This window comes from Peromyscus californicus, unplaced genomic scaffold (genome assembly GCF_007827085.1).
Source record: "Peromyscus californicus insignis strain IS unplaced genomic scaffold, ASM782708v3 Scaffold_9__1_contigs__length_137607984, whole genome shotgun sequence".
In the NCBI taxonomy this organism is placed as follows: Eukaryota; Metazoa; Chordata; class Mammalia; order Rodentia; family Cricetidae; genus Peromyscus; species Peromyscus californicus.
This window is the reverse complement of record NW_026294617.1, coordinates 58,446,921-58,591,099: the sequence shown is the minus strand read 5'-3', so window position 1 is coordinate 58,591,099 and position 144,179 is coordinate 58,446,921. Positions and strand designations below refer to the sequence as shown.

Below are 144,179 nucleotides of genomic sequence, written 5' to 3'. Positions count from 1 at the left end.
GAGTTGCTGCCGAGGGCCATGTCAGGGTCTGTGGCCCTACAGCAGCCAGGGTCTGAGTTGATGTCTGCGGCTCTTGTTGCAACCAAGGGCTGTGTGTTTCCCGGAGATCTGATTGGCCACTTAGGACCATGTTGGTGCCCAGGGGCCATGCTGCATTTGGGGCCATACAGATGTAAGTGGCACATACTGCTATCTGGTGCCTTGGTGACTTCCAGGCCAGGGCTACAGCGAGGGGCCATGTCTGGGACCGTGGCCCTACTGCAGCCAGGGACTTTGTTGATGTTTGTGACTCCTGTTGCCATAAGGGCCATGAGGATTTCTGGGGCTTGGGCTGCCACCTGGGGCTGTGTTGGTGTCTGAGGGCCCTGCTACTGCTGGGGTCATGCTGATCTGGGTGGCCTGAGCTGCCACCTGGGGCCATGTGACACCTATACCTGGGCTGCTGCTGAGGACCATGTCTGTGTCTGTGGTCCTACAGCAGCCGGGTCTGTGTTGAAGTCCATGGCCCAGGTGGCTACCAGGGACCACACAGAGGCCCTTGGTCTGGGACACAACCTGTGGTCTTATTGGAGTCTGGGGTTGGGACCATATAGGTCTGAGTGGCATGTGCTACCACACGAGACCATGATGTCATCTGGGCCCGGGCTGCTGCCTAGGGCCACATCTGGATCCATGTCCCTATATCAAACAGGGTCTATGTTGATGTCCGTGGCTCCTGTTTCCATGAGGGCCATGTGGATTCCTGGGATCTGGGCCACCACCTGGGGTTGTGTTGATATCTGAGGGCCCTGCTGCCACTGGGGCCATACAGGTATGGGTGGCCTGTGCGGCCACGTGGGGCCGTGGCAATGTCTAGACCTGGGCTGCTACCAAGGACCATGTCTGGGTCCATGGTCGTATTGCAGCTGGGTCTGTGGTGAAGTTCATAGTCCATGTTGCCACCAAGAGCCATGTGTATACCTGGGGTCAGGTCAGCCACCTGAGTCCATGTTGGCGGCTCAGGGACATGCTGCAGTTGGGGCCATGTAGATCTGAGTGGCCCACACTGCTACCTAAGGCCATGGTGACTTTTGGGCCAGAGTTGCAGCTGAGGGCCATGTCTGGGTCCACGGCCCTACTACAGCCAAGGCCTGTGTTGATGTCAGAGGTTCCTGTTACCATTGAAGGCCACATGGATGCCTGAGATCTGGGCCATGCTAGTGTCTGAAGCCCATGCTGCTGCTGGGGCCATGCCAATCTGAGTAACCTGCACGGCCACCTGGGGCCATGGTGACATTCAGACCTGGCTGCTGCTGAGGACCATGTGTCCAGGGTCCCACCGCAGCCAGGGTCTGTGTTACCACCAAAGATTGCACAGAAACCTGGGGTCAGGGCTGCAACCTGTGGCCTTGTTGGTGTCCAGGGGTGATGCCGCTGCCAGAACATCCTGATCTAAGTGGCCTGTGTTTCTACCCACAGCCAGGATGTCATCTGGGCCCAAGCTGCTGCCAAGCCGCGTCTGGGTCCATGGTCCTATTGCAGCTGGGGTCTGTGTTGTCTGTGGCCCGTGTTGCCTCAGGGGGTCATGGGAACCATGTGTGATGGAATCAGAAGGCCGAGCTGATCTAGTCCTATCCTTTGCTAGTCCTGGGATAGCTGGCCCTGTCCCTTGCTGGATGCTGCAGCAAGAGAGCTGGCCCTGACCCTCATGGGAGAGCTGTCCCTGACTGCGCTTGGGAGACATGGCCCCACCCCTCACCACAGGCTGCGGGGAGAGCTGACCTTGGTGGCATGGGTGTAGGGGAGCTGGCTCTGCCCCTTGCCTGAGGTCTGGACTGACCAGCTGAGCTACCACTCAGGCCCACCCTAACATTTACCCCATCTAGGACCTGCTGGAGCTTGTGAAGGGGACTGGTCCTGTTTCAGAAGGATAACCACAGGATCTCCATGTCTCAGGGCAGCCATAGGATATCTGAGAGAAGTTTCGGTGAGGATTCAGGGATGACGGTGTGCCAGAAACCAGAGGCTGTGAACCAGACCAGTGACTCATTGCAATGGACGTTTGCAAGTAAAGCTGACTGGACATAAGGGTACACTGTGTGACACACCGAGACCCCCAATGCCACCAGGAGGAAGGAAGAGATGTTGGAGAGGCAGGAAAGATGGAGGAGCCAAGAGGTTTTGTTGTTATTGTTGTTTTGTTCTTTTTGTTTTTGTTTGCTTGCTTGTTTTGTTCAGTTTGGTTTGGTTTTTAAAAAATTTTTGTTTTGGGGGGGCGCTGCTTCAGGGAGGAAGGGAGGACATGGAAGGGCTGGGAGGTGAGCGAAATTGGTGTACATGATGTGAAATTCCCAAAGATTCCATAAAGAAATTATGTTAAATAAAAAAATAAAGTTTGAACAAACAAGAAGTTGAGAGAAAAATGCTCAGCATGCTAAGAGGAGGCAGAAGTTTGTGGAAATAGCTTCCTGGCTAGTTTTATGCAAACTTGATACAAGCTAGAGTTTTCTGAAAGGAGGGAACTTCAATTGAAAAAATGCCTCTGTAAGTTCCAGCTGTAAGGCATTTTCTTAATTAGTGATCAATGGGGAGAGCCCAGCCTATTGTGGGTGGTGCCGTCCCTGGGCTCATGGTTCTGTAGGAGAGCAGGCTGAGCAGGCCTGGAGGAGGAAGACAGTAAGGAACACCTCTCCATGGCCTCTGCCTCAGCTGCTGCCTCCAGGTTCCTGCCCTGTTTGAGTTCCTGTCCCGACTTCCTTTGATGATAAAACGTGATACGGAAGTGTAAGCCAAATGAACCCTTTCCTCCTCAACTTGCTCTTTTGACCATGGTGTTTCATTGCAGCAAAACCCCAGCTAAGTCAAGGACTGAGTGCCAGGAAGGGAGTTGTAGAAGGTGTGGGGGGGCTTCTGGTGTTTACATTACATAATAGTTAAGCAGTTGATCTAAATACATTGAGGTAATTTTTCTTTTTGGGCATTAAAATCATTTTCAGAATATTTTCATTTTTACTTACTTAAAAAGACTTATTTTTATTTGTTTATTTTATTTTATATAGAATGTTCACCTTCATGTATGTTTGTGCACCATGTGAATGCCTGTTCCCTCAAATGACAGAAGAGGGCATCAGATCCACTGGGATTGAACTTACAGATGTTTGTGAGCCATCACTGGGTTATGAGAACCAAACCTGGCTCCTCTGCCAGAGCAAATCCTCTTAACTGATGAGCTTTCTCTCCAGCCCTGTAGTTATGAGTGTATGTATTTATTTTTATAGATGATGATGGTGGTGGTAATGGTGATGATGATGGTGATGTTGATGTCCAGACACATGATGTGTGTGACTCCGCATTGTGATGTTAGTTTTCTTTTTCCATCTTTATACGGTTTTCAGGGGTTGAACTCAGGTCAGCAGGCTTATGCAATAAGTGCTTTTACCCGATGAGCATTCTCTCTTTACTCTCAAAATGATGTTTCAAAAGTAAACGAATAACAGCAATATTCCAAGGACCATGTGCCTTCGCTTCTGGTGTTGGAGGGGAGGGTAGAGGAGTGCATGATGTTCAGCTAGGAGCTTTGTACCTCAGTACCATGCTTCGGAAAGGATAGCTGTGACTAAGAGACTGGACACTGACCACAGCTTAGCCATCTAATCCACTCCCTGCCTGAGTTGCCCTTTGCCTTGTAAAAAAGACTGCCTCTTTTTTTTTTTTTTGGTTTTTTGAGACAGGGTTTCTCTGTGCAGCTTTGCGCCTTTCCTGGAGCTCGCTTTGTAGACCAGGCCGGCCTTGAACTCACAGAGATCCGCCTGCCTCTGCCTCCCAAGTGCTGGGATTAAAGGCGTGCGCCACCACCGCCCGGCTGCCTCTTTTTTTAATTAAAATAATTTAAAGTATTTTTGTGTTCAGTCCATCCCAACTTCAGCTTCCCCTCCTTATACCAGTTCTCACACTTCTCACCTCTTTCCCCCCAGATCCACTCCTCCTCCTTTCCCTTCAGAAAAGAGCAGGCCTCCCAGGGATATCACCCGAGTACAGCATAACAAGATACAATAAGACTAGGCACAAACCCTCATATCAAGGCTAAACAAGGCAATCCAGAAGGAGGAAAAGGGTCCCAATAACAGGCAAAAGAGTTGGAGACACCCCCACTCCCACTGTAAGGAGTCCCACAGAAATATCAAGCTACATAACTACAACATACATGCAGAGGATCTAGCTCAGACCCATGCAGGCTCTGTGATTGTTGCTTCAGTCTCTGTGAGCCTGTAGAAGCCCTGATTAGTTGATTCTATGGGCCATGTTCCCCTAGTGTCCTCGACCCCTCTGGTTCCTACAATTCTTCCTCCCCCTCTTCCATGGGGTTCCCCTGGTTCCAAGGGGCAGGGACCCGATGGAGATCTCCAATTTGGGTTCTCTCTCCTCCTAACATTTGGCTATGGGTCTCTGCATCTGCTGCCATCAGCTGCCAGGGGAAGCCTCTCTGATGACAATTGGGCCAGGCACTGGTTTATGAGTATAACAGAATATCATTAGGAATCATTTCATTGATTTTTTTTCTCTATCCTAAGTCTCTGGACTTTCCAGCCTTCAGGTTCTGGTCATCCAGGCAGTGACAGACTTACTCTTAGACATCACTGAGCTTGAAACAGAAAGATCCAGAAAAGGATGCCCTCAGCCCCTTCCCTGGTATTTTCCTCACATTAGGCTTAGCTAGCCCCTCATCCAACAGGTCTCCATTAAAACAGTTCTCACAGAAGACTTTCAGTTCTTGCTACTCTGGTCTGAGTCAGGTACTCAGGCAAAAATTGCTTAGCATCTTTGGGAATTTTTCTTCAGGGTGCTGCTGGCAATTTGAATATGTGTTCTTACCTGTTCCTCTCCTGAGACTGAAAATTGGAAGAGCCCCTATCAGCTTGGTTCACAAGAGGTGTTCTTACCTCACACTCTGCCTAGTACACTGCATTGCTCACTCATATGCTGGATGAGTAGCTGAGCCTGTAAGACTTGACCAGTGTCTGAGGGAGGTCCTTCAGCTCACCACTCCAAGCACCTCTTTTGGAACTCTGATCAGAAGTCATTTTGTAATTATAGCATCACGTTTTCTGGAAGGGAGGCATCAGGCTCATCTTGGGTCAACAGTGCATGTTGTATGGCCGGCGTGCATCAAAAGCTTCCTAAAGAATCTGAGCTGCATCAGGACAGACGCTCTGTGCAGAGTTAACAGCACTATAATAGAAATTGGCTTTCTGGCTTGCCTTGTAATCTTTCGTCTCGTTGCTTCCCTATTGAAGAACATAGCGCGGCTCCTACTAGGGCAGTCATGTTAAATTACATGACGGCACAGTGGCAGCCTGGGGAAACATCCCAACCATTTCACTTCTTTCAATAGGCCAGGAGTTCAAGATCCAGAGAGGCCCTGTGGGTTTCCTAACCACAGAGATGAGTAGCGGGGAGCCTTGAAACCTCTTCTCTGTTTGGCTGCTCCGGTTGTATGGATCCTGACCTTGCTTCTGTCTTGCCTCATTTCCAATGGCCCTGAACAGCCTGGTTTCTTGAATGGTGCTTGGTGTCCTGACAGAGCTGATTCCAGAATGTTCTGCAGATGCAAAAATATATGTGGGCACTGACACCTTTTATACAAAATGACTTGTGGTCTGGATACGGCTTCCCTCCAAAAGGTACGTGAGTTCAAGGCTTGGGTCCCAGCTTGTGGTGCTTCCTTGGTGGCTCCAGAAACATCAGCAAGTGGTGTCTAGTTGGAGGAAGGAGGTCTCAAGGGGTATGTAATTAGGGGCTGTGCTTTTCCTGGGTCACCTATGCCTCTCTCTGTTTCCTGACCACTATGATAGGAACACGCTTCTGCCATCATGACGCTCTGTATCTCCACAGCCCCTCAGGGGTGGAGCCATGACAGCAGACCGGAATTCGAGGAAGCCACGAGCCGGAATGAGCCTGTCCTCATTTTGAGCTGTTCTTCCATCAGGTATTTTGACACAGTGACGAAAAGCACTAACAGGATGACGAAGTATTTGTGCAGGTCCACATAGTCCTCTCACGTATTTCAAGCAGACTCCAGATGGCTTATCACACTTAGTACACTCTTATTCCATGTCCATAGTCATCAGGCTCAGAGAATTGCTTGGAACATTACGATAATAAAAAGGCTGTACATATTCAGGAGAGAGGCAATCATCAGCCTTCAATTTTCTATCCGAGATTGTTTGAACCTGCAGGTGCGGAGGACAAGGATCTGGGTGGGTGATGGCCTGTCCTCTCAAGTGCAGGCTCTTGATCACACTTGAGGCCTTTGTTACCTCTGAGGAACCTCCTGCTTGGACTCCCTTGTCACTGTGAACCCAAAGCAGAGCTCTGCCCGCGGCAATTCCCTGCAGGAGAGGTGGGCAGTGCCCAGAGCTCAGGTTCATTAGTCAGACACATGCAGCTCTTCCTGGCCAGCCCTGAAGCTTTGCCTGCTTTGCTTTCTCTTGCCCTAGCCCAGCAGAGCAGAAGCCATTCTCTTTCATGTATTGTGCTACATCATTATAAAACGGGTTCCCTTTCTTGTTGATTCCCTAGGTCAGGGGTTACCAGGCATCCCCACGCCATCTCCATTTCTTTGACCCTTGCCCTCCCCTCCCTTCCTCTTCCCTCCTCTCCTTTCCCTTCCCATCCCCTCCCCTCCCCTCCCCTCCGCTCCTCTCCCCTTCCCTCTGCTCACCTCCCCTTCCCTCTGCTCACCTCCCCTCTCCTCTTCTTATTTTTTGAATTACTCCTTTAGCAGATTTTTTTTTTTTTTGGTGTGTGTGTATTTTGTTCTGTTTTCTCTTCTCTCCTAACCATCCTGCACGTATTTGTAGAGCTAGAAGTAGTTCCTTTAGTCTGAATTCTCCTTGAATTTTCTCCATAGTTCTCTGTCCTAACTGTTGATATAGTGGTACGTACCTTTGTCTTAAGTTCTCCGTGAGACTGTCAATGTCCTTAAGGTCAGTGTTTTGTGCTCTTATCCCCTGCCCCGAGGGCCCTCTAGTACCAGGTTCACAGCTGATACTCTGCAAATACTTCTTGAGTGAAGCTCTTTGTCCTTATCTTGGGCACATCCTTGAGAGTACAGGTCCAAGCCCGTGTCCTTTTTGGGTGACATGGAAAGTCCAGAGAAGCAAGGGTCAACTGTCTGTATCTTATAGACATGAAGCTGAACGTAACTGGTGTGACCCATGCTGGCTTTGAACTCACTATTCTCCTGCCTCAGGCTCTCTAGTGCTGGCCTTACAGGTGTATGCCACCGCACTTGGCTTCTAGCTGGGACTGACTCTGAAGAGATTGCTTCAGGGCCACCGTTTTTCCTCCGTGGTGGCCTTGTGTTCTTCCTTGTTCACTTCAGGAAGTCCGTTTGTGTGCAGAGCTGTTAATTGATTCTTTGCAGTCCTCATGGGTGCCGGGGCAGTCCTAGACTCTCAGGGAACCGAAGAGAAATAGTTCTGCAGAACCGACTTGTGTCTCTTCTCCGTTACTTTATAACAGAAATGCTCTTAAAAATTCACCACTATCTAGACAAGTCCCTTGTATGGTATTAAATTTACTAACTAATTCACCTAATGAAATGGACTGTTTTCCAATTGTATTGCCTTCATGTGCTCTCTGAGAACTAGTGTGCTGAGGATTGGTTCTCTCTCTCTCTCTCTCTCTCTCTCTCTCTCTCTCTCTCTCTCTCTCTCTCTCTCTCAGGACTGATGTGCTATTTGATGAAAATAGAGTCCTCTCTGACATATTGGTCTTCGCTGAATGTTACTCACCTGGGGGCTTAAAAACAATCTCCACGCTTCGACTGTCCCTGGATCCATTAAGTGAGAATCACTTAACCTTTTGTCTTAGGGTCATACTGTAGAAAGCTCTTACAAGGCTGACCCATGAGGACATTCTTCAGAAATGTCCTGCTTTGAAGAGAGTCCTTTGATTCAGAGTGTTTGCCCTGACTCTTCTTGACATTTTTCTTTCAATGTTTGTGTTACTCTTCTCTTTCCTTTACAGCAAGGTCGCTCCTTTTGGGAGACTGGCTGCCCTGTGAGGTTGTGTTTCTTTTCTTCCTAAGCATTGGTGTTTGTTTTTTTACCCTCTACTCCTGGACAGAGTGTGAAACTACACTCTTTTACAGTACCAGCTCCTGCCTGCTTACCCTCTTATGACTCCTCTCTGGAGAGCAAAGCTGAGAGAGAGAGAGAGAGAGAGAGAGAGAGAGAGAGAGAGAGAGAGAGAGAGAGAGAGAGAGAGAGAGAGAGAGAGAGGTTTTCCTGAAGCACATGAATCATATTCTTTGCCGGAATTACCATCTCCTTTCTGTCTTTTAGAAACTGTGATTTCACTCAAGTCCCTAAATGGCCATAGTCTTTATGATTTGATACTTATCCAATACCACGATTGCCAGAACATTCCATAACCAGAGTTATGTTATATTTTGTTTCCCTCATGGATTTCATTCAGTCTCCAGAAGGCTCAGCTCCATTGTGTAGTGTCTTGTCTTTTAGGTATTTTTCCCCCTTTTTGGGTGGTTTCTAATTTCCTCAGAGTACCCATATTTCTTCAGGGAATAAGTGACAGCATTCTAAGACATTCCTTTTGCCCCTTGTAACTTGGTGAGTTATCTCCTATGCCTCTGCTGTCCTATAATCAAGTGGCAGGTATCTGACCCCAGCTGGGGGCATGAGATGGTCCTGAGCCTCGTCTTGGACAGGAGATAAAAGTGCACTGGTTCCTGCTGGTGCCTTTGCAGGCTGAGGTGACAAGCGTATTGTGCTCCCTGTCTCAGTTCGTGGGGAGCCACGGTTCTCCCCGAACTGCAGACTGGTTCTCAGCCCTCGTGATAATTCCCCGAGGGTCAGCTGTCTTCGTGATCGTTTGGTTTGCTGTCGTTGTTTTCTTTCTTAGTTACGCGGAGTCGGTTTCTGTTAGTTGGAATTCAGGATCATGCTGGACTAGCTGCAGCTTCCAGAGCAGCCCACTAGGAACCCGGAGGACATGGCTTGGCCAGAATCACCTTTTGACTGCCAACATCAGCAGGAGGACTGTAGATTTTCTCATGCTCTGATGCTGCGTTACCTGGCAGGGGGTGACATGGGACATCTCAATGCCTCACTTTCAACCTAAGTGAAAGAGGGACTCTCTCTATCCTGAGTAAGACAAGACAGAAAGAACATGGAAGCAAACATTGATTGTGAGAGACTGGAATTGAGTCTTGGTTCTGGCATCTACTGCGTGAATGGTGTTCATTGTTTAATCTATGTTTTTTTCTCTAAGAGGACAGCAAAGCTCTTCTCATAGGATTGTTATGTAAATTAAATGACAGGACTGTAACACACTTACCCAAGTGTGGCAAGGAGTAAGTACCCTATAGTGAGAGCTCATGTTGTTAGAATTCCAGAAATAATGCCATTGGCTATCTTTTTCACAAAAACCACTCCCTCTGTTTTATTACCCATCATAGCAAGAAAGAAGAGAAGGAAAGAAGAGAAGATGGAGGGCTAGTGAGGCGGCTTAGTGGTAGAGACACTTTCCAATAAGCTTGAGGACTTGAATTCAAACCCCGGAGTTCACATAGTGGGAAGAACTGACTCCTGCAAGCTGTCCTTTGACCTTCACACACACACACACACACACACGTACACACACCACACATGCACATGCACACACACACCACACACATCACATCACACACATCACACCACATGCACACACACACACACACATGTACACACATGTACACACACCACACATGCGCATACACACACACACCACACACATCACACCACACACACACACACACACATACATGCACACACACCACACACCACACATGCACACACACACCACACACATCACATCACACAGATCACACCACATGCACACACACACACACACACACACACACACACACACACCACACGCACACACATCCCACCACATGTATACACACACATCACACCACACACAAATAAACTAAAAAGAGAAAGAGCAACCCGTGGAGCTGAGGGGCATCTCTTTGGTTTTACACTGTTTTCCTCCTATGAAGAACACGAGGCGTCATGTCATTTTTAGCCTTGATCTTGGTCTTGTCCCGAAATCAGATCTTTCCTGAGGAGAGGAAAGGCTCTAGAGTTGTTCTGGGGCTCAGATGCATCTTGCACATGAACTCATTGTCTAATTCCTCACCTGGAAAAGTCATTCGTAGCACTGGAGAGATTGACTGCCAAGTGCGCTCTCTGAGTGGCTGAGTTTCTCCGAGTGTGGCCCACTGCTCTGGCATTCTCATGGCTTGTGTCAACAAAATCTCTGGAGCCTCAGTGCTGAAAATGAAGGCCCACCGAGTCCTCCGGACAGAAGGTCACCCGGCCACCGTTATCAACCAGAAGAGGCACTGATCCTCATAAAATTCCCTTCCACACTAGGGGTAAGTGACCCTGCACACTAACAATCCTAACTGTAAGCACACGCACGCACTCAGCTGGCCTGCAGGTTTCCTGAGAGGCCTGGAGAGATGATGGTCCTCCTAGCCGTTCTGAGTGGAGAGTTGAGATTCAGCACCTCTCAGGAAATTCTGGCTTTGGAGCCTTCCTAATATTGGCTTTAAAGGGTTTGGGAAGGACTAGACATTGTTTTGGAAGTGCTTTTAAAAACATTTGCCATGGCAATTTTTGCTTTCCTTTTTTCTACAGGCTCTTTGCTAAGCTGCTGCTACCAGTTGTTGGTTTGTTTGGATTTAGAAATAGATTATTTGAAACTGGGCTTTGTGCCAAATGATCTCCAATAAAACCATGATTAACCTAAAGACCTCATTCCCAGGGATTATGATATATGAATGTGCTTCTTTAAGTTTTGCGGTTTCATGACCCAGCAGGGCACTGGGGGTCAGGGCTCTAATCAGTCAGGGCTGTTCCTAACCAGAGGTAGCCGGCAGTCTCCTCCAACTTGTATCTTCCCTTCCAGAAATAACTTTTTTTCTTTCTTTCTCCCCTGCCCCACCCCCCATCCCCTTGCATCCCTGGCTGTCCAGGAATTCACTATGTAGTCCAGGCTGGCCTCAAACTCAGAGATCTGCCTGCCTCTGCCTCTCGAATGCTGGGATTAAAGGTGTGCACCACCACTGCCCAGCAGGTAACCTGTTTCTAATGTCCCACTCTCCAATGCTTGCACCCTGATTTTGCAGGTTCTTAGGGGGGATAAATTATCGAAGGAACACAGCGCCATAGTCAAGAAGCCAAAGCCTTTGAAGTCTATCTGCTCTGAGTCCTGGCTCCACCAACGACTGGCCTCTGACTTTAGTAGCTGCCACTATAAAGTGAATTTTCTGGAAGCAGACAATGAGAGTGAACTTGACACATACAACATTTGGAAGTCAATATAAAGGAAGGTAAAGCATGCATGGGCAAACAGAGAATTAAACTGTGGTGCGGGCCTGACAGGCTTGGCCAGTCTATAGGGAGCTATGGATTGGATGCCTTTCTACACTTGGTGTGTGACGGTAGGGATGGGAGAGAAGGTGGGGGTGGAGTGGGGGAGGGAGTGGGGGTAGGGCATGCGCGCCAGGGCACACATGGAGACCAGAGGACAGCTTTGTGGGGTCCTTCTCTCCTTCCACCTTTACATGTATTCTGGGGATCGAGCTCAGGTTACCAGGCTTGCAAGGCAAGTGCCTTTACCCTCTGAGCCATCTTGCTTGTCCTCACTTGCTGTGAGGTTAAAGAAGACCTCAAGGGGGCCAAGAGTTGGCAGAGTTAGTCTGTTTTTGGAGAGGGATCTTGGAGGACACTTCCGTCATAGCTCTCTGACCTTTTCAGGACTCATTTTCCTCATCTCCCAGTAAAAAGAATTCACTTTCTAGGATGTTGGGATGATTAAATGGATTACAGATTATTGCTTACAAGTATCTGGAATACCTTCCCCCACTCTTTTTTTGAAGATATATTATGCGTCTCAGGCTGGCCTGGAACTTGGTAGGTAGCCCAGGCTGCCTTGGAACTCAGTCTTAGCCTTCTGAGTGCTGGGATTCCAGGTGTATATCCCTATGTCTGGCTAGATCAAGCTCTTGAATTTTTTCTTTTTGCTTACGTACATGTGACTGCATGTGCCATGGCGCACGTGTGGAGGTCAGAGGATGACTTGCAGGAATAGATTCTTTTTTTTTTTCCCCTCTCCTTACCACGTAGGTTCTGGGGATCAAACTCAAGTTGTCAGGCTTAGCAGCAATCGCCCTTACCTTCTGAGCCATCATGTTGGCCCAGATTAAGCTCTGGACATATACTACTGATTACGATGATGGTGATAATGACGAGGCTGTTATAGAATTATCAAGAAAGCTGGAGAGGGGCTGGAGAGATGGCTCCGTGGTTGATGGCACCTGCCACTTTCATAGAGGACTCAGTTTGGTTCCCTGCACCCCCATGGCAGCTTCCAAACATCTTTAACCTCAGTTCCAGAGGGTCCGGTTCCTTCTGGCCTCTGTGGGCACTAGGCAGGCACTCAGTGCACATACATACCAACAAGTAATACACTCATATACATAAAATAAAAATAAATAAACTTAAAAAAAAAAGAGAGAACCCATCCAGTGTTTCTCAAAGTTCAGCATGTATCCGAACCATACTGAGGGCTTGTTGCATCACAGGTTGCTGGGTGGTACCTGTAGTTTATGATGTGGTCAGTCTGGAGTGGAATTTGAGAATTTGCATTGCTAGTAAGTCCCCAAGGAATGCTGATGTTGTGGGGGTGGCCACCACACTTTTGGGCTGTTAAGGAGTGACTGGACAATGTCCTATACTCAGGTTTAACAGCAGGGATTAACGTCCCACTTTCCAACATGGCAGCCTGGCAATCATTACTTTGGCATTGAAATGACTTCTTCAGAGCTGCTGCTGACCTCAGAGGATAAAATAACTCTGTTTGCACTGGAATTTTTCAAATGCTATTAATAGAATGCCCCACACCTGAATCAGGACATTTATTTCACGAATTCCTCCAGGTAATTGCTTTTATGGAATAATTCCTGGTGGTGCTTTCTCTTTTTCAGTGCCCCTGGGGACAGCTGAGATAAAAGACAAGTGTTTTGCCATAAAGTTTAATTAAGAAGGTTAATTAAGAGAAAATACCACGTAGCATATATCAAACTTGAATGTAGTTTGCAAATGGAGGTCATGAGCACTCCTGAGTCACCTGAGATTGTGGAGCCCATTCACGGCATCTGCAGATGCAGTAACGCTCTGCCTTTACGGTGTTCTGGAAGACACAGGGACTGAGTGGCTTGCCTCTGGGTCTATCCCCCAGGGCACATGGGATTCCCATCCCACCTACTCACTCCACATTGGGCTTCTTCCTCAGGAGTCGGTAGCGCTCCCCATTCTCCCCTAGTCCCACCACTGCCTGCACCCAGTGCTCAGTCAGGAAGAGCCCACCCTGCTTCGCTCAGTGGCGATCTCCTCTGGGGACGCAAGGCAAGCCTCATGTGCGTTAAGGCTGTTGTCATGACTGTCCTCAGAGACACACTAGTGGGCTTTTCAGTCTTGCACCCTAGCTCATCGCTGTGTCATGGAACTCTGGGCTGGGTCTGCCAAGGTGGGGAAGAGATTGTTTTCTGCGGATGTCATCTTTTCTTTGTTCTTCCTGAGTGTTGGAGTTTTTCTTCCTCCTTCCTTCCTTCCTTCCTTCCTTCCTTCCTTCCTTCCTTCCTTCCTTCCTTCCTCCCTCCCTCCCTCCCTCCCTCCCTCCCTCCCTCTCTCTCTCTCTCTCTCTCTCTCTCTCTCTCTCTCTCTCTCTCTCTCTTATTTCTCCATGGAACCAGTCACTGTCCCTTACCAGTCTCCTTTAACGACCTCACACTGTATATATTCCTTCTTGTAGTTCCGTTATATAAAAGGTGTCTTTGAGGAGACATGAGGACAGGCCTGAGTATCTCTTTTAGTACTGTTCCACTTCATATTTAAAATCACCACAGATGTTCACTAAAAGGTCAGAGGGCACACTTTTCAAATGTGATATATGGCTCTGGCCAGCAAAGGGCCTGAGGGGGGTGGAAGAATCCTAGTGGGTCTGGACACACGACTGATCCTCAGTTACATCAGCTTACTCTTCATTTTTTGATTATTAGTTGCACAATGTTTATAAAGAGAACCGTACGACAGTGGGATAGATTGCGCAATTTGTGCTGCCCGGTGTAGAAAGATGTGGCCCCTTATCAAAACATTATTCAAAAGTTTGGAATGGAACCATTTAAGAATTGAGCTCCAGAGCATAAGCCTCATGTGATGAGCCATGAAGCCATCCGTGGGTGGCATGAGAGCCCATAACCATTTGTGTCATTGACTACTGGGTCAAAGACTTAAAACAACGTCCCTCTTCAGGTTTTGCATGACATCAAGTCAGACCTTTCTCCTGCCCTACCCCTTTCTTATTTGCTATGGCCTGGGTAAACCAGGAGACTTTGTGCTGTTCGGGCTACTATTTCAGGGTGGTTGGGCTTGTATGCCTTCTGCAGAGTTGTAACTATTTTCTAGAGTTAATGTGGTTGGCTGGAAACAATTCCTTAGGAACTAATAGTGTATAAAGAATTGTCTTCAGATGGTGATCTGCTCAGACAGACTGTTATGTACCAAACACATGTAAAGGGATTTCGAGTTCACGTTTGGTCTGAACTTTTGATCACTGGGGAGGAAACTAAAACAAGGATGGAAGAACTGATCATTATTTATGATCTCGATATGCCCCTGGGCTGCTGCACTGGGGCATGCACCATGTACTCTGTGAGTCAACAGAGTAGAACAAGGATTCTTATCAGGAAGATAAAAAGCAGTCACCACCTGGGCTTAGGTCTTCTTTAACAAGGCACCAGACATACAGTGGAAGCCGAAGGACAAACTGTGGTGAGGGGAATGACAGCTGGCAAGCATCCCCTTGCCCTTGCAGTGTTGGAGAGGGCGCCTGTCATCCTCAGATAGTGCTCTGAGGCTAAGCAGTAAAGAAATAAACACAAGAACTGTGGATGCAGAGGTTGGCTCTGTAGTTAAGGACTCCAGCTAACCAGTTGTTCAGGTCCTGTTGAAATGAATCAACTCTGAAGGGAGGAACCAGGGTTGTCTCCACCTAGTGGTAGGTCCCAATTTTTACCATAACCTTTCAGGAGCTTCTATACAAGCCAACCACACAGGTGCAGTAGTCAGGGTTTTCTAGAGGAACAGAACTTACAGAATGAATCGCTACACCAATATTAGAACGGCTCTCAAGCTGTGGTCTAGCTAATACAACAGTGCCTGCTTGTGAATGGAAAGTCCAAGAATCCAGTAGTTGCTCAGTTCATGAGGTTGGATGTCTCAGCTGGTCTTCAATATGCACTGGAATCCTGAGGAAGTAGGCCCTGATGTCAGTGAAGGAATGGACTTGTTATCAAGGTGAGGGCAAGCAGGCAAAGAGCAAACTTCCTTCTCTCATTCCCTTAGCCTTCCAGCAGAAGGTGTGGCCCAGATCAGATCTGGATTAAAGGCATGTCTTTTCCCAGCTCAAAGACCTGGATTAAAGGTGTGCCTTCCTACCTCAAAGATTCAGATTAGAAATGGATCTTCCTATTTCATATTAAGCAAAACTCCCTTGCAGGTGTGCCCTCCGTTTTGGGATTTTAGTTAATTCCAGATGTATTCAAGTTGACAACCAAGAATAACCGTCACAATAGCAAAGAAAGCACCCATGTCACCCAGTGTCTGGATGATCATCTGAGAGCTTGTAGTGGTTCACAGCAGTCACAAGCTGCAGTTGAGAGCAGCATTGGGCCTTGCCTTTCTTAGTGTGTATTGGATGCAAACCTGAGCGGGGAGGGTCAGCAGCCCCAACGTTGTCTAACGGTTCCCTCGTCACACAGTGCACATTACTCTGCTCTTCTGAGCACTTCACTGGGCCACATTAGTGGCCTTGTGTAAGCTCCTGAAAGTCCAGTGATTTAACTCGGATCTGAGGGTTTAGACAATAGATTTTTCTGTTCATTGGAAAATTAGATAAACTTGAACCTGGCCAAAAGCGTTGTTCATGGCGTGATCATCATCCATTTCAGTTCTGAAAATGAGAAGTGAACGCGCTGCATTGCGGTGGGTATTTTACCGTAGTCCTTCTGTGCTGTTTGTGATTCCATCTTTGAGTCTAGAGCTAATGACACTCTGCTTTAAAGAGTGAACAACGGTTCAAGCATTGTTTTATCATCTGGACTGCACCTAACTTAATGATGGTTTGCCTTCATGAATCCTCAACTTTACTTGGTGTAAAACTGATATATACCTAGTAAAAACTACGTAATAAAATCTGATTTTTTTATCTCCCCCTTCTCTTCCTATCCTCCCTTCTACCTTTACTCCCTCCCTTCTTTCATACCTTCCCCCTCCCTTTCATGGTAGCAGTGGTGTTTGTTTTTGAAGCCAGGGCTCCATATATTTTAGGTAAGCATTTTGTCGCTTTATCACCTCCCCAACCCCCAGTACAATACTCTTTTTTTTTGTTTTTTTGAGACAGAATTTCTCTGTGTAGCTTTGTGCCTTTCCTAGAACTCACTCTGTAGCCCAGGCTGGCCTCGAACTCACAGAGACCCACCTGCCTCTGCCTCCTGAGTGCTGGGATTAAAGGCGTGTACCACCACCGCCCGGTAACAGTACTCTTTTGTGATACGGTGTCAGTGAGCTACAGCTTAACAACTGGCCACATTATCATGAGGGAAATGACCCAGGACTCTGCAGGAGGAGATGCCACCAACATTTCTTAGATACAGGGCATTAGATACATTACAGAAGGAAATCTACCTATTGTGTGACTTTTGCTAGGAAGGTGGGTAAAAATGCCCATTCCCCACAGATAGGGCACAGACGACATACTAAAGAAATGGTCTCACTTGTCTACTCTGGTGAACCAGTGAGTTTACTGGACTTACAGGAGCATGGGTTGCCCAAAGGCAGCTGCATTTCCCCAAACCCATCCCACAATGGATGGTGACTCGTGAGAGGTGTATCCCCGGAGCATCCTGCACAACTCCAGCGGAAGAAGTCTTCCCTTCCCAGGCATGGGTTACTGCTCGTGTAAGCCTGGAGGAGGCTTGTAAATCCTTAAACTTTCTGAGCCTTGCGTGTGCAGTAGCTAGCTTAGGAGTCTTCTGAGCCTCCCTCCTCCCTTCAGAAGGGAAGGTTTCAATCAGGAGGCTAGGGCTGTAGTACACCCCCCACTTCATCATAAAACGGAGGGCTTGTGTTGGATGATTTTGCCTGACCATGGACTAATGTAGGCAAGTATCCCGAGTGCTTCCAAGGTGGACTAGGCTGAGCTGGGATGCTCAGTTAGGGAGAGGTATCAATGCATTTTCCACGTCCCACATTTTCAGGCATGGCAACCTCCTCAGCACACATGTCACCATAAGCGAAGGAGTACCTGCAGCTACTTTCCAGTGCTGGCAACAGTTGCCTGGTCGGTTTAGCAGGGTCCAGTGGGAAGATCTTCAAGTCAAGTCCCCTGTCAGAAATGTCTGCTCTACTGGATCTTCCGGTTCTGCTGCTGTGACTGCACTAATTGCCAATTAACCAAAGTAGAACTCTCCCGAGTCCCCGAACCTGCTACTTCTAAAGGTGGCTAATTTCCCCATCAATCTTATTCTCTCCATAACCAGCTCAACTTGTCTATGGCTGGGGAATCCCAGAACACCAGTTTCTTCCTGGAGAGTAGACAGAGGAGGCTTGGAAGAACTGTCTAGGATGATAATATCCTGCATCTTTGTATGTTTTTTTTCCCCCTTTGCTACACAAGCATGTATGAGCACAGTCCTTTGTGTTTCCCAGATTGCTGCTGTCTTTTATACTTTTTCCTCTCTCTGGGAGAATCAGGTTTCAATTTTGTAACGAAACATTCTCTTTTTGCCTGAGCGAAGCTGTGGACCATTTCTTCCAGTGATGTTCTTCTGGCATCAACTTCTCTTAACACATTTTCAAAAGATATCCTTATTTCATGTTCGCATTTGAAGGATGTTTTCACTAGTCACAGACTTCTTGGAGGGAAGTGTTTTTCTTTCAGCATTTAAAATATAGTTCCTTGAATTCTGTTTGCTGGAGTTTCTGTTGCTAAATCCTTAATCCAGGCTCTAATTCCTGTGTGGGATTAAGTCGCTTTCCTCTGCCTGCTCTGCAGACGCTCCTTACTCTCTACTTCCCAGCTGTCTGGCTCAGACGTCTGGACACAGAGTTTCCTGTCGTATGTCTTCTATCCTGTCTTTTCTTCTGAGTCAGGGTCTTGCTATACAGACTAGGCTGGCCTTGAACTCCTAATCCTCCTGCCTGAGTCTCCCGAATGCTGAGATTACAGGGTATGCCATCATGCCCGGCCATTTACTTCTCTTTCATCGATTGCATTTCAGCACTGAAATTACATATCATCTGCTTTGCTGAGCATAATTATTACAGTCAGTTTACAGCCCTCACCTTCTCATCGCCATACTGGGTTATCTTACCAGTAGACTCTACGGTTGTCTTTTCTGTTAGGAATGAACCATATATTCCCGTGTATAGTGGCTGGTTTTGAGTGTTAGCCTAGACATGGTTTATACTTTGTATAAACCCGTGACTCAGCTGTGTTCTGCTAGGAGAGCTGTATCTGGAATCGACTGCTCTTTCTGGTGGCCACTGTCACAGCTTTGGTCAGGTGTATCCTCCAGGGGTGCAGCTGTTACAGGCTGGTGGCCCTGCTGGGAGGTGGTGGACTCGTTCTAAGATAGGGCTTCCCTGGAGGAGACAGGTGGGTGGGGGGATGTCTTTGAAGGGCATCCCTTGCCTTTGTTCCCTCCTCTCTCCGCTTCTCTGCTGCGGTGAAGTCAGAAGCATTACTTTACCCTCCACCACAACGTTCTGCCTATAGTAGGCCCAGGAGCAACAGAGCAAATGTGTATGGAATGGAATCTCTAAAGCTATAGTTCAAAATATACCCTTCCTCTGCTAAGCTGGTTTTTTGTCACAGTGATTGAAATTTGACTATTACAGCAATTCAAATACTGTTTCAGGGGTTTTATTTTTCTGCACAGTTTTGATTTTGTTTCATGTAAGTTTTTATGCACAGCTGTGATTTGGTTTCACATAAACTCACTGTCATGAAAATGACTGGGGTTCCTGGAGAACTACATCAGTCTGTTTTGAGTGCAGCACCCCACAGTGATCTTGTTACTCTATAGTAGGCCACACCTCTTAAAGACTTCACCAACTCCCTCACTACACCCCGGAGGAGTTAGTATCCAGGTTTGGACATTCGGGGAGACGCTCTGACCACATCACACCACAGAGTGTTTTTCCTTTCATGTTCTCTTCTTGTGTGTCCGTATTCTTTTCTAGTGGCTGTGGTTGCTATGAACACAAAGAACCAGACATAACTGAGTTCCTTTCAGAGTATAGTTATCTCGTTTTGCCCCACTCTCAAATTAAAAGCTATAAAAGTTGAAAGGTGTCCCAGGCAGGGCTGAGTTCTTGCAATTCTTCCCTCAGGGATCGTGTCCTCTCTACTGGCCCCAGTCATTATTTTATTTCAGTTTTCCCATGCTTAATAGGCACAGGAAGCACAAGTCAGCAGTCTTTGCTCTGCTGTGTGGGACATTGATACTAATTTTATTTTGAAAAGGCATGTGAAGATCATAGTCCTTTTAGAACTCAGAGGATTTGAGATCTCAATCCAGCTCTGGATGCCCGGGACATGTGTGGTAAATGTTTGGGTGAGTAAATAAATTAAAATATTGGTCTGGCTACTTTTCTACTGACAGAGATTCTTTGAGCCTGCTAGACATGTGCGTTTCTGGCCCACAGTTTATGGGCCAGAAAACAGGAAGTGACGGTTTCTGAGTCCATTGCGTGTTTTTTGCTTGGTGGAGTCTTGGCTTGCTTAAACTAACATTTCTTGCAAGTTCATGCTATTGTTTCTCAGCAGCCCAAATCAATAAACCAGAAGAGAAATCTACCGTCAGCTCCGGGACAACAAAATAAACATTCTGTTTGTCATTGTTTCCAAGAAATGGGCTACAATTGCCAGTTAGATTGCTTGAGTAAATAAGATTGCTTAGCTTCTACTAAAATAATGGAACAAATGCTTTGTAAAAAAGAACCACTCTCATTTAGGTGTTGCAAGGAACATGAAATATGAACAATAAAAAGTCTATAATTATGAGAAACTAATTTGATTGCCTTTTCTGTAAATAATTCAATTACTAAAGTAGTAGTCCGAAGAAATAGAACAGATGTTTGATCTAGTGTCTCATAAAATATTTTACTTAGCTACATACAATTGAATTAAAATTGACTTTATAGATGCTATTTCAGGAGCCTCAGTGCTGTGTGATAGGACCCCAGATTACCCAGAAGATTTATATTTGTTCCATACTATGTAACTGAAGTGGAGAAAGTTCACAGAGAATTGGAGAAATGGATCAGTAACAAAAAATTGGAAGCTATATATTGCTATATTGCTATGGAACATCTGAAATATGAGAATATAAATTATATCTTAATGTTTACTTAATACAATATCTACTCCATATAGTATGTAATAAACAGACACCAAAGAAGCAAGGACAGAGGCTGTGGGGGCTTTAAAATATGTCCACAATCTATTTTGTTAATCTTCTTTGAGAAAGGGTAAAGTCAGTTTCTTCTTTCCTGTCTGTGAATGAAAATGGACTTAATGGCTCAGTTCTGAACAAGGAAATGGCAGGATTTCCAATAAGTAACTTCCAAGACCAGGCCATTGCTTGAGCTTGGATTCCTCAGTTAAGGCAAGCCAGGAGCCATGTCCCTGGAACCCTGAAGGAGCCCTGCTCAGAGGGCCAGGTACAGGCACCCAAGCCTCCTATGACAGCCTGAGCCATTCACTGGCACACTGGCCCCAGCTCACCTTCAGATAACTGGAAGAAACATGACCAGATTCTCAGAAGAGACCCTAGGGCAGAATCACCCAGTAAGGCACTCTCAAATTCCCATTCCACACAACTTGTGAGGCAGTATTTTTCACTGTTTTTGAACTACAGAGCTTTAAGGAATTTTTCATGTAGCAATAGGAGGTCATATAATTCCAGTCTTATGAATTCATACCTGGAAATGCATGGAAGCTTGACTGGCATTAGTCATGTTTAATTAAATTAGCTACCATTTTAAGAGTAAGAGAATGATTTCCTCGCAGGAGGGCAGGCATCCTCCCTGCTTCTATGTAGCACAGAGGATTTTTGTCTTTCAGAGACAAGTTCTTGCTAGGTAGCCCAGGCTGGGGTTTGTGATCTTCCTTTGAGGATTAACATTGTAGGCATTGTGCTGGTTAGGTTTTTGTCAACTTGATACAAGCTAGAGTCATCTGGGAAGAGAGAGGCTCAACTGAGGAATTGCTTCCATCACATTAGCCTGTAGGCAAGTCTGTGGGTGGATTTTTCTTGATTCAGTGACTTGTGTATCAGGGCCCAGCCCACTGTGCGAGGTACCACTTCTGAGCAAATGGTCCTGGGTGGTATAAGAATGCAAGATGAACATGCCATGGAGAACAAGCCAGTACACAGTGTTCCTCATGGTTTCTGTTTCTGTTCCTGCCTCCAAGTTCCTGCCTTGAGTTTCTGACCCAACTTCTCTCAATGGCATAAGTAAGCTGTGATATGAAGTAAACTGTTTCCTCTCTAAGCTGGTTTTGGTTATGGTGTTCTATCACAGCAATATGAAGAAAACTCGGACAGGCATGTACCACCCACGTGGCTTGGTACAGAGATTTTGTGTGGTTGTGTGTCTTGAAACATTGCTACTGAGCTAGGAAAACTGAAGTAACAGAAAATAATTATGCTTTGGGCTGGGGATATAGCTAAGTGGTAGGGCATACTTATGTACAAAGCCTTGAGCTTTCCCCTAGCACTTAAAGTATATGCTTTTGAAGTTTTGTACCCTGTACTTAAAATATTTAAATTAAATCAAAATTTCAGACTACAGTGAGTTTCTATTGTATTGTTGACACTTCCAGATACTGAATGGGAAGGTGAAGTCCATCTGCCATTTTTACATCGTTGTAGACCACATGAGGAGACAATGACATGGCCCAACATACACACAATGTGGCAGAATGGTAAAATGTGATGCTTAGGGAAGACAGACTTAATATGGGCAAAATATGGCAAGCAGGCTGGGGAGGGCCTCACAGATTTGTGAGGCCAGAAAGCAAGAATGAGGATGAAAGTAACAGAGAACTGAGGTACTTAAATCCCAAAAGATACACAAGAACAGACTAGGAGATGAGAGCTTAGAAAGATGGCTGGACCAAGTTTATGCTCAGGCCCTCCCACAGCAGGTTTAGCATGAACATTCCAGTGTTCTCCGACAGACTACAGGCGTCAAGTGCAAAGCTCACCTGATATCTATATGTTAAAAAGTTAGACTTAGCTGCAGCACCTGGGTTATATGTGCATACATGTGCACACATCACATAAAACATCACACAGGCACAGCTAGTATCTGGCTGGACCTTGTTTCTTACAGGGCATCCGCATAATAGCACTGCAGCCATATCCTGTGAGGCACGATGGTTACTTCTCCGAGATTGTAAAAAAAAAACCAAAAAACTAGCAGTTGAGATCCTGGTGCCAACACTGAAACATCCAAATTAGTAACAAATGATAAATTGAAAGGAAAAGAAAACAAATATCTGGAATCTTATTTATAGACAGTTCACAACCTTGGACACCAAGATTAAAACCTGTAATACAATGACATGCAAGATATGACATCTACTGTGGGAAAAAGACATTTCTTTATTCTTTCTCTTTGAAGCCTTTTTAAAGGAAGTATATGCTTCTGGAACACAATCCTGCGGCCTGGCTGGCTTGTAAACAACAGAAATTTACTTCTCACGGGTTGGAAGACAGAGAAGTCCAAGTTTAAGATGCTGGAAGGTTTGGCATCTGGTCAGAGCAAGCTTCCTGGGCACCTTCTTATTGTAGGCCTACACAGGAAGGAGAGAGGGAGTTCTCTGAGGGCATTGGGATGAGGCCATGGATTCCATTCATAAAGGTAGAGCCAGAGGTAGAGCCAGTAAGTACCAGAGGCCATGTTATCCAACACCATCATTCTGAGCATCATGGTTTGGATGGGTGTCTGTGTTTGTATAACTGGAGGCTTGGTTTCCAGGGTGACAGTACTGAGACCTGCTGTGGAACATTCAAGGGCCTTAGTGGGGGGGGGTCTTAGACTGAGGGGGTTAGGGGATTGTGCCCTTGGAAGACAGTTCTCCCTGAGTTTTCTGGAAAGGGATGTTGTGGGAGCACGGGTGGCCTTCTTCAGTTCTCTCTGCCTTCTCCCACAGGAGTTTCTACCATTGCTGTTGGTCCAGATAACGCAGCCCTCACTGAACACTGCCTATTTACGTCCTGTAGATTTTGAGCCTCCCAAATATGAGACAAATAAAACTACTTGTCTCCTAAAGTAGCATGGCTCTAGCATTTCATTACAGTGACAGTACAATTTCAATATATGGATTTTAGAGAGAGAGCCATTATACATTGTATCATAGAGCTATCTTTAACTTGTTGGGATTTCCCCCGGTATTCCAGATTCTATTACATACATGATGGGTGATGTGTTTGCTTTTTAAGTATACCCTCTCTCTTAAAAACCAAGGGAGGTTTATTCACAGCTCTCTGGAAGGAAAACATCAAAGTCTGGTCCTACTTCTCTGGTGGGCATGCAGAGGCTGGAAACTGACCTTCTGACATCTGCTTCCTTTAATATCCTTTGTGGTCTGTAGCATGTATCTCCTCGAACTACTTCAAGTTCACTTCAGACTATGTCAGGCTTTTCAGGACCAGGACACATTATATAACATCATCCTGTTAAATTGGTGAGACCAGTGGGTTTTAGGGGAAGACAATATTAACTTCTTTTCCTCACACATGATAAGGAAAATTAATTAAGGTGATGAGCCAATCATAGAAGCTGATTTCTCCACTGTGATGTGTCTCTGAAGCCACAGCTTCTGATATAATGAAAGTCTAAGGTGATAGGGTGTACAACTCCAGTGCGAAGGGCTTTTGTGCACCTCCATGGCTACCGTGGATCTACTCAGTTTTCCTGTGTTCTCACAGGATGATAAGAGAACCATTCTCAGGGTCCTAGTGGTCCCAAGACCTGTTTGTAGGAAGCCACTGAGAGACAGGTCAAGAAGACCCAGACAAGGGCAGGCACACATGGCAGGATTACAGCTTGAGTTCGCTGTGTGCCTCGCCTCGGGTGCTTGCCACAATGTCTCAATATTAGGCTTTGGAGAAGCAAAAGGCAGCTACAGGCAAAGAGGAAGAAGAACAAATCCATTAAATGCAAAGGTGTTTACTTTGCATCCTAGGCTGAGAAATGCTCAAATCCTATCAGGGAACAGAAGGGAACTTACAGACGCTTTTGAGAGCCAAACAGAGACAGTGGAGTGATTTTTTTTCAAAATTCTGCTTTAACCTTCTGGTTCCGTTATTGTTTCCCCGAGGGCAAGATAAGGAGTTTATATTTCTCCTTACACAGGAGTTGATTCTCAGATAGAGCCTACCTTGGCTCTGTGGGTGAATATGTAGAGATAATGTGCAAGTTTCCGATTCAAGGATGATTTTGGGAACCAGGACATGTAGATTGGCAGTGGAGAGCATACCTAGGCAGTCTTGAAGCAATCTGTGCATCTGCTAGAACAGGCTCCAGCTTTGATGATGCGGGGCTGGTTGCTTGGCATATATCAAAGAGAGCGCGCAGCAACCAAGGGCACACACTTGGGCTGGAGGCGTGAGTCTCAGCCTTGTGCGCTGCTGCTTTCCGTACACGCTACAGACCTCTTAATCCCTTTGTGTTTCTTCATCTTTGAAATGGTATAATAATGTTTACTTCATAGTTCATTGAAAGGCTCAGACTGTCTCTGGTCTATAGAAAAGCATAAACATTTGTTACACTCTGAGTGTCCAGGAACTTGGAAAACAGTGTTATTGTAGCTATGCTACCCACCAACTTTTTTTAAAAATTATTAATGAGACTCTTCACTTCTATAGCGACACTCAACTTTTTATCTGTGAAGCAAAGCTCCATTCTTGTTGATTAGTCTACCATGCTATGCCCTAGTGTGTGGAGTTCATAGCAAGACCTTAATGATGCTGTAGACATGGACACCCGTATCATGACAGCATCTGTGGGAGGTATGAGGAGCTGTGTGCTCCTCTCTCAGGATCTGAAAGTATGAGGGGTGTGTGTGTGTGTGTATGTGTGATCTTGGATCCTTCAGTTTATCTTCACAGGCATCTGCACAAGAAGAAACAGATAGGCTTTTATCAACCATGTGGTGGTTTTCCATCAAAAATGAAAACTTTATGGTCCAGGCTGTGTAGAGCATGGCTAACACCAAGCTTAGTAAATACCTGTCCCTTGATCAGGAGAGAAAAAGCCAAAGATTTAAAAATGGCAGTGAAGCTTAGCAGCTATCCAGGTCCAGCCAAGGGTGTAGCTGAGATGGGGGTTATTAAGCGAACTTTACTGATACCCTCAGGGAGAGAATTGGGAAACAGAGCAACTGAGCCAGGATTTCAAAAAATATTTTTAGTAAGACAAATGCTACAACATTTAGACAGTTTATTCCTTGTGAACTTGGAGAAACTTTAAATTTTCAAGTTGGATAGAAAAGAGTTGCAGCCAAAGGGCCACCCCACTTCACTGAAAGGATGAAGAATCTTCTGATGTGCACCTTCAATCAGAGCTTGGTATCTTTAGGATTCTTAAAAACACGTTTCCATTCCCATTCTCCCTTTATTCTTTAGTTAGAACCAGAGATGTGTTTCAAGTATGACCTTAGCTTTGTTAGTGGCTTTGAGTTCTTTGCAAAGAAAACATTGCTAAAAAGGGTCACGAAGCAAGAAGTCATTACGGATTTGCAAATATTTTCTCAACGGTCTAAGGGTCACCGAAACACTGGAAAGTAGGAGACAGGAAAAATTAAAAGGAAAAAATATACTGAAAATAAAAGCTTTAAGAGAAGACAAGCAGAAAAATTCAATGAAATTAGTCCATTGCAAGGGTCACGGTGTTATAAGAATCGTGTCCAGTAGAAAGGCTTTTTGAGGGGAGGATGCATCTCAAAAAAAATAAAAAGGAAAGTTGTGGTAAGACTTTAAATGGGTAGCGCTGTGAGTTCACTGTTCTCCAACGGCTCGATTTTCAAAACCCAGGCAAGGTCTTCACTATTAGCAATTCACGGAGACCCTTTTCAAAAGCCCAGGATATTGTATTCAGTTTGAGGCATTTCACTGCTAGGAAGATGAAGGCAAACAGTGATGGGAATTCGGAGTTTAAAAACACACACAACAAAAATATTTCAGGGTCTAGGGAGGATTGACTTTTCAAGGGAAAGTATGAATAAATAGAATAAATAATAGCTTGGTCTGCAAAGTCTAAAGAGAGGGAGACAATTCAATATGTACCTTAAACTTTAACTGTAAAAATCACAAAAGTAGCAGGTGCTACCTCATTTAAATTCCATCAACTTATTTAGTAATCAGGGTGGGTCCTCAGTTCACATAATGGGATGGAAATTTGTTTATTGGTGTTTTGTATATATGAAGCATTTAAAAGGCTATCCATATGCACACACATCCACACAGCCTAGTCCTTCCCTTGCGCTGTATTCTCTTTATATTGTCACTGTTAGAGTTTTGTTTTTCTCTCCTGGTGATTGAACCCGAGGCTTTGCACATTGCCATGTGGCTTCTCTGTCAGTGAAGTCCCCATTTCACAGACATTTGAAACTGTAGCTTCCTTGGTGCGTCTCTGACGGACTTCCGTCACTTGGCTGAACCCAAGGTTGCCAATCGCTCTTCTGCTAAAGCCAACTGCTGTAAAAATCCAGAGACACCTAACACGGTGGTCCCAAAGGCTCACCTTTGGTTGCTGTGAGTTATTGAGAGGGGGAGTGGTGGAGGAGAGACTGTAGTTTGGTCTCTCCTTTCTAGGGGATCATGGATGTGCCGTTACTTTGGTGGCGTAGAGGAGACTCAGCAAAGGAAACAGAGCCATTGTAATAAATAAATTATTTAATACAGAGGAGCAGGTAAGAGGCTCAAAATATATAGATTTAATATTGTTGCAGGCTAGAGGAGACAGTTTCCTCCCATTTTGAGTTATTGCCTGACCACATTCTTCCCCACACAATTTCAAGCCTTTTGCATAGCACGTCTATCGAAGAAAGGGCTATTCAGTGGATAAATGCTAGTTGTTTTACAGATGGAGCAGGGCAAAGACAGGCTGCTGATTCCTGAGATGGTGAAATGTTTCTAACTTTATTTAAAAGGCTTTCTGGCTGTGTGAGCCCTCGATTGCTTTGTGCCATGGTTGGGTAGCTGTGTATGTTCCATCAACGGGAGCACTCGGCCGAGGAGTTAAGCAAATGTTGTTTCGCGCTGCCAGCTGGCCTTCAAAACGTGGCAGCCCCATGTTTATTGCCAACTAGTATTTTTTCAAGAAAATATAAAATTGTCATTCTCTCTGTCAGTATGAGCCTACTGAATCAACACTTGTGAGCACGGACTCGAGCAAAACGATGTTTTCCTTGGCTCTGGGTATAATTATTTCACAGAGAGCGTTAAAAAAAACTTCCGGGTTTAAAGGCAATAAAACACAAATGCAAACGGGTATTAATATGAGCCATCTCAACCAAGTAAAGGTGTTTCTGGAAGCAACAGTTATCGCTTGATAGCTGGAATTAAATGCTGACCGACACAGAATTAGAAGGACAGTAATGTCCCCGTGTGACCAGCAGGGGTCACCCAGCCACCAGGAAACAAACAGGAGGCGGGACATTTTCATAGCCAGGAAACAAAGAGGAAGTACGCACAGAACTCAGCCTAACTCAGATCCCAGAAAATCGCGCTTCACTTGCCACGATCTGTAGTCTCTGCTGGATGAAAGGAGAAAACCCCAGCGCCAGCAGCAGGGCCCTGCCACCTTTAGCGGGTGAGAAGGGAGTCACAGAGGCTACAGAGTGGAGTAGATGATGGAGAGGGAGAGACTGCCTCATTTTTGAGCTAGGGCACTATTGCTCTAAGTCCAGTGATTCAGAACACAGAGCCCAGCTTCCAGACTTTTTCCCTCACCTTCAAGTACAGAAGATTAAAACGGTTCTGAGCCCTTATCTTTCAAAGACTGTTGCAAAATACCTTTTAAAAACACACACAGAAAAGCCGAGTTCACCGAGTGGCTTTTCGACTATATTTCTTTCATTCTTTTTACAGTTATCAACGTCTGCAGTAAAAGCCAGGCACCTCCATCAGCTGTCTTGGGGTTCCTGAGTCAGTGCGTCAAAGGGCACTGAGAGCAGGTATCAGGTGCTAAAGCTAGAAGTGAGCGGGATGGAGGGTACTGTCATGCACTGCCCCAACTGCCCATCAAACATGCACATCCAATGTCCCTAAAGGCCTCAACCATGCAGATGTACATCGCTGTAATGGTCAAAGGAAATGTCACACAGAGTAAAAGAGCCTTGGGGTCCTGGATGCAAATTTGTCAGCTCTTGCTGTCTGGCTAACTTTCAGGCCAGAAGAGAACAAAAGAACACGGAAGTCAACATTCTCAAGTCCTGTCATGCTGGAGATGTTTTTCTGGCTTTTCCAACAGCTGGTCAGGTGCTCTCTCCAGACTTGGCTGTGATGGGGACTTGAGTCCTCACTCAGCCTTGCTCAGTCCTCACTGTAAGAGTTCTGCTTTATGGTTTCTTGAGAAAAAGGCCGCCAGTCCGTTCCATTTGTGAGTATGCTCTGCGCTTCTCAGTCAAGGAGGAGACAGATTTCAATGCTGCTTTGAAAGCATCTGATGTGCAATTATAACAACTTTGTCCAGATTCTTCAGGTCCTCTCTTTGTTTAACACACTCAGAGATCTCTGAGCTACTACTACTTCTACTACTACTACTACTACTACTACTACTACTACTACTACTACCGATGATGTGGTATCATTTTCAATCTTTTCTCCACGTTCTGGCCTGTGGTGCCCAGACAGAGAGTGGTGGCTAGCTTGAGCTCTGTCATCCTTATTCCCAAATTCCCAGGTTTCTGTTCTGACATCCTTCTCAGAAACACTTAATTTATGGGTACTTTTTCTTCACTTCCAAGAAGTGATATTCTCCATTGAGTCTTTATAATCAGACAAAACCTATGCAAGTGTATGGTGGAAAAAAAAACCTTAGTGATAGTATGTGCCAAAAGGTAAACATGTTTCTGCAATATTTCACTTAGTGGTTAGACAAAGAGGACTCCAGTTCACAAAACTGTTGACTAGGAAAAAATCAAATGCCCCCAGTGCTTTGTGAATGATGTTAATCATGCTGAGCTGAAATGATAAGCTTATTTTATGTTCATCCCTAGCTTAAGAACTTACCATTAAATTCCCAGCTAATTCTCTATTTTTATGAATACTCATATTTAAACAAGTTTAGATGCATATACTATAAACATAATATGCTAGTCACTGTCTTCTTATGACCAGTTAAGTGTAACTTTTAAAATGACTCAGCTATCCCAAGAGAGTATTTTGAACAAGCTGGAAAACAGAATTAAACATTGTGCAAAGCGGTGACTGAGTTAACATTTTTGTTTTCTTTCCAAGGGACTCTTACAATATTATATGCAAGCAGTTCAAGCTGAGGATGCATACAATGTCAACTCAAAGTCACTCAGATTGTTTTATAGGCTTAAAAAAATCCTTTGCAATATTCTTCTCAAATTCTACAAGTGGACAAAATTTACTTGTGAAATAGTTGCATATAGATTACATTAAATATTAATGTGGTTAAACTGAACGTATGCCAAGCAAGAAGGAGTGATTAGCTTATTGTGAAAATTTCTGCTTCAATCTCTCCCATTATCCAGCAGCTTCTGATGAAGAGAAAATCTCTAGGAATATTTCCTGCTTGGCTTCATGATGAATCATAGAATTCAAGATCTGAGCTTGACTCCTAGACCTTCTTCTGATCCAAGGTAAATGAGCTCTTCTTGAGGGCTTCACTTGAAAGCCACGGAGCCAGTGCTTAGAAGAATGATTAAGGCATCTAAGCCACAGAACAGCGGAAGACAGGGGACTTGATCTATGAACCAGCTCCTGTTCATAAAGGAGGAGGGCCATTTGAGGGCTGGAAGAGGAGGATGGGGAGGGGATGGAGGTTGGCACTTGGTGATACCTAAATATCTTAAGACCAGCTCAGAAACAATTCTATTTGAGGTAAATTGAGAAAGCATCCAAACAAAATAGAGACCTAGGTCCATTTGGAATCCAGAGAGGAGACCCCTACAGCTATAATTAGAATGTGTCTCCCAATGCCACAGTGAGGAGCCTAAAGGGAAACGTTTAGGTCATGGAAGCTCCATCCTCCCGAATCAGCCAACAATGGTGATGATAAAGGGCCAGAGACTGAGCATCTCTTGTTCTTAGCTATCTCTCTTTGCCTTTTAGCCTCAAGTTGACAAGGGCAAAAGGTCCTTGCCAATTCCAATCTTTTGATTTTGGAACTTTCAGCTTTTAGAACCACAAGAACAATACATTTTTGTTCATCATAAATCATCTAGTTTGTGGTATTTGAGAAAAAATTGAAGATAGACTACTCTTAAGCACTGTGGCCTCCAAAGCCATATATCTCTTCACATGATACTGGTAGGCAAGGCTTGCTGTCGTCACCTGTGGAGCAGATGTACAGGGAAAAGGGGGAATGGAGTCAAAGTGAAACCTATTGCTTCTTATACTGACCTAAAATTAAAAAGAAAAGAAAAGGGGAGAAGAAAGGAAATCCAGCAAGCATCTAGATACTAGAAAAAGCAAGGACACGGATGACCCCATTGAACCCCCAGAATAGATGTAGCCCTGTCAACACTGTGAGTTTAGCCCAATGAGATATTTTTTTACAATTCTGCTTTTGAAATATAAGATAATAGATTAGTGTTGCTTTAAGTTAAAAAAAAACAGGCACTCAAAGTTCTTGACTTAGATCAGAGGACACAAATTCAAGTAGAGACAAGGGCTGAGCATGTAACCCAGATGAACCCATTGGCGGGCCCTCTCTTTCTCTCCTTTGGACCTGAGACTCATGTGAAGTCTGGACAAGCCTGCTCCACAGACAGTGGAGAAAGTCTCCAGCTAAGACTCCTCAGATCCAGTAGTCTGCACAGACAGAAATCCTGAGCGAGGCCCCTGACTGCCCGAAGTGCAAGCTGACCTCAGAGAACAGACGAGTTTAGAACTATCCAGTTCACCTAGAAGCTGAGGAGACATCATAAATGATTGTGAACTTAAAGTAAATTAGACTGCATTATTCCCAAATTTCATAACTGGGAAAATCTATTTGTATATAATTTTTACATGCCACCACTCTTTAATATGGTTTAACTTACTCTGAGGATACTTCAGTCTTGCAGCATTATTAAGCAGTTTCAAATGCTTTTGTGTTATAAGGTGAATAAGAGTGAGGTTCAAAACTGTGCATCCCAAATATCTGTGTAATGAAATTTGAAAGCCACTCAGCAATGTATTGTTTTAATCTTACATTTACCTCTTCTCTGCTCCAGAGCCCAGAACACCATATTTTCTTCTTTTATCTTAAAAATTTACTTATTGTGTGTGTGTGTGTATACATGCATGTGCACATGTGTGCACATATGCACGTCACAGTGGTGTGCAAGTGGAGCTCAGAAGACAGCTTTTGGAAGTTAATTTTTTTCTTCTACCATGTGGGCTCTGGATATTAAGCACCTTTAACAGCTGGCTACCCTTTATGTTTTTTTTCTACTAGGATCCCATGTGCTAGGCAGGTACTCTACCACTGAGCTGCAGCCTCGACCCCTTAACATTTTAGAGATTAATTCCTGAACATGAAGGCACATTCTCTTTTTCCATTGTCAAAGAACCAGAAAACTCCCAGGGGCTGTCTAACGCACAACATATCAACTGGTAGCTTGAAGGCCAGTTTGGGCCATCAGATACGTTTTCTTTGGCCTTCACAGTTCGGTCTTAAAATTTTAATTAGTTATGGTGCTACAATTTGAAATTGGACAACTTCATTCTAAAACATGCATTTTAAAACTGCAAGTGGTGTGCGTTTGTAAGCCCCGCACTGGGAAGGTGGAGACAGGTAGGTCCCTGTGACTCACTGGCTTGCACCCTAACCTACTTGTGCTCCAGGCCAATTAGAGACCCTGTTTCAAAAAAAAAAAAAAAAAAGGTCTTATCAGAGAGATGGCTTAGTGGATAAAGGTGCTTGTCACCAAGCTTGGTGACCTGAGTTTGATCCCATGGTGGAAGGAGGGACTGACTCCTTAAAGTTGTCTTCTGACTTTGACACATATGCTATGGCATGCATATGCCCCAACTCACTCGAATACACAGGTAATATTAATGATGATGATGGCAATGATAATCCCTAAACAAAACCAGTGGACTGAGGAATGATGCCTAAGACTGACTTCTGGCATCCATATGTAAGCATTAACACATAGGTGTGTATCCCCCACAAACAGGCAGAAGCACAAACACACAAATATGCCCTTTAAAATCTTTTGAGAAAATTTGAAGATCTGGTACTATTGGGTTGCATGCCAAACAGTTTGTTGAAGTGTAGCCTAGGCTTTGATGGTGAACCTGAACACCCTCCAAGAGGTGGAGCAGTGCTCTAAATTCCACTGTCTTAGTTAAGGTTTCTATTGCTGTGAAGAGACACCATGACAATGACAGCACTTATAAAGGACAACATTTAATTGGGGTGGCTTACATTTTAAGAAGTTTAGTCCATTATCATTATGGTGTGACATGGTGGCGTGCAGGCAGACATGGTGCTGGAGAAGTAGCTGAGTGTCCTACATTTTGGCTTGCAGACAACAGAAAGTGCTCTGAGATACTGGGCATGGCTTGAGCAAATATAAAACACAGACACACACACAGACACACACACACAGACACACACAGACACACACACAGACACACACACACACACACACACACACACACACACATATATATATATGTATATATATATATGTCCAGAGCCCACATGGTAGAAGGAAAAAAAAAACTTCCAAAAGCTGTCTTCTGAGCTCCACTTGCACACCACTGTGATGTGCATATGTGTACACACAATGACACACTTCCTCCAACAAGGACACAGGTACTCCAACAAAGCCATACCTCCCAGTGGTGCCACTCCCTCTGGGACCATTTCTTTCAAACCACCATATCCACAAAGCCACTTTTCCCCAAGGTCTGGTTAGTTTGACCCTCCTCTGCACTGTGACTCAAGGAGCCTTTGCTAAGCATTTGAATCTGTTGCTCTGATCCTCTCCAACCTACTCAATTCAACCATAAAAACAGAGGCTCAGATCAAAGAGACGAATCAAGCAGGGAGTGACCCCTACAGCAGTGTCCACCACAGTCAGTCTCCTTTCTTTTGCAGGCTGAAGGAAGAGGAGCTTTGATGGTGCTTGAGTGGAATAGGAGAGTCCAGGAAGGGTGGAGAGCAGCTGTGGAAGTCAGAAGTCATTGCTGGGGAAGCTCTCATTTTAGGCAGAACAAACATTCCTTACTTCATTGTTTGGAATCTTCCATGGTGGGCTTGAAATCTTTGCTGGGAAGATGCTACTCTACTGATGATTTTGGTTGACTTTGAGATGCAGCTTGGAGGTAGAATACTCTCCTAGGCCTATTAAAGGTTTGCTTCCAGGCCTGAGGCATTCCAGGAAGTGAGAGGTCCTTTAGAAGGTAGACACCTAGTAGGAGGTTTGGGGCCACTGGGATTATGCCTTTGTAGGGAAGAGTGGGACCCCAGCTCATCTGTCTCTTTGTTCCTCGGACATTGATGATATCTTTTGTCTGGTGCTTCCACAATGATTTGCTGCCTTATTGCAGACCCCAAAATAATGGCCCAAGTGATCATAATAACCTCTAGCAGAGTGAGTCAAAATAAACCAGGCTGGTTGTTTTCACTGATTTTTATTTATTTTATATTTTAAATTTGTGTGTGTGTGTGTGTGTGTGTGTGTGTGTGTGTGTGTGTGTGTGTGCAGATGCATGCACACACACGTGTGTATATGGAAGCCTGAGGTTGACTTTGGATGTCTTCCTCTGTTACTTTCCACATTATGCTTTGTGAGCTCTCTCCTGAACTCTGAAGCTCCGTGATGAGACTAGACTGGCTGATGGTCAAGACCTTGGGAGCTGTCTGTTCCTGCCCTTCCCAGTGCTGGGGTTATAGATGAATGCTACCGCGTCCAGCTTTTATGTGAGCACTGGGGATCTGAACTCAAGGCCTCATGTTGGAGCTGCAAATACTCTTCCGAAGCCATCTCCTCAGCTCCATCCGCACTTCTTTTAAAAGTTTACTGTCAGGCATTTGTCACCATGAAAGAAAGCTGACTGACACAGTGGCCAAGTCTTTATTTAAAAATATAAATTTTAAAGATCTCAGTTGATGTATTATTTATTCTTATTAAAAAGATATGGTATTAAAATGTGATCTATGTATAGAATGTGTATTGATCAAATAAAGATCACAGGAATTATCATTTCAATCTCCTTAAGTATTCTCATTTATATTCTGCCCCCACTAGTACAGAGAACTGAATAAACTCTTCTATTTTTGGTTGTGAGCCTAGCCTTTAATGGCTGAGCCATCTCTCCAGAATAAATTCAAAACCTTTGCATTCTGGGCAACCAGTTGACTACCAGGTTACAGATCTAGCCTGAAGCATTATCCTTTTAAAAAGACTTATTTTATTTTAAATCACATGAATATGCATGCTGGTATTTGCCCATGTGAGTGTGGTGGGTGCTCATAGAGTCTAGAAAAGGGCATCAGATCTCTTGGAGCTGTAGTTACAGGCGATTGTGAGCTGCCCAACTTGGCTTCTGGAAACTGAACTTCAGTTCCTTGCAGGAGCACTGTGTGCTTTTAACAACTGAGCCGTCTTTCTAGCCCTCCTCCTCCAGTTTTTAGAGACAGAAATTGCACTCTGTAGCCTAGGTGGACCTGCTGCTTACTTTGCAGCCTATGCTGACTTAAACTCAGGGAAGTTCTCTTGCCTCAGCTTCCCAAGTGTTGGGATTATAGGTGAACCAACACATCTGCTTTTGAATGTTATCATTTGTATGTATCAGAAAACTTCAAACTTTTCTAGCTACTTTGAAGTGCGTACATTGTTGTATGCTGTGGCTACTCTGCTTGCCCTACTATACATTATCCATCTTTCCTCATCTTTTTCTTGCCTTTTAGTTTCTAGTGAAGTTTACTCTACTTTCAACTTAGGGACTTTTTGGTTTCCACAAATGAGCAGTAACTCACCTGCAATCACATGCAATATTCTCGTTTTCATTGTTCTGTCAAAACAGGATCTCAATCTATTGCTCAACTGGCCTCTAGGCCTGTGTATGTACCTATATACCTTAGGCTGGCCTTGGACTTGTAATGCTCCTGCCTCAGCCTCCTGAGTGCTGAGATCATTGGTGTGCTACATAGCACTCGTGATTTTCTGTCCCTTTCTTACGCTACTAGATGTCCTTACAGTTCTATTCACATTGCTGCAATTGACAAAAGGTTTCATTCTTTTTTTTTGTGGACAAGTGATAGTCCTTTGTGTATATACCACATTAAAATATCCTCCTTAGAGTCTTCCTCTTGATTTGGTCATTAGTCAAGTCCTATATGGTTTACTGAATTGGCAGCATCCTCACCATTACTGCCGGCGTTGAGATTGTCTTCTTTTGGTTAGCCTCTGAGCTGATCTTTATGTCCATGGTAGGCGATTGGTGAGCTAGTGTTGTTTAGTTTCTGTTCTCTGTGCTATGGTTTGAATGGCCTCTCCAAAGCTCATGTTGAAATTTAAATGCCACGGTGACACTTTGGAGACATGGGCATTTGCCCTCAGGAGTGTTTTAATGCTGTTATTATGGGATGGTATTGGCTCTCACAGGAGTGGCTTTATTACAGAAGTGACCACTTTTGCCATATCATGCCCCCCTGCTATGCTTTGACTCAGCAACTTGGCCCTGACCAGACAGATGCTAGGACACTGATGCTAGACAGTCCAAACTCAAGAGTGATAAGCGGTAGAGTTCACCTAGTCTGTGGTATTCTGTTACAGCGTAAGTGGACAGCTTGTAAAGCAGAGGAGTCATAACCACACATAAGCTTGTCATGGTTCAAAACTTGCACAAAGGCCCCTCCTTTCAAGCCTTCACCTCGGGCCCTGCAGTCATCAATGTTGATGCCTAAGAAGAACCGGATTGCCATTTATGAACTCCTATTTAAGAAGGAAGTGATGGTTGCTGAGAAAAATGCCCATATGCCCAAACACTCTGAGCTGGCAGACAAGAATGTACCCAACCTTCATGGAAAGAAGGCCATGTAGTCTCTCAAGTTTTGCGACTATGCGAAGGAGCAGTTTGCCTGGAGACATTTCTACTGGTTCCTTACTAACAAGGGCATTCAGCATCTCTGAGGTTACTGCCACCTACCTCGGGAGATCATGGCTGCCATTCTGAGCCACAGCTGTCCTGAGACTGGCAGACCTCTGTGCAAAGGTGAGCAGTCTGCAAGATTCACAAGAGAGGAAGTGGGGAAGTGGACAGAGACTGCCACAGAAGAAGCGCTGTGTGCTCTAGTATGTCAGGAAAGCCCAGGCTGGGGCTGGCTCAGCAACTGAATTCCAGTTCAGAGGTGACCTTGGTGGTGGGCATGGTCAGCTGCCTCAGTTAAGTTGGAGGAAATTGTTTTGGGTTGAGTAGACTTAAAAGAAAGAAAGGAAAGAAGGAAGCGAAAAGAAAAAAAATCTGCACAAAGACTCTGCCTGTGGGATGATGCCGGAAGGTTAGGTGATTTGTCTGAAGTCTGTCAGGATTTTTCGGGAATGCTCCTTGGAAGCTAGATGCTCAGTTCAGTTAACAGAGTTGGCTGCCAGTGGCATCTGCAAGCATGAAAGGTCACTGTGTGCAGGTTTCTGGTTGTGATGACTGGGGAAGGTGAAATTTGGTAGTGGTTTGTCCTAAGCGTAGCAGAACCTTTTGCAGACAGATAGATCGTCACCATGGCCACCAAACAGTGAGACACTCACTGAACATGCTCAGTCCAGCATTCCCAGCACTTTTGTTGAAAACTGAGTTGTTTGAGCATATTAGTGCAAAAGTAACCCTATGTGTGCCAAATCTGCATTTTCGAGAATTCTCAGACTTGCTCTTGGATTGTACGAGGTGTTCTTAATGTGTATTTCTCTGATTCTTTTTCCATATAACTCAAAGAATAACGTTTCAACCTCCAAAGCCTAAGTATGGCTCTTCCCTGCGTTAGGACCGTGGCCTTGAATTTTGGGGTAAAGGCTCCTTACCGATCCAACTGTTCCTCCACTTTTTCTTCTCCTTCTTACTGCAAAACTCAGCTGCACAAAATCGCTTCTAATGGCCAGAAGGAGACTAGACTGTTGCAGCCTTGTGGGTACTGCAGATTTGTACTTCCCCTGCCTGGAATATAGACCTCCTGTCCATGACTCGGGCTGATTCTTTACCTGGTAAGTGATTTCTTTATGGGTTTCTAGTAACTTCCCTAGGAGTCACTGGGACGGCCCACTGCTCTGAGCATCTCCTTGACATCTCGTACTTCACTTTTTATATGGTTGCTACACTGAACCGTCAACTCATAATTTTCTATGTCATGCCTTCTACTCGGCCACAAGGGCAGGAATTGTGGTTAGTGTGCTGACAGCCTTATATTTTAGTAGGTGGTGGTAAATATTAATAAATGTTGCTTGATGAATGAATAAAGTAGGCATAATGGGGAAGCAGAAATATTTAAGAAATCAATTCAGTGAAATCAGCAAAACAAACTTTTTATTTATAATATTAGTGCTTTTTCTTTTTTAGTTTGGCCTGCTTCAATCTTTTTTTTTTTTAAAAAACTTTTATTGACTCTTTGTGGATTTCACATCATATATTCCAATCTCACTTATCTCTCTGTCCCCTCAAATCCACCCTCTGTCCTTGCCAATCTTTCCCTCCAAACAAAACCAAATTTAAAAGAAAACCCAAAACCAAGCCAAACAAAGAAACAAAACAAAACAAAAACAAAACAATGTCAACAAAAGAGAAGAATCTTGTCGTGGAAGCTGCAGTGCGGCCCGCTGGGTCACACAGTTTACCCTTTCGTCCGTTCATCTTTACTTGTAAGTGTTCACTGCCACAAGTCATTGGTCTGGCTCGAGGCCTCTGGCTTCTGCTATGCCACTGATAACGGGCTCTCTCTGGGGCTCCTCTTGGATATCCTGTTGTCCTGGGTCATGGAGATGCTGCAATTTTGGATCTGTAGGTTTGTCCCCTTCACGTCCAACAGTTCATTGTAGCACGAATCTTAAAAGTTCTTATTAATAAAAACAAACCTGAAGTCAGGTATTGGGGTGAAATGCTGGAAGATCAGAGGAGCAGAACAAGCCACAGCCACCTCACCTTGCCAATTCCTCAGCTGATCCTGTTTCCTCAGACTGGATGCCTCTCAGCTGAACTGCGCTTCTCAAAAGCCTCAAAGCTTAACCAGCCCTAGCTCCTTGTCCTCATGCCATACATACCTTTCTGCTTTCTGCCATCACTTCCTGGGACTAAGGCTCTTGTTACCATGCCTGACTGTTTCCAGTGTGGCTTTGAACTCAGAGAGATCCAGACGGATCTCTGCCTCTGGAATGCTAGGATTAAAGGCGTGTGTGCCACCATTTTCTGGCCTCTGTATCTAGTGGCTGTTCTGTTCTCTGACCCCAGATTAAGTTTATTAGGGTGCACAATATTTTGGGGAACACAATACCACCACAGTTCATAGATAGGGTAGATGTTGGGGTGGGCCAACTCATAGCCCTGGTTCTTGGCCTCTGTGGTAGTTGAGGTGGTCAGCCTGCCAGCTTTCCCTCATTGTCACTACCCAGGCGAGCTCTCCAGCACCGCCTCAGCCAGCTCACCCAGTGCAGCTCGCAGCAAGGAGTGGGCCAGTTCTCCTGCTCTCAGGTCCCCAGATCTGCGTCACCCACATTCACACCACCAGGGCCAGCTCTACTGTCTTACCCAGGCAAGATGCAGGGCCCTCTCTCCCAACTGCTGCAGGGAGGATTCGAGGTGGGTGGGCTCAGCTCTCCTGCTCTCATGGCCTTAGGGCTGGCTCACCTGAGCCCTGACAACAGGGTCAGCTCTAGTGTGCTCCCCAGGTGGGCTGCAGAGCCTGCTCTCTCGTGTGCTGCAGCCAGTGAGGGTCAAGGCTAGCTTTCCCACTCTTGTGATCCCTGGGTCAGCTCCCTCACTTGCCTTAGGTGGTAATGGGTGGGTGGGTGGGGAAGGGCATCTTTCTCTCACCCATGATACCACGTGGCAGACAAAGGGGGTGGGGTCAGCTCTCCTGCTCTCACACCCTCAGGGTTGGCTCACCTGTGTCCCCTACCATAGGGTCAGCTCTTAGGGTGCTGCCCAGGTGAAGTGCATGCCCATGGCGAGGGGTGGGGCTATCCCTCCTGAGTGCCGAGGCTAGTTATCCTCTGAGGGATGTGGCCAGCTCTCCTACGCAGTATTTAGTGAGGTGCAGGGTCAGCTATCCCATGGCCAGTGAATGGCGGGGCTGGCCCAGCAGAGCATGGTTCCAGTGACCTCCTGTGCTAACACTGCTATGAACATCATCACAGACCCCAGCTGCAGCAGGACCACAGACCTAGACATGGCCCTTGGCAGCAGGCATGCTTAAATCTTTTAAAGACAGCCTTTACAGGGCAGTGGGGTTTCACTGATAAATTCATATGATTTCCCTCTACTTCCTGCAACCATTTAGATCCCACACTTTAAAAAACTCAGTAGCTCAAGGACGTTAACAGACAGTGTCTTCCAATAACTATATTTCTATATACATTAGCCACTTACCCTTTGTAAGCTTGGGAATTATTAGGGCCTGCAATTGACTATATTAACCCAAACTATCATCATTTCCTTTAGCATAAATAAAATTAAGCCGTTAGCAGGAGGCCAAAGGCCCAGCGGCCGTTCCAGTACAATTTGGATGGATGCAGATGAAATTACAGAGTCACATTTTATCCATTGGATGCTGTCCCAATTAGGAGCCAAGTCACCTCAGAGAGTTCAGAGACAGCAGAGAAGGAGGAGGAACATGCATACTTTGAAGGGATGCCTGGTCCTCAGCAGGACAGGCTTTCTTTTGCTCTCCGGAACAGAGACCATAGGATGCAGTGCTCCCCAAGCATGAACTGAATTCTGCACTTTCCCACTGGTGCAGCTGGGGTGGGGGTGGGAAGCCGTAGAGGTGGAAAATGGCTGATTCGGATGCTTCAATTATGTCAGGGCTAGAAACAGAATTGAAATGACCCAGATGGTTAGCCTAATGAAGCTGATCCAAAATGTATGCTATGAGGAGTCAGAACCACACTTCTCTCCCCATGTGAACGTGAGAGTGTGCATGATTGATTTTTTTTGGCTGAGGAGGTCTTGAAGGGATGGGGATGAGCCTGCAGGGCCAGGATGGATGGTCACTGGAAGGAATCACATCCAACCTGAGCCATTTCCTTCTGTGGTTTTGTCTCCCGTGAAATTTCACCTCTTAGTTTCTCCGATGTGGAATACCCCTTCCCGGTGGCTTTGCAAACAGATTCCATCTCCTGGGAGAGAACTCTTCCTTCAGGATAAGGCCCCGGAGGCAGATCAAGCAGAGCAGGGAACTTCGCTGCTGATGTTTCAGGGCTCTGGTCCAAAACTTAATCTTGAATGAGAACCACAAGTCACACACTGCACAGTCACCTGTCCATGGAGCATGGTTGCCAGCAGGCACAGAGCTGTGACCAGCACCACAGCTGCTGTGGTTGAAAACAGCATGATCTTTTAATTAAAGAACTTAATGTATGTAAATCTAGAGGACAGTGCTTGGTGTGTGGTACATACCAATCAGCTGTCTGTTGTTACTCTATTACTCATTCAGCACATTTCCTGCTCATTTTACTGAGTTTCCACTTCAAAGGCATTTCTTTAACCAACTCCAAGAGCCACAGAGTTTAGTGGGGTGGGAAAGGGCACAGCCTTGAAAATAGATTCTGACAATGGTCATCTTAGATAATTGAGAAAGGGCCTCCTTAGTTTTCTCATGTGATGCTGTGGAGGGTCCCTGGAATCCTCCTGTCAGTGGAGAAAAATGTTTATCAGCATCCGTTACAGTCACCACCATTGGAGTGTGGTCACCAACATAAGAGGTGTTTTACATTCATCACCCTGGCTGATCCTCACAGGTGACATTTAAATTGGGCTTTTACAAGAAACTGAAATTCATAATACCTAAGACATTTGTTAAAAACAGCACTTACTTTCCCTTATTGAGTGTCTCGTCTGTGACATGTTGTCTATACACCATGGCTATACCATGAGATATATTACCATTACCCTGATCTGTTGCTGAGCCAGCTGTTGTGTGGAGATGTTCATTGATTGTTAGGATCACGTAGCCAGGGAACACAGAAATGAAGACGAACTCTTTGTCTTCAGGCTCTTGCTATTAAACTAGGGCTGCCTCGTGAGACAGACTTGCTGTTCAGCTGTATTGGTTCTAAGCCTCCTTGAATGAGTCCAAAGATGCACTTGCTTGATAATAAATCCTATTGGTACTATTGAAGCGCTAAGGGAGTAGAACGCGTCCTGGGGAAAAACAATACTTCAGAAGCCCAGCTTGCCATATGTGCAAAGCAGGAGAAATTAAGTGAGAAGACACCAAATTGATCAGGGCTTTCAAAGATACAGGGATATAAACAATCTAAATTAAAGACATCATGTGGCATTGGCTACAGAGTGTGTGTGTGTGTGTGGTGGGGGATTGAGGGAGATTTAAGTAGACTGAGCTCTTGTCCGGTAAGAGGAAGAAACAGATAGAAGCTCCCATAACTTTGCTGTCTGAGGCCTGGGCACGGTGTTGAGAGTGGCAAGGTGAGGTGGGGATAATGACTGTCCTCCCTCTGTGACTGGGTACTGCCTGGTGCACTTGTTCCTCAGCCTTATGTTTGGGGAGAGATCAGTGTGGGGAATATATCAGGGATGGTGGTGGCGGTGGTGGTGGTGGCGGTGGTGGTGGTGGTGGCTGGATTTTAGTTACAGTATCAACTTCCTGGCTCATGTTCAGCTCCATGGCCTTCTGTTGATGAATTGCTCATAACGGAACTATCTGTCTTGCGGGCTAGGCAGCACACGGGAGCTTTGGCACAGCCTCTCTTCACATTGTGAAACTCCAAGCAAGTTGTTCCACCTTACTGAACCCGGCAGACAGCAGGGAGTCCCTACTCTCAGGGATCCTGGGAGGAATGGCCAATAAACATGAAGGTAAGTGCAACACAAACGCTAAGTAAATGCCATTAATCCCCTGGTGGACAGTGGCATGCCTATCCAGTCTGCTAAATCTCTTTTAGTTCGATAGGCCCAGGGCCTCAGGATAGGTGTTCAGGTGGAAACACAGGTAAACAACCAAGTGATTGTGTCAGGGGGTCTCACTTCAAGAAGGGCAGACAAACGAAGGGAGCCAGGAATGAACAACCGTCACTAACCCAGTCTTCCGGGGTCTGGCATCTGCAGCAGGTTACGTGTGCTTCGGGGCCCCGTTCTTGCAAGCTACTTCCTCAGATGGCAAATCCGACCCAGCCTTTATATTTCTAAGTAAATTTGATTCCTCAAGAACTATTGTACTGGAAATGCAAATTAGAGTGGTTGTTTTAGCTCAGCCGAATTCAAACAGATCTGTGAAGCTGCTGGCTGCCCTCAGCCCCAAAATGGTTCTGCAAGCTGCTGGAAAGGATGGGAAACACAGCAGAAACCAGACAGCCCTGTTTGCTGCAGAGGGATTTGGGGTTCATGTTGTGGCCTCTTCCTTACACCAGTCCTATCCCATAGTGACTTTGGGCAGCTACACTGGCTCGTGTGCAGTTTTAGATTTAATACTGATACCGACTGAAAACAAAGCCTTCTGTAGTGGGATGCTAGTCTGTCAGTCCTTGGCATACAAAAGGGACACTGGTTACAGCCAAAGTGGTCTTTCTTTCTCCTCTGCCTTCCTCCTTCTCCTCCTTCTCTCCCTTTGACAACAGGTCTCATTCACTTTTAAAATAGAGTTTGAATTACCTATAAGATATGAAGTTAACTGATTTAAAATTAGGATGAAGAACAATGTTATTTTTGTATTGAAGATGGACTGCTGGCCTGATGCCAAAGTCAGAACATAGCTGCTTCTGGAAGCCGTCTTGGTCTGGTTTCCATGACACCGCACTCTTGGTCTTTTGTCTCTTTCCTTGCCCGTTTCTTTCAGTTTCTTTGTGCAGGTTTCTGCTGGATCTCTAAATTTTGGATGGGTTGTATCAGTGCCTCGTCCCTTACTCTCTTTTCTTTTTGAGCCGTCTCTCATTAAATATTGGAAGATCATTAAATATTGATCTCTTCAATTTATATGTTGACCCCTGACACTGCCTTGATCTTTTAGACTGATGTATCCAACTGCAGACCCATAGTGAATCAGAGTTTTCAAACAAGCACATCCCAGACTGCACTTCTGAATTCTCTGCTCAACCTTGCTTCTTTCCAGGCTCATCTGCCATCCTTTATGACAATGCCTCTCAACTGGTTGTTCTTGACAAATACTTAGGGTTATTCCAACTTCTCTTTTTCCTTCATGTTCTTTGCCCAAACCACAGACAAGCCTCAGTATTTCACTTCATTTAAGCTGCTACCATAGTGATACAAATCAGGCTTATCTCTCATTTGTACTGTGTGACAGTCACTTCATGTATGACATCCTTGCCCCAGTCTGGCCTCTGAGAAGATGCTTATTATCGACTTGGGTTGTTTCAGATCATACAGGATTAATGATGGAAGAAGGACTTGAATCCAGTTCTCCACGGTGCTAAAAAACAGTTAAATCAGAAGTGTTTTTAATTACCTCATCTAATTATTCAAATTAGAAAGGGTTTAATTTAAGACTCCTCTAATCATGGCTAATAATGCTAGTAATGCCATATGCTGGACTTGATTCCACCAGCCTTACATAATTTAGATTAATGAATCTTATAACTCATTGAGCTATATACTTCCGTTAGTTTTCCATCACCATAAACAAATATCCGAGATAATCAATATATAAAGAGAAGAGTTTTGTTCTGGTCCATGGTTTTGGAGGTTCAGGTCATCATCAGATAGCTCTGTTGTTTGGCCTGTGGGGAGGCAGTACATCATTTTGGGGATGTGGAAAGTAGCAAAATTGTTTACTTCACAGTCAAGGGGTGAGAGAGAGAGAGAGAGAGAGAGAGAGAGAGAGAGAGAGAGAGAGAGAGAGAGAGAGAGAGAGAGAGAGAGAGAAGGGGGCTGAGGTTTATAGTGAGTAATATTGTTGATCAATGGGATCGAAAATCATATAGCAGACAAGTCTCTGGGCAAGCCTGTGAGGGATCTTGAGGATTAGGTTAACTCATGTGGGAAGACCCATCTTAATGTGGGTGGCACCATTCCATGGGCTACTGTTCTGAACTGACTTAAGAAAGGAGAAAGGGAGCTGAGCGCAGTATTCATAACACTCAGTTTCCTGATGGTGGGTATAATGTGGCCAACCACCTAAGGTCCTTGGCCACCATTTCCCTATCACGGTGGGCTGGACCCTTGGATTGTGAGCCAGAATAACCCCTTTCCTAAATTTGCTTTTAGTTCACTTGATGGACTGAGCCCTCAAGACATTGGCATTGGGCCATTCAGGATCCAAGCTAGGCATTTACTGCTGCTTTTTAAATTTGAGGAAGCTGAGGGAGAGTTGCTTAGTAGCTCAACTGAGTTCACACAGCCCTTAGGCAACAGAGACAGATTCAACCCAGCCTCTGAAACTGTGCTGTGTTATGCTGAGCTCCTGTGGAAGCCATGGGGTGTTTCTGTATGACCCATTCAGTCTATCCGGGGTGTTTATTTTATCTACTTAATGAATTTACTGTGACAATAAAATTATCTATTATCTCATGTATTATATCTCAGGTACAGCTAAGAGAAGAATTACAAAGGCTTTTAGATTTTTTTTCTAAATACACTCTATTTGGGGCCCAGAGGTTTTGAAGTTTTGGACATATTTATCCCAGGGGCAGCCTAAAAATGAACTCCCAAATTGTCTCAAATATTTCCTATTTGAAAACATTTTCCCCAAAGACTCTACCCTGAGTTCTTCTATGGGAAGCAACAAATCCTATCGGGTCCCAAAGGGGTCGTTTGCAGTTTGAAAAATAGCTAGGCTCTCTCTTGTGCACCTGTGCTGTGTTGCATAGATTTCTTTAGTTGGCAAAAATCTTCAAAAAGGATTAGTGTTATAAAAGTGAGTTTTGAAGAACTGAAAGAATTCGGAATATTGAAAAGATATTTCACCCATGCCAGCTCCACATTGTAGAGAGGAAAAGAAAGGCGAGGGCTTTGCCCTTTAATTGAACAGCTGTGATTCTAATCTTGGTCCCTTTGTGTCTCCAAACGAAGCACTATATATTCCACCTGGGCTATCTGTTACGTCCCCTCACCTGGACACAGAGCTCTGCGCCCTCTCACTCCCTGACAGCCTCCCCACCTCCTTCATCGTTGTGAATAATTTTCTTGATAAGGAACTCATTATCATTATTGATTAAACTTTGCCACCTCAGTTTGCTGCTGCAAAAACTTGGCTCATTTTAATCTGTCTTGTGGCCATGTTTTACCATGTTTCAACTCATCCCTAGGTTGTGTTTGCCTGATGCTAATGCAAAGACTGAGGACTCTCTGGGGGCTCTTTGTGACTGACAGAAAAAGTGTCTGGAAATATGTGGATAAGCCTCAAGACTTGCAAACAGAACACAGTGACAAGGTTCTCTGTGGCTGTTGTGCTCAAACTAGACTCATAAACTAAGGCAGGGAATACATTTGTATAGTAAAACCTTTCATCTACTTATATGCCAGGGAGATTCCCCCCCCACCTCCCCGCCATTACTCCAGTCCTGAATATTTCATGTTCCATTCTTTCTGTGGTGCTCTCCTGACCTCTACAAATACCAACTCTGTTAGATTTTGGTGAGTTCAAAGTTTCATTACCATGCTCCCCTGTCTCTTTCTGATGGGGTCTTCCTGTGTAACTCAGACTAACCTCAAATTCAAGACTTAGGACTAGTCTTCCTGCCTCAGGCTTCTGAATGCTGAGATTATAGGCATGCACACCCAAGCCCAATTTATCATATGCATTGAGTAGGGTGCTGTTGTTCGTACTATTTTATTTTAAAATGGCTTTCACAGTTACAGAAACATGTAAGAACAAAACAGCAAACTCCTATATACTTTTTCCATCATTCACCTTCCTATTGCATTTCTGCATCCGATGCTAACTGAAATGACATTGCCCTTTTTCTGAATCATTGCTTCTTCTGTACCTGCTAAGAACATAGAGATCAGAACTGGAACCCAAGGGTCTGTCTGCCTGGAGACTGATGAGTCATGGGACCCGGCTAGAAGCAGGGGTCATTATTGGAAGAAAGGAAGGGGTCTCTACAGCTCTGCTGTCTCAGCTGTGCAGCTTTACTTCCACAGAGCTCTAGAAACAGTGCTCCAGCTACACTGGTCGCCTCTGAACCCTTCAGAATGCCTCACTCTACAAATAAAATCTCATCCGCTTCTGCTTGCAGGCTGCCGATAAACAGCAGAGTTTCTCTTTAATGGCTCCTAAACGGTGCCAAAAATCCAGTCAATTGGCAACACGCCCCTTTGGGACACCATGTGGAACTGTGTAGCAGGGTTCTGAATGCTGTGAATGACGGCAGACCTGTCTGAGTACGTTTCTGAGGTCTCCCCATCAACCCACAGGTCATACTAGCAGGCACATTGTGAGTGAGATGGCAGGCTGCCAGACCTCTCAGCAGTGTGCATGGGCCCTGAAGACGGCAGAGCTTGGCATTCTTGCCTGGCCTGGGAGGGAAAATGAGTAATGTGATTTGAATTGGCAAAAAGTCATGATTTTCACTTTAAAAGGGGATCCTTTATTCTTGAGCCGAAGCCAATTGAAATGCCTGAGCCTGGGCCCTTTCATGTGGACAAGAACAATGAGATCAATTTTCAGCAGAAAACGAGGGAGAGGAGAAAGAGATGGCAGCTGACGTAATGAGCTGTTAAGGGCAAAGTTGGAAATTAGATATCATGGCTTAAGTAGTGCTGGGATTCCAGTACCCTCCCCCGGCTTCTCCAGTCTTGCATTAAAGAAATAAAGCAAAACAAAGGCTTCCTGACTACAAGATGGAAGACAATCTTTTCCTAATCCAAGAAGATGCTCAAATGTGAACTATTGCCTTCTGATTCCTATAGAGATAAAAAAGAGAAGTCGGGCTGTTTGGAGGGGGAAAGGGGTGCTGACAACGAGGGAGGAAGACACCATGGCTGCCTCATAGCAGCGGCTGTATTTTATCCTCTTGTCACCGAGGAGCAGAATGGAGGGAGGCAGGAAGCCTTCGATTTAATTTTTAGAGTAATTAGGAAAAGGATATCCAAGCTGGGTAGACTGCTCATTAGCTTCTGGCGGCAGAAGAAGAGTGTGTCTTTAAATGCTAAGATCAGATTAATTCTAGGTTTTGCTTTGGAATCCAAGGACATGGAAGGAGGGATAGCACTGTTAAGAGAGGAAGCAGCCCATCCACACAGCTGGTCACACTCTGCCAAGCACCAGCATGTCATTGTTATTCCTGGAAATGGCAGCATCTGGGGATTGGGTACCTTTCGGCCCCAACTCTTTAACACACATTGTGGTTGTGTAGGAGTTCCTAGATCTCCTAGGATCCGTCCGTTGCTGTTCTGCAATGATGACTAAGTCCTGGAATGAGGTGCCAATGCCCCCAAAGTCTCTGAAATCCTCTGTGTCTGTGATTGCCTTACTCTGTGTTGCACAGTCTCCTGGATTGCCCTATAAAATGAATTCATCTGGATATAAGAGAATTCACAGTCATTTCATTTTCTGGCAGTGATGCCTGACCAGCTCTTTGGTCAGAGGACACACACTAACCTGGGCTTTCTGAAAACATCTGTTAAGGGTTCTGAGAATCTGCATGGCTTTCTTTATGGGGTTTTCCAAAGTCTCTCTTCACTATGGGAATTTTAAGTAAAAAGCACTAAAAATAAACCCCTCCTAGTTTAAGCAGTGAAGGGACTTTGGTATTGTCTAAGCATGGGAAAGGCTGACCATCCTAGTGCTGGGGAGGAGGGGAGCCACACCACCAGAGACCCAGATGGCAGGAGTCTGTGTGAGAACCGGAACATGATTCTAATTTTAGGTGCTAGTGTCTACCTCCTGACTCACATTCCTGGGACAGAGAATCGGAGTGTTCCAACTTGGATCAGGGAGTGCCTTGAGGATCTGCCAACTGTGAGGGAGTCACATGATTTAGTTATGGCCATTGTTCAACCTTCCCATGGGTGTGGGAAGTCTTACAGAGAGTGGAAACCTTTTGAGACAGAAAGCGCCTTAAGATTCTATTGTACCTGACTGGCCTTTATGTATAAGGGAAGCAATTTGTTATTTTAAATCCCAGCAGACACTAGGTGCTGCTAAGTCCTGAGAAAGTGGCAGATTTTTTTTCCTTTGGAATAGATGAGACATTTGGCTATAAGAAACAGGTTTTAGAAGGAGGCTTGGGAAGCCTAAGAATGAGAAAAAGAACCAAACTGCCTTTGTGACTACAACATAAATTAGGAGGTAGCTGAGGACTGGGCTGGGGAAAATTCCAGCTCTAATGAGGAAGCCAAGAATCCATGAGAGTTTTTATTTTATTTTGCTGGATGGTATGGTGCTGAGCATAACCCCTCCATCCCTCCCCAAAGCTTAGTGGAGATCTGACAGATGCCGCCTTTCAGCTTGTTGCTTTCTCAGGCAGAGAAGGACTTGATGGTTAAGTTAGTCAGCTCTCTGCACTGTAGCAAACACCCGAGACAATCAACTTATAAAGAAGACACATTCATTCCTTAGGCTCACAGGTTTCAGCCCAGGCACAACTGGCCCATATTGCTTTGGGCTGGCACAGCAGGAAACACAGGACAAAACTGCTCACCTAAAGGCTGAGGCATAAAAACAGAGGGAGTCAGGACCCAGTTAGCCCCGTTGAGAACATGTCCCGAATTACTTAAAACTTCCCACTGGGCTCTACTTCTTAAGATCTACCACCTCCCAGTAGCATCAATGTGTCACCATGGTGGTAATGGGGACATTCCAGATCCCAACTGTAACCATAAACACAGTAATAAAAGATATAAGTGAAGGGATCCTTCAACCCAACTGATGGAGCTCACAAGGGACCTGGTGCCAGGGACAATTAGTAAAAATAACTACCTCTCTGAGGAGTCCCAAGACAGGTTGGCAGAGGGTAGCCTGATTTCCTCTGGGATGGGCAGATGAGGTAGTTAGACTAAAACATTTGAATCCCCCCAAAGAGGCGAAGTCTAGATGAATTTAGGAAGAGAAGATCAAATAACTATGTATTTCTTTTTTCTTTCTTGTACAGATTAATTGTATAGAGTAATGAGTATCATGTCATTTTCATCCATGTTCATAATATCTTTGGTCATATTCACCTCCTCTCTCACCCTTTCTTATCCCTTCTCCCCTCTTTCCATACCTCTAATACCTCCCTATTATGCTTTTATGTCCCTCTACCCCCCAACCCCCCAATTCCATGTATGAAAGAAAACATGCAATTATTTGTGTAAATCTAGTTTATTTCACTTAGCATTGAGTTTCAATTTCTGTAAATAGCACAATGTCATTTTTCTTTATGACTGAACAACACTCCAATATATATATACACATATATATGTATATATATATATATTTATATCATCTTTTCTTTATCCTTTGATGGACATCTAGGCTTTCCATAACTTGGCTACCGTGAATTGCGCCACAATAAGCAGGAATTCACAAGTGTTTCTATTATATGCTGACTTTGTTGTACATGTGTGATATAGCTGGATCTCACAGTAGTTCTATTTTTAGTTTTTTGAGGACTCATCATACTGATTACCATAGTGGCTGAACTAGTTTATACCCCTATCAGCCTCGAATAAAAGTTCCTTTAAGAACCATTAGGCTCTTGAAAAATATAAGTGTGGAGGAAGGTTTAGCTGATCATTTAAAGGTTTCATGTTGGAACTAAACCATTGCAGTGCCAAGGTGGTGCTGGTGCTGTGCAGGTGTCGTAATGTGGGTTTGATTTCCTGCCTGCAAGACCTCCCTGTCTCAGAACTTAGTGATTTGCCAACAGATAGCTTCTATCCTATCACCTCAGACCAAAGGACCCCTTTTATGGTGAATGGGACAAATAGCAGGCTCATGGCCATGGGACTGAATTGTCCTTTAACTTGCCACACCACATAGAAGATCCCTGTCCAAGACGGTGATGGAGTGGAACTGTGAACATTCAACTCAGGTACTAGCTTGAAGATGAAGCCCTCACAGCATAAGCGTCCTGTTGTGTCATTGTTAGCCACTAAGCAGGTGGATCCCTTCAGAAGAAGACTCTTTAATACATCTTCAGAGTGTCTTTTCCTTTAGTTTCAGCTCATATTTCAGGTTGCAAACTGAGTGTGCCCGGAGGCATTCCTGTTTATTAGTTTAATCTTTCAAACATGGGCTCTATGACCTTAAACCGAGCATGCTCAGGAGTGGACTCAAGAAAACACACTTAGGAATGGCTGACCCCCATAGGAATGCATCTGGGCTCCTGGTTAGAGGACTGTGTTGCTCCAGAAGGGACTCCTGTGCTTTTCTCACCTGCTGTGGGTCATCAATATTTCCCACTTTTTAATATCTCATTGTGCTGATTTTGACTTTGTTCTTAGCAAGATGTGAACCCAATGTGTTGGGTTATGTCATATACCGTATGTTAATGACTGATCTTGGAAACAGAAATACCCCTGCTTACAATAACTCCTCATGATTCTATTAAATTATAGCTCTCTCATCTTTCCCCTACTCTCTCTTTTTTAATAGAACATTTATTGAAAGTTGGTCACGGGGGAGAGATTACATCACACAGCAAATGATCTTAAATCACATTTCTGAATTGTTCTACAGAGTTATTTGGACTGTCTTACCACCTTGGGATTTCTCAATGACCACAACATTAGACGAAGTTCTTTAGCCCATTACCCATCTAGTTGCCTCCTCTTACTCCCTTCTCATCTCTTTGCTTCACCCATCCCTCTTCAGCAGACTCAGAGGCCAGATCCTTCTCTCCTATGCTGAGAAGAAGTCTTCCTCAAGAACGCTCCCCTAAATACCTCTCCAAGCCCATCCTTTTATACCCAGGACTTAAATCAGGTTGTGGTTTGTTTGTGATGGCATTTCATTGTGTAGGCATCTCTCTGGTCTTTTGAACCACAGGGCTGACTTTGAACTCCCTGTCCTCCTGCCTCTACCCTCAAGTGCTTGAATTATAGGCATGTACCATGCCCCCCAGCTGCAACAGAAGATCATTTGCTCTTCCAGCTTCTGTGAATTTCCTTACTGACCATTTCCATTAGAAGACACAGAAAAACTCCTTCACATTTTCTGCTCTAGCTACCACCTAGTCACTGTGGACTTTAAGAAGAAGAGAGTCAATGTACTGACAGGGATCATCAGTCAGTAAGATATGGCTGACTGACTGCTTCGTGGCAGCAACCCAAAGAACAACATACTTATGCAGAGCGTGCCCAGGGCATCGTTCGACACTCCACTGCTCAATGTTAATTGTGCAGTGACAGTTACACAAACCCAGTGACCCTGACTGGAAAGGGGCTTGTGCAGGTGTTCAGGTCCCTGGAGGATGAAGGTCTAGTTTGCTTTGAGGAATAAGCTTTTAGATTGCCCAGTGAGACGAATTCTTAGATATGGAGTTGACCTTGGATGTTTCCCAACACCAACTTGGTTCTTTTGATAATTTTCCCCAGGAAATTCAAAATCTGAAGTGGCTCTATCCTGGGGGTGGTGGGGGTGGGGGGGGGGGATGTGCCTCATGCACTATGCAAGCGGAGCAAAGGCAGGTGCAAAGGCTGGATTTGGTGGGTGCTGCTGTGAGCTTCCCAGCTTTTATTTTAAGGGAGAGGCACGGGCATTGCCTGGCTGCTAGGAAGCATGTCTCCTCTGCTTTGTTCACACTGAGCTTGTCTCTGAGCAAGTAGGGGGCTCCTTTACCCAACATCCCCCCCTTGCTGTGAAATCCCTGCCCAGTGACTAGTCTGTGTAGGCATATAAGGGCTAAGGTTGTTCTGTGTGGCCTCAGACCATTTCAGAATGACCATCCCCAGTGAGAGTTCCTGCCAGGATGCTCTGAGCCTCTGACTCTCTCCATTTCCTGCTTCTCCCACTGCTTCAGCAGTACTAGTTCCTATCATACTCTCCAATAAGGATCTTCCTCTCAGAATCTCGGCCAGAATGCATGCTTCTGCAGGATACTGACCCTGGCCTAGCATGATTTCAAGACTGCACACAGTTCAACCATGAAGACTGAGAGCTATAGAGCCAGGAAGCCAGACAATCATAGACAGCTGTCCACGTGGACAACTGGCTCCTGGGAGCAGAGGGATTGATTTTTGTTTCAGCTATTTGGCATTAATATGAACTAGCAGGGCAGTTTGAGTATTTGCTTCTGGCCTCTTGTCTCCACTTGCCAATTTATTATATGATCAAATGGGGTATAGAGATGATCTGATTGGTGTGGCCAACACCCATCCTTTCTGTTTAGATGGAACTTTCCATGTTTTCTACTTGAACAATGCCAGCGGTGTTCAGGATACATGGTGTCCTTGGTCCTGTCGTATGATAGGGTGGAGAGTCCTCCAAAGAGCCAGGCATTGGAAGAGCATTAGAGTGGTTCTCCAAATGATCTTGGAATCTTTCTCTTCAGCAAAAAACAACAAACCAACCCAAACACTTCCCAATGCAGGACATTTATGTTCCCAGAATAGTGCTACATCTACTAGTAGATTTTTTTTTTTTTTGGACTAAAATGTTCTTATTTGGATATCAGCTCAGCTCTTCACTGAGTGACCTATTTATTACTAAATGCCCTTTATGCAACATATTTAAATGTCCTCAGTCAGTGGGAGTGTTGTGATGAGTGAATCGATAATGGAATTATTCGATGTCTAGCATCTAGCTAGCTCCCAACGAGTCACAGAGGTGGTTGGTTATCGTAGTTTTTATTTTCATTTCTTGCTGTCTTTCCGTCAGGGAAACTATTTTTCATTTTAATTATGTTGGAATGGCAAGCCTTTGACACCTTCTTCAAGTGAGAGCTTTGCTTTGCAAACAGTCAGCCACTGTTTTCTGTCTTTGTGCTCAGAGGTCTGTAGTCAGTGTTTTTCATTTTCTAGGGGTTAAATGAGGACACTAAAATGTTGTTAGCATAGCATATAGTTCCAGGCTGGCTGGTTCTATTTGGTTAAGTGCTTTGCAGTCCATTTTATTTGTTAGTCCCAACACAGCCCTATGAGGTGGATGATTGCATTTATTTTTACTCTATAGATAGTTTTTAATTAGCTTAAAAGAGTTCCTGTAACCTCCAGAAGGTTAGTGGTGGTACTTAAATTAAATTCCTTCAAGTCCTAAAGTTTTACCTGGTCCTCTGGGCCTTGCTATTTCCTCTGATTTCTGTGTTTTTGACAAGGTTATAGATGTAAGCTATTGTTTGAAATGAAAGAGCAAAGAAATCTATATGACTTTTTAATGAGAGAACTTAAATCAAGCAAGACCCCATCAGCTCAGACTTAGATTACATTGATTTATTTTTTTTCAGTTTTGGTTTCTAAATACCACTTTTTTGAGTTTTTACACACATTTCATGTTTTTCCTCTCTACAAATTCATTAAGTGTCAGACCCCTCAAATAATTTTAATTTCACTTCCTTCAAATTGACTTCTCACCAATAAAAATCCTTTTCTTGGTGAGCTCTTTTTCATTTTCCTTTGGGACAGCATAAAAATAGGTGCTGCTTCCTTGGACTGAACAAACCGAGTGACTTTCAGAGGTAATGCACTTAGAGCTGCTGCTAATACTATGTAATGCTATGCAATTTTGAGATCTTAAAATGAAGAAGCCCAGGAGACAGGGATTGGGGTAAAGGCTTGTAGAAGTGTGAGAAGAGATGTGTGAAAGCCAGTTTTATGAAAGGCAGCAATCCTTGTCCTGCCCTGTCTATCCTTTAGTCTTGAGATGCAGGACTGGCACCAGCAACTACTTTATCTGAGTCTTTCCAAATAAGAAGGGCTGGTACCATTTCCTGGTTATTTCCAGTACAGACTGCAACAGACTAACCAATTTTTATGGGCTGCCCTTGACTTATCTCTTCCTGTGTAGCAATGTACCTCCACATTTAAAGGCTTGATTTGACAGTTCCCTCCTGGTTTCATCTGGGTCAGGAATGATTTGCTTACCTGGGGATGTCTAGTGCCAGGTGCCCCTGAAATGGCAGGCAAGCTGTTCTCCGAGGCTGTGACGACATTTGAAAGCTCCTGAGGAAGGAATATGAGAAAGAGCATGGGATTTGGAGTCTCATACCCAGTTAGTTTCAAGCCCATTGTATCTGTCGTGTTCTGTCAGAGTCAGTAAGTCCAGCCCACATCTTGGTATCAGAAGGCAGGGTTTCCTAGGAACCTTAGTAGAAGCTTACTCTGTAGTTTATCCCCAGGTCCTGAGACTTCATGCCTATACCACATATGAGTACCTCTGCCTGCCTGACATCCCTGATGTTCTCTCTTTCTAGGTTCAGTTCACATGCCAGTATTTTATTCTGTCAGGCCAGCTGGGGACAGCGTCATCAGGGTCCCTCCTGAAATACATACATACTCCTTCAAAGAGACAAATACCAGCCCCCTCTTTCCTCATCCAAAGTACAAGGATTGGGCAGATGCAGGCTCTGTGTTGAAATGTTCCTGCTCAGAGACAGGGCAAAAGGGAAACCTGAGAAGCTGCTTGATGGGAGTCTAAGCCAAGTTGAATAAATGTTTGTGGCAGTTTGAATGTATTTGGCCCCCATAAGATTACAGGGAGTGGTGCTATTAGGAGGTGTGGCCTTGTTGGAGGAAGTGTGGTCTTGTTGGAGGAGGCTGGACGACACACTCCTTTAATCCAGACCTTGAGGCTGAGGGCACACTTTTAATCTAGGCCACACCTTCTGTTGGAAGTGTGTCACTGTGGGGGTGGGCTTTGAGGGTTTTTTTTCTCTAGCTTCACTCAGTGTGACAGTCAGTTGATTTCCTGTTGCCTGCAAGATGTAGCACTCTCAGCTCCACTACTACCTCTGCCCACATGCCACCATGCTCCCCGCCATGATAATAACTGAGTGAACCTCTTAAACTGTAAGCTACCCCGCAGCCCCCGATTGATTAAATGTTTTCTTTATAAGAGTTGCCGTGGTCGTGGTGTCTCCTCACAGCAACAGAAACTCACACTAAGACAACATTTCAAGATTATTTAGGGTCTGGACATGGTACAACTCTTTGTTGCTTCTGGTTCCACATCTTCATCAACTTCCTGTTGTGAGACAGATGGCACGTGCTTACTTACATGTGAGTGGTTTCCCTACCTGGGGTTATGAGCACCTTCCCAATGCCCATGTCATAGATTCTCCCAGTATCTCCTAATGCCATTTCTCCCTATTTGGGGTCTGAGTATTGAGTCTGCTTGGTACAATACAAGTTGCCCTGACCTGTTTCCATAGGAAGTTAGAAGTCAGGCATTGTGGTTTGCACCTGCAAACCCAGCACTCAGCAGGGAGGCAGGGGGATCATGACTTTGAGATCAACTAAGGCTGAATAGTGAATCTTTGCTTAAAAAATAACAGACAGATGAACCTCCCTAAAGTAATAACAGGTACAAAAGTGAAACTAGGGAAAATACTTAGAACACTGAATGCCTTGCTTCTTTAGGAAAACACCAAATGGCAGATGATTCAGTGCAATATGAGGGCCTTGGGGGCCCAGGATTAGGAGGCCCTGGAGGCTTCCCATGGAGGATTTGACCTTGGTTTTGGGGGCTATGGTCTTGGTCAAAACAACAGGGCTCATAGAGGTAAAGCCAAAGTCTAGAAGTGGATCCCTGTCACCAAGCTGGGATACCTGGTCAAGGACATGAAGATCAAGTCCCTGGAGGAGATCTCCTTGTTCTCCCTGGCACGAAGGAATCCGAGATTATTGACTTTTTCCTGGGTGCATCCCTAAAGGATGAGGTTCTAAAGATCATGCCAACACAGAAGCAGACATGGGCTGGCCAGGGGACCAGGTTCAGGCTTTTGTTGCTCTTGAGGACTACAATGGTCATGATGATCTTGGTGTTAAGTGCTCTAAGGTGGTAGCTGCTGCTATTTGAGGGGCCCTCATCTTTCCATTGCCCCTATGAGAAGAGGCTACCCGGGGAACAAGACTGGCAAATCTCAAACTGTTCTGTGCAAAGTGACAGGCCATTATGGCTCTGTGTTGGTCTCATCCCTGTCCCCAGAGGCACTGGCATTATCTCTGATCCTGTGCCCAAGAGGCTACCGATGATGGCCACTATCGATGACTGCTACACATCAGCCAGGGGCTGCACTGCCACCCTGGTCAACTTTGCCAAGGCCACCTTTGATGCCATCTCCATGAGCCACAGCTACTCGACCCCTGACCTCTGGAAAGTGACTGTTTTAACCGGAAGTTTTCCTGTGTCCCCCAGCTGCTTGGTCCCAGTAAACACATAGAGGCTTATATTAATGACAAACTGGTCTATGGCTCAGGCTTATTGCTAGCTAGCTCTGACATCTTGAATTAGCCCATTTCTATTAATCTGTATTTTGCCACATGGTTGTGGTGTTACCGGTCTGATGGCATCTTGTTCCTTGGGCAGCTGGATGGATTCTGCTCTGACTCAACCTTTCTTCTCCCTTTCTCTCTGCTTGGATTTCCCACCTGGCTCTTATCCTGCCTTAACATAGGTCAAAGCAGAGCTGTTTCTTAACCAAACGGGAGCAACATATATTTCTAGCATACAGAAAGACCATCCCACAGCAGGCTGGATTGAAGGTGTGTGGTACAACGTGTGTGAGCTCAAGGGACGACATTTCCGAGTCCTTTCATTGTCGGTTCCTCTTGCTTCCCTGAAGACCATCTCGGCCTCTGGTGTGGTTTTCATCTGGAACAGCAACAGGCAACTGCAGCATATTTTCAGAACTTCGTTGACAGTGGCTCTGCCTCCTGAGTTCTTTGACTGCTGTCCTGTTCCTCCACACCAAGCTCCGTACCAAGCTCCAGCGTCTGTTATTCTAAGGGCCTTAATAATAGCCTCAGTTCTTCCCTCAACAGGTTTTGATTTCAGTTCTTTAATTTCTTTGTCTAATTCTGTACAACTTGCTTTACTTTCGGTAGCATCATTTGCTTCTTGGCAAACTTGATGAGATCTTCTCATTGTGACATTTCCAGCTTGGTTTTTCCAGTCCTGGAGGGTGCCGTAGCCACCCCATCTTGAGCAGGACCCTCCATCACCACAGTGACCCCAGACATTGCCACCTCTTCAGGAGTCCAGGCTGCTCCACCTCTGAAGCCTACAAAAGCGAGTCAAAGGTGGTGCTAAGAGACTGCCTTCCTCACATCTCCAAGGCTTAAATAAAGACTGTGTTTACCAAGTGTCTTTATCAAGAATTTACTGACCATCTGTGAAAACCCACACCAGAGTTTCTGTTCAGAGGACACAGACTCTTGTAAGAAAGTAAATAAATAAATAAGGTAAATTAAGTCTGTTAAAAAACAAAACAAAACTTTGAATGTCTTGAGTGGGACCTGAATGATCAAGCCTTCTTCATACAGTAGAGGGTTTAGATGCAGTGTGTATGGGTCAGACAAAAGAAAGATGAAGAGCAAATGCATGCTTTTCCATAGGTTAGCATCGAGCACATGATCCAGATTTCCCATGACTGTATGTGTTTGTGTTAGATACTTTTCTATTGTTGTGATAAAATACTATGACCAAGGCAACTTATAAAAGTAAGCATTTGTTTGGGGTTTATAGTTTCAGAGGGTTAGAGTTCATGACCCATCATGGCAGGGAGCATGGAATCAGGTAGGTGGGCAGGCAGGCATGGTGCTGGAGCAGTAGCTGATAGCTCACATCTTGATCTAGAAGTAGGAGGCAGAGAGAGAGAGAGAGAGAGAGAGAGAGAGAGAGAGAGAGAGAGAGAGAGAGAGAGAGAGAGAGAGAGAAGAGACCGGGAATGGTGTTCTTTGTGTGGAGTCTTTAAACCCCCAAAACCTGCCCTCAGTGATACACTTTCTCCAACAAGGCCACACCTCCTAATCCTTCCCAAACAGTTCCACCAACAGGGGATTAATTATTAAAATATATGAGTGGATGGAGACCATTTCCATTTAAATCACTTTGGTATCAATAAAGGAGAAAATCAGTACACTATGCAAATACTTTCAAGCTCATGTTGATTGCAGCATTGTTCATAACAGCTAAAACAACCCAGGTGTCCATCAATGCATGAATGGATAAAAAAAATGTTGTACCTATACACAATGGTCTATTATTTAGTTGTGAAGAAGTATCCCTGTCTGTTGAGAAAAAATGTATTGAACTGAAGGTTGAAATGATGTGTGAACACAGAAAGACCATTACTATCCATTCTCTTTCATATGTAGAAGGTAAAGTATGTCCATTTAAATGTAAAATAGTAATCGTAGAAGTAGGGAAGGTAGGGTAGGTAAAGGGGATGTGTACTTAACCAATGCATAGTGTGTGCATGTGTAGAAATATATAGATATTTATTAATATGTACAATTAATACAAACCAATAAAGGCACAATGAAATAAGGCTGGATGTGGTAGTATGCTTGCAATCCTAGCACGTGGCAGGCTGAGGCAGGAGGATGTCAAGTTTGAGGCTAGGCTGGCATACATAGGGAGACCCCATCTCAAAGCAGCAACAACAATAAAAAAGCAAAACAAAATTTATGTAAATAAATAGATTTTCACACACTCATATAATCTATCTATCTATCTATCTATCTATCTACCTACCTACCTACCTACCTACCTACCTGTCTATCTATCTACGTATAGTTTTTGAGGTAGAGTCTGGGACCCAGGCTCGCTTCAAATTTTGTGATCTCACCTCAGCCTCCAGAGTGCTGGCAGGTATATGCCACAATGCCTAGTACACAAATGTCTTTGAAGTATACTGATAATTCATTTTATAACCAGATAAAAATATAATAGTTAAGTGAAAAATATTTAAACTGAAATCTCATTTATTTATGAGGTAGAATCTTTTTGTTTTTCAACTCATATATTTTGCTTAATATGATCACTTGTTTCGCCCATTTTATATGAAATCATTTCATTTTTATTTATGGTTGAATACTACACACTAATATGTGTCTGTGTATGTGATGTTTTCTTTATCCATCAGTGGATCACAATACTAGCAGGCCCTTATTCGTATATTGCAGGGCCCCAGAGCGAGGGACTTCTCCCTCTGTTCCTTAGGTTCACATGCTGCCTGTGAACATGGGCATGCAAATATCTCTTACAGACAAGTGGTTCTTGCTTTATTATTTTGTGTTGATTGGTTGGTAATAGCTTCTACTGAATGACATTTATAATTTGCATAGTGGCATAGTAAGTTATATTAGTTAGGTCTCAATAAAAAAAGAAACTTTCAACTCCGATGATGTAGGATTGTTTTGTTTTTAATAAGAGTACTTACCAAGGCATGCTGGGAGCAGAAGAAGTTCCAGGGGACTAACAAGGACGTTTAAGATTCGCAGACATTGGAACCAGTATTGCCCACCCCCCACTTGGTGTGGTGCTTTTTATGACTGCCCAGGCCTATCTTTCCTGGGCATCTGGCCTCAGCCTCCTCAACAGAGACTGGCCAATTGTTTTGCATGGGCTTGCAGAGGACAGATTATTGATCCAGTAAGAACTGGAACTTGGGAGAAGGAAACGTGGAGAGTAGCAGAACGCATAGGACACAGCTGTTGCCAAAAAGGCTGTAGTGTGGGGGACTGGATAGGAAATCCCCTACTGCTTTCCTTCCACTCCGGCTTCCAGGCTTGTATCAGTAAGGTACATTGGTTAGGCCCCACTGATTGTAAAGCAGGAGCTAGCTGCCCAGGCTGAGACCATCACAAGAGAACTCACAATGACAGGTGAGTTTCATGGAGGAGGAGCGCAGAAAAAACAAAAAGCAGGTGAACAAGAGTCCCCCCTAAAACGTTCTCAAATCTGAGAATTCCTGGCTTGATGAAGGTTTATTTTTTCTCTTCTCTCTGCTGAGACGTGAGCAAAGGAGGCACATTGTAAGATGAATTGCTAAATGGTCTTATTAATAAAAAACCCAGAGCCAGATATTGGTGTGAAAACCGAGAGATCAGAGGAACTGGACAAGCCACAGCCAACCTCACCTCACTGACTCCTCAGCCTCCAAAGAGACCTACTTCCTGTATACCCACGCCTATATGCCTTTCTGTCCCTGTCATCTCACTTCCTCTCTGTGCCCAGCTACATCACTTCCTCTTTCTGCCCAGCTCTGTCACTTCCTGTCTGTCTGTACAGAGCTCCAGACCTTTATGGTTAACTAGTGTTGGAATTAAAGGCATGTGCCACCATGTCTGGCTTTGTTCCTAGTGTGGCCTTGAACTCACAGAGATCTGGGTGGATCTCTGCCTCCTGAATGCTAGGATTAAAGGCGTGTGCTACCATTGCCTGACCTCTGAGTTTACTCTAGTGGCTGGCTTTTTCCTTTGATCTTCAGATAAGCTTTATTGGGGTACACAAATATTACCACAGCACATGGCATTTACAGACTTGACTTGTGTCCTGGGGCAATGTGCTTCCCACTCAATCAGGAAGAGGAAGGACCAGAAATGAGTCAGTTCCCACTGCACCAGAGACACAAGCATTTTGTATCTGCTGACAGACACAAAGCCTACTCCCATGAAGAGCTGAAGGCTTTTCAGTGTGGGCTGCAGTTACAGCTCATGTCTCTGGCCAGTGCTCATGCATGTGTGAGGGACTGCTGACTGAGAAGAAAGTCAGCTGAAACCCAGGAGACTCTGTCAGACTGATGGGAAATTAACTGAATGGGCGTTCCAACACACTGCCTGACCAGATGGGCATATCAAAATGTTCAAAGAAGCATTTGTGAGAGACGTGATTGAGAACAATTGTTTTGTGATAGGCAAAAGGGGTGTGTGTGTGTGTGTGTGTGTGTGTGTGTGTGTGTGAGAGAGAGAGAGAGAGAGAGAGAGAGAGAGAGAACTGAAGGAAGGCAGACCAATATTACTGAAGGCAGTATGCACAGAGAATAGGAATCGGAACAGTTTTCTAGGAGTATAAGTGATAGCTCGAAGGAGTCCATGGGGAGAGAATCTCTATATTCCTAGCAATTTTCACCACATTTTTGAGGGACATTTTTCTTCCTTGTGCAGCACCTCCGTCAATATCTCATCAATTCTCCAATCCTACAAGAGAGCAGGAGCAGAGGACAGGCAATTCAAGGCTGGATCTGTGCGTGAGGGAGTTTGAGATAGATTCCGATCCTGACCCTAACTTGAATTTCAACACAACTTTCTGCCTCTGGGTTCAGTGCAGAATAGGCCTGGCTGCTTTCCTTACGCTTGTACCACATCTGCCCTTTTGATGTAAACACACATGCCTAGCACAGCTTTCCAAGGCAATTTGCCACGAGCGACCCCATTTCAGAGCAATGTTTGTTTAGAGATGGTTTACCTGGGCAAAGTTTTCTAAATAATTCATAGAGGATTGCTAGTAACTGAGAAAGAGCAGTGAAAAATGAATAGCCACTCTACTTTATAAAGGCTGTTTATGAAGAGGTATAAGGAGTAACTGAAATTTGGAATCAAATGAACGCCATTTTATAATTCTGCCTCCTGGCACATGATATAAGGCAAATTTGTGAAAGGCTTTCCTTAGGGAATTATTCCATAGCTCAGAATCCCAGGTGATTAGTTATTGAGAAATCTGACAGTTTTAATAGTATATGACTCTGTCCTTCAGTAATATGCCACTGGATTTCTCCTGCCTACCTGCAAATTTAGAATATAATTCAAAAGTACAATGAGAAGGTTCATTGTACAGAGAGTATGAATGAACCATGAATCAGGAGACCTAGCTAGGTGACCTCAGCCACTAATCGCCTGTATAATCACTCGGAATCACCCTGGCCCAAGGATTTTATGTGATTTTTATGACGGGACCCAATTAAGCACCCAATACTTTTTCAAAGAAATAGATTCTTTGATGCCCTTATATATGCAAGATAACAAGTCATTTAGAACTTTTTATTACCGTGACTTTAATAATTGAGTATAGAGAAAAGTCAGTCTTTAAACACACCAAACTTTGTGAGAATAATTACGTTTTATGATTTTTATCCTTAACAAAATCTGTACTTTTCTCAGTCACTTTAAGTTCTCAAAGACATTTCTTTACTTTTTTTTCTTTTTTCTTCCTATTTTTCCACGTTTACCTGGATAAATTATACTCATTCTGAATCCCCCTCCAAACCTGTATCTGCTGACCATACACTGACGCTTGGCATGTGAACAGTATGTATTTGTCAGGACAGGTGAATTTTGTAGATGTAATAAATAATCCCAACTTCAAGAGGCTTATTATTACCCTCAGAAGAATTTGATTGCCCATTGTTGAAGGGCAATGTCACATACACCTAAGCTTTCACTGAGAATATTATCCCATAGCCATGTGACCCTTCAGGGGTGGAAGCTGTCCACGGACATTTTACGGATACTACCTACAATCATGTCAGCAGACGTTTGCAGCTTGGGTCCCAGAGTCTTCGTTGGAAGTTACAAATCACAGTTGGTCACACACCACTGACTGAAGCTGGTCAAGAGGCCACCTCTCCGACGTGTGCTCTTGCTGAGCAGTACTGCTGACTGTCAGGCAGCAGACTGTCAAGAGCTGGATTACACAATCTGAGACCTCTGACCCTCAAAGGTGCCAATCTGGGCAAGTAATTCAATCTTTCTATTTTCTTAGTTCTGTTTCTGTAGAATAGGATTTGTAACTGTACATCGCTATTGGGCTTTGAAACTTAAACGAGCTAATACATGCAAAATACTTAGGACACTCCTCAACATTGTATTTGCATTAACGTTACCTACCATTTTTACCCCATGTTGAGTCTTAATTGCCTTATTATATAACTCCTATCAGTAGGACCAGGTTCTCTAGATGAGTGTTCGTTTCTTGTTAGTGGGAATCTCCTTGCTTCGTTCTATAACTCCAGTGTTTACAGAGCTGGAGCATGGTGGCATTTTAACCTGAGAGTTTTAGATGTCTATATAAGCTGTTTGAGATCACATACGTGATACTTTTGGGATTTTCCCCTTTAATGCATCAAATAGCAGTTGGTGATATGGAGAAACTCACTTAAGCTTTCTCACTTACTTAGTGCCTGGTCCTCCAAGATAATTTTGCTTTGTTAGTAAATAATAAATAATATTTGATTTATTATCTGGCTTATTGAAAGAAGTAGATGCCAGTTTTCGATTTGTTTATCTTTTATTGCTGGGGAAATTGGGGGGGCGTTTAGGAAAGAGGGGAAACACTCCTAATATTTTCAATAAAAATGAAATTGTGCCATGCTCCTCAGGATGGAAAAGGCTTTCCTCCTCCAAATGTCTTTAGTAAACTCTCATGAACAATGTATGAATTACACCGAGTTTAAATGACATGTGAGTAATGAGAGCACATCAAATTTCCACACAGTCTCACTCACAATTTGATTCAGTGGGGTGAGAAAAATAGGCTACTTTACAGAAGGGTGTTAGAACTGCAGTGGAGGATCACTGAGGGCTGTGAAGAAAAGTTGAATAACACTGTTGAAAAGGTCAATGTTTCCTGTTGATACTGGTGGTGGCTGGGAGGGCCTTGGGGACTGTCAGGAGCCCCTGTGGGGTGTCGATTGCTGTGCAAGTTCTGGGGGTCAGATCTCTGAGATAAGGAGCACGACTCATTTACCCACAATGGTTCTGAACTCAGGTCATTCATGGACTCTGTTTGAATCACATTTTCCCCTAAAGGCTCAAATAAAAAATGTAGGTTAATAAAACTATAACAGGAAGGTTTCCAGGAGACTTGGGAGCCATTACTCTGTTCCATTTAACTGAGTTTAATATCTTGTTTGGAGGGAAAGAAAAAATACAGGAAACCAGTAAAGAGACTTCTGGCCAAAAAATAAATAAATAAAAAAAAAATCACCTGGACTCATTTCTTCAACACTATGGATCACCTTCCTTTAAATGCTTTTCTCCTTTCTAAGCCTTGTGAGTTTTGTGGATAGATCTATATTTCAAATAAAGTGGTCGACTACTGTAAAATCACTTCAATGCTGGAGGTGAAAACAGAAAGAACTCTAACACTAATGGGAGAGTCAGTTACTATGGAAATGCATGCTTGGGTCAACGGTTTCTTCTGATATCTGTCGGTGTCCAGCTTTGAGAATACTGTGTGAAAGCCATCAGTATCTACAGTAGCTTAATGCTACTCCACATTTCCCTTTGTTTTTATTCTTAGAAAGAGAAAGAAAGAAAGAACAATCCAGGAAGTCCTGATCCAAAGCCTTTGGTTCCTAATTTCTAGACTAGGCTATCAGGCTGTATTTCTTGTTTCTCAACTGCCTGAAGAGGCTGTGGCCAAGCATCCTGGGTGTTTATGTTGAACATTTACTAAGATGGCGTCTGGTTAACTATGTAGGTGGATGTAAGGAGGAAGGCTTTGTCACGTGGCTAACAGCTCTGTGGCAGGAACTTAGCAGTCCTTAGATGCACCTGGACCAGAAGTTGTTGGTTCAGTTCACTGTCTTTCAACTTGAACGTGTGTTTCCTGGGGAAATAGTCTCCATGTTAAATACTTTCATCTTGGTAAGAAGTTCACGGAAGTGAGTAGGAAGAGCCTTAATTCCTAGCATCTCAACAAGGACCAAGCTGAAGTTCATGTCTATGTATCTGCATTAAGTATCTCATTTGTTGCTTCATTGATTCCTTCTCAGGGTCTCTGCAGTAATACACTCTGTTGGCTTTCATTTACTATTTATGAAGTAACAGCGTGGATGGGGGAATTGGAGCTGAGGCATTCTTCTAAATATCCATGGTCTTTTGTTACATTCAGAGTGTGGAAAATGTACCTGACTTCTGAAATTATTACTTTTTTTTGCTTTCAAGTAAAATATTCAACAACAGATAAGAAAAACAAACATATATTGATTAAAAAAGACTACTTATTATTTATTACTTATTAATTGAAAAATTACTTATCATTTATTTTGCTGTAAATCAGTGGAAAGCTAAGATCTGATTCTCTGGAATCTACCTGGAAGAGGCATATTATACTCCTGAGTGGAACAAATTGGATGCTGGGTAAAGAGGCTACATAATTGTTCTTTTCAAAATAAAACCACAGAACTCCTGGCAGCAAAAATGTGCATTATCTCAGTGCACACTGCGTACACTCAAAAGTCTAATTGCATATGTTTGCCTTTTTCATTTGTTATATTTCAAGCGGGCGGCATGCTGGCTGATGTTCATTATAATTACAATTCTGCATCTCCCCACCTGAGCAGAACAGTGGACTGCTGCACATAAATCTTTCCGTGTAATAAAATTGGGTACCAGTACACTCGTAGACAGGTAAGGAAGCTGCGAAGTGAGCATTTGCTGCGTTACTAACAGCAACTCCACACGCTTCTTGAAGATTAATAGCACTGTTACCTTCCCCTATCCTAGCTCTCTGGATAAGAGCAAAGCAGATGTGCAAGGTCATTGTCATTCACTTTACAGTCCCAGGAACCTTTGAAGGATTCTACATAACCAAGTGGCCATACCATTTCAAAGGACATTAACATTCCTATTAAGCACTAGAGAATTTTGACCTTTCTTAAATGTCAAAAAAGATACTCTGTGAATAAATTGTGATCAACTGGATGCATAATACACTGGGTGTTTGGGCATTTCAGGCTCACTCAGACTCCAGGGAGGGGTGCTTTTAATGAAGTGCTGTTTCCTGTTATGTGAGAACATTTGATAACTGACTCCGAGGCTTTATTGGCACAGGATGTGCAGCAGAACCTGACAGGGGTGATCACAGGATTTCATTCGTTTGATCCAGTTACCCACAGCTCACAAATGAGAACACCGAGGCTCTGAGAACAAGCCGATTTGTCTACACTGAGAGAGAGAGAGAGTTGGTAGCAGAACCCGGGAACAGCATCCAGCTTTGGTACTCTACCTGGAGTTCTCTGCTTCCTAACCATGACCTGCGCTTCCCTTCCCTGGGACTTTCCTGACCTTTTTATGCAGAATTCCAAGCAGGGGGATTGAACGGGTCCTGATAGTTTCAACAAGGTGCCACAGAACAAGGAATTCACATTTGAATTCTGTTTTTTTTTTCTCCCCCTTAAACTGTAAGTGCAGGATGGTAAGGACAAAGCGTACCACCTGAATGACCGCTGTCTCCGGCCTCCTAATTTTGGTGTTTATAAACACGTTACCGTAAAGCTCTGACCCACCTGGACAGCTTTAGTTTGAGATTGCAGAGATGTTCAGCCAACTCTCAGCTCTCCTGCTCTCTGTCTGATTATGCTTTCTTCTGTGTCAAATACTCCCTGCTTAGGCCCATTTAGATGCCTTGACACAAAACAAACCAACAAGCAAGCAAACATCTCACTGAGAATGATGTGTGTTGTGTGAATGTCTGTCTGTCTCTCTTTCTCATCCACAAAGCCTAAGGAATGTATTCAGTGTCCCCCATACAACCTTCCAAGTACTAAACTTTCTGAGTGCTGATTCCCCACACAAAAGGCTGTCCTTGGCAGTGGCTGATATGGTGGCATTCACTGGGATTAAGTGAAAAAGTCATCCCCCAAAAGATGACATTTTAAAAAAGAATATCCTAAACCATATAGGAAACTACACGAAGTCAATTTTATTTTTTTCTTAAAATTAGCTGGAATTTGTTAGTCGCACTTTAACCTTACAAAAGAAGAGAAAAAGAGCAAAATAACAACAAAACCCACACATGCAATGCTACCCATGGAGGCAATTTTGACATATATATGGGATTTTAGGTTTCTGAGAAAATGCTCTTATCTGATTTGAATTTATTGTATGTACCAGGTGAAATACCACTGTTTGGACAGGATTCCCGTTTTCACACTTTGGTGTAAATCCTGCATTGAAGTGGCAGAGGCTTTGCCTCCCACCGCCTCCTTCTACCTTGCTGTCAGCACTGTAAACCACTTTCCCTCTGCCCAAATCCCCTGCTGGTACAATCCTCTTACCCACTGGGCACAGCTTCTGGTCTTTCTTTTATTTATGGCTAGCCCCTTTTTCAGGTTGGTTAGAGAACCATTATATTATTACTGAAATAAATTGCTGTGACTGAAAGGGTCCTTGGCAGGCACTCAGACCAACCCTTTTATGTGATAAAAAAAAGGACCAGGGCATTGAAGTGACTGGCTCAAGTTTAGAGTTCTTAGTGGCCTTGGCGGAAAAGGAACCCATGTTTTTCAATATTAACTGACTCCTAGCTCTGCCTGTCCTCTTCATGTCTCTTCAGACACTCTAAAATCTCAGCTGGATTTTGTGTGATAAAACTGGGAGATATGATTGACTGCTAGCGAGCAGCATGGCTTCATGTCATCAGAAAACCCCAAATACTCAGAACCCACAATCTGCAATCATTTCTGAAATTTCATTCCCTGCATCTTTCTCTTAGTGGATTCTGAGGCTCACACTACCTTAGTCACAGTGGGTCACTGGGGACCCAGTGTCAATCTGACCTGTGCACACTTCCTGGGTCATCTGGTGGTCTGATGGATGGGGTAGCCAGGGGATATTTAAGTAAGGGACTACAGAACACTTTCAAAATGAAAAGTCTGTGATGTAGGATGGAGTGGGAGTAAAGCAAAGGAGGTGGTCACAGTGGAGCCAGGAAGCTGGGGGGTGGAGAGGATGGGGTCCAGGGTGATGGTCACAGTGAGGCTGGGATGCTGGGGGGCGGAGAAGATGGGGTCCAGGGTGATGGTCACAGTGAGGCTGGGATGCTGGGGGGATTGGAGGGATGGGGGTCCAGGGTGATGGTCACAGTGAGGCTGGGATGCTGGGGGGCGGAGAGGATGGGGTCCAGGGTGACGGTCACAGTGAGGCTGGGATGCTGGGGGTCCAGGGTGGTGGGGACATTCTAGTTCTTTCACTGACATCTGTTCATTAGTCCTTTGTTAGTGGAAAAGCCTGGAGGAGACTGAGGCTGAAAGAATTGAAGGAAAGAAATTGAAACAGAAAAGTGAAGTCTTTATCCGAGAGGCTTTAGAGGAAGTCTCTATCAGACAACAGGTGAATAAAGTAGCCATTTTTAGGTTCTGGAACACAAAAGTTAATCTTTAAGTTTGTTTAACCATGGACTGCAACACTGCTAAAATCTGGGGGGAAAAAAAGGATGTCACTGAGGGCTGGCTGTAGTGTGACCGACTACTTGACTTTGTTTTTGGATCACCTCCAACTTTTTATTTTTTTACTTATCCATCCATCCATCCATCCATCCATCCATCCATCCATCCATTGGTGTTGAGGATGTATTCCAGGGCCTTAGGCATGCTAGGCAAGTGGTCTATTAGAGTCCTACACTCCTGACCCGAATTCCCACGTTCTTAACTACATTCCTTAAAAGAACTCATGGAATATTTACATGAATTCTTGGAGAATTTCAGTGTATTAGTTACTTTTCTGTTGCTGTGGTAAGACATCATGACCAAAGCAACTTATATCAGAAAGGGTTTATTTGAGCTTGTGTTTCTGGAGGGATAAGAGTCTGTCTTTAGTCACTCTTCTATTGCTGTGAAGAGACACATGGCCAAGGCAACTCTTATAAAGACAAGCATTTGACCGGGGGATTGCTTATAGTTTCAGAGGCTTAGTCCATTATCATCATGGCGGGAAGCATGGTGGCATGCTTGCAGATGCTAGATCAGTAGCTGAGAGCTTTACATCCTGATCCACAGGTGACAGGGAGAGAGAGAGAGAGAGAGAGAGAGAGAGAGAGAGAGAGAGAGAGAGAGAGACAGAGACAGAGACACAGAGAGACTGGGCCTGGAAAGGGCTTTTGAAAACTCAAAGCCCACCCCCACTTCCTCCAACAAAACCACACCTACTCCAACAAAGCCACACCTCCTAATCCTTCTAATCCTTTCAAAGAGTTCCACTCCCTGGTCACTAAGTGTTCAAATATATGAGCCTATGGGAGCCATTATTTTACTCAAACCACCAGAGTCCATCACCATCACACCAGGGAGGCAGGGCGGCAGGCAACCAATGTGGCTGGAGCAGCAAACTGAGAGCTTACATCTTGATCAGAAAGCAGCAAGTGCTGAGAGTGCACTGGAAACAGTACATGGGCTTTGAAATCTCAAAGCTGCCCCCAGCGGCATAATTCCTTCAGTAAGGCCACAACCTCTTAAAACTACCCAAATTGTCAGCAAGTGGGTACCAAGTATTCAAATGCCTCAGACCATGGTGTGTGTGTGTGTGTGTGTGTGTGTGTGTGTGTGTGTGTGTGTGTGTATACTCTTATTTAAATCACCACATTCATACAACATGTTTTGATCATACTCACCACCCACTCCTCCCTTAATTCCTCCCAGATCCACCCCTACCTTTTACCCCAACCATGCTATCCTCTTGACTTTATATCCTCTTAACCATGTTCTCATGTAGGAAGATTAAAGATAACCTGAAGAATAGAAATTCTATTTGAGTAAGACACTGACAAGCTTTTGGCTACAAGATGCTGTGGATGATTGATTGATAAATAAAATGCTGATTGGTCAGTAGCCAGACAGGAAGTATAGGCGGGACAAAGAGAGAGGAGAGGTGTGGGAAGTGGAAGGCTGAGACAGAGAGATGCTGCCAGCCACCGCCACGAGAAGATGTTAAGATACCGGTAAGCCACAAGCCATGTGGCAACTTTTAGATTAATAGAAATGGGTTGATTTAAGATATAAGAACAGCTAGCTAGAAGCCTGAGCCATTAGGCCAAACAGTTTAAATAATATAAGTGTCTGTGTGTTTATTTTCTAAGTGGGCTGTGGGACTGTGGGAGCTTGGTGGGACCCGGAGAGAAACTCTCCAGCAACAACAAGATGTTTCTATAACCTGTAAAAACACTTATACCACTCTTGGGCATATGCCCAAGGAATGCTCAATCATACCACAAGGGCACATGCTCAGCTATGTTCATAGCAGCATTGTTTGTAATGGCCAGAACCTGGAAACAACCTAGATGTCCTTCAACTGAAGAATGGATAAATAAAACGTGGTACATATACACAATGGAGTACTACTCAGCAGAGAAAAACAATGACATCATGAGATTTGCAGGCAAATGGATGGATCTAGAAAAAAATCATCCTGAGTGAGGTAACCCAGACTCAGAAAGACAAACATGGTATGTACTCACTCATAGGAGGATACTACATGTAAAACAAAGGATTACTAGATTGCTACTCACAATTCCAGGGAGGCTACCTAGAAAAGAGGACCCTAAGAAAGACACAGGGATCACCCAGTGACAGAGAAATGGATGAGATCTACATGAGCAAACTGGACGTGAGGGGGGGTAATGAAGGGCAAGGGTCTGGAGAAAGAGAGCTTAGGGGAGCGGGAGATCCCAGCTGTATCAAGAACAGAGAGGGAGAACAAGGAAAAAGAGACCATGATAAATGAAGACCACATGAGAATGGGAAGAAGCAAAGTGCTAGAGAGGTCCCCAGCAATCCACAAAGATACCTCCACAATAGACTACTGACAATGGTCAAGAGAAAGCCCGAACTGACCTACTCTGATGATAGGATGGCCAAACACCCTAACGGTCGTGCTAGAAATCTCATCCAATGACTGGTGGAAGCGGATGCAGAGATCCACGGCCAGGCACCAGGTGGAGCTCTGGGAGTCCAATTGGCGAGAAAGAGGAGGGATTGTGTGAGCGAGAATTGTTGAGACCAAGATTGGAAAAGCACAGGAACAAATAGCCAAACTAGTGGAAACACATGAACTATGAACCAATAGCTGAGGAGCCCCCAGCTGGATCAGGCCCTCTGGATAAGTGAGACAGTTGATTAGCTTGAACTGTTTGGGAGGCCCCTAGGCAGTAGGATAGGGACCTGTCCTTAGTGCATGAGCTGACTGTTTGGAACCTGGGGCCTTTGCAGGGACAATTTGCTCAGCCTGGGAGGAGGGGACTGGACCTGCCTGAACTGAATCTACCAGGTTGAGCTGAATCCCCAGGGGAGTCCTTGCCCTGGAGGAGATGGGAATGGGGATGAGCTGGGGGAAGGGGGGGGGAGGGGAGGAGGGAGGACAGGGGAATCTGTGGCTGATATGTAAAATTAAATTAAGTTATAAAATAAAAAAAAGCTAAAAAAAGTGCAAAACAAAATGAACAATTCCATTTGTGGGCTGGATGGCTACTAGCCCCCATTCAAGCTTTATACTGGGAGAGCCCCACACTGTTGGTGTTGGTGATGCCCAATTTTATGTAATAGAAAATGGCAGTCATGCCTGGAACAAGGAACGGGAATTGCATGGACAGACAAAGAAAGAAAACTACTTTCGAGTCACTCCCTATCCAGTGGAGCAGCGGAGTAAGTGTTACCTTGGTGTACTACATTAGATTCTCTGCAAACCTGTGACAGCATTCAGGGGACCTTGCATGGGGACCCAGGAGAGAGCACGGAGGCTGCTGTATCTAACAGAGTAGATGGAGAAAGAGTCAGGAGATTCAAACTATATTTGTATTTCAAGCCTTTTGATTATATTAGGAATGTCTGCTTTGGGGATAAAGAACATTGTTGTTTACTTATAATCTCAAATTTGTAAGTTAAAGGACATTCTAAAGAACACTGTTATCTTTAAAAATGGTTTTAGTTATTATCTTAATTAATTGCTATCTTAATTAATTATTACTTCTTTTAATATCTTTGAGAGAACGAAGTACATGCTAACTGCCCCATGTTTTCCATTATGCTATAGGGTTTGCTCTGGGGGTGTTGCTTAGGAGCAGAATGCATGCCTAGCATGTGGGATGCCCTAGCTCCCATGCTCAGCACTAGAAAAAGAATCATAGGGTGTAGAGACAGAAGGCCCAAACTTCAAAGCTAAAGTCCCACACTTTAACAACTAGAGCACTACTCCTTGGAGCTTGAGCCCAAGTGTCTCAGGATGTTTTATGTGACCATATAGACACTAAACTTCCAATGACACATAGCACCTTATATGGATGGTCAGTGTCAAGAAAAACTTATTACTTAACAAGATTACCTACCTGTCTGTCTAGATCTGAATCCTCATACTGGCCCACAAGATAAGACCAAGAACTTCTCCCACAACTACTGCTAAGGTTGTCCTTCTCCCACTTCCCTTGTGTCTCTGTCTGCACCAGCACATGTGTCCCTGAGACTCCTCTCTGTCCCTCCTGGTTCTTCTGGAGGTTCCTGCCTCGTAAACTGACTGCTGACCAGGATGGGGGCTTTCTTTCATGACCTGGGAGTGTGAGCCAAATGAACTCTTTTCTCCATGAGTTGCTTTTGGCCTGGTGTTTGTCAGAGCAGTAGGAAAACAGACCAGAACAGAGCTGAGAGGACTGTTAGTAATCTGGTTAGTCAGGTCCCAGGGGATGATGCGACCATCCCAAAAGGCTTTATCACTCTAAAACCACATGCTCTCTTATCCATGAGGCTATGATTGGCCTCTAACCAGTGTACATCTTGCAAAGAGGGAAGTCATCGGAAGAGGAAGTCGTTCTGTGCTTCCAAGATCAGCAAGACCCTAACCCATTTTAGCAGGTGGTGCAACTTGGAGGAACAGTTGAAAGAGCCAAGGGGCTCCTTCTAAGCCCCTAATAGTAACTTCTAAGGTGTCTCACTGACTTTAACAGTAAAAAAAATTTTTTTTGGTAACTATGTGTTCTTAAAAGTACCCTTCAATGGGAGAGAGGAAAGGGGCCGTGATCTGAAGCGGGAGGACTTTTCAGTGTCTTCCCCCTACATGAAATGGCTGAACAGAAAAAAAAGTACCCTTCAGGAAAGTATAAGCAAAGATAAAATAATTACTAATATTCCAAAACAAAACTATCTGCCCCTGACTGGGATTCTTATTCTGACCTGGCTTATCAGAGGACCAGATGCTCTTAACAACAACAACAAAAAGATCACTCACCGATGGCTATACTCCCTTGAAAAGGAACATTACCAGATCTTATTAAGTATTCTAATGGCTGTGGAATTCTAGAAAACTTCATCTACCCCAAATTAATCTCATTTTCTAGAAAATGCTCAAGGTAAGGGTTAGAAGAATCTTATTACTCAGTTGAGAACTCACGATTTGTCTTTAAAGGAACCCCATGAGTCAACAACAGAACACTAGGTAAGTAGATGTATAGACCATGATGCATGGTTTTAACATTATTCAAATGGGAGATAATTTTTCCTTTTATAAATGAGCACTTAAAAATCCTATTCACACATATTAATTGGGTACAATGGTTTCATTATGACATTTTTATTTTGATCCCATAAAACTCCCCATTGCTCCTGTTCTGTCCTGCCCATTCTTCCTAATCCACTACCACGTCACAGCTAGTTCTCTCTCTATGTTCATGCTGTTTTGTTGGGACCCATTAGGTGTTACTCGTTCTCTTCTCCAGATACTGGATGAGGGATTATTTACAAGAGCATGGTTTCTTTTCCATCAATACCATGGAAGATAATGTCTCTCCCTCACCTAGTGGAAGAAAGTGTCTCTCCATCACCTAGATGCTCAGGGAGAGGTGAGGCCTTTGAATCCCTCTCTCTAGCATGGCAGCGTGTAGACCAGGTCAGTCTTATACAAGTTCTCTGCCAGTAAACACAGCTGCTGTGAGATCAAGAACAATGCAATGCAGTTCTTTGGTTGGAAGACCGTGTTCCACCTCACTCCACTCCTTCCTCCAGTCTTACTTTCTTCCCTCTCTCTCTTCCGTGGTATTCCTCAAGCCTTGGAGAAGGTGATAAAGACGTCTCACCTATGGCTGAGCACTCACCAGTCAGCCTTATCGCTTTGATCACCTTCAAGTCTCTGTACCTATCATTGCCCGCCATGAAAGCCTGCTTCTCTTGCCAAAGCTGAAGACAAGACTAATCTGTGCTTATAAATACCCATTTTATTTAAAAATATGTCATGCCGGGTGGTGAAGGCACCTGCCTTTAATCCCAGCACTCGGGAGGCAGAGGCAGGCAGGTCTCTGTGATTTCGGCGCCAGCTTGGTCTACAAAGCGAGTTCAGGAATAGCCAGAGCTGTTACACAGAGAAACCCTGTCTCAAAAAAACCAAAAAAAATGTATATGTGTGTGTGTGGAGGGGTTGGAGGTGGGGGTGGGGCTTGTGCGTGTGTAACTGCAGGTACCTATGGAGTCCAGAAGAGAGCACTGGATTCCCTGGAGCTGGTGGCCTGGGAACAAAATTCAGGTTCTCTACAAAGGTATATGTTCTTAGGCAATGAGCCATTTCTCAGTTTCTAATACATGCTTAAGTCATAATTATTTAGGAGGTATTTGATGGTACACTGTGTTTTACAATCCCTAATTTATGGCCACATTCATTACTTAGATCCTCTGTGCTTGTCAAGTAGGCTATCCCAGACTAAATCATGTGATGTGGAACTTCCTGTCACCATGTTCTGGTTTGCTTTCTATTGCTGGAATAAAGCCACTACAACCAAAGGTGACTTGGGGAGGAAAGGGTCTATCTGACTTATATACTCCAGTTGTAGTGCATCATTGAGGAAAGCTAAGGCAGGAACTCAACCAGGGCAGGAACTTGGACACAGAAAACAGAGGAGTGCTGCTTACTGGCTTTCTACTCATGGCTTGCTCCGTTTGCTTTCTTATCTGCTCCAGAACTACTGGCCTAGGGATGATACTACCCACAGTGGACTGAGACCTCCCATATCAAACATTAATCAAGAAAGCGCCCCCACAGATTTGATGGAGGCATTTTTCTATCTTAGGCTCCTCTTTCCCCGATGACTCTAGCTTATGTGAAAGGATATGAAAGTTAGGTGTTTTTTTTTTTTTTCTTCAGGGGATCTTTTTTTCCAGAAAGTTCTTCTCTACCCACTTCCTTATCATCTTGTCCTTGAAGTCTATCTGGCTAGATAGTTCTTATTCTTATTTTAAGCTATCATTTTTAGTGAAGTTCCTTTCCAGGATTTAAAGAGACAGCCCTTCTTCCCCTGAAGCCCCCGTCACGTTGCCTTTGATGGCGTGTGTTGAGCCTTTCTGATGCTCTCCCACCTCAAGGCCCTATCGTGGCTCCCATGTCGCAAGGCCTTTTCTCCTAATAAAATTCATCTTTGAAGGATGATTTTTGTGTCAGCTCATTCCTGAGCAGCCCAGCCCACCTCCCAGCTCTTTCTCCATCTGACAGTTTCCTCTGCTGGCGAGAAAAGTCTCTGTCACAGTTGGATCCGGCATATTCCTCTTCAATTCCACCTTCACAGCCTGTATGCCACTTCAGTCTCTTTTTTAAAACATAGTTGTTTTATTGAGTCTTTGGGGATTTCACACTATGCACCCCAATCCCACTCATTTCTCAGTCCCTTCGTATTTGTCCTTCACCCTTGTAGCGTCCCACCCTCAAAGAAAAACTTAAAAAGAAGTAGTAAAAACGAAATAAAAATAAGGAAAAAAAATAAGAAATACAAATAAGAATTTTTTTTGTTGTTGTTGTTTTTTTCGAGACAGGGTTTCTCTGTATAGCTTTGGAGCCTGTCCTGGATCTCACTCTGTAGACCAGGCTGGACTCGAACTCACAAAGATTCACCTGGCTCTGCTTCCCAAGTGCTGGCATTAAAGGTGTGCACCACCACCGCCCGGCACAAATAAGAATATTAAACAAACAAACAAGCCAAAACCAACCAACCAACCACCACCACCACCAACAACAAAAAACCCCACTTCAAACCTCCATCTTTTCCACTTCTTCATCACCTCTCCATTCATCTCAGTGGCACTGGGAGCTGTGGTGTGTCATGCAGTATTCCCTTTTGTCCACACAGCTTTGCTTGCAAATGTTCATGGTGTAACGTGTTGTTGGTCAGGTTCAAGGTCTCTGGCTTCTGGTACACCGTCAATACTGGACCCTCATGGAATCTTCTCTTAGATATCCTGCTGTTGCCCAGTCATGGAGATCCTTTGGCTATGGTTCTGCAGGACCAGTCCCTTCACAAGCTCCAGCAGGTCACAGACAGGGTAGATGTTGGGGAGTACCAACTCAAAGCTCTGGATATGTGCCTGGGTGATAGCTGAGTTGGTCAGTCCGGGCCCCCTCAGGTGACAGGCGGAGCCAGCTCTCCCACACCTGTGGTGAGGGGTAGGGCCAACTTTCCCAAGTGCAGGGGAGGCAGCTCTCCTATGAGGGGCTGGGCCAACTCTCCCATGCTGAGGTCATGGGGCAGCCATCCCAGGGCCAATGAGGGGGTAGGGCATGCATCAGCTTTCCAGTGAGGGCCAGCAGCAGCAGCTTGGCCTTCAGTGGTAGTAGGCGCCATGGACATCAACACAGACCTGACTGCGGTCAGGCCACAGACCCCAGACATGGGCCTGGGCCACAGCTTGGGCCCAGAAGTCACCTTGGCCCCCTCTGGCTGTGCAGGCCACCCCAATCTGTACGGCCCTGATGGCAGCATGAACCCTGGGCACCAACACGGCCACAGATGGCAACCTAGAACCCAGGCAAACTTGTGGCCTGTAGTGGTCCTTGGCAGCAGCCCAGGCCAGGACATCACCATGGCCATGGGTGGCAAGTTGGCCTTCAGCCTGTTCCTCACCACCTTTACCTCTTCAGATCTGCCTCTCTCCACAGAACATGAACCATTCTGCCTCTCTCTCTCCTATACCCTACCACAAATTTGTTCATCATAATGGCACCCAACGTGCATGGCACTAGGCAGGCCCGTGGTTTCTTCTACTTTCCCAGGACAAGCAGCCTCAGGCAGGGCTTGACGCCACTCCAGTCTTAAAGCATATCTTCTAACTCTTCCAAAGAGTTGCAGACACTGGAGGACATCTCTGGGGAAGAGATACACATTGTCTGTCTCCTATCTTGATTCCTTTCTGTTTCTTAGGGGCTTCCAAAAATGTCCAAACCAAAACTAAACCAAAAACCAAAACCACACACACACACACACACACACACACACACACGCACACACACACACACACACACACACACACACACACACACACACACACACACACTTCACTGGCCCTTCTGCATGATGCAACAGATTTTGTCTTCCTCTCTCTTCCTTAACTGGTCAAATGCTTCCTTCACGCTGGTCCTTTTGCTCTGTTCTTTTTTTTCTCATTGCCAGTTTTGTAATCACTGTTTAGACAGTTGGTACCTCTGCTAGAATTCTTACCCTACCTTACATTTCTAGTCCTTGTTTCCTTCAGTGGCCAATCAAATTTGTTTCCTCCACAATTCCTCAGGTTAAGCTCTGCACAGTGGACAACAACGATGTCCCATCTCTTCTGAATCAGATCCAGAGGCATCATACCCTTCACTTGATCGACTAGGACAGAACCTCTGTACATCTTCCTGGCAACACTATCATCTAGCAAAAGGCTCTTTCTTGTTTCAGTTCTGCTTTGTGGTTTCAGTGCTTGCTTACTTAACCTTCTGGTGTCGGTATCCCTGTGGAGTACAGGCTGTTATCATCAATATCAACATCCGTGAGTGTCTCCTGCCACAGAAGACCCCTTAATACCTCAATGGTATCCCAGTCTGGCTTTCCAACTCAAGAAATCACCACTCTCCCCTACCCAAAATAACTCTCTTATGCTTTATGGTCTTATGACCATTTTAGGAATCAACAATATCTCTTGCGGGGCTCCTGATGCTCTTACTCAGCTCTGAAACATTTCCCAAAGACAGACATTTGTTCTTTGTGAATGGTATTTACCTTGATGATTTGCTAGGGGAAAAGGCCTAATTTCCACTTTGACAACCAAGCATCAACTACTGTGATTTCCAGTGACTTATGATGTACCATGGCCCCATGATTTTCAACCTTCCCAATACTGCCATCCTTAAATACAATTCTTCCTGTTGTGGTGACCCCCAAACCATAAAATTATTCTCATTGCTGCTTCCTAACTCCAATTTTGCTACCGTTCTGAAGCATAATGTAAATATCTGATATGCAGGACATGTGAGATTCGACCCCCAAGTTGAGAACCACTTATTTGGTTTTTTTTGGTTTTTTGAGACAGAGTTTCTCTGTGTAGCTTTGCGCCTTTCCTGGAACTCGCTTTGGAGACCAGGCTGGCCTCGAACTCACAGAGATCCGCCTGGCTCTGCCTCCCGAATGCTAGGATTAAAGGGTGAACCGCTTATACGGAGCCTCACTCCTGATGATCCATGGTACCTTCATGGGTAGCCAGTTTCAAGAACTTCTGACAACTACTTTCTAAGAATTTATACCTCTTTTCAGTTGTGTTATTTTCTCTCTAGGAACTTTTCCATTGTCTCCTTGCAGAGTGTGTTTGTTTAAGTTGCTTAATAATTTTATTTTATTTGTTGGAGAACTTCATACATGAACACATCATGTATATCATTTCTGTCCCCTTCTCCTTGAACTCCCTCCATGTCCCATGTTCCCAAATTCATGAACACACAACTTACTGAGTTCTTTGGCTTTGCTCATATGATCAGGTGTCCAGGGCTGACCATGTAGATTGTCCAATTTTTGTAGTTTTTTTCCCCCAATACTGTCTTTCTGTATTTTTGTGCCATTGGTAAATTCTTTCTACCCACTGTGGCATCAGCCCTTATTCCATTTTATTTTCACGGCATTTGAGTTGTTTATTTTTCTCTTTAGTCATTTTTCACATCTAGAATAAAGCAAAAGTCCAGTTTCCACGTTTTCAGTTGTCATTTCTTCCAGAGCAAACCGTGTAAGAGTAACAAGTGAGAGTTCCAGAGCAAGCAGACTAAGAAACCCGGGAGGCAGGCTAATTTCACCAGGGGCCTCTGCAGAATCCAGGTCTACGTTTCATAACATCTTGCATCCTTCTTCCAACAAAGTCTCCAGACAGCACTACTGTCAGAGAGACGTGGAGAATAGATGTCCCACATATATTTTTATATCTAGGCTTCAGTTTATAAATCACTAGTTTTGTTTTTGAGATGTTTTCAGGTCAAAGCGGTTTTAAGATCCCTCTTCAGCAGTTACCTGCTCTTCTTGCCCTCGTCCTCCCATTTTCTGTGAATTAGATATTTTCTCAGCCCAGAATTTATAGTTCCCAGTACAATACAAAGCACAAAATTTGTTGGGAATCTGCTTTTTTATTCCCTGGTAAAGTTGCTTTGAGTAATAACAAGAGCACTTACTCTCTTGGTTTTGCAGAATTTTTAATGAGCGTAAATCAGCGCTAACAATTGCTTTGTACACATATGCAGACCCACATTAGTGCTTTCTTTTCATGGCTGGGTAGGAGCACCCAGCCTTAAATCCTTCAGTGTGTCATACAGCATTAGCTGAAGGCGCCGTCCTGTACAGCAGGTCTCTGAGATTTAATACGGTGTGTACTTTGCATTTAAGGATATTTCTGAGTCCTCTGGGATTCACTTTGTTGTGACTTGTCCTTTCTTTTCTAATAGCCCTTGCACACATCAGATGTAAAGCACGCAAGCAGAATCACGAACGTCTGGAAAAGCTGGCCAGACACTGTGTGCTTTCTTTCTATGCAAATGTTTGCATACCTCTGTCTTTGAAATTGCTTCTCTGGGTCAAGGTGAGATTTTTGTACATTAGAGGACGAGAAGGCAAAGGCTCTTTAACTGCACACTATTTTGCAGAATCTATTCATTACAGTTCTTACAAACAGGATCTTCATTAACATGACAAATGAAAAGCCAAACAGTATGTCTTTTGTTGCATAAGTGACTCAGACAATTCTATTCACAATGACTTTAGGGTAATACAAGGTCCTCCCAATCCCCCTGCCTTGGACTTAACATCTGATGTTGCCCAGCATCCTCTCTTAACAGTAACTTCTGTGTTAAGGCATAGGTGCAAGGTCTCCGGGAGTCACCTCTGAAAACGCGCATGCTAGTAATCGGGTGCCCTTTATGTGCAAGGTAGGGTAGTCAAATGAGGAGAAAGGTGGTTCCCTGAGGACATGGAGGATTGCTAATATTTGATGGCTCTGAAGGCAGAAAACTCACTGTGTGGAGAAAATGAAAGATTTCAGGTGAGGAGCCACTTAGCATGTGACCACAATGGGAATGACTTACAGGGAAGTGGAGGGCAGGCACAGACCAGGTTGAAATGGAGACAATGGTATTTTTCTTCTTATTTAACCGACATTTACTGAATATCTGTAGTGTTCCTGGCACTATGAAATTAAAGACAGTGAAGTGGCACAGAAAATAAACACATGAACTAGACAGTGATGAGGAATCCAGAGGGGAAAGGTAAGGAGCACACTGGGTATTGGGTTACAAAGGATGTTGATCCAGTGAGGAAGTGTTGTTATCTGTTTAGAGAGGAGGGCAAGGAAGACCTGAAAGAAATGAGGGAGGAAACCACTCTTGGAGGGAGCAGAACACTCTAGGATAAGGAGAAACAAGTTCAGTGGTTCAGAGGTAGAAAGATACTTGGTGAGTTCAAGGAATGGCAAAGACATCCTCGTGGCCTAAGGGAAGTGGAGGAAGACAAGAAAATATTGGTGGTTCTGTCCCTGTCTTGCTTGCTGTGGGTAGTTAACTTGGAGCTTTGGAACCATAACATGTGTTCTGGATTTTACTCCAAATGAGTTGACATTTGCTGCAAGATTTTCAGCTGAATAATGATGCCAACATATGTATTTTCAAAGAGCACATTGACTGCTAGGTTGACATTAGACATGTGTTAAGTATGAATATGGAAATAGAATATAAACATGGGGGTGTTTGCTTTTTCATGGCATCTCCTAGGTGGTTGGCTGTGTCAACATGAAGCTGAATACCTCCTTCCCAGCTACCAGCTGTCAGAAACTATTGATGTGGATGAGGAACTTAAACTTTGTACTTTCTGTGTGAAGCTCATGGCCATAGAAGCAGCTCTATGTGAAGAGTAGAAGCGTTATATGGTCTGAATCAGTGTGGGGATGACATAGAAGATTTACCTATGAATTAAGATGACCTGTAGAGTGTGCCTGGTGTTGAGTAAGGGACATTCTTGTTGTAGACCAAGGGAGAACTGGAGAAAAGGGGCACAAATCTGTTCATGGATGTATTGTGGATGCCAATTCAAGTGATTTCAACTCAGTTATTGCAAAAAAAGAGAGAAGTTTTTTTTTTTTTTTTTTTTGTGGGCTGACAAGATTCTACTGTTGAAGCTGAAAGCTTTTCAGTCTCTATATAGAAGATGATGTCTACCAATATGTTGTCCTAAAGCCATTAAATGAAAAAGGTAAGAAGCCCAGGACCAAAGTACCCACGATTCAGCATCTTGTTACTCTGCATGTCCTGTAACACAAATAATGATGTATTGCACTGAAGAAACACTACACTAAGAAAAATGAGGAGGAGGCTGCAGAATATGTTAAAGTCTTGGTCAAGAGAATGAAGGGAGTCAAGGAAAAAAATGCCAGGAACAGATTGTCAACAGAAGTGGGCCCTTCTCTCTGAAGAGCTTCTACTTCTGAGTCCAGCAAAAAATACGTCTTTGAGAGCACAAATAAACAGTCAGACCTCAAATATCCAAAAAGGGGAGGTGGCAGGTGTGTTTGTAAAATTGACCAGCTTGTTTCAGGAGTCAATTAGAGATTGGACTGCAGATTTATATTTGTTGGTAGAGCTTGGCAGGACTGCTGTCTTTAACCTGTACAATGAATAATAGTGTTCTTTCTCAGTGGTGGACTTGGTTCACTCAAACCTGGTGGGAAATCTCTGAAGTCCAGACTTTAGGACCTCAAGCCCGAGGATTTAATTACACAATTCTGGAACTACTGGAACCACATGTACAATGTTAGCTGCTAAAAAGGCTCCTTTATAGACAAAAAACTCCTTTTACATATGGTATTCCAAGGTGTGGCTGAAATTTCCACATAAAGTCTGAAAAAGCTTAAAAAAGGATTCTAGACATGCAAGAATGGAGTCAAGCACAGCTTCTTGGTAGCTGTCTTTTCTCCAGTGGGCTCTGTTTGCTAGAGATGAGGAGAGGCACAGCTCCTTTAAAAGAATGCTTCCTGGCTTGGTGCTGGTGGCAAAAATGGGTGGCTCTTTTAAGAGGCCCTGCTGCCAAACACTTATACGGTGTTTATGGGCAGTGGGCAGCATGCTACTCAGTGGTGGCATGGACCCAGAAACTTCCAAGGGATGGAGCAGTAAACATGGCTCCCACAGCTGGCAATAAAGTGCCTCTGCCATGGGACTAGACTCTCAGGGAGCTGAGGGGGAGGAGCCAGCACCAGCACACCATGATCTAAGTTACACAGCAGTTGTTTTGCTCATGTGGACATGAGTAGACAGAAAAGGTTACAGATGCATAGTAAGGACAGATTCAGACTGATTCTAAACGGGTCATGGTGTATTTAAAAATATGCATAAGTTTGGGAGAGAGGAAATAAAAGAATATATGCAGTCTTAGATTAAAAATGTAGTTTTAAAATGAAATAAAGTCCTTAAAAAGGAATAGAGTAATAAAAAATATAATAAGCCATGCAAAGATAGAAAATACCCATAGAGTCTGGATACTGTATGTTATTCTGTTGCCTTTAAATTTTTTGACTGCTAATGAACAAATGATAACTCTTAAGAGACATTTGATTATGAAAGCTGCTGGATTAAACCAACCTATATATTTTAAAAACATCTTGACTTTAAAATTTAAGTCAAAAGATATGTTACTTTGGGAAAGAGGTTCTTCTTTTATTTCCACCAGAAATGAAAGGCTGTAGATTCATTCTGGGTTAAGAAAAATCAGGTTTGATCGAGGAAGACCACCTAAAAACTCTCCGATGGGAATGGATGGCCCAGATGATCCAACATTTTAGAGAGCCTCTATTTCCTCTGAATTCTACATCCAGAACAACTTCAAGGCTTTCTGTCCAAACTGTGTATTTTCCCTGAATAAAATAAAATTCTCCATTTTTGTTTTCTTTCTTTCTTTCTTTCTTTCTTTCTTTCTTTCTTTCTTTCTTTCTTTCTTTCTTTCTTTCTTTCTTTCTTTCTTTCTTTTTCTTTCTTTCTTTCTTCCTCTCTCTCTCTCTCCCTCTTTCTCTCTTTCTCTCCCTCCCTCCCTCCCTCCCTCCCTCCCTCCCTCCCTCCCTCCCTCCCTCCCTCCCTTCCTTTCCTTCTTTTATTCTCTCTCTCTCTCTTGCTTGCTCGCTTTTGAGTTGAGCATGGCCTCTGTGATTTCCTTACCTACTGTGGGTAATAATAACATATCTTTCTCGGCCATGCTTATCTTGGCATGTACTCAGAAAGATGCGGAGCCATTGTGTTTAAGTTATATGTTCAGTAGCTGAAAGCAAACCTAGTTTAGCAGGGTATCTAGAGAACACATGCTAATAGTTGTAAAAGCTAAGGTTGTGTGGGGAGGGCTTTTTCCACTAAGACACAATATAAGTTAACACTTCCTCTCATTCCATTGTAGTTTTCAAATTCTTCTTACAAGTTTTTGGAGCTCCACTAAGCCATAGGAGGATTCTAGTTGAAGCTGCAACCATCTACAAATAAAGTTTGATTTAGAGATAAATTTTAAAGTTTGTGAAAACTGCCTTTGATCTACCTTACTTTTGGGAAATTCTCCTCTCTAGGTAGCAGTTTTTCAAGTGTATATGTTATTATATTCATATTTACCTTGGCCCTACCTAACTGCAGCTCTTAGCTAAACTCTGTCTTCATATTCACTGTATTTAATAGAATACCCCAGGGGCCAATATCTTATTTTACCTGCAAAAAGTCTCAGAAGTGAATCTTTGTGATTGACGGCTGTGTAGTACTTATTCTTTGGAGGGCAGTAAACCCTGCCTGGTGCCCACAAATCACACCACTGTGCAACCATTCAGTGCAAGTAACATGCATGGTTCTGTTGAACACAATTGCTATATCAAAGTGACCATTTATTTAGCAGCAAATGTTCAGTGAGTACTTACCATTTTGAGAGCCTATCCTGGATGTGAAGCCACAGGTATAATGGGATAGTCAGACAAGGATTAACGTGAAAGTGACTTACTAGGGATTGTTTCTGTGATTCCTTATGTGGCAGTTTGAATGTGATTGGCCCCATAGTCTCATAGGGAATGGCACTAACAGGAGGTGTGGCTTTGCTGGAGTGGGTATGGCCTTGTTAGAAGATGTGTGTCACTGTGAGAGCCGGTTTTGAGACTTCTTGTGCTCAGGAAACCCCACAATGTCTCAGTTGACTTTCTGCAACTGCCTGCAAGATGTAGGACTCTCAGCTAGAGCATCACATCTGCCTGCATGCTGCTGCCATGCTCTCAATCCTGGTGATAATGGACTGAACCTCTGAAACTGTAAGTGAGCCAACCCAATTAAATGTTTTCTTTAAAAGAGTTGCTGTGGCCATGGTGTCTCTTCACAGCAATGAAAACCCTAAAACACCTTGTAAGGGGACTTATAAGGGAAGATAGGAAAAGGAAGAAGGCGGTCCAGTAAGTATTTAGTACTAATTATGATCTCACAGAGAATAACTTGAGGTTATTTCCAAAGGGGAGCCCCAGAAGCAGTTGGTCATGACTCAGAATTATCATGACCTGAGAGCAGGGAGCTGGACTTCCCCAGGAGGATGTAAATTCCAAAGATGTTTTCAGCTGTCCTATTCAGGAACAAAGAATGAGTTCCTAAAGCCTAAGAAAATGAAAGTTCTTGATGCTGGGGATACAGCCCATGTGAAAGCCCGTGCATATGAGCATGCCAAAGCGATTGAGGGGGGCATGAGTAGAGTTCTGATGAACTCCTCTTCATCCAAACTAGTCATTGTACTGTGCAGACTCATTCATGATGCATAATAAAGTTCCTCCATGTGCTGAGGTACTGTGACTGGGGATGTGTGTAGAATGTGTTCCTTTCAGCATGACCCTCTGCTCTTAGGGTAGAAGAAGTCTGATACAATAAATTTGTCATCAACATGCTAGATGGTCTCTGTGACAGCTGAGGACTCAGCTTCTGTCATCTATCCAATTGTCTCTTCGTCAGTATCTACTTACACCAGCCTTGGTCAGAAGGAATCCATGCTTTTGGGTCCATAATAGTTTCAACTTTGCTGTAAGAGTACCTAGGTCTACAGTGGTAGTACCTGCTGCTCAAGGACAAAGGCTACCTGACACCTGTTGGGGGGAGAACCTCTCCCCACACGGTGTCAGTTATGTATATAGTAGAGGCTAGCTAGTGGATAGTAACATGGAGTACAAATGTTCATATACCAAGAGGTTCCACGTATGACTTTCCAGAGACTACGAACAGCATATTTTATCTGGGTATATCCACCACCAGGGGGCCTGGCTTTCTTGTGGCCAAAGTGGTCATTTACAGTGTAGCTGATGAAAGCCCCATTTTGATCTGGTAGTCATCAGAATGACACGGCAAAAGATAACAACTTTCCTAACCTGGCAGGACAACTAATCACTATTTCTTTCCCATTGATAGCAATAGGAAGCAGAGGCCCTCACTATTATAAAAATACCATGATAATATTCTGGAATTAGTATTTGTTTGGACTCTGTAACTAGAAATATAAGGGAAATGTGTATATTCCTTGTTTTTCAGGTCTGATTATGTGGGCAAACGTGCCTAGATTCTTTGGAGAAAGACCAGGAGAATCTCCATTGTAAACCCATGTAGCAATACTGGTTCCTTCTTCAGGTAGACATGCATCCATGGATTTTGTATCCAAGATTTGGCTCAAGCCTGGAGACTGGGGAATGAGCAGTGATCTGTCCATTAGTATAACTGAATGTTCTTCTGTTTTTCATTAAAGGTATTTGATTATCTATGTTAGGCAGTGCCTTTGTTGTCCAATCATCTATCTTGTCCTAGAGACTTCTTAGTTTGTAGGAATCTATAGGAGGCATAGTCATCTTTGTGTTCACAAAAAAGCACTAAGGGAACCTGGAATGTTAAGCACATAAGGTTGTTCCTTCAAGGCAAGGAATGTAAGACCTCTTGTCTGCCCAGAAGGCTGAGAATAGTCGTGCTTACTAGTTTGATGATCTTTGCTTTGTCTGTGTGGCTAGAGACTTTTCCAGTATCAGATCCTCCCCCAAGTTCTGAATCTTATTTTCTCAGTCAATCTATAAAACCTATCTTTATGGACTTATGAAGAGTTTTGATGTAGTCATATCCTATCTGTATTTAGCTTACTTTGTTCCTCAAAGAGGTTTATGTATGCTTTGTTGTGAATGTGGGATTAAATTATTGCCAGAATAAGTTTTTATCAAAAAATGTAAGCTGTGCTTAAATATGCCTAAAATAAATTACTGGGGGCCAGACTCCAGAAGTTTGAACCAACATTGGCTACTTAGTTGTGTTGAACTGAACTGATTTCTTGCCTCCCATGGATCATCTTTCTGTAAGCTTGTGAAGATTGCAGAGACCCCTATAAGTATTACTCTAGACACTTGTAGCATTGATGTCTGTTGTAGAACTCTATACCTGGCCTCTGGTAATTAAATGTTATAGTCTGGTCTCTGATATTTCAAATCCTTTTTCCTCCCCAATATTAGGAAGTCAGTACAATGAAAGCATCTCTTACCATTCTTCATCCTAGCCCACTTAAAATGGAAATACACGAGCTTCTTGATGATGTCAGAGTTCCATGACTTAGTGAAGGGAATGTTTTCTGGTTTGTAGGAAACACAGTCAAATGATGATCTCTTAGGTCTCATGTAACCATGATAGTCTCATAGGTTTCATGTCACCATGGTGACCACACCTCTGAGCCTACTGATCCCATTTTCCATATTCTTTAAAGGCAGTTCAATGATGATTAATGAGTCATTGCTGCTTCTTTCAAGTTTAGAATAACAAATCAAGAAAACTTTATTAGTACTGACTGCAGATTCCCCCTCTAAGATGTGGAATTATAGGAGCATGCCTCATTTAAACAAATTCTCCTCTATATAGCTTCATGGGCAGTACCTTCAGTATCAGTCTCTAGGAATATTCTTTTTATTTTTGCCAGGACCTATTTACCAGGTTCTGTATCTTTTCAGTGAATATTTCTTTTCTCATTCCACAGAGGTAATACTTCTCTAATCATATTACTTTTACATGGAAGGCAGGAAGAGAGCTTTATATCCAGGTTGAGGGCAGGTCAAGTCTTGGTCTCAGTTCATACTTCTGAAATCTCAGGCAAGTAGAGGCTGCTGTTCTGTAGGTAGAAGACCCAAGGCACTTGTTGAAGCCCAGGGGTTTGGGAATTGAGGGTTTGATAATTTTGGGAACATCCCAAGTCTCAGGATTTTACTGTTTCTTAACCAGGACCCTACATTTATAACATGAAATTGTCACAGGATTCATGAGTTCTCTTTGCATCTTTGGGCTCTCACATTGCACACCTGGCACTGATTTTCTTACCTATAGCTCCCAATGGCAAAGTTCTCCATCATGGAGAACATGTGACTTTCTCATCATGCTCTGAGTTGATAATTGATTGCTATAAATTTGTGATTTCCTTCCTTCACTCAATCAAATGGCTCTTGATAATAGCAATGCCTCCTAATTTTATAACTAACATTACTGTCATTTATTTCAGATGATAGAGAAATCATGCAACCCATCCCAATTCACCATACACATGCCTCAGATTCCCGTTTGTCTTTGTCTTCATCCCCCCACTTTAATGTAATTGTCTTAGTTTTCTATAGCTGCGATAAAACACCATGACCAAAAGCAACTTAAGGAAGAAAGCGTTTTTTCACTTCACATGTCCTGATCATAGCCCATCATGAGGGGTGGGTAGGGCAGGATCACAAGGCAGGAACTGAAGCAGAACGCTGCTTACGGGCTTGCTCCTCGTGGCTTGCTCAGCCTACTTTCTCATATACTCCAGGACCATCTGCTCAGGTAGGAATTCACCTACAATGGACTGGGCCCTCTCACATCAATTACTACTCAATATAGTACTCCACAAACTTCCTAGAGGCCAGTCTGATGGAAGAGTTTTCTCAATTGTGGTTTCTTCTCAGATGACTCTAACTTGTGTCAATTTGATAAAACAAAACAAAAACAATCAGGGCAGTGTTCATTAAAGAAATTTATGAACCCCATTTTTAATTGTACTATTTTGTTTGTTGATGTCTAGTTCTTTGAGTTCTTTATATATTTTGGAAATTAGACCTCTGTCATATGTGGGGCTGGTAAAGATCTTTTACCATTCTGTAAGCTGCCATTTTATCCTATTGACAGTGTCCTTTGGCTGACAGAAGTTTTTTAGTTTCATGAGAACCCATTTATTAATTGTCAATCTTAGTACCTGCACTATTGATGTTTTGTTCAGGAAGCTGTTTCTTATGCCAATGTGTTCAAGGATATTCTCTACTTTCTCTTCTATCAGGTTCAATGTATCTGATTTTATGTTGAGGTCTTTGATACATTTGGACTTGAATTTTGTGCAGGATGATAGATATGGATATGTTTGCATTTTTCTACATGCCAGCATCCAGTTAGACCAGTACCATTTGTTGAAGATGCTTTATTTTTCCATTGTATAATTTTGACTTCATTGTCAAGGTGTCCATAGGTATGTGAACTTATGTCTGGGTCTTTGATTTGATTCAGTTGATCAAACTGTCTGTTTTTATGCCAATACCATGATCTAAACAGAGAATTATCAGCAGAGGAATCTCAAATTGCTGAGAAGCACCTAAAAATAGTTCAACATTCTTAGCTATCAGGGAATTGCAAATCAAAATGACTCTGAGATTCCATCTTACACCTGTCAGAATGGCTAAGATCAAAAACACAAGTGACATCTTATGCTAGCGAGGATGTGGAGCAAGGGGAACACTTCTCCATTGCTGGTGGAAGTGCAAATTGTCCAGCCATTTTGGAAATCAATATCATAATTTCTCAGAAAATTGGGAATTGATTTACCTCAGATCCCAGCTATATGACTCCCGGGCATATTCCTAAAGGATGCTCCATCATACCACAATGACGCTTGCTCAACTATGTACATAGCAACTTTATTCATAATAACCAGAAACTGAAAACAATCTAGATGTTCATCAACCAAAGAATGGATAAAGAAAACATGATGCATTTACACAATGAAGTATAACTCACTTGTTAAAAAAATAACACCATGGAATTTGCAGGCAAATACAAGGGGTGGTGCCTAGTCTTAACTGCAATTTGTTATACCATGTTTGGTTGATATCCACAGGAAGTCTGCCCTTTTATGAAGAGAAACAGAGGAGGATGGTCAAGGACTGGACTGGATAGGTGGGGTTTCAGGGAGAGGAACTGGCAGAGGTGGGAAGGGAAACTGGTGGGCATGTAATATATGAGGGAAGAGTAAATGAAAAATACAAAAGAAATTTATGAAATGATTAGTATTTACTACATTGTTGACATTTTTGGTATTTTTTCTCCTAAATATTTTTTCCTCAATATAAGTCAAAATTATTTGTAAAAGTATCTTCAGGCCTGACATGATGGCTTGGTGGTTAAGGGTACTTGCTACCAGGTCTGAGGACCTGAGCTTGCTTCCAGGAACTTATATGTGGAAGCAGAGAACCAACTCCTACACGCTGTCCTGTCATCCATAGCCATGCCTGGACAGGTGTATGCATAACACACACACGCAGACACACACATACACACATACACACACAGTGTAAAAAAAAAAAGTAGTTTCTTTTGGTTCAAAAGAAAAATTAAATATATGTATCATTCTTTCTTTTCTATGTTTTCAAACTTTGTTTATTGTATCTTTTTTATAGATTTCATTTTATTTTTTAATCCATTCTTTAGGTGACAGTCATTTAATTAATGTTCAGTTTGTAACTACTGTGAATAATTCTGGCATTCACATGCACATACAGACTTTGTATGGATACAGAGTTTAATTTTGTCTTCATAGATACTGATGGAATTTTGTACTGGGTGGTAGGTTTATGTATAACTTTATAAGGAAGTGTGAAGCTTTTATCCAAGATGTTTGTTTTTCATGTCTGAGGAACATATGAGCATACCAGTTACTTTCCAGCATTTATTTATTTTTTTGTCACTTTTACTGAAGCTGTTGTAGTAGATGAACAGAAATAGCTCTTTGTGGATAAAGTTTGCATTTTTGTCCTTTTTTAGATTTTTTTAAATGCATTTTTTACACAGGCATTTGCCTTCATGTTTGAATAACCCCCATGAGTGTGTTGATGCCAGTGAAGGCCAAAAGAGAGAATCACAACTCTGAATTTGTAGTTAAAGATGGTTGTGGGCCACCATGAGAGTCCTTAAAACCAAACCAGGTCCTCTGTAAGAACAGTAGTTGCTTTTAAGCACTAAGCTATCCCTAGAACTATGTTTGCCTTTTCTTTCTTTCTTTCTTTCTTTCTTTCTTTCTTTCTTTCTTTCTTTTTCTTTCTTTCTTTCTTTCTTTCTTTCTTTCTTTCTTTCTTTCTTTCTTTGTTTCTTTCTTCTTTCTTTCTTTCTTTCTTCCTTTCTTTCTTTCTTTCTTTTTCTTTCTTTCTTTCTTCTTTTTCTCTCTCTCTCTCTCTCTCTCTCGCTCTCTTTCTCTCTCTCTTTCTTCCTTCCTTCATTCTTTTTCTTCTTTCTTTCTTTCTTTCTTTCTTCCTTCCTTCCTTCCTTCCTTCCTTCCTTCCTTTCTTTTCTTTTCTTTTTTAGCTTCGGGAGGGCCCTGGGTCAATACCCAGCAGCCTTGAGTTTATTTCTTTTTTTTTAATTAAGAATTTTTTTCATTTTACATACAAATCACAGATATTCCCTTCTCTTCCCTCCTCCCGCCCTGCCAGCTTCCCCCACCAACTCTCCCATTCCTTCCTCCAAAAAGGTAAGGACTCCCTTGTGGAGTCAGCAGAGCCTGGTACATTCAGTTGAGGCAAGTCCAAGCCCCTCCCCCTGCAGCAAGACTATGCAAGGTGTCCCACCACAGGTAATGGACTCGAAAAAGCCAGCTTATGCACCAGGATGAATCCTGATTCTATTTCCAGGGGGCCCCTTAAGCAGATCAATCTACATAACTGTCTCACTTATGCAGAGGGTGTAGTCCAGTCCCATGGAGGCTCCATAGGTGTTGGTCTAAATTTCATGAGTTCCCACTAGGTTGGTTTGGTTGTCTCTGTAGGTTTACCCATCATAATCTTGATGCCTCTTGCTCATAGAATCTCACTTCTCTTCAACTTGACTCCTGGGCTCAGTCTGGTGCTTGGCTGTGGAACGCTGCCTTTTCTTAATGACTAATGGTATTTAGAAAGCTTTCATGTTCTTATTAACAATTAAAATATACAACTTTATGTTAGCTGATTACAAAAATAGTATCTGTATAACAATACAATATTAAAAGCATATTTTTCCTATAGCCATAATAAAAATATAATTAATAATTAAAATATTATCAAAATATTAAGCTATTCCAGGTATATCTTTCTCTCTGTATGTGTCTGTTTCTCATTCATCATTATCTACCTATCTTCTATTTATGTCTTCCATCTATATCTATCTCTATGTCTCTGATGAACACAGTCTAAAGCATGGCCAGGCTTTGTGTTAGCATCTGTTTATAACTGATCATTTCCTTTTTCCAATCTCTGTTGTCCTCTAAAGGACACTTTAAAGTTACAAGTTAACTATACCAGATGATTACTACATAGTTGTCAACAACCACAAAATCTTTCTGAAAGGTCACTGGAACCTGAGCATGGCTGTCTGCTTCTCCTACACAGTGATGTGTCTTGTTTACAATCACCACTTGATTCAACCTCTCGTTATTCTTTTGTGCTGCTTCTTTTTTTTTTTTTTTTTTTTTTTGGTTTTTCGAGACAGGGTTTCTCTGTGTAGCTTTGCGCCTTTCCTGGAACTCACTTGGTAGCCCAGGCTGGCCTCGAACTCACAGAGATCCGCCTGGCTCTGCCTCCCCAGTGCTGGGATTAAAGGCGTGCGCCACCACCGCCCGGCTTCTTCTTTTTTTTTTTCTGGATCCCAGACACTATAAGCAACTTTTCATAGCCACATATGTTATTTTATAATTACCTAGTTAAATAAGTAATAAATCATATTATTCAAATAAATACTAAAAGTTTAAAATAAATTACTATGCTTTTGAGTCAAATAGCAATGTACATCATTGTGGAAATCCCGGAGATTATGACTATAGTTGAAACCAAGAAACATGGTATGTATTTAAAACATGTTCTATTTCATTCAACACTGAACAATGTGAGATGGCTAAGCCTTGGGATTTTGAAGTACACACAATTGACAATTGCTTGATTTGGTGCTGTTAAATCAACACTGACTCTGTCTCAGTTCCAGTTGGTCATTGTACAATTGTTTCTGCTTATTGCCAAAGTTGGATTGCTTTTGTTTTCTTATTATCATCTTTTATATCTATGTTCTTAGGGATATTGTTCTAGAATGTGATGACTGTAATGTAATTGTTCTAGAATGTAATGTTCCATAATGACTTTGTCTGATATTGATATTAGGATGATATGACCTTAATGAATGCGTTTGGAAATGTTCTCTACTTTGCTTTATGAAAGGTCTGTGATGTTTCTTAAACACACACACACACACACACACACACACACACACACATACACACACACACTCACACACTCATTGAAATCAAGGGGTATAATATCTTCAAATTTGTTTTTATTTTTTATCTTTTTAAAATTTTATTTTTATTTTTATTATTTAAAACAATTTTTAAGTTTAAAGGTATTTTGTTTATATTCTTCCCCTCCCTTAAGTCCTTTCATATCCCCTCCCTCTCCCTACCCACCCAAATTTAAGTTCTTTCTCAAAAACCAAACAAAAATTCAGTACAACAAAATCCCCTCAAACCAAGGAAACAAGATAAAACAACACTCAAAAAGACAAACCCCAAACAAAACAAAACACCAAACTGTAACCGAATAAAAGCACACAAAAAACTGTGGAGTCCATTATGTGTTGGTCAACTATTCTTAAACGTAACACCTGTCCTGGAGTGGTTGATATACCCAGTGTCACTCTATTGGAGAAAACTGATGTTCACTCTTGTAGCAGGTATAAATGACAATTAAGTTGTGCACTTTTACCCTAGTGGCTAGGTTTTCATTAGCGTATTCATTCATTTTTTTTTAAAACATAACAGAATAAAATATAATAAAATAAAACAAAAAACTGTCACATAGGAGTTGGACAAGACAAACCAACAGAAGGAAAAGAGCCCAAGAAAAGGCACAAGAATCAGAGACCCACTCATTTCCACACTCAGAAATCCTATAAAAATACTAAACTGGAAGCCATTAAATATCTGCAGAGGACCTGGCGCAGACCTGTGCATGCTGCTTCAATCTCTATGAGTTCACATGAGCTTTGCTCATGTTGATTTAGAGGCCTTGCTTTCTTGGTGTCCTCCCTTTTCTCTGGCTCTTATACTCTTTCCACATCCTCCTCTGTGGGGGTTCCCTTATCTCGGAGGGGTGGGGTTTGATGGAAACATCCAATTTAAGGCTGCGCGTTCCAAGGTCTCTTACTCCATGTAACGTCTGGCTGTGAGACTCTATATTTGTTTCTATCTGCTGCAGGAGGAAGCTTCTTTTATGATGGCTAGACAAGGCATGGGGATATTGGAAGAAGAGAAGTGGCTGGGTTCAACTCACAGGTTGAAAGCCTCTCTGCTCTGTGAAAAAAGGTGCTCTGGAATCACAGATGCTTAGGAGGCTGTTGCAATAATCACAGCAATCCAAGACGAGAGCAGTGGAAGAGCAGAAACAGGCCAGAGTCTGCAAACAGAGAACATGCTTTTTACCAGAAATGCTAATGGGGTTTGCTGATAAATTGGCTAGATTCGCTATGGAGCTCAAAATATGACTGGTAAGAGTATTTCCTATAATTTCTCATTCATTTCTAATTCATATTTCTTCTAATGCTGTATCATAGTTTCTAATTTTAGGGAAGAAAAATTTCTTTACAGGTAATTCAATTACAGAGAGAAATGCCGAAACTATTGACATTTCCATGGGTGACTGAGAGCTCACAGTGTCAGATTAATCATGCAAACATAGTCCAATCAGGTCTGCAGAAAAAGTCTAGACTTATCTCTGGCTTTGATTAGATATTGGATTTGTGACAATGAATATATGAATTAAGGAATGTTCTCTCGTTCTTTCTCTCTCTCTTTCCACTACCCCTCTCCCTCTAAGTGATTTACCCCAGGATCTAAGTTCAGCATAGATTCAAAAATAAGGAAAAAGCCAATCTGAACTAAGAGCAGTCACTGAAAGACTCAGGAGGAAGGGCTGCAGGCTCATCCTTTGAAGTGTACCTCATGCAACAGCGACATGGGTCCATACAAGAAGTTAGCAGAGAAGCTTTGTGTAGTATCATCCCAGCACGTAGGAAGGCAAGGCCAGGACAACTGTGCGTCGAGATGGTCCTTGGCTACTTAGTGAAACCATGTCTCAAAAGGTAAGTTAGAAGGGGAAACAGATGCAGTGCAAAACAAGAAACGGAGTGGCCTGATCCAATGAGTAAACAACCAAAATGAGTGCATTTTCTTAAGATAAGCATCAGTGAAATACACTCTAATTTTATAGATGCTATTTTCTAGGACTTTGTGAGTAACCTAATGATTCTTGATCCATATGTTCTAGGGCATGAACATTCACACACTTCAACTTTCTCAGGCAATTAAGAAGTCCATAGATGCCCTGAAGCTGTAGAGCTCATATTGAAAACCATTCAGTACTTTCCAAGCCTTTTGGTCTTGCCATCAAGCAACAGTCATGCTTTATCTCTCTTCTCCTAACATATTTCAACTAACTCTGCCTAGACCTTGCAAAATTAGAACATCACAGATCTCAGTGAAAGTCACAAAATAGATTGACACCCCGATTTGACAATGATTCGTAGATCTCTAAATTCCCATTTTCTATGCATCAAGGAGAGGAAAAGATGCCTGAATGATTCTAAACACTTGATTGGATTCCCTCTAGAGACTGGGTGAGCACGTAAGGGGTGCTGAATGCATCGTTATCCATGCATAGGTGCATCCGCCCAGTGAAATATGCTTACTTCAGAGTGGCAATGAACAAGAACATTTGAGGCAAGCTGAGGAAAGATCCATCAACTAACAATTTTAAGGAATAGGCTAAGGAATGAGATTCAGCTTTTCTGCACCACAGAATTCTGCAAATAATCACTGGAGGCATCGGGCTGTGGACTGTGAGTGCAGTAAGTCAGGGCTGTTTCTTCTCTAGTAAATTACATATTACCTATGAGCTATTTATTTATTTAGCTATTTCAGGCTGATTAAAATGCACACTTTGTAGAGCTCTCTGGGCATAGGTACAAAATAATAATGGCTTGGTAAGCAATGTGCTCTGGAAACCGCGTGAGCAAGCGGATTCGGGGGAAATTGACACAGCTGAACTGTAGCTGTCGGTGAAGTGTGGGTTGACCTCCAAGGGTGTAAGTGTCACCTTTTTCAGAAGCACTTTGTGAGCAGAGTGAGAGCTGCAGCAATTATGTCTTTTAGAATAGCAGTCTGGGAGACAGCCACTCTCTCCGTCTGATCTCTAGATTGAAAACTGTATTGCATGCTTCTTGGGATGCCTTGAGTCGTGGAGCGTTGTGCTTGTGTGTTGTACTCTGTGCAACCAGGCATAGGTCTGAACCAATGCCAAGTGGCAGACTTGGTCAGTGTAAGACCTTAACATCAAAAGAAGGCAACAAGGTAGTTGGTCTTTGCATTATTTGCATTGGACTGTGAATAAAGTGGTTTGAAACATATAGTCTGGGCAATCAGGAAGGTCTATATTATCTGTTCTGGGCTTTGCTGTGTACTAATTACTTGCTAATGTTGGTTTGAGTATTGACTTCCTCATCTCAGAAATGGAGGTAATAATAATGTTCTGTTCCTAAGGGTGTTATGAGGGTAAAACACATTTCATAGCAAAGCACTTAGTATACTCTTTCATGCATTTGTTTACTTATAGTTTGATTTTCTTCTGATAAAAGATGGAAAATGTTTTTCAGGAACAAATAACCTGTACAATTTTAATGGAACTATAAACAGCCCCTTAGCCATATTAAATATTAAAGCCTTCTTTTTCAAAAGGTACAAGCTACCCAATTTTCCTATCATTTCTCCCCAGAACTTCACTAGTATTTTTTGCCTTTAATTTTTAATTTCCTTTGTGTGTGTAAAATGTATGTGTATGCACACAAGTTTGTGCTGGTGAGTTTGTGGTGTTTGTGCATTACTGAAGTCCCACCCTATGTTCCTTTGCACTACCTGGTGTTTTACTCATTTCTTTGGTTTGTTTTGGGGGGTAAATTCTACAGCCCAAGACAATCTTGAACTCCTAATCTTCCTATCTCAACTTCCCAAGTGCACAATCTACTTTTATAATTCAACACATACTCGTGTGTGTGTTTGTGTGTGTGTGTGTGTGCGTGCATATTAGTAGTCAGTGTTGGGTGTCTTCCTCTATTGTTCTTGAATCTTATTTTCTTTTGAGACTAAGTCTGTCATCAGAACTGGAGTTCACTGATTGACTGGACTGACTGACCAATAATCTTTGGGGAGTCACCTGTCTCTTGCTCTACAATGCTGAGGTTACTGAATGCCAACACTTGTAGCTTATATGTGGGTGCTGATCACTTTGCCCACTGAGCAATCTCCTCAGCCCTGTTTTTAACCTTTCCTTTTGTTTTTGTTTTTACTGAATTTACTGCATTTTTAGGAACTGTCTTCTATCATTATTGAGGTAGTGTTAAGAGTCAGGGGGCACACCTTTGCAGAATAATGCAACTGTTCAGTACTGTGCAATGTCTACTCTATGTACAGCAACCATGAAAATTATCTCCAGTTTCTAGGCCACTGAGAAAAATGGCAGTATTTTAAATTTTCCTGACATGATACCTGGATCTTTCAGTAAATATTTGTTCTAAACCCATCATGTGCAAAACATCCCATGCCAGACAACTTATGACCTTGGCATTCATGAAAATACTATGACTTATTTTAACATTTTAGAAGTAAAAAATTCTCAGTAGGTTCACTTTCAAGGACTTTACTTAGAACTTGAGGAAACTTGTGGACTTGGTTATTCCTTCTAGACATGCTACGTAAAATGCATTCAGTTTGTCTGCTGCTCTACTTATCTAGAGACCTCATTATCTGGGAATACGCCATGGCTCTCTCGCTTGAAGTCCTGAGGGAAATATTCTCACTCACTATAATATTAGCCTCTCGGTTTTGAAAGTGGAAAGTAAATCACAAATTCATCCTCTAGTCTTCAATTTGTAAAAAGATAGTGCATAGATAAAATAGAAAAAAAGAGTAAGTGGATGAAAAGCTCTTGTCCTTATCCCCAGTGTGCTAAGAGCCACGTGAGGCTAGAACCACTGTCATGAGAGGCTGACATGTTCAAATTAGAGAAAAGTCTGTTCATTAAAAGAAGAGTATTTCAATAGTTCTGGCTGTCAGATGAGTACAGAGAATATATGAAAATGGTCTAAAAGTGTCTGTGAAAGTGATCACTCGATGACACACAAGTGTCGGCACTCAATTAAAAAGCTATTTCAATCATTACAGAATATGGGCCATTGGTGACACATGGCAGATCCCCGGGGATGTGATGGCTAGACATGTTTATTCTTCTTCCTCTTTCCTCTCTTCCCTTTCTTCCTTCCTTTGTATAAATCTGTATTAGTCTGTTCAGATTTTGAAGCTTTATTTTTCTTTCCAAGTTTTGGAAGAATGATGAAAAAAATTCTCTTTTTTTTTGGGGGGGGGCTGGAATTTGGGGACTCTTTAATACCATATTCAAGAAATTTTAAAAAGCTGAAGAGGAAGCTCCTAGAGCCCAGACACTGTGACCCAGTACTGTATTCATCCCAGCAAATGGCTCTTGTCACACTGTGCTTTCACTGGGTTGTCTCATTTGGGTCCGAACACTCTTATTCCTCTATCTCCCAAGGGCACCCGCATTCACCAGAGCAACACTAAATCAAGAAAGAGGGGTTTAAATAGTTAAAGTAATATAGCCACTGGAAGGCTGTCAGATTAGAGAGAAGGGACTTGTTAATGAGAAGAGTGCGTGTCGAGGAAAAGTAACTTGGTCGGTACAAGCAAAGCATACAGGGGAATAAAACTCTCCATTAAAAAGGGAGGGGAGGGAACCGAAAGAAGGTGGAGTGAAACAGGCATACTTGCAGGTTCTTGGAAATAAGTTCTAGTGAGAGTAAGATCACTGCAATGTTAATGTGATCCCAGGAGACCAGTTCCCTTTCTAATGAGACGGTAGAGATCCTTGCTCTCTCATTATCTCCTTACCTCCAGGGACATCCTAGTGCCCACAGCTCTTTATTGGTGTGTAAACTAGGGTTCTGCAGAGAGACAGAGCAAGAGGGTACAGACATGGGCATACAGACAGACAGGAGACCAGAGAGGGTTTATTAGAGAAACCGTTTCAAGCATATGCAGGCTAAATTCCATAGCAAACTGTTCACTGATGACCTCTGAGTGTGGATAGTGATAGTTCGGCTAAAATCTGAACCAGGGAAAGCTCATGATGTGACTTTCAGCCTGAGACCAGAGGTTTGAGAACCCAGGGGATTTCTGAATTAAGTTTTAGAGTTCAAGGCTTGGCAAATCTGAATTTTTAACGTTCAAGAGCAACAGAGGAAGATTGTGTCTCAGCTGGGCATGGAGAGAGGGAGAGGGGAGAATCATGACAGAGGGAGGGAGAGATGGAGTGGGAGATAGAGGTTGATAGATAAATAGATAGATAGATAGATAGATAGATAGATAGATAGATAGATAGATAGAAACACTTTCCAGTAGCGTTTGTCCTCTTCATGCTGCCAGCAAGCCAGGTGGATGATGCTTTCCCTAAATGAACAGACCTTCCTCATTCTCACTGAAAGCAGAACTTCACTCATCCCTCCAGCCGATAGGTCTGTCTCCTCTGAAAAGTACCTCACAGAGACAGACACAAAGCTTTGTGAGTTCTCTACATATTCCTCAATGTAATCAAGTGGACATCTGATATTAATAAGAATACTTCCATGGGGTTCTTGATCTTGTGGGAAATAATGAGAAATATACCATAAAGTTATTCATGTGCAAATGCTCAGTAATTTGATGTTTTTTCCCTAAACAAACTTTCATTGGTTGTTTTAGTTTGATAGTTTTACCATAATAAAATATGGACTAAGTGATTTATACGCACTAGAAATGTATTTGTTGCCATTCAGGAGGCCAGCAAATTTAAGGTCAGAGCTAGCAGGTTCAAGACCATGGCCTTGAGGAATGCAGTGTGGGTGAGGGTCTACTTCCTCGTTCTCAGACAGCTGTCCTTTTATCACCTCACATAGTAGAAAGGGGAAGGAAGTCTTCTGGGGTCTGTTTCATAAGGTTTCATTCATGAGTGCTCTGCCCTCATAACTTAGTCATGGATCAAAGGCACTGAATATCATCCCATTAGGTTTCAGCATACATACTCACATATGCATATACATGTATATGCACACACACACACACACACACACACACACACACACACACACACACACACACACACACCTTAGAGGATGCAAACACTCTCCCTACAGCATGCATCAAACCAATACAGCTCTTTCAAGTCTATCTCAGAATAGCTGTAGACTCTGGCAAATAAGCAGTAGGAAGTTTATTCATGAGTTGTCTGACCCACACTACCCAAATGCCCCACTTCTCTTCGGAGGTGATGACTAATGCAATTCTGTCTGACAGAGCACTGTAAGTGGTGGAACTTCGTGAACAGCTGTGGGAAACAGCAAAGACACTGATTCCTTTAAAATTTGTTTAGGAGATTAAAGAGGGATTTCAAGCTTTGGTAAGCAGTTTCTGTTTGGATGTCTTTCAGCCTTCCTTTCTCCCTTACGACGACAGTTCAGCTGTGGAGTACAGTTTCTCAATTATGAACTGAGAATGTGTTTCTTAGTTTGACAACTACAACCTGCACCTGTGTCTTTCCCCTTTCCTCCACACTCCGATTTGGAGACATCTTGCCTAAAGGAACATTCTACACTCCTTTCCTTTGGACTTCCAGGGCTGGGGTGTTTGTGGAGTGATGTGCATTGGTGCCAATGGGTGATGACGGTGTCTGTAAGGACAAATTGAGGGCTTTTCCCTTATATGATAGGATTATGATGTATACAGTTTAACGCTGTCTGCGCAATTGGCCATTCTTTTTGATGCGCATTGATGTTCCAGTGGCCAAGGCAGCCACACACAGATGAGACACACTTTGACCCATACAGAGCTGCTCCGTTGGAGCTGTTCTTTGTTTCTTCCCACTTTGTTTTCAGGAGGTTGCTTTCGTCTGCTATCCTCCTGCAAGGTTCATGTCCCCCTTTCCCCTGGCATTCTGACTTCTAAGGGAAATCCCTGCCTAATTGGTTAAAATACTACCTGCTAATCTTTCTTTAGATTTACAGTGCGCAGGGCCTCCGAAAACATTTATAATACCCCTCTTTAGCTTGTAAACTGCTGTGCAATTTAACTTGATACATGTTTTAAGAAAACACAGTAACTGCCCCAGGAAGCAGAGACCCACTGTGTTCCAGTTCTTAAGTTGCCAGCTTCTCTCTTGTGGTCTCTTGGTGTTTCAGTCATATTGACCTTCAAGTGGGAACTGCCCTAAACTTCTGTGAACAGTCTCACTTCAGAATAAAGTTTTCAATTCAAAATCCTGCAAGTGACTTACTCAAGTCCACATGTAGATATTTTTAGCTTCCTTGAAAGCTTGTTTGGAGGTTTTTAGCAAGGAGCACAGTTATTTGTATATCCTTGACCAAAATAATGGCCCTGCTGTGTTGGGGAAGGCTGTCTTCCTTGACTGATTGAGTGACTTCTAGAAAGGTCTTCGTGGGGCAGCAACGGAGGAGGGAAACAGCCACCTACCCAGTCAGCCAGGCAAACCAACTCCAGTGTTCCATGGGGTGACAGATGTCAGTCAAGGCACCCTCACATCCATCTCATTAATGTGATAATTGGCCTATTTCGTCCCTCAGGAAAAAAAAATTTGCCTTGCAGAGGCTCTAATAACAACGATGACAACGATGATAATAATAACACTACACAGCAATAATACCAAGTTTTTCTCGTGTTTCAAGACCCCTTCTACGTCCCTCCCCGTCTAGATGTATGGAAGGTAACATGGCAATTTAATTATCTTACAGAGACGACAACAAAGGTGGATAAAATCACAGGCTTGCCTGTCAAGAATCCTTCGGGGCTGATTTGCTCTACCTTTTGTTTTTTCACCAATATAAGCTCGTACGGTGTAAGCTCAGGCTTGTCTAAAACCTGCTGTGTAGTCCAGGCTGGCCCAGAGCTTGAGAGTCTCCCGTTTAAGCCTTCCAAGCGCTGGGGTTACAGGTGTGCAGCAGCACACGTGGCCTTTGTCTGAGTTCCCTTTGAGCATCATTTTCCCCATGACGTGTTTCTTTCCATAGAAACCTGATTATTTACCGTAACAACTCACAACCATAAACTTTTGTCAGCATATGTCACTTCAAGTTTCCCAGAGAAACTCTGAATTCTACCCTCGCGAGCTCAAGTCTTCGCCAAAAACAATCCAGTAAAAAAGTATTAAGCCATCGCCAGGAATCCGAGCTTTTGTTTGAAAATAAGTCAGTAAATATATCTGTGCATGTAGACTGTGAATATCTTCAGGCACTGCCTTTCCTCACTCTGGCAATTTGTTACCCCAAGGAGTGATTTATTGTTATTATTTTTCATGCATAGTCAAGCAGTTTCATTAAGTTTCCATATTTATTTCCTAGCCACATGGCTCTCCTCCTAATCTCCTGATCACACTGTGCGCACGCATTCCCGACTGCTGCTCCTGTGAAAGCCATTCCTCACGGTTATATTCTCCGCTCCTCTTTCCTTCCTCGAAGAATCTCCAGACTTCCTCAGCTCCTCTCAGCTTTCAGATCCTGCACTGGGTCCTCTTTCTCTTCCACACTTCTCTGCTGCTTCAAGGAACCCCTCTGCCGTTTGTTTGTTGTTTAGATTATATTACCTTGTGCAATGTCTTTTCTTAAGGTTTGAAAGGAATTTAAACATGTATAAGAATAAGGAAAAAGCATAAACCCTTATACGTCTTTTTCCTAGAACAAATAATTTTTAGCATTTTCTCTGCTAGTTTCTCTCCTCATAATTATGACTATTTTCTGAAACACTTGTAATTAAGTGGAAGACAAAGCCTCTAGGTGTTTCAGCAGCTATTTTCTAAGAAAATCCAACATTCATTTTGTCACCTTTTAAAAAATATACTTGAAAATGCCAGTTCTTACCTTCTGCTGTGGTTCTTGGTTTCTAGCATCTCCTTTTTATTCTCTTTCGTTTCCGCTCCCTGTTTCCTTTGCCCAGTTGTCCTTGCGTGTTGTCCATCTTTCCTGCGGGCTGCCCATCGTGGTCTGAATGTGAAATGTTCCCCACAAGCTCACTCATTTAGACACTTGGTTCCTCAGCTGATGGCGTGATTTGGGAAGGCTGTGACCCGTTTAGGAGTCTGGAGCTTTACTGCAGGGAGTGGGTCATTGGGAGTGGGCCTAGAGGGCTTATAGCCCAGCCCACTTCCTGTTGGTTCTCTGCTTCCTGCTTGTGGACACAATGTGACCAGTGGCCTCCAGCTCCTGACACCATGTGTTCTCTGCCAGGATGAGTCGTGTCTTCTTGAACTGTGAGCCAGAATAAACTCCTGAGTTGTTTACCTCAAGTAGTTCGTGATAGCAAGAAGAAACATAGTGGACATAATACTTGAGCTTATCATTATAGTTATTTTTAAATTCTTCATCTTATTTTTTAATCACATTTCTTCCTCCCCTTTCCTCCCTTCAAACCCTGGTATATGTCCCTCCTTATAGTCCTGCAAATTCATGACCTCTTTTGTCTTCAATTGTTATTTCATATATATCTGCATTTGTGTGAGTGTACACACACACACACACACACACACACACACACACACACACACACACATACACACACAAATATAACCTGTTGAGTCCATATAATGTTACTTGTATGTATGTTTTCAGGGCTGACCATTTGGCACTGGACAACCAATTGGTGTGCTCTTCCCTGGGGAGGACCTCCCCCCTTCTGTTCCTAGCTTTCCTCAGTTGCCTGTAGATTCAGCTTTGGCCATCTACTCCTGGGTTTCTGTGATTTTCTGTTTATTCAGGTTTTAGAACAACAACAACAACTCATCTTGCAACCTGAATTCTGTGATGGATGTAAGAAGAATTGTTTGTTCAGTGTTTCGTTGTTTGAAGATGGAAGACATAACTTCGACATTCTTATGTGTGAGCTATGGCTACCTTCTAACATAAGCCCAGTTTCATCAGTAGTCACAATTATGTCCTTTGTAGAATTTTGGAAATGGATCCAGGACCCAGTAGTATACTGTGCTTTGTGTTTTGTAGCCTTTAGTCCAGAACAATTCCTCAGCATTCCTGTTCTTTGTTGTTTTCATTACAATGACACTTGAAAAACACACAACACTTCTTCGGACAGTGTTTGTTAAGTAGAGTCGAACTTGCCTGTTACTGCCCCACCCCTTTTCTTTCCTTTTTGAGACAAGGTCTTGATACCTGGTCCAGGGTGGACTCAAACTTGAAAGTCCTTTTAACAATTATTATTACTGCTATTTTAATTATTGTTATTATGTATGTGTGTGTGCATGCACATGCATGTGTGTGCATACCCAGGTGCCCAAATGCCACAGCACGCATCTGGAAACAAGAAGACAATGTTGCAGAGTCAGTTCTCTCCTTCCACTGTTTCATGGGGTCCAGGGATTGAACTCAGGTTGCCAGCCTTGTGCAAGAAGCACCTTTATCCACTACGCCATCTGACCAGGTTCAAACTTGCATCCTCCTATCTCCACCCTTGACTGCTGCCATGACAAGCATGTGTTATTGTAATGTCCAGTGTTTCCTGTTATGTGTTAATGATGAAGTTCAGGGTACTCTTTTTTGAGAGTTAATATTGCTTATGTGATTTTTCTTGTTCCCCTCTGCTTATCATGACTGGGAGTGCTGGATATCAATTGCCCCACAGCTGGTGATGCTCACTGATTAGTTAAATGGTGATGAGAGCTAGTTAGTTAAGGTGCTATCAATCAGGCATCTCCATTACAGAAGAGAAGAACCACTGTAATGGAGATGCCTGACTGATATCACCTTAACTAACTAGCTCTCATCACCACTTAACATGTGGCTTGTTATTTCACAAGAACCACAACCCCCAGATTCCAGGAAGTTATCTGTCCTGGGCAAGTGGGGCTTACAGGTTAACTTTGGCCGTTAAACTCTCACACACAACTTGGGGGTTTTAGTGACCTTAGGTATTCTTTGCCCACAGTTACATCTCACCCATGAAAAGAATCGAGTTAAGAACAGTAACTGCTGGGACTTCTTAGAGAGGCAGATTTGGTTTCAGAAGGAAAGTGCTTTGGCTCCTCGTTCACGCACTCATCCCAGAACGCCTGTACTCCGTAAGGGAGGCATGCTGGTTGGTGAAGACACCAATATTTGGGAGGAAGGTCAGTTTCTGCCGTTCATTTCACTAAGAGGTAGTTTCTTTCTGCAAAACCCTGTTTTGCCTGCTGTTTCTCCTAGAATATTCAAGAGTGTATTTACGGGCTAAACGCACGCACACATGCATGAACACGCAAACACTGACTCTTTCTAGCTAAGCCATTTCTCCTTGGAGAACAGAACAAAGACCAAGGCTGGAGAAGATTAGTCTCAGCATTTCAAAATGTTATCTCATTACACATAAGTGAAAGATAAAAGGTCAAGTCTGCATTGAAACTAAAAACAACGATAATAAAGTCCCTATGTTACGAAAGTTAGGAAACTATTGGCTTTAGTAGTTTGGCAGCACTTTGTGACTAAGTAAGAGGGTATCCAGAAGGATGCCAACAATTCGAATACTCTTCTAATCCTGCGCCTCTGTTTTCTTTGGAAGACATGCTTTCTATAACTTATGTTTATGGATTGTTCAAAAGACCCAGGTAACCCAGGTCCGAAGGCAGAGGAATTGTGAAACCAAGGCCAGCCCACTGAGATTGGCTGTGTCTTGAGACAAAACCAAACAAAAATCCATTATACAGTTTGTTATTTCTCATAAAATATTGGTCTTTCCAAGAACGTAGTGAGTACTCCTCCTTCTAAATAGTGTAGTCTCAGGGGTTGAAGTGTGTGTCACAGGCCTGTTTCATTCACTTGATTATATTTTTGTTAGGGCAGAATCCTTCTACCTTCTTACGGTCTTAATTTTTTGATGATAACTGTGTTGAGGATTGAAGCTAGAGCCTTGAACATGCTAAGCGAAGCTCAACCAATAGACTGCACTCCTAATGTGCATCATATTTATTCCCAAATCCATGGCTCTGAGTTCAGTGCCAGCAGTAAAAGTTGCTTGCAAATGTTTCATGAAGGGCCCTGCAGTCTTTGATGTCTGTTCCCATATAATGACATAGGCTAGGCCCACACATGTATGATGTCCATCCACATTCATATGTACTTAAGAGAACTAGTCTGCCTTTTTCAAGTGGGAAAGTCTGAGTAGAGTGCGCCCAGCTTTACACTCAGTACTTCCTGTAGTTAGAAGACACATAAGTCCATGAGTTCTTCAGATGAAGAGGATTTTTTTTCTCCTCCCAATTATCCACAGTCAGATTCGAGCAGGGCTGCTTTTATGAATAAAAAGAAAGTTCTTTCTATGAATCTCTTAATGATCTTAAAAAGTTCACCATCTATTTTAGTACCGTTTCTTGTATTTTTAAAACTTCTTTTAATAGTGCACTTAAAAACCCATTTTGATTCAAGATTTTCAAAAGACAGTTTGATTCACAGTTACAATCTTTTTTTTTCAAGCCTCTGTGTCCACACGCATGTAGTTTTATCAGCCTTCTACAGAAAATCACTTATCGACACAGATCATTTTTGCAGAGGCCTCTCTGAACAGCTCCAGTTATATTCATTATGGTTGCTCAGAGTGACACATGGCTGCACTTCTTTGAAGTACACAATTACACTGAGCTGTCTTCATGCAGTTCGATCCAGAATAATTACCATCAATGTCCAACTTCTACCTTCCAAGACTTAGAGGGTAACAGAGAATTCATGTGGGCCATAAATTAAGTGTGCAACCTCTTTCAAAGCCTCTCTTCCTCTCCTCTTTCTAAACTGGAAGTATGAAAACTTCACCAGACACCTATTATTTATATATATATAAAAGGGCCACAGCATCTTATCATAAACTTGCCCTTATAAAATGCACTGAGATTGAAATGTGTTTGAAGACATCTAGACTTATCTCAGTGACTCAGAATTCTTTGACATTATTTCTGCCTCTTACATTCTTATTTGAGATGCATTAGCCTACATGATTTAATATTAAAAAATCAAGCCCTGAAATATGTGCACACGAACTATAAAAATCTATTTTCCTTACTGTGAGTGTGAAGGGTAGATGATTTAGCACTGAAGATTCTACATTGCTTGCTCAAGTTTTCAGTGTATTTTTTGCAGGGAGAAAAATCTAGCATGGTTATGTTCATTAATATTTAAAGCTTGTTGTGATATCTTAAAAATTTTTTGAAAAGGAACTGAAAAGATGGCTCAGTGGTTAGGAATACTTACCACTCTCGCAGAGGACTTAGCTTTGGTTCCCAGGACCCACATAAGGTGACTCGTAATGATCTGTAACTCCAGTTCCATGGGATCCACTGTCCTCTTCTGACCTTGGAGGGCTCCTGCAAGCATGTAGTGCACACAAATATCTACACACAGTTTAATACATCTTTAAAGTTTTTGAGGGAAGTCCAATGTGATTTTTGAGGTCTTGAAAATACACATGGAAATTTCTGATTGAAAATACTAATTTCTTGAACTAAATTTCTCAATTATTTCTAAATAACAACTTTCAAAAAACAATTTATTTCAACACAATTTTATTTCAAACAACTATCAAGAAAGTATTTAATTACTTCTCTAAAGGACAGTTTTAAGAATACTTATAAATGTTCTAAACATTAAATTGTTTATATTTTTAAAGATTAAAAACACAGGAGATGTTTAAAAAAGACCACCAGGAATGATATTCTGTTATTATTCTGTGCAGGATTTCAAGGGAGAAAAGTAATCAGTCTTCCTACCCAGATGTAACCACAGGTAATAAACTATGCTGCAATGAAATCTCTACATTTTTTTTTTTGCAGGTGTGGGAGAGGATATAGAATACAATCTCTTTAAGATTACTTCTGAAATACTAACATATAAGCAATAAGCTTGTATATAAGTATGGAGAACACATTTTGTAACGCAAACTACAGTCACTTTTATCTTGAGGTCAAGTTAGAGAGACAAAGTGAGAATGGGCTTCCTAAGGTGGTGGATGTGTGAGAAGAGACAGGGTGCACATCTACACAGGACCAACGGGGGTAAGAGAAGGCCCTAGAAAACACCAAACAAAGTACAGTTAGTAGACTTCTGGACCCATTCCCATCCTGAAGGCAGTTGTTTACTTGTTTTAATAAAGCCTTTTATTTTCTCTGCATCTTGCCCTTCTGTGTTTCCTGGACTTTCAGTTCTTTGGAATGAGTTTGGTGGACTCCTAGGAAACCATCAGTGCCCACGTTACCACTTTAATATGTCTTACAAGAGATAACAGCTGGTGTTAACTTTGACCGTACAAAACAAAAACTTCATCTTGAGAAATACAAAACTGCAACTCTTGATAATTCGGTGATAAGCTTTCAGATTTTTTTGGATTAAAATGTATTTTATTTTATACCATCTGTTTTTAGAAAGATAAAAGCTGTATATGTGTTCATTGACATGTATTTGGAACATATGGACGTTATATTTGGATATGGAATGTCCTAGAAAGACCCAGGCCCTGCGGTGCTGTTGGGACGTCCCTTCTCATGGAGGAACCTAGTTACAAGATAGATTGCTGGGGACATGCCCTACAAGGGATGTTGCAGCTGTAGTTCCTTCCTCTCTCTCATCCACTATTTAGTCGCCATGAGGCAGGCAGCCTCTGCCACTCAGTCTGCCGCTCTCTCCCATGCTGCCACAGTCCCATAGCAATAATGCAAGCAACTGTGCATGGAGATCTCGGAAAACACAAACCAAGGCGATGGTTCCCGCTTAGAAGCTGATTGTCTCCAGTGAGTTTCCACAGTGAGAAGAAAGCTCACTAGCACACCAGAAGTGCATCAGAAAAAAGATGTTGAGGAACATTAAGTCCATTTCACCTTTCATGTTTTTTTTTCTGTGCATGTTTATATTTATGACATATAAAACTACAGAGATGAGCATTTTACATATTCTGTAATTGGAGTCATTTGTATACAGTTTTATATCACAATTATGAATGACAATTATCACTTTATTTCTCTGGTAGTAATATTGCACACTTTATCTGTTTTTAATGGTAAATGTTAATATTGCACATATTTATTTCAAAATGATGCTAATACGAAAAACTTTATGAATAAGTCTCATTCAGTACCTCAGGTGAGATAAAGAGATTCCTATTAAAGCATTTAGTAGTCAAAGTGTATTGACAGTTTAAAACTGTCATTACATATTAAAAAACCTTCAAGCCAGAGATGGTGGTGTGTGCCTGTAACCCCAGCACTGGAAACCTGAGGCCACAGGATGAGAAGTTCAAATTCATCCTGGGGTACATTCTGAGAAGCTTGCTTGAAAATACCATCCAATAAATACACACATAAGCAATAATAATAAACTGCGTTTATGCAAAGCTTATACCATTGGCCTTTTGACTGATGGTATAGAGGACTACCAGTTCCATATACTGCTTCAACACTGGATATTATCACTATTTGAAAAGCACTGCCAACCTGCTTCTTGTTTGTTTGCTTGCTTTATGAGGCAGGGTCTCATGGAGCTCACATTGGCCTCAAACTTGCTATGTAGCCAAGGCTGGCCTTGAACTCTTGATCCCTACCCCCTGTGTCTCTGTCTCCCAGGTGCTGCCTCTGGGCCCATTGAAAATCATGTTAATGTGATGGGCAATGGCAGCTTGTCTTTGTCATTGCTTCTTGTTTATCTTTGTATAGTGGGAGGGATGGAATAGAAAAACCTCACAATGCTAGGCACATGCTTTACCATTAAAGCATAGTCTTAGTGCAGCTAGTTTAAGTTTACCTCTTTTAGTTATGAGATGGAATATTTTTTAATTTTTGGTGGTGGTGGTGGTGGTGTATGTGAATGTTCACGTATGTGTATGCATATGGAGGTCAGAGATCAGCCTTGGGTGTCGTTAGCTGGGTGCTCCTTCAAGGTCTCTCACTGGGACTTGTGGACTGCTGACTCAGCTAGGCTAGTTGGCCAGTAAGTCCCTGGGGTCTTCTTGCCTCCAACTCCCTAGCTCAGGGATTGCAAGCATATGCCACCATACTTTGTTTGTGATGTGGGTGCTGGAATTGAACTCAGGTCCTCGCGCTTTCATGACAAGCACTTTATTGGTCGAGCTGTTTCCCCAGCCCAGACTGACATCCTCTGAATATCTATTTTAGTGACAATTAGAGGACATGTGAACCATGCATAACTGAGGTATATGCTGTAGATGAAAGAAACAGCTTTTACCTCAAAGGAATGAACGAGACGTGGTTTAATTTGGAGCCAAAAATATGAGTGAGCATGGCATGGAAACATATATTAGGTCTCCCCAAATACAATGTTCCAGTGTAGATACAGTTTCATGAAATTGTTACAGTGTCAGAACAAATAATTGAAGCTGAGTGGTGGTGGCACACGCCTTTAATCCCTGCCCTCTGGACGCAGAGGGAGGTGGATCTCTTGAGTTTGAAGCCAGCTTGGTCTGTGGAGTGAGATCCAGGACAGCCAGGGCCACACAGAGAATCCCTGTCTCGAAAAAAACAAAAGAAAACAAACAAAACTTTGTAGGACGATGTTGAGGTTTTCTCAGTTGCCCATTCCCTCCCCACTAGCTTCCTCCTTCCCCCTTCTGTAGGCCACAGGAAGACAGGGCAGAAGATTTCCATTTGAAAGGTACATAGGAAGAAAGAAAGAGTTTTGTTTTGTTTGTCTTTCTTTCTTGTTTTTTTTTTTTTTTTTTGGTTTTTCAAGACAGGGCTTCTCTGTGTAGCTTTGCATCTTGCCTTTCCTGGATCTCGCTCTGTAGACCAGGCTGGCCTTGAACTCACAGAGATCCGCCTGGCTCTGCCTCCCGAGTGCTGGGATTAAAGGCGTGAGCCACCACCGCCTGGCCTTGCTTTGTTTTTCAAGAAAGATTTTACAGGGCTTCTTGCCTCTCATCAGAAGGGTAGTGTAGTGAGCATTGAGCATTTTCCTCTTTGTCCTCGGAGCAGACAGACATTCCGGTGTCTTCATGCTTCAGGATACCTGCAAGTATCTTGAGATGAGGAAATGGGGGAGGGGCTGGGAAGGATGGGTAGTCTTGAATCGCTTCCTTGGCTCTGTTGCTGTTTTCACAAGGTCTTAACTCGTTAGAGAAGGACAGCCACTTTTATTTCCCGTGAGTGTCTGGATGTGACCCGAGAGCTCTCAGGGCTAATGTCCCTGTTCGCTGTCAGATTCAGCTTGCTCTTTGGTAACAGGGAACAGGTTTCCATCCAAGATGAAAGCAAAAAAGGTCAGTGTGCTGCAGATTTAGAGCTCCGTGTCTTTGGAGTGTCTAGCAAGCCCTATCACAGTCACTTCAGGATATACCATGCCACCCTACTGAAACAATAGGAAAAGGCATCGCTCTGAATATCATCCTCCAATTTGGACAAATTCTGACAATAACAAAAATGTTTACCAATATCGGATTTCAGCCAGGGCGAGTAGTAAATATTCTAACATCTCTGGCCGTATTAGAAGCTTTCTCTCCCTTCCTCTTTCTGTCTCCCCTCAACCAACCTCTTGTCAAGGAACTCCACACGAAATGGTAAACTTTTAACTACCGCCAAGTCCCCAGCAGAGAGTGAAAACAGATGGGGCCCACCCGAGGTCTACAACCAGTCCTGAATGTAGGCAAAAGAAGGGCAACCAGCCCTCTGGCGGCAGGCAGTCTTGGGCACACTGATGGTATGGGTACAACCCGTGGATCTCTCTGGCCTTATTTTGGCTCCTTACTTTTTAGCTGTGAGCCCGCACTTGGAAAGCGACCTCTGTCCCGAAGGAGAGGATTAATAACTAATGCTGTAACAGTGTCACAGGACAGTAAACAATTAAAACGTTTCCAGGAAATCACACGCCGTGAGCGCAATAGTCTGGGCACTGCCCAGGACTCTGTCGAGGAGCCATCTGCAGGGCAGCATCAAGTTCACACCTTTACTGACTCTGCTGTGAATGTGGCAACTCTACAGGAGAAGAGAAGCTGAGTTCTCTCTGCCTGGTTATGGCTAAACCATAAACCAACTCAGGTCCTTTTCACCAATCCCTGCCTATTTGGTAAAGCAGCAAGCCGTAGAGTTCAGATTCTGGTTACAGTGGATTTGCCGACATAACCAAGCTGTCAGTCCTGTCATACCAACAGCGGGCCCTCAGGTCGGGTTTCTTTTAGATAACTTTCTGTGATGTGATCTCCCTTTTTAGTGTTGGGGACCAAAGCCAGAGCCTTGAGTTTGACAGGCAAGCACTCCACCCCTGAGATAAATTCCCCACATGACAGAACAAGTTTTTGAAATTTGCTTTGAGACTGAAACTTAAAAATTTGCACATATTTATGGAGTTCCACGAACTGTTTTGATAAGTGGATACGTTGTGTAATGTTTAAATCAGACTAGACACATCTATCTCTTCAAATATTTATTTATCCTTTATGGTGAAATAGTAAAAACACCTTCTCTTAGCTTTTTGAAACACACAAGTCCTTGTTGATACCTGTGGTCACCCTTTGTGGAGCCCTTTTGTGGGCCACACTACACAAAGCTTCTTGTTCCTGAGTGTAACTTAATCTGCTGTGAGCAACCATTCTTCACCTCCCTAACAGAACTAATTGTGAAGAACATTATCTACTGGAAATCTGAATTTGGAAGACAAAAAAAAAAAAGACTTGTACCTTTTTTGCAAGCCAAGTCCCCACAGAAAGGGATCTGAGACACCAATGTCTGTCTGCTTTTCCACTGCCTTTAGTCAGAGCCAAGGACTTCCTGATAGAAGTTCTAGAATGAGAGATGTATCCGAGGCCAATGGTTGAAGTGGCCCCAGCCTGGGCCCCAAAAACTAGAGTGGAAATTTTGCCCCTTTAAGGTCTTGCATGAGTCTGAAAGGAAACCCGAACGATCAACCAGAGCAAGGCAAGTGAGTTTAAGTTTTCCATAAGCCTGCTGCTGTAGCTCCGTGGTTGAGTGTTGGTCTAACATGTATGAGGCCTCAGGTTCAAATTCTAGTACTGCATCATAAAGACTTCACACATATGTGTAATTAGATGTGCCCACTTTTTTTTTTTTTTTTTTTCGTTTTTCGAGACAGGGTTTCTCTGTGTAGCTTTGCGCCTTTCCTGGGACTCGCTTGGTAGCCCAGGCTGGCCTCGAACTCACAGAGATCCACCTGGCTCTGCCTCCCGAGTGCTGGGATTAAAGGCGTGCGCCACCACCGCCCGGCCAGATGTGCTCACTTATAAAAATAACATTTTAACTTATTATTGTATGATCACATTGTGTGTGTGTGTGTGTGTGTGTGTGTGTGTGTGTGTGTGTGTGTGTGTGTGTAGGTCAGAGGACAATTTTGTGCATTCAGTTCTCTTCTTCCTTGGGGTTCTGGGGCTTGAACACAGGTTGCAAACTTATGTGGCAAGTGCCTTTACCCACTGAGACATCTCACTGGCCTGGATATGTGCACTTTCATGTAGGATTGATGGAGAGTGAGGAGTAGTTGGGAGGGGATACGGATCGTATGAGAGTACGAACTAGTGTTGGTTAAGTGGGAATTTGACTCTTTGGCTGGTCTCCTGTGTCCTGTATCTCTTTTCTCCAGGCTGGCTGTTTTGTCCTGCTTCAGGGGAGAAGAGGGGCAGTGGTTTGGCATACGTTTCCTATGTCTGCTGATTTCTCCATTGCCAGAGTGTCACCTGTAGATGCAAAGCCTGAAACACTGTGAATTAAAAACAATAACTATGACAGCAAAAACATCAACTGAAAACAGTATCATGAAATTGATAGTAAGTCATCATCAGAGGTAAAGTGCTATGAGCATGTGGGACCACCTTTTCCTTGTCTTTCCTCATTTTAAAAAGGAAGAGGAGGATCTGGCTCGGTGACAGAGCATTTGCTTGCCATGCTCATGTCTCTGAGTCCCTTCAGGAGTCTAACACAAAGGAAAAGAAAAAAGGGGCGGGGGGAGCTGTGAGGGAGGTGGAAAAAATCACAAACAATAGCAGGGTGGTGGTGGTGCACATCTTTAATCCCAGCACTTGTGAACAGAAGCAAATGGATTTCTGAGGCCAGCCTGGTCTACAGAGTGAGTTCCAGGACAGTCAGGACTACACAGAGAAACTCTGCCTCAAAAAAAACCAACCAACGAACGAAAACCACAAACAATGTTAACTAGGCCAAGGAAAAGTTGAAAGTAAATGAAAGTGAGTTGAAAGTAATTATTGAGAGAAATCAGTAACGCTAATGACAAAACCAACCTGCCAGCTCTTCATAGGCTGGGCAGTAGTTCTTTGAAAGGAAAAGTTGCTTGATCTTTGGTGCCGAAGTTCTGAAGGCAAGAACACAAATGGTTGCTATTAACATGGCCTTGGGGAGGAAGGAAGAGCGAAACTGATGTTGAGTTTCCAATATTGCTCTGTCTTCTCTGATATTCTGGAAAGGAAGGGAGGTAAGGAGGGGCTCTAGAAATCTACATCTCCCTCCCCACAGAATGCCTTTCCTGTTATTTTCATTTGGCCCCAAGGCTTTGGAGGGATCAATACAGATACTTTCTAGGGAAGGGAATAAGACAGGAACATGTGCCCTGGCGGAGCTGCTTAGAATATTGAATAGTTTTTGACATAGCTTGATGCAGAGGCGAGGTCCAATTCTCCAAGGACAGAATTGCTACTGTAGTTTGCTGCTCCAGGGGAAAAGCAAGTAAATGAAGCCGGGAGGAGAAGGAATGGAGCCTTTACTCCTCCCACCTCCAAGTTCACAAATAGGATGGCGAGCTGAGAATGCAGGAGCCCAAGGAAAGCACTTTGCGGTGATGAAAACTATTTCCTACCCCATCATCACTGCGGCAGAGGGCAGTGAAAATGCCTCTGCCTCTATTTTAAATCAAAAGTCATTCTTCGGGGCGGCACTTGCTTTCTTTCGTGTTTCATTTGATGGCTGCACTGCTGACATGGATTCGCAATGGTTACTAAAATATTCACTTGCAAAGAGCCAGTGTGAAGCAGTTTCACACACCACTCCTCTTACTCATCTGGATTAACCTTTCTCGGGAAATCGCAGCATTGTAAACACCCCTCAGCGTTAAATAAAACACAGCGGTGTGCAGCTTTAAATGATTGCTTCAGCTTTTTTTCTGGCCCCACGCGTGACTTGTTTTATTTAGCAGTTTCCGCTTTCCCCACTGTTTAGCAATCAGGCACCGCTGAACGCTTTGTTCCTACTTCTCTTCCCTGGTTTAATGAGGTATGAGATAAAACACTCAGGCCTCCCATTCTTTCCCCCCTTGGCAGATCAAGTCTTGAATAAGAATCAAATTTGGAAGGTCAGTGTTCAAAGGTTACTGCTGAGTCTACTTAGTGTCAAGAAAATACAGACCGTTGCAAAGAGAGGCAAGAAGACAAGTCAAGATTGGTTAAGAAACTTGTAGATATTAATGCAACATTGTGGCTGAGAATTCAAATTCATAAAAGTCAAGAGAGTCAAAATTATGATCCTCCCAGCTCTCCTTATTCCTTCCGCACACACGCCAGTATTTTATGTACTATATTTGCTGTTATATTTATGCCCTTATATAGAATATGCCAACTTATAGTTGCTAGGGGAAGCATAACTTTCCATTTCAAACTTTGCTGCATTCTCATTTTTCAGTACAATTAGCAGGAGGACTTTGCCCTTCACTTTCCTCTCCTTTGATTACTTAAGGAAAATTAAACGAGGTGACTGTGTACCGCCTTGTTTTATCTGCTCACTGATCTTTGGAACTTATTATGTATTTCAGGCTGTAAAGACTACAGAAAAATTCCTTTGTTTGGGAGAGGAGCTTAATGCCCTTTGCAGATCCAGGACACCCATCCAGACAGCCTTTGTGGAGAAAGCAGACAGGCATGTACTGGATCTCTTCAGGGTTCTGATGCCCTACTCCAGTGACACCCACAGCTGGATATACATTGTTTTACAGTCATAAGATTTGAGGATAAGAATAGTAACCACAACAAAATAAAATAGTGATATGGGTCTGTGTAACTTCACAGGTGTGAAAAGAGTCTGAACAGAAAAGACTTGTTCACCGGACTGAAGGCTGCTCCAGCTCCATAACAGCCAATACTTGAGACTTCTTAGTGCAGAGCATCCAGGCTATCTGCTCCACTCCACACCTGGGGACTGCAGTGCATTTAGAGACAAGGGTTTGCTCAGAGTCATTCCCAGACTCTATTTATTTAGAATGATTTCAGCTGGTAGTAATTTGTGATGGAAGGAGTCTGGGAGTCAGAGGGATTGCATTTCTAGCTTGATGCTGACGTGAATGGGTTGCCTGGGGAAGGACTTAACCTCTGCATCCTGCTCTCTTAACTGGCTAGACCACTGCATATTTTCAGAAGACTGTGTGAAAATTAACTGAGTAATTTGTGTAACTCCATATATCCGATGAGTATCTTTATATTGTTACATTGCTTAGAAACAATATATATATATATATATATATGTATGTGTGTAGGTATATATATATGTTTTTATTGTATATAATTTAATATATAATAAGATATAGTTATAAATAGTATTGCTTATATTATACCTTATAAATATCTCTCCTTTTTGTGCCTTTGATTATGATGTCAACTAATATTTAGTTTTGTTTTAAATATAGTTTCTATACTTTACAAATTGATCTCTTTCAGTACTTGCATTTCACTAAGCCTCAAAATGCAGATTAATTATTTCTTCATACTTAGAAAACATTTCTACTTGGTTGGAGAATATGTCTTGGTAGCTTGCAAGTTGTTTATTCTCTTTCATTTGTTATTTTGTTCACTACTTGGTAAGTATTTATCGAGCACTTACTCGAGGAGCCAAGGGTATTTAGAACATGTATGGGACTTGAGGATACAGAAGTGAGGAAGACAGAGTGAAAGCTTCCTACAAGATTAAAGCATTGAATGCTGCCACGAGGGCCCTCCAGCGGAGCAACAGTGGAACCAGACGTGTAGTTTATAATCTTCTTGTAGCCATATTATAACAATAAAGGGAGATGAAGCTAATGTTGACAGCACATTTTACCCCAGTAGTCATAAAAATTTATTATCTCGCATTTTATTCAAAGTATCAATGAGATAATTTGCATTCTACTTTTATATACTGTCTTTAAACTCTGGTATATATTTTGCAGTGATTGCACATGTAAATTCTGACTAGCCACATCCATATCGTCGATAGTGGGCATAGCTGCTGCCTGCCATCCTGAACAGGATGACTCCTTTAAGGTAAGCAGCTCATGCCAAACACTGTAGCAAATGGACGTTTAATAGCATTTAAAGAAATAAGGGATCGTATTTCCTTCAGCCCTTAGTTAAGTGGCCCTGGATATTTTCAATACATTCTAGTATCCCAACGGTATCCATTAGTATTAAGAAGAAATTGTTTAAATCAATGGTTCTTCATGGGGATGTTAGAATTAATTAGTACAGTGCAAAAGGCATTTCAGTTGAGGTAGTCTTGGGGAACTGATGTGTTCCTACCTCTGATGACTTCTGCTCTAGATTTTTAAAGAAAGTCTGAATTTTAGATTTTAGAGTGTAATTGAATCAGAAATAAATTTTCAGAGTCTAAATTGGGATGGCTTTAAAAAAAAAGAAATTAACATAGAAGCACATAGGATCAGTGTTAAAAATGTACACAAAAGCAAGAGAGCCTGGAGTGAGGAATGCTTTGCTTTCCAGGCACCCTCATTGCCCCTGATCCAGGGAGCTCTGAACTGCACCTATAACAGCCTGAGCGCTGCTGCACTGCAGCCCCGGAAGGCTTTCTGCGCACAGGGCTGAATAGTATCTTATATTTCAAGGTGAGTCCGGTTCCCATGGTAATATACAAGTGTGCTGCAAGTCAAGCATTTAAAAACCCTGAAATGAAGTCCAAGGAAACAGGCAAATGGAAGTCCAAATAGAAGCAAGCGACCTCACAGAGGCCAAGAGGACATGCACAGAAAGAGCACAGGCATTGAAACAAGGTGTGAAATCTTCATTTGTAGTTTTTCTTCCTGGAGGAGTTACCAAGGATTGTGGCTGCTGCATCTGCCACTCGTGGGGTGTGGGTTAACACACACACACATACATACAAAAAAAAATTAGGGGAATTTAAGTTTCTTTGCTTGTCTCCTTCTTAGTAAAATGTTCCGATTCCCATCACAAGAAGAGCGAATGTTCTCTCCTTCTCTGCTTTGACCCAGACCATGAGTATCTAGCTTGCTTGCAGTTAAAACAGCAGTTGACTTGTGTGGGCAGCCCTAAACTTATAGAGTTTCTAGGGTTCCTTCTTAGGACATCAACTGCCACACTTTTTTCCTCAATTGTGTAGCAGTTCCACACTTTGGTAGGTGGGAAGGACTCGTCCCTGGAGACTGTGAGAGGATATGTGTACAGTTTTATGAGAGTATCTTCTCTTTTATTGTTGAGTGGTGGGGGATGCACTAAAACTTGCCAGAGTAAATGTGTGTAATAAATCTGCGACGGAGAGGGGTAAGGGTCTGAAGGAAAAATGCACTGCTGCCATCATTTCAACTACGGCCATTCCCTCTAAGAAATGTGAAATCAAAAGAAGGGAAAGGCGAGCTAAAATTAACTTTAAGTCCCAGAAGCTGACAAGCAGCTACCATGATTTAGAGCCGAGTCACATCAAGTCCAGCGCTGAAATGAGAAACATGGAGGACAGGCGTTTTTATGTCGGCTGTAATTGGACAAGTGAAGAAAATGATTTGTTGAAGGTGAGATGCTAATGACAACAAGGCAATGTCAGAAGCCCCGAGCTGGAGGGAAAAGCACAGAGACAGAGCATATCGTGCCCAGCTTGAGTTTATGAGGAAAAAGATTTTGTGCCAGAGGGAGAATTTTTTGGGAGCACAAAAATGTAAATGTGGAGACTTATGTCTCTGGCTGGCTTCCTATTCGGATTGGGTGGTCTCTCCATGCAGGATAACCGTGGGCTTTCACTGAATGTACCCTCCCCCCCCCCCCCAGCCCCCACCCCGCAGCCTGCACTGCTGTTCCAGGTGGTATTTTAAAACTTCCTGTTTTCAATTATGGTAGCATACGTAAGTGCTGCTGGATTGGAGAGAACTCTGTGCTTGAAAAAGAACCAATTTGTTGTAGTGGCATTTTTTTTTTTTAGTCATCATTTGGTCACATTGTATTCCTCATCCTTCCAGATGGCCTCCAGTTCTGGACCTCCATGGTTAACACAATGTATCCCACCCCATTCACATCTGCCTAGGCAGCCAACCCCTCCATCTCTCAGGGTTCATTTCCTCTGTTACCTAACCTTGGGGATGAAGTACTATTTTTTTTCCTCTTTGGATTGATTCTTTTGTCAAAATAATGGCCAAAGAGCTTTTATTTATTTATTTGAGAGACTGTGAGAACACAAAGTTGGGAGGCTAGAAGGCTTTGTAGGGGTGGGGTTGAGGGTGTGTGTGTGTGTGGGGGGGAAGAATATGTTCAAAGTAATTGTATGAAGTTCTCAAATAAATAAGACACAAAAAATTCCTTAAAAAATCAAATAACGAGAGAATAGAAAAACCTGATATTTATTTATATATATATATATAAAATGTTGAATATCTCTCCCTACAAAGACCCATGTGTTGAAGGCTGGTTCCTGACTGGCACGGTTGACAGGGGGTAGAACTTGAAGAGGTGGATATGTTAAGAGGAGGCCATACCCACTAATGGGGTTAGTGACACCCTGCCTTGGTGTTTTCCTTTCTTGCATCCCAGGCAAGAGGTGAGTGCACACTCCTGCCGTGAGATGCTGCACAGCCCCATGACCACAGGCCTAAAAGCCATAGATCTGCTCAGTCAGGGACTAGAATCGCTAGAGCGAATAAGTGAAATGGTTGCTGTGTAGAATTTAGTTACCTTGTGCATCTATGTTTTATTTTTAACTATTCATTTTATATTTTAATTATGTGTATATGTGCATATAATTATTCTAGAGACCAAACTCCCATCCCCTGCAAGCAGAGTAAGTGATTAAGATCACTGCAACATCTTTCCAGTCCTTACATGGTTGTTATGGTGATTCAAAGCCGATACCTGACACTAAATTTAAAAAAAAAATGTTTATTTTGTGAGAATTTCATATATAAGTATAATTATATATATTTATAACTTATATTCTATTTTAATTATATAATTTATAACTATATAGTGATACCTATGTAATATAATCATATCTCTCCTTTCCCCACTCTCTTCCCCAACTCCTCCCCAAACCCACCTCCTCACATTTCACTTTCCAACTTTATGTCCTCCTCGTCTTCAGTTCTTTTTCGGTAACCCACTGAGTCTAGTGCTGCCCATACACACACACACACCCACACACACACACACACGGGTGGAGGTCCATAGACTGGAGCATGGGCAACCTACCCAGGGCCTCACACATGAAGGTAACTGACTCCCGGCCCCCCCCAGCAACCGTTCATTGTTTCTAGCTCCTCAGCTAGGGTGGGCCCTCATGAGCCCCACCTCCTTCCATGTTGGGATGTTAACTGTCGTGATCTTGCGTAGATCTTACCCGTCAGTGTTGTGCAGTGGGCCTGTCTTGTCCAGAAGACATTGTTTCTCAGCAATCCTCCCTAACCTCTGCCTCTTATTGTGGGGTCCGAGGAAATGCTGAAGCAAGACCCCAGACTCAGATAGCTTGCAAGAACAAAGAGCATCTCTCATACCAGCATGCATGTGGGGTTGTTCACCTGTGCAAAATGGTAACCATCCCGACAGGACGTGCAGGCTCCTTTTAAGCACAGCTAAGGAGAAGTTTCAGGGCCACCAGCTACATAACTGGTTAAGCAAGCAGCAGTTACATTAATATATTTCTAACTGGCTGAGGTTTAGTTTTATCATTTTTGGACACATCCGCACAAGCTTGGATGTGACTCAGAAGGGGCTGTTGGGTTTGAGACTGACTTAGGCCCTCTGTGTTTGTTCTCCCTGGACCCTGAATGTGAGGGCCTTGTAGGTAAATGGCCCTTTGACGGGAAAGATACCTGCTTAGCCCTTCTTAGAGAGCTGCAATTTAAAATCAGTTGTAAAAAGTGGGAGAGTTTAATCCTTTCAATTACAGTCTTCTCTTACGTGGTTTTTCTTATTGGCTTCTCTTATGTGACGTTTCCTGAGCCATGGTTGGGGGAGGATGTGAAATAGATGTCCTACTTAGAGCTAAGTGCTCCACAGTCACTTTTTCTCTGCTGTTGTGGGTCTCTGCATTAACCTCTGGCCACTGCAAGAAAGAGCTTCTTGAGGTCTGAGAGCTGTACTAATCTGTAGTGTAAGGATAAGTATATAGAAGGCAGTTTGATACTATATTCATTTAGCAAAATAATAGTAATAGGTTCTCCTCCAAGACCTACAGCTTTCCCAGCCACCAACCAGTTTCTGGCCAAGTTCCCAGTATCAGGCTTGAGTCCTCTCTTGAAGAGAAAGCCTTAGATCCAATCAGAAAGCTATTAATTACCCCTATGACTTTCATGTCAGTATTATACCAGTGGGCATATTTTCCCAGACTGATCATCATTGTAGTTCACAGGGTTTACAGCTGGGTAAGACAAGATGATTGATGATTTTTTCCCGTCTTAACAGCCTGTAGAGCACCTTGCACTATTAGGAAAGCTAGCCAACAGGGAGTATGTGTCCAGGTCATCACTAACTTAATTTCTCCCTGTGATGTGACCAATGTGAGTGGTGTCTTCAGCAGTAGGGTTTTACCGTTGAGTTTTGGTAGACAACCAAGAGCAGTGGCAAGAGCCTGTATTGCTTAAACACTATCTTTATGGGCAAGTTTTCTAAGAAGCCCCTTTTAATATGTCCCACCTTGGTGTCAGACCATATTTTAAACAAGTGCTTCTATTAGAATTAAATCCTGGGAAATTTATAGTGGGGTACTGAGTAGGCCTGGATTAATTCCAGATAGACTGTAGGCAGGGCTTGCAAGTCCCTAGTGGATATTTTCTGGAGAATTATCAACAGCCCTTTCTTCTGAGGGTATAAAAGGCACTGAGTAAGAGAAGGGCTGAGAAGACATTTAAAATTCTACAGAAAGGAGTGTTTCCATGAGCAAACGCTAGCAGGTGTTCTTACAAAGCTTATTAGTTACTTTTACTTTGTTGAAACTGAATTCCTGACAGAGGCCACTGAAGGGAGGGGAGGTTTGCTTGATGCCGCAGTGTAGGGGGTAGAATTCACTGTGGTGGGGGAGGTTCAGCAGCTGGGACAGCTCAGTCTATGGAGACTGGGCTCACAGTGGCTGGTCACATTGTGGTGGTAGACAGGAAACAGTAGGCTCAGGCAGAAGAAGAGGCAGGCATAATCCTCAAAAGCCTGTTCTTGCTTATCCTCTGCCAACCATGAATCCTACCCCAAATACCCCAGAACCTTCCCAAATAGAGCCTGGGACCAAGTGTCCAAATGTATGAGCCTGGAGTGTGTATGATTTTATAATTCAAACCTCAACAGAAAGCACACTTTATATTTTGATTAACAAATAACTTTGACAGTCTATTCCAATGTGATTAGAGTGACAAAGAAACTAATTAAGAATCATAGAAATTATATGCATGTTATTTTAAGCATCTTTATTTTTGCCCTACCTAACATCCTTTCTTTTAATTAAAAAAATACTTTTGGTTTAGGTGATAAATCTCATGGTTCCAAATTCAGAGGTACAAAGGCTCTCCATGATAGATTTCTGTCTCCTCCCTCTTTCCTTTAGCTAAACAACTCCCTGTAGCAGGAATCTTAAAAGTTCTTATTAATAAAATCAAACCCGAGGCAGGTATTGGGGTGAACTGGAAGATCAGAGAACCAGAACAAGCCACAGCTACCTCACCTTGCCGGATCCTCAGCTGGTCTTGTTTCCTCAGACTGGAGGCCTCTGAGTCCTCATCCAGAATGGGTCTCAGCTGAACTGCTACTCGAAAGCCTGAACACGTAACCAGCCAAATGTTTAACCAGGCCAAATGCTTCTAGTTTCTGGTCCTCACACCTTATATACCTTTCTGCTTTCTACCACCACTCCCTGGGATTAAAGGCTCGCTTTCTGGGATTAAAGGCGTGTGTCACCATGCCTGGCCGTTTCCAATGTGGCCTTGAACTCACCGAGATCCAGAGGGATTTCTACCTCTGGAGTGCTAGGATTAAAGGTATGAGTGCTACCATTTTCTAGCCTTTGTATCTAGTGGATGTTTTGTCTCTGACCCCAGATAAGTTTATTAGGATGCACAATATTTTGGGGAACACAATACCACTACAACTCCCAATGTAATAAACCAATGCTTTTGGCATCTTGAGTGGCCTTTGTTTATTCTTGGGTGTCTTAGTCAGTTGTCAATGTATTCACAGCAGTGGTCTGGATATTTGTGGTCCCCCACTCTGCTCTCTAAGATTTACATGCTCATATCTAATTTCCACTGTGGTGGCATTTGAATACGAGGCCTTTGGGAAGGGGGTTCTACTTTGGCTTCTCTTGTGAGAAACATGACGACGACCAAATATTGTAACAAAGTCTCACAGATGAGTTCACTTTTAAACAGCAGAAGTTTATTTCTCACAGCTCTGGAGATGAAAAGTCATGTGGGGTTATGGAGAGGCCTTCTGACTTCAGAGTTCTAGAATCCTGACAAGACAAGACAGTAAGCTAACTCTTTGCCTGCCTCTTCTTTAGGAAACTCCACAAGGGACTTAATTATCTCTTGACAGAAGTTAGGGTCATCTGGAAAGAGGGAGTGTCAATTGAGTAAGTGCCTTCCTAAGATAAGCCTCTAAGACAGTCTGTGGGGATATTTTCTTGATTAATGATTGATGTGGGAGAGCCCAAGACTCTGTAGACAGGTGGTCCTGAGTTGTATAAACAGTAAGTTGAACAAGGCATGGAGAGCAAGCCTGCGAGCAGAGTTACTCTATGACTCTGCTGTTCCTGCCCGCAGGTTCCTGGTCGTGTGCCTGCCCTGGCTTCCCTCAGTGATGGACTTTAACTCAGCAGCCAAATAAACCCTTTTCTCTTTAGGTTGCATTTGGACATTGCGTTTAGCACAAGAGAAGACAAACAAGAACCCCACCTCAAAAGCCTCGTGTTCAAACGCCACCACAGTGGAAATTAGATATGAGCATGTGAATCTTAGAGAGCAGAGTGGGGGACCACAAACACCCAGACCACTGCTTTGAATATATTTGCCATCAAATTCTCTCACTTTATACAAATGTTTGCTCGACATTACTACACCTAATGGCTTTAGACTGACAGTACACACTGAAGATGAACTAATTTTAAAATGTAAAGAGTTTTTTTTCCATTCTTTAAAGAAATGGTGGCATGCTATTCTCATATATTTCTTGATATATCCAACAAATCCACATTTGTTAACATTTTAGTTGTTTTTTTCTCACTTTAAAAATGTTATAATGCATTTTTCCTAAGATGATCAAATGTATAGACTAGAGTCCTAAAAGTGGAATCTCTCCATTCTGTGTTTATTTATAAATTTCCTGCACAGAAGGTCTTGTCCTGACGTGTCCCTGCAGTATATTAACAGGCCTCAGAGTCGTGCTGCTCTGCTAACAAATTCTGCTGCCTTGCTGCTCTAGCACTTCTGTTATGAGTGAATTTGAGCCTCATTTCCGTCAGCTAACATCTATCTTTTTATGTAGACAATGTGCTGGTAATTCTCTGCTGTTTTCTGAATGTGTTATTAGACTTTCCAAACTGATTCGTAGATGCTCTTTATATATTGTGAAAACGGTCAGTTTACGCCACGTGACAGCGGCGAGGGAAGACTTGTCATGAAAATGGCCCTGAGAGGATGGGAACTGAGAGGGGATCAAGGTGGAGGCAGAGACCAACCACCAGCACGTGCAAGGTGCCCAAGTCACCAGGGAATCTACTGCTGCGTCTACGGCCTGTGAGCATCACTCTCCATCTACAGTTCCTTTGGACATGATCACGCACTAGGGATAACCTAGAACACTTCTAAGTGGCCAGCCTTGGACTTGTCAGTCATCCTCGATCCCACCTGTCCTTAGACCTGTATCTTCCTGGACTGTTTTCCTCGGTTCTCTAGTCTGCACGGTGGGGCTGTCCAGCCGCCAATTGTGTCATCTGTCTACCAGTTCCTGTTTATAAGTTTACATCTCTTCCACCGGTTTTCTTCCTCTGGCAAGCTCGGACTGACACGTCCATTAAGTGGGAGCTCGACTCTTTACAGCATGGCTGTATCTCCAGATTTCTTGTATTTTACCTTTGCTTGGTGAATATTGCCAGACAGTAATTAAGGCTATGTGTATAGTTACATTTATCCATGTATTTTTTTTTTTTGTTTTATTTTGTTTTGAGAAAATGTCTCACCATATAATTTAAGCCTCCCTTGAACTTGCTATGTGGGCCACACTGACTTCCTGCTTGTGATTTTCCTGCTGCAGCCCCCCAGACTGGCATTATATGTGTACATTACCATGCATGGCAAACATTTATTCATATTCTGTGTTTAATTTCTGAATGACTTTTTTTTTTTTTTTTTATACTTGAGATGGAACCCAGGACCTTCCTTGCCCATATTGAACACGTGCTCTACCACCGAGTTGCACCCAGCTCAACATTCTGAATTTTTTTTAATAAGAAAAAGGCCTTTCTCTTTTGGAATGATGACAAATTCTAAAGATGTTTTATAGCATCTTAGTAGTTTATTTCTCCAATCAAAATCACACAAACAAACCTCTAATTATACCAAAGGTGGCCCAGGTATAAATATCAACAAATTCAGATCTATTTGGACTAGACATGATTAAAAGAGATGTTCATGCTTAGTTCTATGAAGGTTTCTCCTTTAATCTGGCTTCAGAGGTCATCTGTGGTGAGCTGGGTCCTGCCCTCTCCAACTTCCTTGTCCACTGCTCTTGGAGTGGGAAGCCTCTGAAGTTGATAAAGATGTTATATAGGTATAATTGAGGATAATGTCTCCCTCCTGCCTACGAATATTACTAAAATGAGAACTTAATATTAGTTTGTGCAGTGCTGTAGAAAGCAATTGGAGGCACATATACTGGAATAGATCTGATATCATTAACTTTAAGGTTAAATGCCTTCTCAGTGAGCTACCTGCACAAGTAAATTAAATCAAACGTTTAATGTTAGCGATGCAGGTTACTTCATTTATGAAGGTTAAATAGCTGAATTTCAATTTAATTTTTTTTTTTTTAGCTCTGCAATGGAGGAAGAATTCCTGCTGTAAATACCCTTCTAAATTGCTAAAGGAAAACATCTATGAATATTAATGATTTGTTTTCTCACCTTTTCAATGTGGTAATGAAATGATGACAGGTGGCAAGCACTATAAATTAACTACTTGAGTGTTAAAACATGTAAAACAAAAATGAATATGAGAATAGCATTAATTGACGCAAAGAATCCTAAATGGATTGCCCATTGGCAATCACTGAGATTTGCATTGTTGGGATATACATCACCATTTCAATCTAGTGAAAACTAGATCGCACAGAGGAGATGTCTGTCTGGGCTCAGTCTTGCATGGGCTCAGTCCATGCTTCATCATTGTTTGCTGTATTAACTGTGCTGAAGCTGAATGTCATGATGGTGAGAGGGAGGCAGGGCACAGGTGCTTAGCTTATGGTTGCTAGGGGATGGGGCTGGGGTGGAGCTAAGTTTCCTATAGCCTCTTGTGCCTTGATGACCCGACTTCTTTCCTCTAGGCCACACCTTCTAAAGATCTTCCAACTCCAATGGGTAGAAGTCAAATCTTCAACACATGAACTTCAGAGAAAATTTAAGATTGAAACCATAACAGCTAAAATACATGAAAAAGATGGGCCAGAGAGATGGCTCTGTGCCATCTTTGCAAATCCTGGTGACCTGAGCTTGCCCTCAACCCACATGGTGGAAGGAACAACAAAAACAAAAACAAAAATGGACTTGGGTAAGTTGTCCTTTGACTTGTACAAGTGTGAATACTGCTCAAGGACACACAGACACACACACACACCATTTTTTCAAACATTAAAGATTTTCAGAGATAAGTATATTTAAATTTCAATCAGTGTTAAATATTTACATCAGTTATCAGCTGCGGTTATTTAGTCATTACTAAGACTGCCATGCTCACATGATAACTCCAAGGTTGTACTTTTCTTTTTAAGAAAGTTTTTTGGGCTGGAGAGATGACTCAACTGTTAAGCACATTTGTTGGAGGCTGGGTTGATAACTCCATGGTTAAGAACACTGGCTGCTCTTCCAGAGCACCTCAGTTCAATTCCCAGCACCCACATGGTGGCTCACAACGATCTATCTTTCAGTCCCAAGCAATCTGTTGCTCATTTCTAGCTTTGGAAGGCACTGAACACATGTGGTCCATAGATATATAGGCAAAACACCCATATACATAAAATAATAATTGTGATTAAGTTAAGAAAAGAGCACTTGTTGCCTTTGCAGACTACCTGGGTTTGGTCCTAGAACCCACATGGTGGTTCACAACTATCTGTAACTCCTATTCAAGGGGATTTGATATCTTCTTCTGATCTCCATAGGTGCCAGCCATATACATACACACAAGTAAACATAAATAGCACTTCAAATAAGTTTTTATTAGCATATATTAATTATACAACATAGGCTTGATTGTATTATTATTATGTGTGTATGTGATGTAGTATGATCATAGTGACAGGCCCCATTGTCTTCTCATTTTCCTCCCACTCTTCCTCTTCTTTTCAATTGGTCCCAATTCTACATTTATGTCCTTTTTGTGGTTGACTAAAGGAGTTTAATTAAGGTTGCTTGGAGGAGAATGGGTAAGAGGTTATTTAGAGGTGGAGTGTTTACTCCATTGAAGAACATGTCTTTTCTTCCAGCAACCATTGTCTATAGACCCTTAGGGAGGGGTGAAGGCCTAGGAGGACCTCCTCCTAACAACCAGTGCTGTACATAGATATGCAGGGAAGGGTGAGCCTGGTAACCCCCTCTACCTTTCTGACAAAAGGTTCACAGGTCCAGTCTTGTGCAGATCTTGAGCAAGTGACCCCAGCTATTGAGAGCTCAAGGCTGCAGGAGTCATGCCAGACCCAGAGGACGGCATTTCACAACAAGGGACTCTCCTCCAGCTCTTACAGTCTTCCTATTCCATCTCTTCAGTTTTTACCTTAGCTACGGAGGGAGTGACATAGGTGTCTTATGGCTGAACATTCAGTTCAATAGTCAATTATTCTCAGCTTTTTGACAAGTCACAACTCCCCTAACAGTATTTACCACCAATGCCAAAAGCAAGATTCTCTGAATAAAGTGAAAAGCAGCACCAATCTATGAGTAAAACCATAAATATATAGAAGGCACTTTGACAGGAATACCATGTCCATTAAGCAATATAATAGTAGTAACTTCCCCTCATCAGATTTACTATACTAGATATGAATTCTCTCCTGTGGAGTGGTATAGCTGGAGTTTTCTCCAGTCCTGCCTAGCTCCACGGACCCCACAATCACTTATAAAACAATCACTCAGAAGCTCATATTAATTAAACTGCTTGGCCATTAGCTCAAGCCTACCTACCATTGTCTAGCTCTTACACTTAAACTCAGCCCTTTCTGTTAGTCTGTATGTCGCCACGTGTTCCATGGCTTTACCTGTTGCCTTTACATGGTGCTCCCTGGATGGCAGTCTGGTGTCTCCTCACTCAGGCTTCCACCTCCTAGCATTCTCTTCTTTGCTTGTCCCACCTATCCTATACTTCCTGCCTGGCTACTGGCCAATCAGCATTTTATTTATCAGTCAATCATAGCAACATATATTCACAGCATACAGGACATCCCACAGCAGAGTGGGCTTCAAATTCAACCAGAAAGTGCTTGGTTTACCCCCAAACTAGTCATGCCACTATTGTACCAGTGGACATATCTTGCCTGGTAGGTTCATAGTTCATAGTATATCACTTAGGGTACACGGTTGGGTAAGAATGTCAACAGTTACTGTGAAGCAGTTGAATAGCACGTCTGGCACCATGAAAGCGACCCAACAGGGAGAACGTACTCAGCTCAGTTCTAGCTTGGTTTCTTTAAGTCATGCAGCTAAAGTATGTGGTGTGATCAGTACTACAGTCTAACCATCTAGTACTAGACAACAGAATTGCCAGGTTTATAGAGCAGGATTAGATCTAACATCAGACTTCCTGGAACCCAGCAATGTCTTTCTGGCAAATATCTTCTGAATCAGCACAAAATATAAAATCTCATAATCCACTACATCAGCGCAGATGTATGATCTGCCTGTGTGAAATGTTGGTGGATTAATGAGAATGCTTGCCTGGTGTGGGTATCTCAATGGACACCTATGTGAGGATAGAACTCTCATTCCTAAAGAGCCCCTATTGGACAACTCTAGATTAAAAAGAGCAGAAATGCATATTGTTCTTAGCTATTGCTGTTTAAGAGGCATGTGGGTAAACACAAGCAGGAAATAACATCCACAGCTCTATAGATTGAATCATTTTCTAGACAAATTAAAAATGATACAAACCCTCTCCAGCTTCCAGATGACAAGAGAAACAAGGAGAGAAGGGGATCTGAGATGGGGCCACCTTCGTAGTTCTGGTGGGGAATAGGTTGGAGTAAAGCAGTAGAGAGAGAGAGAAGCAGAGAGTCAACTCAAGTCTGCTAAGCACGAGTGTGTGCTTATGTTCAGGTTTCTCATTGATGCTAGAAGGAACTGGAAGGTAGTCTTTGTGGCTTATTGAAAAAAGTTAGCATCATCTGTGTCTAGCACTTGGTAAATAATGACTTATGAGCTCCCCATGAGCATTGGGCGCAGCACCGGAAACTTAAGTACAGTATTTTTCACTCATGAGTCATAGTAATTACCTTTGTAGTGTGAGGTCTGTGCTGTATGATTTCACCCGTAACTGTGGGCTCTGCATTTTGGAGTCATTCTGCATTGTAGAGGAGGACTGGAGAGGCAGAGAAGGCAGACAGGACTAGTTGTGCAGTGGTGGCATGGTGGCTACTTTTTGTCAACTTGACACAAACTAGTATCACCTGGGAAGAGGGAACCTAAAACTATCTCCATTAGATTGGCCTAGAAGTATGTCTGTGGGGGCATCTTCTTGATTAATGACTGATAAGGAAGGGCCAAGATCATTAGGGTGCCAAACCCGGGCAGGTAGTCTCAAGGGTATAGAAAATGTAAGCTGAGAAAGCTATGACAAGCAAGCCCGTAAGCAGCTATCCTCCATGGTCTGCGCTCCAGTTCCTGCATTCAGGTTCTTGCTTTGAGTTCCTATCCTGTCTTTCCTTCAACATGGACTGTAACCTGTAGGCTAAAATAAACCTTGTTTTCCCCAAGTTGCTTTTGGCCCCTAGCAACAGAAGGAAACTAGAACAGGTGGAAACAACACAGAACGTGTAATCATCTGATTTAATAGTGCATAGGTTGAACTGTGCTCCATAAAAGTGAAAGTTACCTTGTGGGAAAAGCTAGGACTCATCTCTGGCACAGGTGTATCTTCGTCCTTGACATCCCTTGCACACAGCTGTTAGCCTCGGATATGGACTTTCCTGCTAGTGTAGTCTGCCTGTACAGCCTAACTTCCTAGAAGTGAGCAAAACATTTAATTCCTTTTCTTTGACCTCTTCAGGGAAAAGTCTCCTGAATAATGAGTCACAGTCCTTACAAGGTTCAACTCAACCAGCTTTAAAAATAATAGGCCTGAGCAAGGACTTACTGTTCGAAGAGAGAGGTGGAGTGGAGTGAAGTTTCTACATTAAAACAGGGTCAAACTTTCACCGCCATCTTGAATTCAATGGTTAATCCACTATTAACATTCTGTAGTCATTTAAAATTACACATATACTTTACTGCCATATGTAAAATAAGCATATAAATAACTTCTAATGTGTGCAAAAACCTTTTATTAAATTATCTGATGACAGGAACAAGTTTTCTCGAAAGGGCAAAGGAGTCGGAGGAGTTTTATGTGACTTAATCAGCCAGGTTCTAGATGTGATTTTACAGATGCATTTCATTATCCAGCTGAGTCTGATTCTGCATTCCCCACTTGATCTAGGAGATGAAAAAGAGGTATTCCTTCCTACCACAGTGTGGAGGGTGTAAAAGCTTAATTCCTTATAATTTCATTCTTCAGGATTTTTAAGCCTCATCAATGGGAAAAATTAGTGCTAGAGTTCAGAGGGAAAAATCTTTGAGGGTGGAATAAAGGATGTCAATTGTACTCAGAGTATGGTCATTGACTTTAGGCACACCCAAGCTCTCAGTATTTCTGATGAAATTTCTATGACTGAGTACAAGATTTGCCCAGAGTTAGTCTTTGGCAATATGATCTGCATATGCAGTTTAGATGTTTGTGTTTGATTTGTGATGGCTTAAATTAGAAAAAATATCACTATTCTCAGAGAATTAATCTCTATGTCCAGGCCATGGGTTTGGGCTATAGAAAGCATTTCAATGTTTATGTGGTTGCTTTCATTTGCAAATGTGACATAGGTCAGTGGAACATGGCAAAGAAAAGTGGTCCACTCACATTTACTCTTAGAAAAAACATTAGCTTGCAGAGAGGAAAACTGGAGGGCAGGATGCTGGAGAAGTGGTTTGAGTAAGAATACTTGCTGCACAATCACGAGGGGCAGAGTTTGGATCCCAGCATCCATGTAACAAGTCAGATGTCCTGTGAATGCCTGTAACTCCAACTCCAAGGGATCCACTACCCTTTGCTGTCCTCCATGTTCATATAGGAGCTTGCAGCTCACTCTCATACATGCATACTCTGACATGGGCATCCATACATATAAATAAATAAAGAAAATTTAAAATCCTGGAGGGAAATAACTTTGCTTTCTGACTGCATTTGAGAGGTCTTTGATCTAGGGTTTCATGGGATTTGATTATACTAATTTCTTTTGTAATATTCCTCCTTTGTGATTGAGCTATTTTGGTGGCATTCTGATCCTTACAACCAAAATAAACTGAGCCACATAAATGAATGGTGACGATGTGCACAAGCAGCCTTCTTAGTCTCCTTCATTTCCTACTGATCCAGGTCCCACATCCAAGGCAAGAGACCTGGATGTGTCTCTGGGTCATTTCAAGAAGACCTCTGATAGTTCTGAATCCAATCTTGCCATACCAGGGTTCCTGTGATGAAAGCCTTACAGAAAAGTGGTGTCCCAGCGGATTTCCAAAGAGGAATGCTTGGTCCAGAGGGACTTTAGGACATGTTACCCAACAAATATCACCTTGGCATTGAGAAAAGAGAACATGAGAAACAGAAAGAAGTTCTGCCCCCCCTGCCCCTACCATCCCCTGAAGCAGATCATAAAAATTTTAAGCCTAAAATACTAAATTAGCACAGCCAAGAAAGATCTACTACCTGCATCAGGCATGAACACAGAAGATCTCTGCAAAGCAATGTTTGTCCCTCCATACCCCTAGAATGAGGAAAGTATGGAGTTTATTCAGGAAGCCTATGGGTTCAGACAGTAAAACATTTTAGGGACAGCTGCCTTTCTGAGCGTACTCAGTTTGTGACCATCATTTAAACAAAAGGAAGACATGTTTTGAGTATACTTAGCTCTAAGTGGCCAGGAATACTCCTGGGAAAGCTCAACTCATGTCATCAAGTTTTAGCTGAAAATAAAGGAAAGGACACTAGTTTGCTCCTAAAGGGTGCCTGCCTTACTGGGTAAGTAACATGTCCTCCAAAACAGATTATAAATGTTCATTCTAGGGAGAGCATCTCTGGTCATGCAGGAAAGGAGTGTCTTCATCTTCAAAGACACAGAGGCACCAAGAAGAATCTGAACTAACAAGCCTTGCAAACTCCTCCCCCTTGTTCAGTAAGGCCTGTGATACCCACGAAGGGCTCACGGCATGATGCACACAGTAGAGAGTACTACACAGGGTTTCTTTTTTCATGATTTATTTATGTATTTTCATGTGCCTTGGTATGGCATGAGGGTGTTGGAAGCCCTGAAACTGGAGTTATAGACTGTTGTTGTGAGCTGCCATGTAGCTGCCACTGGGGCCCTCTGGAAGATCAGCCAGTGCTCTTAGCCACTGAGCCATCTCTCCTGCACCCTTCCAGGGTTTTGTAAAAACAAGTTGTATTTGATTGAAGGTGACTGACAAGGATATGTGAGTCTTTTTCAGTTTGTCTCCCATATTGGTAGGTTGGGAAGAAGTCACAGGGAGAGGTGAGAAGAAGCTTGAGTGGCGAGGAGGTGGAGTTTTGGGTTGTTTTATGTGCAGATGTTGGTGGTCTTTATGCCTCTCTGCGGGTTTCTTTTGGGGTGGATTATGATGTTCTGCTGTTCTGTGTGGGAGAAACTTGATTGTGACATTGCAATGTCGTTTACAGGTGTCAGGGGCAGGTTTCTGAATGCCTTGTCTTGCAAAGCTACTGTCAAACCATTTAAGAACCATTTTCTGAAAATACTTAAGCAGTTTGCTGCTTAAGGAATCTGTGTCTCTGTGTGCCCTAGCTTTAACATTTTTTCTCTGATTCTTCAGATCTTTATTTTCTTTTCTTTTTTTTTATATTTATTTTAATTTATTTTGCAATACAATTCAGTTCTACATATCAGCCATGGATTCCCTTGTTCTCCCCCCTCCCGTCCCCCTCACCTTCCCCCCAACCCCCCCCCCCCCCCCCCATTCCCATCTCCTCCAGGGCAAAGCCTTCCCCACAGACTGAGGTCAACCTGGTAGACTCAGTCCAGGTAGGTCTAGTCCCCTCCTCCCAGGCCGAACCAAACAATCCTGCATAGGCCCCAGGTTTCAAACAGCCAACTCATGCAATGAGCACAAGATCTGGTCCCACTGCCTGGATGCCTCCCAAACAGATCAAGCCAATCAACTGTCTCACCCATTCGGAGGGCCTGATCCAGTGGGGCCCCCTCAGGCATTGGTTCATAGTTCATGTGTTTCCATTCATTTGGCTATTTGTCCCTGTGCTTTATCCAACCTTGGTCTCAACAATTCTCGCTCATATAAACCCTCCTCATTCTCGCTAATTGGACTCCCAGAGATCCACCCGGGGCCTAGTCATGGATCTCTGCATCCAGATCCCTCAGTAGTTGGATGAGGTTTCTAGCACAACAATTAGGGTGTTTGGCCATCCCATCACCAGAGTAGGTCAGTTCAGGCTGTCTCTCGACCATTGCCAGCAGTCTGTTGTGTGGGTATCTTTGTGGATTTCTGTGGGCCTCTCTAGCACCTTGCTTCTTCCTATTCTCATGTGGTCTTCATTTACCAAGGTCTCCTATTCCTTGTTCTCCCTCTCTGTTGTTGGATCTTTATTTTCTTAAGAAGACTCCCAAGTCAGATAAAACACATCAAATAAGTTATTCTTCTTCTCTCTGTTTAATCTGTCTTTTGACATATAATCTCAGATATGAACCTAGCTATGGATGAAAAAAGAAATAAAGAGACATTTACATGCTTAATCCTTTTTCCTTTTCATTTTTTACTAATTAAATTTGTTTTTAGATATATGTACCACACACTCTCACCTACTACTTTCTTATCATTTCTGTCAACTCCTCCTCCCTCACACAAATCTCTCCCTCATTTTTGTAACCATTTGTTTTGTTTCGTGACCCACTGAGGTTAACCAGGGCTGTCTATGTGGCCACGGAGTCCAGCAGGCTCAGCAGTGGGTATATAACAACAGTGGTTCTGCCTTTCCCAGAGCCTTTCAATAGTCAATAGTTCAGAGTCAATAGCTCACATTAAATGACACCCCTAGTCCCATGACAGCTGATGACAATTGCCATGAAGATGATTAGAAAAAAAATCATGAAAGAAGGGAAAATAAGGCCAGTGAAATGATTCGGTGGGCAAAAGTGCCTGCTGTCAACACTGATGACCTAAGTCCAATTTCTGGAGTCCATATGGAGAAAGGAGAGATGTGATTCCTACTAGTCATCCTCTGAACCCTGAGCATACTGTCTTGTATATGCCTTGTCTCCCTAATACACACACACACACACACACACACACACACACACACACACACACACACACACCCCATAATGTTGAAAAGTCATGGCATGTGGGATCCCCTAAAATATCTACCTATTCCCAGAAAAGACCCTCTCCCTCCACTGTTAGTCTATCCCTTCCTCCAAAACTGAGAAGTGTATTAGTTAGTTAATCTCCTGCTTTTCTTCTTGGCCAAGAATAAAGTCTTCTTCCCTGTTTATTGGCTACTGGGTGGCTGTTGTTGATTTCACAATTCCAAGATAGAAAGGGGCTCAGTTTGGAAGTGGTTTCACGTTTATTTTGGGTGGCATAAGAAGTAGAGAGAAATCTGCTATCAAAGAATAAGCCACACAGCAAGGTAGAAATCATAGGCATGAGTTAGAAAGGTTAGGAACCTATTTAACAGAACCTGATAGAAAACTTTCTAATCATCTCCAAATTAGTTTTTGAAGATTTACTTTTTATTTATCTGTGTGGTGGTTTGAATGAAAAAGGCCCCCATAGGCTCATATATTTGAATGCTTGGTCCTTAGTTGGTGGAAATACTTGGGAATGATCAGGAGGTGTGGCCTCACTGGAGAAGTTGTGTCACTTGGTAGTAGGCTTTGAGGTTTCAAAAAAAAAATCAGGATGTAAGCTTTTAGCTACTGCTTCAGTGCTATGCCTGCCTGCCTGCCTCTCTGTTGTCATGTTCTCCAGTATGATGAGCACATATGACATTATGGTGATGATCATAACTGTCTGGAATCATGAGCCCCGAGTTAATTGCTTTCTTGTACAAGTTGCCCTGGTCATGGTGTCTTATTACAGTAATCTAAAAGTAGCTAAGCCAGAATATATGTGTGTGTGTGTATCTATTTGCATGTGTGTGCAAGTGCATGTGGGTACTCATGGAGGCCAGAAGAGGGCATTGGATCCTCAGGATCTGGAGTTACAGTAGTTGTAAGCTGCCTGATATGGTGTTGGGAACCAAATTCTAGTGATTTGGAAGAACAGCAAGTGCTTGTAACCTCTGAGCCATCTCTCCAGTCTCCAAATTAATTTTTTGAATGAAATTAGAACATGTCAAAATGTCAAGTGAGCTAAACTGCACTACTAAATCTTTTTAGGATCTTTATTTTTGTATGTTATCCAAAACCTGAATTTGGTTAGGCTTTTTCAGGTAAGAAAAGTCTGAGATGCAGCCTTCCTTCTTATGGGGCTGTGGCAATACATATATGTGTGTGTGTGTGTGTGTGTGTGTGTGTGTGTGTGTGTGTGTATTCTATTATCCCCTTCAAATGAGGCTAAAGCAAATTTATTAATTTTTAATCTGAAAACACCTTAATTAATTCAGGATGTGAAAGGTTAGTTTGAAACTAAGGTATGCTACAAAGGGGATGGCAGGCACCCTGGTGTGCAGCAGATTGCCTCTGATCTTTTGCAATCCAAGTGAGAGGTTGTTGTTCTGTTATGGATGAAACGGCTCATTATTTCAAAGATAATTGCTCAGATGCCATACCAGTGAGGTCACACTGAACAGAGCTGTGGTTTCTGAATCAAAGCCTTGAGCTAATTAACAGTTAAAGGGATAGGGAAGCATTTTTAAAGTCATATAGAGAGCAATCCACAAACACTCCCTTGAGCCAAAGGATTTAACGACTTATTTGAGGTAGGACGGTGTTTGCAAAATTGGAAAAATTAGGAGGAAACGATGACTCACTTTTCCTTTCTACTATATAGTCACATGCTTTCTGTATTACTCAAATTTTGTTTGATGTCTCTTCTGATGATATCAGACTGAAGGAATCTTCCATCTCACTGACAAAAGAAGTAAAAGCAGATGTACAGCATGAACTTATAGGCTAATCTTTTAATTGAAAGGGAAAAGAGTTTGGATAGCATTTCAGATGGCTGTCCTTGGCTGGGAAGATACTGTTTGGTGTCTACCTGGAGTGGTCTGATGTCTGGTAAGTTTTTCCCAGGCAAGACAATTACACTTGACAAATCTCTTTATCATGGTTTTCACATATCAGATACAGGTCAGTGCTCAGTTGCTCATGGGAGATGTTGTGGCACAATCCCGCACCTAGTGGCTTTTGCTGCTGTTGTTCTTTATTTGTTTGGTTATTTTTTTCCCCCTCGATGTGATAAGAGACAAGGGACAGGCACATTTCTTCACAAGGCAGGAGAGAGACTCTTGGGAAACAGATTGTGCATGGGGGCTTGAAAACCTATGTATGCCTCCTATTCCTAGGAGGGTCCCCATTCCTCCTCAAGATGTGTAAATCATCCTGTTGACGTGTAAAGGAAGATGTGCAGCATGATGATGACTAGCAGTACTTCAATACCTTTCGATCTGTTTTAGATTTTTTAACCTTGGTCCTTAGGTTTCAAGTTTTGGATATAATTGAAACCTTGGAGCCCTAGGGATTGGACTCCTCTAGGAAGTGCACTTACAGTAGAGTGGTATAGTGTGCTAAGGTGGGAAGAGGGACACACAACGTGACCTGGCCTCTTTGTTCTGTTTCCCACTCTTCCAAGGGAATGCTATGCTTGCTTGGGTTTCTGAATTGCAGTATTTCATAATGGCTCTGCAGGTATTGCTCTTGAAACTCAAGCCGAATGTTATTGTAAGCCCCAAGGTCTTTCGCTATCAGAAAAACAATTAACATTTCCCGTCAAAACTAAGGATGGATTGCATGCTTTGTGCGAAGATCAAGGCTGGCCATTGCGGTGTTTCTTCGTTTATTTTTGTCCTGTTTCATCTTTGCAGATGTTTGTGGTATGAAGCACAGTGGAAAAAATAAGGTGAAAATGTCAGCATTTGCAGATGGATGTAGGGAAGGCAAGTTGTAATCTGCTTAGTGTGAAACATGTAACACACCTGAACACCAAGCGAAGGGAGCTGGTTCAGAACCGGCACGGTGACAGGACAGGCTCCTTTTGGTTTGGAACCATCTTGAGGATGCAACTGGCTTACAGCTGTTTACATTTTCCCTTTGTAAATTAAGGTTAGAGAGTTACAGCTGGGGCAGTGGGGGATTTTGGTAGTGACTTATAAGCAGATTGGGACTGGTTATTAAAAATTCATTGCTTATTTAGCTGTCAGTCACATGCGCATGTCTTTTAAGAGTTTCCTGACGATAGACTCTACTAACAGGACACAGGATTAGTGCACTACTCCATTCTCCTGTCCATAGTGACTGACTCAGGGGTACACCAGGCTGGCTTTGTGCTATTTATTTTGGGTGGAAGAGTAGGGGACTTTTCACCTTCTTCCTCCTGGAGCCGGAAGCCTTTGCCTGCAGACTGCCTCCAGCAATGCCATGCATCACAGGAGGAAAGCCCGAGAGAGTGATGCTGACGCTCAGGGGTCAGGCAAACCAGAGACTCTTTTAAGTTCCCAGCTTAGTAGCTTGGCTCCTCATGGGCAGGAGGCAGGCTTGGGTGCCAGCAGCACTTCAGTTCCACATCCAGCACAGGAGCTTTCTAGCACCTGCCCACTCCTCAACAGGCTTCTCTTGGGCTCCAGTCGTTGACAGTGTACTGAGGCATTGCACCAGGTGTGCTATTTCAGCAAGAAAACAGAGCCTATTTGAAGGAAAGTCTTCAGCTTCCTGCTACTTGTCTGTATGTGTAACTGTGTGCAGAGGATTCTCTTGAGACAGAAGTGTTGTCTCAAAGCTCATGGCCATCGTCTCATCAGGAGACATTCTTAAATTTCTTGGGTGTGCAGGGTACCTTTCCTCAACCCATCTCTCTTTCCTCCTTTAGGCTTCATGTCAGCTGCCCAGGGAAGCCTGACCATTGAATTTATATGCTTCCTCCCATCTTATCCTCCCACTACAATGAGTTTGATCTTTCATAACACTCAATTCCACATGAAGATGCCTTTGTCATTAGCAAACATGTTTGTGGTCCCTATTACAGTATAAAGCCCATAGGAACAGAAGCTACACCTATCAGCTATTCAACTCTTTTCTTGTGTCTTAGTCTTTTTGTTTTTGTTTTTCCATTTTTCTTGCTCTGTTCTATTCTTTTCTGAGCATCTCAATATATTGCCCAGTGTGTTCCTGAGATTCTGAGCTGAAATAATCCTCTTCCTGTAGTCTCCAGGGTAGCTTGAAACATACACGCATGCACTCCTTCTGCTCTCCTCTCCTCTCCTCACCAGTATGACCTTCTACCTAGTAATTATGGTTACTAACTAATTCATTAACACTGGAAAACGAAAGGAAAAAAGAATCTACTCATGGGACGGATGCGCTTGGTCAATCACTGAATCCTCGTTTCTTCTATCTTCCTTGACAGTAAGACCTGTGAAATTTCCCAGATGTTGGGCAGCTGTTTGCTCAGGGCTCAGGGAGGAAGTATTTTGTTGATCCGTCATCACTCTGTTGAACACTGTGGCCCAGAAGCCCTGTCCTCTTTGCTGAGGTTTTATTTATGCTGGGTTTGTTTCTTTTTCAAGAAAAAAGGGTCAGGGAATGAGATTCCTGTCTTGGGGCCTTCAGAGGTTATTGACAGAGGATGCGATTCTAGAGTTACCTGGAGTCTTTGAGGTAGACAGCAACAAGGCTGAGAGGAACAGAACAAAAGCGTTCACAGAGTCCTCCAACTACCCAGCTGTGGAAACGTTCTCATTTCAGCTTCGGGTCTCATGGACTGAATCAGGTCTTCTATCTCTTGATGTCCAACTGCTACTCATACAAAAGAATTCTAAAAGGGCTGGGATAGTGAGTGCATGCAATCTGTCTAGTCCTGGGAATTTAAAGTTATGCTCCATTAGAAATAGATAATTGGAAATAAAGTCATGACAACGACTAGATGTTAATGAGATGTTTACTTGCTTTTGACTGAACTGAGAAAAATATTCCTTCATGATAATGGGGTAAGGAGTTCTGAACACTGCGGTAGACAAGATGCATCAGGAAGGATTTCAATTTAAGATAATGTTTTTCTCACCTATTTCATTTAGTGATACAAAATGAATGCCTACTGCTTGAGCACTAGAGAATTGAAATAGCTGTTGTAATAGCTCTAAAGCTGAGATATCTTCAAAAAAGAATCTCTTTTAAACAATTACATCTAATTATACTTAAGAAATAAAAAGAGTCAGTATTTATGAATCAATAAGTTTTCTTTCTGTTTTCCAGCTGTGTTTTCTCTCTCAGAGGTTGGCTAAATAGAAGAAAACTATTTATTATTGGATTTTAAATATTTTTATTTTTAATTAAAAAAGCTTTCATAGTATGAAAAAAATTCTTATAAACAATAGTCAACTCAGAACAATGGAGAACTGTTCTCACAGCTTAGAACATAGTCTCGTTCTTCACTTGCTCCAATTTGTGTTTATTATTCCATCTGATGTTTTATGAATTGCTTGGGTAGATGAACGGGCAGACTACGTCATCAACTGAATAAATACTAAGCACGTCTTAGTGCCAAGAATATTTTCATGAAAAAAAGCTAGGGATGGATCTGTTTTCAATGAGTTTCTGGGACAGTGGAGATGGAAGGACAGTCATTAAACAAATGTTCCCCTAAGGGAGAGAAGTGTCACGGTAGGGAAAATACTGGGTATATAAGCAGAGGAACTTGACTTTTCTTTAAGGGCTGTAGTAAGACCTCCCTAGGGACACTGCATACAAAGATCTAAGGAAAGAGGGAAATAATATTAACAACAAATTCTTTAATTTATTTTAGGTGACCAGAGGGTAGAACATCATATCCAGTGTGAGCATTTCTTATGTTTTAGCACTTGCTTCTTAAGCCATAGCTGAACACATCAGCAATATCAAATGTGTATAACTGAAGCATTCAGAAGTAAATGGTTTTATTTGAGATTAAAAGTAAATTCTACAGATAAAAATAAAATCTCAGGAAACAAATATATGAGTAACCTTTAAAATATGAAGAAATAATATAAAAAAAGGCTACATGAACTCTAATTACAATGTGAAAGTTTGAGGTTAAGCATTATTGAGAACTTCTGGGAAGTTCTTAAATGATGTCATACATTCAAATACAGATGACAAAGATCCTTTATTTGACTGAATGTTTGTTAGGCTTCTGAATTATTTTGTACAGTTGTCTGTGAACTTCTTTGTAAAATTCAATTTTAGCAAAAGTCCCTGATCAATCATTTACATATCATAAATATCTGGTCCCCTTTCTAATTGAGCTTCCCAGGTGATGATTGTCCTGTCTTCAACAAACATTCCATTAGGTTGGTTTATCTAGTGTCCCACGTCTCCTTTGTGTGTCCTTTTAGATTCCATCTTAGTCTGCTTTTTGGCTATGAATTCCCACTTCCTCATCATTAGACTCTGTATTCAGAGTTAAATCCAATCTTTCCTGTAGTTCCCAAACTGGGTCCTGGTTCTATCGTGAAGCCCGAATCATGCTGGCTTTGCTGCTTTGACAAGTAGTCAAATAGTTTGAATAGTTTTTTTCTTTAACCTAATTTTGGTGCATGGAGGAGAATTAAAGTTTAGCTGCTGATTCTTCCTTATTGCTTGATCCATCTTAAGTGTTATGTTATTAAGCTCTTTAACATTTCTCTTGAAGCACGAACTTGGCTGGGAGTTTTAGAGAACAGAGTCTTGTCTCTGTCATGAAATCCAAGGACAATGCAGAAGTGCTGACTGTTTGGCTGGAGAGCAAGATATTTATGGGGATGCATAAGTACTTTGTTTGGGTGGTGAGGTGTGTGGGGTTGTAAATTTTAGGGTATAACTCAGGTAAGGAACATCTGTTTATAGACAGGAAATGTCTTCCCTCCACTCTGCCGCCTTACCTCTTCTTGTCTGCACTGCTACAATAAATTCGAACTACCTTTCTTCTGTCCAATTTGTCCTTTTCAAATGTGTATTCTGCCCTGCTTCTCAGACAGAATTATCTTAATAAAGATTTAAAGATAACACATTCTCTTGCAATGGGTAAATCTGACCATTGTACTTAGGTGCTTAAAGCCCTTTGGTGATACCTCATCATCCCGAGGACTACAGTAGCTTCATAGGGAGCTTGGCCAAGGGACTCTTGGCTCTTTCCAAAGTTTCCACCTTACTATTGCTTTATGCTTAACTTAATTCTCTGCCAGATGGATTAGCAGAAGTTCCTGGATAAGTACAGGGGTCCTTTAGCTGGCCTTGCTTCTCCTTGCCAACGTGACCTCTTTGTGATCTACTGTTGCACTAGATCACAGCACTGTTGGCTTCCCAGGCTGCATTGTTTTGTTTTGACTCAGTTCTCCATAATACCAAGCTTGCTTCTATGTCCTGTAGATCACTAGCCTCATTGTTGAATCTCTCTTTCCTCTTAATCTACCATGAACTCCTAGGTCATTAATGGGCCTTGTTTGATTTTATATACAAAGAGTTTAACATTATTTCTGAGAAATTGGGGTGGGGCATATTATGGGCAGAACTTATCATAAACAGGGTTTATTTTGCTGTTGTTTTTAACCCTGTTCATGCAATATATTAGTCAGCATCCTGTTACCATAATAAGTACCCAAGTAAATCAATTCATGAAGAGAAAAGATACTCTTTGGCTCCTGGTTTTGGAAATTTCAGGACATGTTTGGTTGGCCTAATGGCTTTAGAATGTTGGCAAGGGAGTCATCATGGAGCAAAACTGATCACCTCATAATCCGAAGTAAAAGGGAGTGAAAAGGGAACTTACATTTCCCTTCAGAGCATACCCCAATGTCTCACAGACCTCTCATGGCATCCTAGCTCTTAAAGTTTCTACCATCTGCCTCTAGTATCATCCTGGGAAGCAAGACTGCTTTTACTCAAAAGAAGGATTTTCTTAACCTTCTGACCACAGATCACTGGAGCCAGGATGAGAGAGTTTGACTTTTGGATCTCTAATTCATTGCTATGTGATTTTGAACTGATGACTTAGAGTCTTGGAAGATTCAGTTCCACATACAGGGCTGTTGGGGGATTAAGCTCATTAAACATTTAGGGAACCTTGGAGAGAGTAGATATTTACTAAATTCTAGGCATTGTCGTTTCAAGAATTCCTGTATTTTCTGTCCTAGGTGCTGGGATTTTTTGGAACCTAGTAGAAGCATAAGGTTTGTTGATTAGCTTGAAGAATGGAAACATTCATACTTGTGGCCTCCCTTTTGACTATCAAACTCTATTGAAACAATGAGCCTGCTATCTCTCAGAAAGAGATTTCACACAATTGTGATAGCTTTGTCAGACCACCTTGCAGAAGAGACTGAAGCTGAGAAAAAGATGATGGATGGGACCACACTTTGGCCGGGACTGCTGCACTGTGCCCACCTCTTGCCATTTATTTAAACAGAAATCTCAAGTCAGCACTCCATAGATGGACTGGAGGATCACTAGACCTAGTTTGTTCAATTTATAGGCATGGGCACTTTGAATAAACTTCTTTCCTTCCTTCCTTCTTTCCTTCCTTCCTTCCTTCCTTCCTTCCTTCCTTCCTTCCTTCTTTCCTGTAGCTGAAGTTTTCCTGTGTCCCACCCAGTCTGCAGCCGCTCAGACTCAAGTAAACACACAGAGGCTTATATTAATTAAAACTGCTCAGCCATTAGCTCAGGCTTACCACTGACTAGCTCTTACGTTTAAACTCAGCCTATTTCTGTTAATCTATATGTTGCCTCATTTTCTGTGGCTTTACCTGTGTGCCATTACATGCTGCTCCCTGGGCAGTGGGCTGGTATCTCCTGACTCAGCCTTCCTCTTCCCAGAATTCTCTTTGTCTGCTTATCCTGCCTATGCTTCCTGCCTGGCTACTGGCCAATGAGCGCTTTATTTATCAGTCAATCAGAGCAACACATTCACAGCCTACAGAGTGATATCCACAGCGCCTTCCTTCCTTCTTTCCTTCCTTCCTTTTTTCCTTCTGTTCTCCCTCCCTCCTTCCCTCCCTTCCTCCCTCCTTCCTTCCTTCCTTTTTTTTCTGACCACTATTACTTGTTTAACTGTCCTACTGAAAACAAGGGCTGAGCTTCACTAGTTAGACCTGCCAGAGTCTAGACTCTCCTATTGCTCTAGTATTGGTTCTGGTCACCATAGTCAGGAGAAAAGACAAATTTTTCTGTTTTAGCTACTCATAGCATATTGTCTCTAGGTGAAAAGGAAAGACTGAAGATCCCATGAAGCTGCTGGAAACCACTTTACTTCAGAGACTTTTCTTGCTCTCTGCCTTAGCTGGTGCCAGATGCTGTTTACCTCTGTTTGATGAAGCAGAGAAGTGAATGTTTGGTGTTTGTCTTGGGCTTTTGAGAAAGCCTGATCCTTGTTAAGTTTCTCAGTGTACCCCAGACTTTGCCTTCCTTTTGGTTTGGAGGGTCCTTTGAG

At 43.0% G+C, this 144,179-nt stretch overlaps 1 long non-coding RNA gene, 1 other non-coding gene and 1 pseudogene across 3 annotated transcripts; all 3 read left to right on the top strand.

The window, feature by feature from the left end:
* Nucleotides 1–36,279: 36,279 nt before the first annotated feature.
* Nucleotides 36,280–36,805, top strand: LOC128106592 (40S ribosomal protein S10-like; annotated as a pseudogene).
* Nucleotides 36,806–42,245: 5,440 nt separating this feature from the next.
* LOC128105738 (uncharacterized) lies at nucleotides 42,246–116,237 on the top strand. Of its 2 annotated transcripts, none has more exons than XR_008216473.1 (3): nucleotides 42,246–42,403; nucleotides 93,949–94,237; nucleotides 115,595–116,237. It is a non-coding gene; the product is annotated as an uncharacterized LOC128105738 (long non-coding RNA). The 2 variants fall into 2 exon arrangements; XR_008216474.1 differs by lacking the exon at nucleotides 115,595–116,237 and adding an exon at nucleotides 94,567–94,825.
* Nucleotides 73,112–73,206, top strand: LOC128106816 (small nucleolar RNA SNORA29). The gene has a single exon (XR_008216863.1). It is a non-coding gene; the product is annotated as a small nucleolar RNA SNORA29 (small nucleolar RNA).
* Nucleotides 116,238–144,179: the final 27,942 nt, after the last annotated feature.